The sequence below is a fragment of the Haemaphysalis longicornis genome, unplaced genomic scaffold (genome assembly GCF_048455015.1).
Source record: "Haemaphysalis longicornis isolate Haplotype H1 unplaced genomic scaffold, Haemaphysalis longicornis Haplotype H1 scaffold_6, whole genome shotgun sequence".
NCBI lineage: Eukaryota > Metazoa > Arthropoda > Arachnida > Ixodida > Ixodidae > Haemaphysalis > Haemaphysalis longicornis.
In genome coordinates, this window is record NW_027526407.1 from 50845420 (window position 1) to 50986735 (window position 141316).

Below are 141316 nucleotides of genomic sequence, written 5' to 3' on the forward strand. Positions count from 1 at the left end.
CGCGATGTATGGCGGCGTTCCTGTTCCCCAGCCGACGTCAGCGGTGTCTGCTTCCGGTCAGGCGCGAGAGGAAACCCGGCGTCTGAACACCACCGACAGGGCGAGCGGCTGGCGCTGTGGTGCACTACTTGCAAACGCGTCTTTATTGATCCAGAATAGTTATGAGCGGCTTGTGGGCAGTCCAGGACAGCGTTTCTGATAGAAATTCTTCTAACCAAAAAAATAAACTATGGAGCTGCCCTTGAGCAGCGCTGGGCAGTTCGAAATGACAAATTGAAGAGACCTGTAGAAGACGACGCTGATTCGCGAAGCGGTATATTCTGTTCTGTGCGAGATTAATGAGCGTGAAAGTGTAGCTGAATGAAAACGAAACTGGAATGAGGAAATCGTGGATGGCATATTCGAAGCTACATGTTCCTTGATACTCTTCTTAAAAAAACTTGTGAAAGCCGGTAGGCTCACCAAAGCTACATTTTCGAGAAATGGTCAACAGACCTCTTACAGCCTTCTAGGTGCTAAAGAAGGGAATATCTTCAGAATTTCAACTGACATGTTTGCCGCAATAACCCAGATGCTGCAATAGCCACAATAACCCATGGTAATTATTGTCAATAATTCGGTTTCTCGTCGCAAGCATATCAAAAAGGGACGGCCAAGCGCCGAATGCGAGTAAACGTTTTAATTCCTGCGCATAGCCTCACGAGCCCACGGTATACCGGCTCAGCCCCTTAGCTTTTATTATTGAAGAGCCCTGCTTAATGCTGATGTATGCCCTGCTGTTTTGTATCCAAAATCAAATGTTTCACGCCAATCAAAACCTTCTCGAAGGGGTATTTTCCAGCTCACGTCGCCTACGGGCCTATGAGCTTCCAGCCGTTGTCAAGATTACAGTTACGTTCTAAAGGCTCAGCCTCTTACTCTCATTCTGATGTACCTCTCATAAAATGATGGGTCATTTCTGTCCCGTCTGTAAGTAACTGGTCCGCGAAAACACTGTCGCTGTGGTAGACCATTTAGGGCACTGAGAGGCAGGCCGAGACGATTGTCCTTTGGTCAATCATTTGGTCAATGATGATGATTATGTACACGAGTGAAGATGAGGTAGAGCAGGCATAAAAAAAATTCCCCGCATTTCCCCGAGGGGAAGAATGGGAAAGTGCGAATGCACGAGTTGAATTTGCGCGGTTCGGTGATGTTCGCGAAAGAGAGATCACACACACACACACAACTACAAAGAAAGAAAGATGCATTTATTCACAGACACCTATTTGTGTTGTCGTTGTACTTGATTGCTAGAGCGGATCTCAGCTTTGAAATTTCGTGTCAGTACTCCTTTAAGCAGGTGCATTAGCCCTTCTCACGCCCGATTCTTGGCCAATCCCCCACGTGGGTATGTGCCATGTCAGCGGCCAGGCAGCGCGCGCCCATCTCCCCCCGTTGCCAAGGAAGACGAGGAGATTCCTGGCCAATCCCCCACGTGGGTATGTTCTATGTCAGTGGCCAGGCTGCGCGCGCCCATCTCCACGTGCGCGGACATCGCCGGTGGACGCAGGTTCAGGGTCGCTTAAGAAGTGCATTGCACTTAAAAGTAGGGCTGATAATTATGTACAGATGAAGACGAAGCGCTAGTAATCTGGACAGTCCACTCGCTGGTCGGAAGTTCCAAATATATAAAAAAACGATAACGAAATATGGGCCAAACGCACCGTAACTGTTCACTCATCCTACAACATCTATGTCACGTGAGAAGCGAGAGGCTGCTCCTCATCCGAGAGAGTGGCAGATGATCCAAGTGACAAGACGCTTACCCCACGTCAGCAGCATCATAATTCCGCTGCACGACGTATCACTGTAATTAAAGGTGGTCACTTCTTCGCGCAGTATCTGAAGGTGTCCTCACCCCTATCATTGGCCGTAGATAGAGTTGAGTGTGGCAAGGAAAGTTGTCGGGCTCATTGGTTCCTAGTAAGGGAAAAACAGACACGGCAACACACACACACACACGTACAGGGTCCAGGCGTGGATAAGCGGCGTTGAGTATGTGCAGCCCACTACTTAGCGGCGTTCTGAGTGCTGCTTCTTTCCTCGTGAGGGTAGGGAAGTGTTGACTAATTGCGCAATTTCCTACAGGATGTATACTTCACTAGACGAAGCACGGTGCGGACAGGAGGTGTCGGCGTACAGCGGTTCGGGTGCACCAGCGGCCACTTCGATGATCTTGTTGAACGCGAGACGGTTAAAGCGAGACGCGCGGAGCCACGAAGGTTATATTTTCCACGATGCCTCCTTGCTAGCCATGTCGTATATCACTGGTAGCATCTGAAGCGGAGCATTTCTGCGGTGTTCTGACCAAATCTCATATCCTCTACAAGGATCACGTCACAATGCCATGCACCGGACGAGCAGTGGCGCTGGGCACCTCCCCGTTAAAGACCATTCTCTATCTCGCAGTGGCGTTGGGGAGAGGTGTGAATAGTTTGCACTACCTTACAATTCCTGAAAGAAGTATACTAAAATGCATTTGTACAGGACGGTCGCGAACGTGTGCACCCGTCTCTACATTCTAGGTTCTCACCGATTACCTTTAGTTTTGTTTCTTAATGTACCACAGCACTACGTACGGCCAATACAATTCACTGCGTTGGCGAGGTTTCCGAACCGCACATAACAATCCAACCACACATTCAAGTGAGAAAGAATACTGGAGTAAACATTTTATTATACGACACCCCAGAGTTGTTTTCAGGCCGCTTCCTTTGTCATCTTACGCGCCGGCGGGGCCACAGGAATCACCGACGGCATGTTCTTAAACATTTCCGGGGCCAAACTCGGCATCGTGCAGAATTTGCAGAAGCTTAATCTTGGTCAAGCTACGCCGACGGAGTGGCAGGCGCTTCAAGTTGGCCGCCAGGCACAAGCAGAACAGCTCGTCCCCGTCGAACGAGCGGTACAGCTCCCGCATCATGGCGGCTCCCGCCATTACTGGGGCCCTGCGCTGCTCGTCGACATCCTCGGTAGGGGGCGCCTCCGACGCGTGGCGGGGTTCCTCGCAGTCGCTCGGCTCGGTGGCGACCGGCATCTTACGCAGAGGGCGACGCCTGGGAAAAATGTGCGGCAAGGGGGTTTCATCAGTAAACACGACAAATCTCTCTCTCCGGCTAAAAATAATATTTATCCCCAACTGATCCCTCGCTGACCAAAAAAAAAAAAAAAAGACGAAGTAGCATGACGCCGTCTCCAGAGTAATACACTTGCACTTCCACCCGCATTTCGCGAAGGTACATACAAACACTGCCCTCCCCCTCCCCCCATCTCGCTAGTTTTGCAAGCCTGATCTGAGAATGTCCTCGTATACGGAGAACAAACTTCAGCAATCCAAAAGGCACATCGTTATCACCAGCAAAGAGCAGTAACCGACCGTGCTGCTTAGCAGGGACTCTGACATCCAGCAGTTTTCTTCGCAGAGGGCTAAAGACGCCGCTAGGAGCCAAGACATCCTGGCAGTCATCTGACGCGCACGAGCCCAAACTAGATCTCTCATATAGACACAACAAAATTACTTTCTCCTCATTCTCCTCCTACCCGCCTACAGCCACAAACAAATTATTACGGACCATGTTGCATTCGGTAGGGAAGGTGAGCCTGCATTAGCCGCAGGGCTGTTACTTGTGGCAAGGAATTGCCGCTACCGTGGTGCCCAAACTTTTGTTCACAACTGTACACACACACACACACACACACACACACACACACACACACACACACACACACACACACACACACACACACACACACACACACACACACACACACACACGTCTCTATGCATCGACAATATGACTGGTCCCCGTGCCCTTAGTGTTTCCTTGTAAACGCTAGAAACTGATAAAAAACGGGCATATTGGAATCCGCTTATTAAGAGATAGTGGCGGGTTCATCCACGCCTCCTTACTGACCCTACCTGTCCAGCCTGCGGGGCACTCGACACTCACTACCATTCCCTCTGCGAATTCCCCGCAGACCCGTACCCCTCGTTCCCTCCCCTCACCACTGGGAGCAGATGTTGCGTGACACGGGGGAGTCAGGCCAAGTACTGACCACCTCCCGGGCCCTGGCGGTCGCGGCGGTCCTGTGGGCCTCCTGCACCCCCAATACCTGATCCCCATGAACGAATAAACGTATTCTTTCCTTCCTTCCTTCCTTCCCCCTCCTTCCTTGGAGGTGACAACTGGGAGACTTTGTATCCGAATAAGTTGTGAAATCCAAGTGATTTGAGGACTCAATTTTTCGGACTATTTTATGCCACTAACCCCGCCTCGCCAAAACGGAAAAATCCATTCGCGTTTGCCTACTGGTTTGCTTGCGTGAAAAGTGCTCCAGCACTGGTTCACACCCAATGACACTCCTCGTCTCAAACCGTAGATCACTGTGAGCGTGACGGGGATATCTGACCGGGATGTGCCTGTACCACCACGCAATTAGCAAATGACACCAAGAGAATTTTCGTCGGCATTCGTGAGGAGTATAACGAGTCCAAAAGCTTCTTTTCATTACGCCCAAGTAATTTCTTTGGCTAATTGATGCAGTTTAATTAGGAATGTTTTGGCTGCAACAACGACGCTGTTTTGCAAATAGTCATTTTTCCTCTTCGCAGTTAAAAGAAAATGCCGAGCGCTCGTGTGTGCGTGCCTCGAGGCGACCGCCCAGCGGCCCCCGCGCAGACTTGTCAAGCCAAGCATACTCACGTAGAGATATTGGCCAAGATTGGCCGAAAGTACTCCAGCGTTTCACGTAGTCGTGGGAACACTTGCTAGTAACGAGAAAGACACGTCATGGCGTACGCCCTCCAAGGTATCACCAATGATTATCACTTTAAAAAAAAAACTGGAGGAAGGTCACAGTTAATAGCACCGAATATGGAGTAAAGGTCGTTTCGGCAGCGAAAGAAGAAGCAAATCAGCTGCATTTTAGGACTGAAACCGTCGTTATTATCGTGAAAGTTTCCTACAGCATCCTTACCTTTAATCTTACGGTTTTGTGTTAGCTTGAGCTGAACGCTTTCAGTTGGGGAGCGGTATGCCCCATTGAAATCTTCCGATTCAGTCACTCCCATCATGGGGCTTCTTGCGCGACTATTTTTCGGCGTTTTAGAGATGGGAGGTGAACTGAAAAGCATGCGACCTCTTTCCCCCTCTAATCCACCTCCACAGCCCTCCCTAGGCGTATCGCGCAAAACGGGGCCAGCATGCTCCAAACGTATGCTGGCCTTCCGCGGTGAGTTACTCTGACTACCTGATCACTTCATTATCAAGCGTCCAATTCTGAATTGGCATGAGCCAGATGTCGTGGGCTTGTGTTCTGAATGTTGACAGGCCAAAAATGGCAGCGATGTTTTGGCACCATTAAGAGCCACTACCCTGTTACCTCCAAGTCATCATGTGGGCCTGCTCTGTGATTGCAGAGCTGAGAAGGTTTTCCGAGGCACCCTTTCTGACACACCAAGATGCAGTGGAGAAAACAAAGACCTTCTGTGGCACGAAAAGCAGAGAAGGTGGCTACAGTGCAGAAATGGGCTCGGAACCCAATTAAAGCGAATACAGCAGCACTGGTAGAGCGCAGGCTTTATTTTGATGTTGCTTCGTGCCCCAACGTCGGGAGATCTTGTTTAGATGCGACTGCATCTCATTCACTCGCCTTGTCCGTGCATCCGGCCTCGTCGTCGTCGGGATCCGCCCCTCCCCCATTGTCCTCGCCGCGCCAGCTGCGCTCTCCGCCGCTCAGCCCCTCTCCTCTCCGATAGCGAACACTCCCTCGCGAGGGGCATTGGATTGGATTCGACTGGCTTGGCTTGGATTTGGATTGGATTGGATTAAAGTGGATTGTGTTGGATTGTGTTGCGTCATAGCCGTGGCAGACGCACTGGCGCCGGTGCGTCCCCTCACCGTTGTGCGCGCTATAAAACACGGTGCCTGCGCCACTCCGCTCCATCGTTCCAGCGTCGTTCCTCCGCTGTCCAACGCTGCAACGTGAACCCCCTATGCGTCGCATCTACACGGGTTCCCGCGAGGGGAGGCGGGAGTTTTTTTTTTTCTATGCTCTAACTTAATAACACAATTAGCAAGTTAGAGCCGTTGCCTGGTGTTAGGTGTTTTCAATAAAGTACACCACCGGCTTTTGAAAGGAGGGGAGACCCTTGTTGACGCCAGCGTTATTGTTAGATTGGTTTCGCCCCGGGTTTGAAGTCTACCGTACACCGATTCTCGGACGGCGTTTCTTGTGTGGCTTTCTTGCACTGCACCAGTGTCGTGCAAGAGAATCAACTCAAAGGCACGCGCTACGAACGGAAGATCGGAGAGCGTACACGCCACGCTGCAAAGCAAAATTTTTGCATCAGTGATGTTCAGCAGTAACAAATGTGGGGCTTTTGAAGTTCCTCATTCAAGAATTATTGAAGCATGTGATTATATCTCTCTCTCTCTCTCTCTCCCTCTCTCTTTCTCTGTTTTTGTGTGTGTTTTTGACCTTGGACAGTGCAGTTCTGTGCGGCGCCGCGTTGCCCAGATGCGCCGAAAGCTTGCTTGCTCTTGAGACATTCCATGCCCTTTTTCACATTTGGGCCAATAAAAAAAATCCAGTTTGGCGAAATTCAGCCAGAGTCCGTCAATGCTTTGACGGACTCTGATTCAGCTCACTGGCTTGCATTGTTCGCCGTCGCAAAGACCTACCAAGTAGGCGCGCCTATCCGGCCACGGGACTGTGGTGCGGTCGATAGTGGCGCTACACGGCGAAGCAGCCCGCCCAGCCTTAACCCTTCCGTGGACATAGGATGATGATGATGATGATGATGATGATGATGATGATGATGATGATGATGTCGTAAGTGTTTCTCTCATTCTGTCTCTCTCTCTCTTTCTCTCTCTCTCTCTCTCTCACACACACACACACACACAAAGGAGCAAGCGTTAAAGGTATGCTAATGAAACCGAATAAGCCCTACCAGACGGTTTTAGTTCCTACGGGCACAACTGTATTGAATTATACTGTTGCACTGCATTCTGGTGGGTTCATATATGGGAGCGACCTCGCACAACAGTGAGTACTCTAGTACTGCCGCCTAAGTGGAATCGGGGAAAGCTGTTTCAAACTTCGTCTCGGTGGTCAATACGCTCGCAAAACGGGAACGAAAAAACGAAGCAAACAGAGACGACACCGTACTGACGGTCTATTTATCTCTTCGTTCCTGTGTTGTGAGCGCTTTGAACCCCAAGATGTGCAGATACCATTCTGATGCAGTACGTGTCAAACCGTACTGTGTACAGACTCCGTCAAAATTTTGTGGGCCACGGCGATCGTGGCCGAGCTGGGGCGCTGTGCTTGCCACTGTCGGCTGGTTACGCGGCTAAAGAGAACTTTCGCGCTTCCTTGCGTAGTATGGCTGGCGCGATTAGTGCAGCGGGGCCGATTTCTCAGAGCAGGTGCACTTTTCTTCAGCGCAGGCACTTTGCGCAGCACTTTTTACGCCGGACACACTACAAAAGCACGAGCAAAAATTCCCTTCGCTCTCTTCAGCCGCGCAACCAGCCGACAGCGGCAAGTGACGCGCCCCTGCTCGGCCGCGTGCCTGTTCCGGCCACGGTCGCGCTGGCCCTCAAAATTTTAACAAAGACAGTACGTCTAAGGCATGCCGGCACCGTTTTTTTTTTTTTTGCCTCCGAGGTAGAGGTGGTCCCAGTGACAGCCAGTTAGTGTGCGTGTGGGGGGGGGGGGGGGGGGCTCAGAAGACTCAGCAGTGCTCAGATAAGACACTCCCGCTCCCCATTCCCCCTTATGCCTTGCCAATGTTGTCAGCCGCAGAGAAATAATGTTTCTCCAGCACCGTGCATAGGTTGAGCTGTTTTAGATGCAACGCATCTCATGCTCGCCCCTCTGTCCTTCCTGCGTCTGTCCGGCGTTGTCCGCACAGCTGCGCCTCTCCTCCTCTCCTCTCTCCAATAGCGAACACTCTCCCCCAAACAGCTGCGGGTTGGCGCAGCGCGCTCTCACTCCGTTGCTAGGCGCCTGTGGGCGGCGCTGCGCATGTGCAGTACTCTCTCTCCGCGCTCTCCTCTCCTTCGGGCGCTGTGAATATAAAGCGGCATGCCGCGGTCCGACGGTCTCAGTCGACGGTCGTCCGCATTACGGATGCACTCTCTCGCAGTACTCGACGATTGCTGCAATCGTCCAGCCCCTAACTGTGCACTTTACGGACCACAAGGCACTCATTCTCGTCTGCAATAAAGACCGTACCTGAGCATACGTGTACTGAATGTGCATTGCATGGTGAAAATGGAAAATTACGCCCACCTCCCCTTCGCGTGAGAATCCCTGCTATAAGCGTAATCAATACGATGGAAAACGCCAATGGAACACCCCATGAGATGCGTTGCATCACACCAGGGTTCCCGCGAGGGGAGGTGGGCGTAATTTTTGTACATCTCGCCGTCAGTTCCTCTCGTGCCAGCGAGGGCTGCCGCGTGATGCAGACATCTGGGGACAAGTGCATAAACCGCCCTCTTTTTCTGTTCTTTTTGTTTTGTTGCTTTTCCCTGTGATCGCTGCTCAGTTTGAGCCCTTTCACTCGAAATTTACGCGTGACGGTCTCTCCGCACGCGGGTATCGCTGGTGTAACACGTACTTCAGTCAAAGCCGAATTCTGCCGTCCTTTCAAGTCGTAGAGGAGTCGAAGGAAAATCTCCACTAACGCACGCTAACCAAGCAGTGTGCTCACTGCAAAAGGTCTTCGCGGGCATTTCAGGTGTAAGAAAATGCATATTCCCACCTGGGCGGGCGCAGATTGTTGTCGAGGAAGCGATGTTTCTGTTCCAGCAGGTCCCACTGGCTCCTGTACTGACTGTGCGGGCACCTCTTTCGCTTGACGTACGAGTCCCGCAGGGTGCGCCACCGGGTCTGGCACTTTTCAACTGCGAAACGTTAAACAAATTCGCAAAACAAGCAAATTGGAACTGTCGGATAAAGGCGCAAGCCGCTCTGCTTTACGCCGAGCTCTCTTTATAGTCACCTTCACTACTACGGAAAGGCGTTATGCCAGGGCAATGTAAGCTGTCGGATATCAAAATTAGATATCAAAATTAGGGTTTTACTTAGATACCTCCCTACCCGTTGTGCCCCTACAAAATGTTACGCGGCGAGCCCATTAATGTCGGCTTCACTATATACGCAAGTGCATTGCTAGGAAGACCTGTCTAGCGTTAATATGAGAGGTCTGATATCAGAGTCTTAATATCGGCTTGTCCGAAGGTAAATGCATTGCTGGGAGCATATTTCTTTTCTCGTGGGCAGAATATGCAATCTTCTATAAAAATATAAAGGCCTCCGGACCCCCATAAAACACCGTTTATCATTGAGCGCGTTATACACAGAGCCCCTCTAAAGTCGGCCCCACTATCGTACCGAAATGCATGAGCGGGCGTCATTTTCCCGGCCGGAATTCGCATTCATATATGACAACATGGAAACTCTCAGAATTTTTACTAAAACCGTTTCCTCAAGCGGCGAATGTGGGCCGCATAAAGCGTCACATACAGGGTTTCCTGGCTGGGTTGGCTGAAGTAAAGCGCATTTACACTTGTATTTTTCCCGCACCGTAGCTACGCAGGCTGCGGGACGCACCGCAGTTGTGGGCTACGGACTTGTACATCGGCTACTCGTGGATCTCTGATGTCTCATGCACACGGGCGTTCCTCTCGCTACCTTGCCAAATTAAAGCAAAAGAGCGACCCTTCGTTGAACAGCGCAGCGCCGTAGGCACTGCCAGCGTCACGGAACGCCTACTTGGCTGTGGCGTTTCGTGCCATGGCGTCCCTTCCAAACGCGCAGCTGCTACGGCTCAATTCTGTGAAAGGACGGCCGTAGTATCAGAGACGCGCACAGTGACGTGTTGCTTCGCGCGTCGTTTCTGGTCGCGCCCGAAATGGCCTTCCGGGGGCCCCCCTGTTTTCTACCGCCCCCCTCATCTACCCTCCAACCAAGCGGCGCCCCAACCGAAGAATAAATACATTTGCAACCAACACCACGCCACTTCAAAACGACGACTGATGTTTTAGAGAATTGAGCCCCAGGTGAACTAGTAGACAACGTGCTCTTGACTGACGCCATCACTTTAAGGGAAGATGAAATGCAAAAACAGTTCAGCTATTGGAGCCTTTGCAGCGTTTAACCACGTGGTACGAGCATGAGAAATCCCCTTTCGAGAATCGGCTGCAAAAAAACGCCAAAAAAGAAAGCATTGCTGAAACGCTGTGCTGCGCGGAACAGTATAGCTCCTCTTAAACAGGAGCGCAGTCGCTGGGCACTTCTGTTCGCCCACCAATTACCGTTGTCAGGGGATCTTTCTGAAAGAACTGCGAAAAGATAAACAAAAGCCTTCGGCAAAATAGTACATCCAAGTCAACACCTGCTTTTGTTCCGCGGGATGAACGCTATTCGGGAAATAGCCCATACCTTTCGAACTTGCGTCGTAGACCACGAGGTCCGCGTCAGCTAACATCCGCGTTTTTCATTGCTTGATTGTTAAAGACGCGTCCCCTACGTTCCGAAAGGCATGCTCTGGCGCTGCGAACGCTAGCGACCGCGGGAGAAACGTTCTAGAATGATTCGTTTTGAATTTTTTGTTGCTGTACATTCAGAACGTACTTGATATGCGGAGTTTTTTATCCAATGCCCTTGAAGAAGGTCAAGATGATCAAACTTTTCAAGGCTTCTACGATTACTAACGTGTGGCCAATACTTAGCGGCCGTAATCCATTAAGAGCAGCAGAAGATGAAGGGACCTCCAAACCGATACGCGTGGCGCAGTTACGGCGACTGTCTTCGCAAGATATTTTGCTGGGGACTAGTTTGAACATTGTACTAGAAGGAAAACAGCGGTATCAAGACGCAAATAAAGGTCATGGACCTCGACAATCACTCAGCGACGTCATGCCCAGTCAACTCCCAGACGCGTCTGCTCTCCGCGGCTTTGCTGAGATCTTGCACACTCTCGAAATCTGCTGGGCACAGAAACGCTCCAAAATGTTTTCGCTTTCTTCACACCTAGGCATGCACGTTCGCCATGACGAGGGCGTATACACATCTTCGGAACATCGTTCGTAGGAGCCTGCTCAAAAGCCAGAGACGGGCAGGCAAAAAAAATTCCCCCGCATTTCCTCGAGGGGGAGAATGTGAAAGTGCGGATGCACGGTTGTCGGCCCGCTTGCGGCGCTTGCGCTCGGCCCCCGCAGCCCACCGCCTCGCCGCCTTCTCTTCCATCGGGTTTGTAATATCACGTATACACCACGCAGTTATCAAGCCGCTATAACGCCGCTGAGTCGCCAACGCACGCCGCTGACGACGTAGTTTGAATGCGTTAAAGATATAAGGCGCGTTACTCACACTGATATCAGCGTGGCGTCCGTGGCTTAGTCGGTAGAGCGTCGCGCTGCGGCCGCAAAGTCCTCGGATCGAAACCTGGCGCCGGATGCTGTTTCTTTTTTAAATATATATAGGAGCACTGCGGACGCCGCCGCCGCCGGCGGTGGATGGTTTGGGGTCTCTTATAAAGTGCATTCGCACTTAAAAGGACATGAATTGTGTAATACATGTCTGGAAGACCAGCGATCAACTCGACCTCCCTCCCGCGATATCCTATCTCCGCTCACCTTCCAAAACTGTAGTGGACACGAGGAATTCGCAAGAGAGCTGCGTTTTTCATCTGCTTTGTGTATCATCGTCTGCTAGTCTCCGCAGCATCGAAGTTATGTTGGTAAAAACCGTTACGACTCATTCGGGATACCTATCCATTCAAACAAGACCTACCCGTGGCTATGAGTGCGGCGGCGACGTCCATCCAGGAGACCTCGCTTTTCCGACTCCTTCTGCAGCGTAGAGTGGTGGTCCCAGACGCTCTTATGTTTCTTTACCTGCCGGACGAGCCTTTTGTTGAAGGACGCCATGCGGGCGGAGAGGCTCTTCTGCGGCGCGTCTCTGACGGAAGCCTGAACCTTCGTCTTCAAGAGGACGCTATGGGCACCGTGGCGTTTCTTTTCGATTCTCCCATGCATGTTGTAACAACTTCTATAATTCTCACCGACCAGTGTCCGCCTTTTCGCTTTCCGAGCAGTCCTTTAGCACCACACACCAGAGCCTTGCTTATCCGTGAATTACACCGTGGGCTCGCCGACAGGGCTCGCGGGAGGCGCTGTCGTATGCTTCTCGCTGGCGCGCATCGCAGCCGACCTTGGAGGGTAGCAGACGACAGTTTTGTAGCGTAAGCTACACTGGCCGAGGTTGAGCAGTTTCACGTGCACCTTGAACGACCGTGCTGCGCAAGCGCGAAGAGCATTGGATTGGATTGAATCGGCTTGGATTGGCTTGGTTTGGCTTAGTGTGGCTTGGCTTGAATCGGACTGGATTGAATTGAATTGGATTGAATCGGAGTGCATTGGATTGGATTGGATTGGATTGTATTGGATTGCAAATCCAAAACTATTGGAGTACGTGTATGTAGAGAATTGGGTCTGCACATTCGCCTGTCCGCGCATTTCATAGGAGTGACGTCGTAGCCGCGGCGGTGAAGGTGCGCCAAAGCCGCTTGATAGCCGTTTCGCGTTGCTCCCGGAGAGCCGTGCTGTGCATGCGCGAGGAGCAGTGACTGGACTGGACTTGACTGGACTGGACTGGACTGGACTGGACTGGACTGGACTGGACTGGACTGGACTGGATTGGATTGGGTTGGATCGGACTGGATTGCATTGAAAATCGTTTTAACAGCAGAAAGCATGATAATCAGCTAATGAGACAACCAAGAAACCTAATCATAACCAGCCGAACTTTAGCTCACGCTACGTGTATGGACGTGGGCAGGGCATGTAATACGAAGGCAAGATAACCGTTGGTCATTAAGGGTAACAGGGTGGATCTCTAGAGAAGGCAAGCGTGGCAGAGGGCGGTAGAAAGTTAGATGGGCAGATGAGATCAAGAAGTTTCCGGGGGTAAATTGGTCGCAGTTAGCACAGGACCGGGAAAACTGGAGATTAATGGGAGAGGCCTTTGCCCTGCAGTTGGAGTAAATAGGCTGGTGATGATGATGATGAGGCGGAGAAGAGACACGTTCACTGTATATTTATCGCGCATGAGAAAAAGGGTTTGTCGAGCGGAGTTACGTATCACAACCTTTTTTTCAGATTCGCAATGTGGCCGAGTGTAATGGCCGCGAAATTCTCGGACACCAAAAAGCTGGTAGCGCGGCCTGCCTTTGGACAATCCGACCGCTAAGGCTATGCCCCAAAAGCCAAGTGGTGAAGAAGACGAGGGGAAAGAGGGGCTTGTGGAGAATAAGGCGTACCGTTCTGCCACCCAGTCGCAGTTCCTCTCGGGCCATCCGCTCGACCGGCTCCCGTGGTGGCTCGGCTCACCTTTCCCATGAGGCGGAAGAACATCAGCCTCTACCACAAGTTCGGCTCCCTGGGGATCATGGAGGCAGAGTTCAGCGAGCCCTCCGGTGTGGCCGTCACCTCGGACAGCGACATCGTCGTTGCCCACATGAACAGTCACCGCGTCCAGGCGTTCGACCAGGACGGCCGCTTCAAGTTCCAGTTCGGCCAAGTGGACAGGGGCGACGGGCAGATCTGCTTCCCCATCCGGGTGGCGGTGGACCCCGTCTGGGCGCTTGGTGTCGTCGAGTTCCCCGTCATGCGGGTCGTAATCTTCGACCAGCGCGGCGACCTCCTGCGTAGGTTCACCTGTTTCGACCAGCTTACTTTCCGAAGCGGTGTGGCGGTGAACGAGGTGAACGAGGTGGCGGTGAACCTCGCACGCCGCGTGAAGGTGTCCATCCACACGGGCGCCCACCTGCGTCAGATCGGCGGCGGAGTCGCCACAAACTTCCCCGTCGCTGTGTGCCTCAGTGGCATGGGGGTGGTGCAGGTGGCCAACAACCACCGCGGCTTCAAGGTCACCGTGTTCGCCCACTACGGGGCGCTCCTGAAGGCGTACGAGTCCAACAACAAGTACAGGCACTGCTTTGACGTCGCCTCGATGGATGGCGGATCGGTAGTGCTCGCCAGCAGGGACTGCGCCATCCACAAGTGCCACTTCGCGGAAATGAGGTGGGCCCCTGCAGATGCATCTCCCCACTACTCCCCGTGCCGCCGTCTTCGCTTCTCTTCCACCTCCTCGACAGCGGGGTGCACTCCTCCAAGAAGTTCAAGCCGAAGAAGATCCAGGAGGTCACGCACGAGTACGACGTGATCGAGCAGGCGGCGGCAAAACTAGGCTTGTGGAACCCCCGGCTGGCCTTCATACTGTCTGAGGGTGAGGACCTCAACGAGTGGGTGGCCGTCAACACGGTGGACTTTTTCAATGAGGTCAACATTCTGCACGGCACGGTGACCGAGTTCTGCACCGAAAGCAGTTGCGGCATCAAGTCGGAGTTCCCCAAACACGAGTACCGCTGGGCTGACGGAGCTCTCTGAACTAGATCCACTCCTGCCCATGGTCGATTTCAGTATCCAAGGTCAGCATTGTATTTTTTACGCAAAAGCCTGATATGCCTCGTGAGTTACAAGATCCGGTGCCGTTGACCCTGCAACGGACGGCACCAGAACGCGTCGCGGAGCGCATCACGTGGGGAGATTACGTCACGGCAAACGATGAGAAAAGATGCGTCACGAACAAGCAAAAATGCTGTACCACAGCCACGGAGAACGCCGATTCTGGGGAAGGGAAGACGACTGGGTTTATATAATACGAAATAAAAGAAAACAAAAACCTTCCTCCGGGCACTTAAATCGCTTTTTATAGCGCAAGTGCAAATCATAACGCTTTCGCATTCAAAGCACCTAAGCATGCTTGCATATCGCCTGGGAAAGCCATAACGCATTTAGCTTCGGAAGCAGTAAACTTAATCACGTGGATCGAGAACTTTAAACGTTTATTTTGGCACAGAATGCGATCATAGAACTCTAAATGGCGGTAGGGAAATACTGATTCCAAAATTCCCCACAGCATGTATACTTCACCAGGAGTAGCCACAGTAGGGACCATTGGTATTTTGGGGGAGCAGATCCCTTGTACCCGCGGCCACTTCGATGATCACGTGGCACGCGAGACCGTTAAAGAGTTGTGCCGGCTACGCACAGGGCCACGGGGTTATATTTTCTATGAGACCTCCTTGTTAGGAATGTCGTATATCACTGGTAACCACTGAAGGAGAGCATTATTGCGGTCTTCTGACCAAATCCTATATCTCCTACTCTGATCACATCAGAATGGCATGCACCGGCCGAGCAGTGCACTGACAAACTTACCAGTGCGATTAATGACAATTCTGTCTCTCTCAATGGCGCTGTCAAGGTGTCGAAGTGAGTTCGCGCTGCCAAAAGTACATGCAACCGGTGGGACTGAGGTCTGTTCAATAGTTAGTACTACCTTGCAATTCCTGGAAGAAGTATACAAAACGGCATTTGCAACACATGCTCGCGAAGGTTTACCCCCATGTCTACATTCTCGATTCTCCCCAACTATCTTTAGTTTTGTTTCTCAATTCGACGCACGTCGACGCACGACGCACGCAATTCGACGCACGTCGCATTCGACGCACGTCGAATGCAATGCACCGCGCTGGCGAAGTTTCCGAACCGCACTTAAGAATCCAAACACGCATTCAAGTGACAAAGAATACTGGAGTAAACATTTTATTAAGCGACTACTCGGGGTGGTGTTCAGGCATCGTCCTTTGTCTACTTACGCGCCACCAGAGGTCACTGGAATTGCCGACGTTGCGTTCTTAGGTTTCGCCGGGGCCTAACTCGGCCTCATGCAATATGTGCAGGAACTTAATCTTGGTCAAGCTACGCCGACGGAGTGGCAGGCGCTTGAACTGGGACGCCAGGCACAAGCAGAACAGCTCGTCCCCGTCGAACGAGCGGTACTCCTCTGGCATCATGGCGGCTCCCGCCATTACTGGGGCCCCGCGCTGCTCGTCCACATCCTCGGTAGGGGGCGCCTCGGACGTGTGGCGGGAGTCCTCGCCGTCTCTCGGATCGGTCGCGACCACCATTTTACGCAGAGGGCGATGCTTGGGCAAAAAGGGCGGGAAGGGAGTTTCATCAGTAAACCCGATAAATCTCTCTCTCTCCGGCTAAAAATAATATTTATCCCCAGCCGATCCCTCGCTGACCAGAAAAAATAAAAGAAAAACGAAGAAGCATGCAGCCGCCTCCAGAGTAATACACACCCAAATCCAGGCCCCCCAGAGCTAGTTAGGCTCTACGCCGCATCATCCGCCACGGCCGAAATGGTGGGTGTAAGCCTTGGCTTGGACCTCCTACTGGAGCTGGAGCCGCCCCCCGAGCGCTGCGCCGTGCTGTGTGACTCTCGAGTGGCCCTACTCCGGATCCAGGGGGGCGACCCGCGCTCCCTCCTGGTGCGGGCCGTGCGGGACAAGGTGGCACGGCTGGCCCAGCAGGGGACTCGCCTGCGGCTGCAGTGGGTGCCAGGCCACATTGGGCTGGAGGGCAATGAGAGGGCAGACGAACTGGCCGCCGACGCCCACGAGCTGCCCCCTACGCCCACGGCAGCCCACGCAGCTGCGGATGACGCCCGCCTGCTGATACAGCGACATGTACGGGCCCAGCATCCGGACCCGAGGTTGGCATCTGGAGAGGCCCCACCACCCGTCCGGGCCACACGGATGCCGAGACATCAACGCTCGGCTGTCCTGCGCCTACGCGTGGGGTGCGTGTGGACAGCCGAGCGCAAACACCGCCTGGCACTCATCAATGACCCGTCGTGCCAGCACTGCCGGGCGGCTGTCCAGACCCTGCCACATCTGGTCCTGGAGTGCCCCCAGTTTGCGGCAGGGAGGACCGAACTGTTGGCCGCCTTCGGGGGAGGGGCTCGGCCCCTCGAAGAATTTCTGTGGCCGCCAGGCAGTGCCAGAGAGCGGGACGGAGTCCATGAGGCCCTGGGGTCGTACCTGGATGCCTCAGGACTCCTCCCGGCTCTACGCTTTCTCCCCACATAAACTAAACGGTGTGTGTGTGGGTACTTCGTTTTTTTTTCTTGTGTTTTTTTTTTGTCTTCGTGTTTTAAAAAAGTGTTTACCTGTATATATTGTACATATATGTCCTGTTAGACTTGTATATTTGTATATATGTAACCTCTTCTTCTCTCTATCCTCCCTTCCCTGTACAACTGTTTCCCCCATTCCCCACACCCCCCACACCAGCAGGCGTTCCGGTGTCCACCCTTAGGTGAGACAAACTACGCCTGCTGGTGGTCTTTCCTTTCCTTGTTTACAATAAATTCATTCATTCATTCACCCTTTCTGGGAATGTCTTGTATATGAAGAAGACACGTCACGATGCCAGAAGGCACTTTTTTTTGTCACCACCAAAGAGCAGTAACGGATCACGCTGCTTAGCAAGGACTCTGACATCCAGCAGTTTTCTGAGCAGAGGGCTAAAGACGCCGCTAGGAGCCAAGACATACTGGCGGTCGTTCAAAGCTCATGACAGCAAACTAGGTATTTACTCTGGAGACAATAAAATTACTTCCTCCTCGTTCTCCTCCTACCTGCGTACAGTCACAAAACAAATTATAACGGACCATATTGTATTCGGGAGTGCAGGTGAGCCTGCATTTGCAGCAGGGCTGTTACTTGCGGGAAAGATTAACAGGTACCTAAGCCCCCAAACCCTGGCTCACAACTGCACGCACACGTGTCTCCATGCATCGAAATTATCACTGGCGCCCGTGCCCTTTGTTCTTGTTTGTAAACGCTAGAAACTGATAATAAAAGTGGGATGGCGGAATCCGCTTAAGAGATAGTGGCGGGTTTCCCGCTCCTTCCTAGGTGGCGACAATTGCGAGACTGCGAGACTTTGTAACGCAATAAGTTGTGAAATCCAAGTGATTTGAAGGCTCAATTTTCCGGACTATTTTGCGCGGCCAATCCCTTTTCGCCAAGATGAAAAATCCATTCGCAATTGCCTACGGCTTTGCTTGTTTGGAAATTGCTCCACCACTGCTTCACACCCAATGGCACTCCTAGTTTGAAACTGCAGATGACTATGACCGTGATTGGGATGTGTTTAGGAGATTGAGTGAATGCCTATACCACTACGTAGTTAGCAAACGACACCAAGCGAATTTTTGTCGGCATTCGTGAGGGGTAATGAGTCCAAAAGCTTCTTTTTGCAATGCTGAAGTGACTACATGTGACTAACTGCTGCAGTTTATTTCAGAAACTTTTAGTTACCACAGCGAAGCTGTTGTGAAAATTGTAAGTTTTTCTATCTACAGTTTAAAAAAAGTGAGCACGCGCATGTGAGCGCGTGTCTCGCGGCGAACGCCCAGCTCCCCCCGGCGCCCGCTTGTCAAGCTAAACATACCCACTTAGAGTGATTGGCCAAGATTGGCCAAAAAAAGCTTTCGCGTTCTTGCGTTCGCCGTAGTCGTGGGAAGCCTTGCTAGGAACGAGAAAGACTCCAACGTTCGTTCTAATCGTGGCAACACTCGCTTGGAAGGAGAAAGACACGCCATGGCGTACGCCCTCCAAAGTAGGTCCAATGATTATCACTTCAAAAAAACTGGAGTAAGCTCAAAGTTATAGCAACAAACATAGAGTAAAGGTCAATGCAGCAGCCAAAGAAAAAGCAAATCGGGTGCATTCATGGACTTCAACCGTCGTGATTGTCGTGAAGGTTGTGTACAGTGTTGCGACCGGGCGGGGGCACCCGATCCGAGCTCCGTGGCCTCCGACATACGAGTGGTAGCGTGTAGGATGCGAGCGGCCAGCCGCTGCTGCAGCCGTGAAGAAGTCCAGAAGCCGTAAGCTAACGTAACTGTTTACTTCATAGCGAGAGGTGAGCCGAAGCCAAAGAACAATGCCCCGACGGGCGAGGTTACAATACAGGACTCGAGCAGAGCGACAGCACCGATTCGCTGCTCTAACAGGAATGAGTCACAGCGCTTGCGGGGGTCTATTTATACCCAAAAGCGGTAACGGTCAAAACGCCAACAAGTATCAACACGCCACGAACGTCACAGACACACACAACGCTCTTTCCAGAGTTCGTAAGTCGTCGGTAACCTCGGCGCACGTTGAGTCCGAGAGAGGGGAGAGAGGAGGACTCCGCTGAGTTCGCGGGGCCTCTGTGTCCTTGAAGAGCGTTGAGACGAGCCTCGCCGGCAGCCGCCGAAGTTTTGAAATGCGCCGAAAGCGAAGCGTCTGAGGCTCTGAGCCGGGCTTGTCGAAACTTGTCACCGACATGGTGGCGCCTGTTTTCGAAAGCGCACGCAGTGGCTTCGCCGCACAGCCGAGGAGTGATGCGGGAAAGTACGGCGGCGCTGGCCGATTCGTAACAACAGCTTCGCTACCTTCCAGTCTTACGCGTTTGTGCGAGCTTGCTTCGTCTTTTTAATATGAGCTGGAATCTTTCAGCCGGAAAGCTGTAGGCCGGCACCATTAAATCTTCCGATTTCGTCGCTCCCATCAAGGTGCTTCTTGCGCCACTGGTTTTTAGCGTTTCGGAGATGGCCGAAAAACTGAAAAGAATGCACCCCTCTTCCCCCTCCAGTCCTCCTCCCCACCCCATGGAGTGTCGCGCGAAACGGGGACACCATGCTTCAAACAGAACCTGACCTCCTGCGGGGAGTTACTCTGATTACGTGATCACCCTACTGAAAATCATCCTATGCCAATTTGACATGAGCCGGCAGTCATGGGCTTGTGTTTTGAATGCTAGCAGGTCACAAATGCAGCAGTGTTTTGGCGCCCCCAAGAGCCACCACCCGGTTTCGTCAAAGTGATCTTTCTGGGCCTGCTTAGTGAATGTAGACCTGATAAGATTATCCGAGGCACCTTTTCTAGCACACCAAGATGCAGTGCAGAAAAGATCCTGCGTGGCACGCAGAGCAATGAACAAGTCCAAAAAAGGTCACGGAAACCAATTAGAGCGAGTACGCAACTGGCTGAGTGCAGGCTTTATTCTGATGCTGCTTCGTGCCTCAATCTCCGGAAATCTTTCTATGCTCTAACTTAACACAACAGCAACTAGCTAACATCGCAATTTCTACCCACTCCTCTTTTTTCGAGCAGTTGCTTTGGTTTGGGACAAACCTCGTCTTATGTGTTTTTAACAAAGACTACAACAGGCTTTTAAAAGTTGTGGAGACCCTTGTTAACGGCAGCGGTATCGTCAAGCTGGTTTGGCCGAGTGATTCAAATCTCCGTATACCGATTTTCCGCGCGCCTTTCTTGTGTGGCTTTTGTGCACTGCTCGGGTGTCGTGCAAAAGAGCCACCTCAAATGCGCGTGCTACAAACAGGAGCACGGAGAGCGTTCATGCCATGCTGCAAAGCCAACTTTCTGCATCTCTGATGTTCAGCAGAAAGAAAGATGTGGCTTTTTGAGTCCCTCATTCAGGAATTATTGAAGCATGTGATTCTCTCTCTCTCTCTCTCTCTCTCTCTCTCTCTCTCTTTCTCTCTCTCTCTCTCTCTCTCTCTCTCTCTCTCTCTCTCTCTCTCTCTCTCTCGCTCTCGCTCTCGCTCTCGCTCTCGCTCTCTCTCACTCTCTCTCTCTCTCTTTCTCTCTCTGTTGCGGAATGGTTACGGCTGTACCATTTACTCTTGAAACTTGTAATTCAGATACCTAAATCTTATCGCGTTGTAAGTTGGCATTCGTTGAAGTGAAAACACTGTTGACCTCCAGACTTACTTCTCTTTCAGGATTCGAAACTTCTCTTTGGTGCTTTCAAACTACCATGTTCAGTAAAGCTTGTAAACAATTAGCGTCTAAAATGAGTGTCTGATACGGATTTCTGCCAGGGCCTTCAATCAAATTAATGACTCTGTTTGGCATAACTTCACCCTCCACTTCTTCAGCTCCCCCCCCCCTCCTCCTCCCCCCCCCCCCCAACGCAGTCCGTCCTGTACATATCGTCATCGGAATGTTAATAATATAAACCCTGCAGTAGGCTAAGCAATTTTATTGACGCAATTTCATTTCATTTCATTTATTCATCCTTAAGGGCCAGGAGGCATTACATAAGGGGGGGCGTACATCAAGGTTGTAACATCTTCGCAAAAATGTAACAAGGAATAACAAAAAAAGAGGAAATAAAAAGACAGATATCAGCACTCAAGTGATGGCGTACATCGGGTTTTCAACAACTGCGTAAAAAAGTAAAAATGATCACAAGTTAACAAGGGACAACAAAAGAGGAAATAAAAAGGAAGGAAATTAACACTCAAATGACAAGGCGTACGTCGAGGTTGTAACATATAAAAAAGCGACAATGGTCACACATAGTAACTAGAAACAACACTAGAAGGAAATAAAAGCAGGAATGAACATTCAAGTGACAACAGCAAGACTAAGAATAAATTTTACAGGAGTGTAATAACAGACAAAGAAAGAAGAGTAAAAAAGAGATACGAAGAAGGCAGGTGGGGTCTTTAGGTAGCATCGTTTGGGTAGCTGATATACGTTAGTTTTTCGCGAAATTTTGTGCGATCGCTGCACGAAGCAATGTTGTCCGGCAGCGCGTTCCAAAGCGTGACGGTGTGGGGAAAGAATGAGCTGCTCATCGCCGTCGTGCGGCCCTTTATCGCCGCCAATGGGTGAGTGTGAGATATACGGGACGATGTCCGGAACGGGCATTTCAGGAGGGCGTGTCCTGACAGAGTAAAGTAAAAGGTTTGCAGGAGGCAGAGGCGAGAAATTATGCGCCGCGAAGCAAGCGGTTGAAGAGACAGAGTTTGTTTTAGGGCTGTTATGCTGGTTCGTCTTGAATATTCTGAAGCAATGAAACGAGCAGCGCGGTTTTGCACGGCTTCTAAGTCATCGCTGAGATAAGCTTGGAATGGGTGCCAAATGGATGATGCGTACTCAAGTTTCGGTCGAACGTATGTTAAATATGCAAGTTTTTTTATTTCGGAAGATGCGGATTTTAAGTTGCGTCGCAAGTACCCAAGTGTGCGTGAAGCTTCACAGCGGATTGTTTGGATATGTGTCACCCATGATAGAGATGGCGTCATATGAAGTCCTAGATACTTGTAAGCACTGGTGGGGTCAATAGGAACGGAGTGAATGCAATAAATGTTATTCAGGGTGGTATGTTTGCGCGTGAAAGACATTACTTTGCATTTTGTGAGGTTTAAAGACATATGCCATTTTTCGCACCAGGCAGCGATGGTGTCTAGATCATGTTGTAGGGCGATAGTGTCATTAGGTGAAAGAAGGGGGTTATACAGGACGCAATCGTGCGCGAAAAGGCGCAATTTTGATGTTATGTTAGTAGGGAGGTCGTTTACGTAAATCAAAAACAAGAGTGGAGATAAGCCTGCGCCCTGGGGAACACCTGAGGTTACATTGGTTAGAGCTGACTGGAAATTGTTGGCGCAGGTAAACTGGACGCGTCCAGTTAAAAACTGTTCAAGCCATTTTATAATGTTTGGACTGATACCAAGGGGAGATAGTTTTGCAAGCAGATGTTTGTGAGAAACGCGGTCGAAGGCCTTCGAAAAATCCAAGAATATTGCGTCAGTTGGAAGATTGTCTTCCATGTGTTGCAGCAGGTCATGTGTGAATTCGGCTAATTGAGTTTCGCAAGACAGAGATTTACGAAAGCCGTGTTGGAAGGGGTAAAAAAAATTGATTGATTCTAAGTAACACATTAGGTTAGATGCTATGATGTGCTCGAGGAGCTTACATGGGACACTGGTAAGAGAAATCGGGCGGTAATTGGAAGGTGCATCGCGCCTGCCTCCTTTAAAAATGGGGACTATTTTCGCTTTTTTCCAATCGTCAGGCAAGGTTCCTGTGCTTAAGGACTGTTTGAATATAAGGTACAGAAATTTACTAGAGATATGTATAGTACCTTTAAGTAATTTTGCATTGATGTCATCGCAGCCTGCTGATGATGATATTTTAAGAGAGCGGATTAAGTTGGTTGTGCCATCCAGGGTTATTTGTATTTCAGGCATTGTTTTGGGGGAGAAGTTGGGCAAGGGTTCTATAGGGCAAGAATTAAAATCGTGGAAGACCGATGTAAAGAATTCGTTTAGGGCTGCTGCGGAATCACTGACGCCTATGGGTTCCTCACTTGCATCGACAAGGTTTATCTGGTTAGTTTGTGGTTTGGTGGAAATGGTGCGCCAGAATTTATTTGGGTTTGTGCGGAGTATTGAAATCAAGTCAACTTGGAAATATTTGTCTTTGGCGTCATTTAAAGCTTTGATGTATTCAGCCTCACAGAGGCGGTGTCGCTCCCATGCTTCTGGACTGTTTTTGCTTTTTGCGGTTCTATACAGGCGCTTTTTCCAGTTTAGCAGTGATTTTAAGTGTTTGTTGAACCATGGGTTATTCGAGTCTGATTTTACTGTGATTGTAGGTATATATTTCTTTTTTAAGCTGAGCAACATGTTTTTATAGAGTTCCCAGTTGGTGTTTACTGAACGAGCCTCGTACGACTTTTCAAAATTTTCATAGTAGTGAGTAAGTTCTTTATTGATTAATTGAAAGTTTCCTCTATTATAGTCTGTGATTAATTTCTTCGTAGGTGACCGTCTTTTTATTGGCATAGAGAGGGCTACATGAAGAAGGTTGTGATCGCTAAGTCCGGGCAGTACTGTTACACTTGATACATCATCAGGGCAGTTGGTGAGCAAAAGATCAAGTACGTTGTCACCTCTAGTAGGCGTCGTTATTGTTTGGTGAAGGTTAAAGTCTAGTACCAAGTCTAGAAACTGTTTGGGTTCATTCGAGGGCGACTGATTAGCCACCGCGAGAAGGGACCAATTGATGTGAGGGTAGTTGAAGTCTCCAAAAAGGAAAATTGGCGCTTCGGGGAATTTATCTTTGACGTTTGTAAAATACAGTAAAACATATTGAAATTCAGCAGTAATTTGAAAAAAGCTGAGCAGCAAATCGCCAAATACGTATCTGGCATGACACAAAAAATTGGGCACCTGTCCGCACTGCCTATGCGCCATAAATGCAAACAACACCAGGCAAATTGTGTTGTTCGAATTTGCACTGCTATTTACGCTTACAGAGCTCTAGAGTATGATTAACAGTGGTCAAAAAACTGAATTTCAGTGATGAAACACCCTTTACAGCGTTAGCGTTTGCTTGACGGGTGCAGCGGCGTTTTGCCAGTGCAGTTCTGTGCGGCCCCGCGTTACCAAGATGCGTCGAAAGCGTCCTTGCTCTTGAGAAATTCTATGCCATTTTCCCATTTAGGTAAAAAAAAAAAAATCAGCATGGCCAAACTCAGCTCGCTGGATTTGTTCGCCTTCACAAACGCTTGTCTAGAAGGCGGATGCGGCGCGCCTATCGTGCCACGGGACTACGGTGCGGCCGGTGCGGCCACCTACCGGTTTTTTGCAGCTATCCTCCTCGGAGGTGGATGCGGGTCCAGTGACAGCCAACATGTGTGTGTAGGGGGGTAGAGGGCACTGGAGACTCAACAGTACTCAGATAAGGCGGCAGGATCAGGGCAATGGCCTCAGTGCGCACACCCCACCTTCCACTTTATGGTTCTCCAGAGTTGTCAGCCACAGAGGAATAACGTTTCTCCACGGCCGTGCATCGGTTGCGCTATGTTTTTGTACATCTCGCCGTCAATTCCTCTCGTGCCAGGGAGGGTAGCCGCGTGATGCGGACATCCGAGGGCAACTACGTAAGCCGTTTTTTTTTTCTGCTCATATATTTATTTTCCCGGTGACCGTTACAAATTTTGAGCCCTATCATTCGAACTTTCCGCGCAACTGATTCTCCGCACGCGGGCATCAGTGGTGTAACCGGCACATAGGCCAAAGCCGAATTATGGCGTCTTTTTAAGTTGCAGTGGAGGGGAAAGTCTCCACACACTCGCTAACCAATCAGTGCGCTCGCTGAAAAGCTCTTCGCGACCATTCCACGTTTAAGAGAGCGTATATTCCCACCTGACAGGCGCATATGGTCGTCGAGGAAGCGAAGTTTGTGTTCCACCAGGTCCCACTGGTCCCTGGCGTGACTGCACTGGCGCCTCTTTCGCTTGACGTACGTGTCCCGCAGGGTGCGCCACCGAGTCTGGCACTTTTAAACTGCGAAACGTTAAAGGAATTTGCAAAAATGAGCAAATTGGAACTGCCGGATAAATGCGCGAGCGGCTCCCCTCACGCCGAGCTCTCCTTAAAGTCACCTTCACTACTACGCAGAGCTTTGTTGCTGCAAAAGCATTATGCCAGGAGGAATATAAGTGGTCGGACATCAAAGTAGGAAGTCCCTAGGGTGTTTAATTAAATACCTCTGTACGGTTATGCTCCTACAAAATGTTACACGCCGAGCCCCTGTAAAGTCGCCTTCACTATATACACGAATGCATTGCTGGGAAGACTTTCCTAGCAGTAATATCAGAGGTTCGATATCAAAGCCTTAAAGGGACCCTGCAACACTCTTTGAGCAGTGCAAGTAAACCTGCGCGACGTTTAGATTACACTGCCAGGAATACCTGAGCCAAATATCACGCGTGCACGTGAAGCGGTGAGCGCGCAAATCGATGTGAAAGACGCGGAATAACCGACCGCTCTCTCTTCAGTTGTCCTCATTATGCATGGCCTAAGGGACGTCACATAGGCCATGGCTGCCCGATCGGCTGTCACTGGTCAACTTCGCGGCTAGATTCTCCCATTTCCGTCGTCGTCATCGCTGTGTACGAACCTCTTCTATGCCTGAACCTGTAGGCACAGTTTTGCCGTTTATTTTGTGTTTTGAGTGCGCGCGGAGTTTGAGTGATGAGCTCAATACTTCCCTTTCAACGGGACCACTCGCCTACAACCGTTTATTGCTTGGAAACGAGTTGGAAACCTGGCCCTGACTGACGCCGTCCCTCTGAGGGCAGCTGAAATGTTCAAAATAGTTCAGCTGAGTGAACTTTCGTAGCTCTTGACCACGTGGTACGACCACGAGACGTCAGCATTTGAGGATCGTCTGCAAAAAAAAAGAAAAAAAGAAAAAAAAACGTCGAAAAAACAAACATCGGTGAAACGCTGTGATAAACGGAACAGTATAGCGCCTCTTTACGAGGAGCGCGGTCCCGGGGCACTTCTGTTCACCCAGAAGCTATCGTTGTCAGGAAATCTTTGTGAATGAACTGCGAAAAGATGAACAAAAACCTGCCACAGAATTGTACATGCACATACTTTTGCTTCACCGGAAGAACGCTTTTTCGGAAATAGCCTATAACTCTCCAAGTTCTCTCGTTTCTACCACGTGGTTCGCGCCGGCAAAGAACCGCGGTTTTGTTTGCTTTATAGTTGCAGACGCGTCCTCTACGTGTCCAAAGGCACGCTCTGGCGCTGCGAACGCTGTAGCAACCGCGGAAGAAACGCGTAGTGCTAGAAGGATACAAAGTTCGTTTTGTATTTTTCTTTGTTGCACATTGAGAATTTACTTGATATGCGTCGTTTTTTTTTATCCAATGCCATTTAAGAAGGTCAAAATAATCAATATTTTCAAGGCTACTACGATTACTAAGTTGTGGCCAATACTAAGCGGCCATTATCAGTTAGTAGCAGCAGGAGACAAAGGGAGCTTGAAGGCGATACGCATGGCGTGGTTACGGCGACGGTCTTCGCAAAACGTTTTGCTGTTGCGCTAGTTCGTGCGTTGTACTCGAAGGAACACAGCCGTGTCAAGACGCAAATAAAGGTCATGGACCTCGACAACCACCAGCTGTTACACAGCGTCTTCATGCCTAGTAAACTCCCAGACGCGTCTGCCCTCCGCGGCTTTGCTGAGAACTTGCAGTCTCTCGAAATCCCCTGGTCAGAAAAACGTCCCAAAAATGTCTTCGCTTTCTGCACACCTAGGAATGCACGTTCGCCATGACGAGGATGTATACACATCTTCGGAGCATCGTTCGTAGGAGCCTGCTCAGAAGCCAGAGCCGTATGCGCAAAAAAGAACGTGCATAGTGTTATACATGTCTAGAAAGGCACCGATCAACTTGACCTCTTTCCCACGATATCCTTACTCCGCTCACCTTCCGAAACTGTAGTGGGCATGAGCAATTCGCAGGCGAGACAGCTCTTTCCTTTGTTATTGTGTATCATCGTCTGCTAGTCCACTAGCAGGCGATGATACACAATAGCAAAGAAAAGAGCTGTCTTGGACGCTGGGGAGATCTCCGCAGCGTCCAATTCCAAGTGACCTTGTGCAAACCAGTTCCACACGGTCATTCGAGACCTCAACCAAGAGAGACCCACCCGGGGCTACGAGTGCTGCGGCGTCGTCCATCCAGGTAGCATCCCGCTTATTCGACTCCTTCTGGAGCGTAGAATGGTGCCCCAGCACGCCATGCGGCAGAGATGCTCCTCGGCGGCGCGTCTCTAACGAATGCCTGCCCCTTCGACATCAAGAGGGCGCTATGGGCACCGTGGCGTTTCTTTTAAGTGCGATGCACTTTATAAGCGACCCCAAACCATCCACCGCCGGCGGCGGCGGCGTCCGCAGCCCTGCTCTCCCTAGCAACGGCGCAGAGCGGAGAGGAGCGTCGGTAGCAACGGCGCAGTGACGTCACTCACCACGTGACGCCACGCCCTCACCGCTCCCTCGCGGCGCGGCGGTGTGCGCCGCGCGCATCCCTCTCCTCACCCGCGCCGTGACGTCACGCACCACCTCCTCTCCCGGCAGCTGCCGTGCGCCGCTGCGCGCGTCCCCCTCCCCCTTCGCTCGCTCCTCCTCTCTCCTCGCTGGCTGCAGCTGCGCGCGCACCCCTCTCTCTCGCGCGCCCGCCTTCTCTCTCAGCCACCTGGCTCGGCGCGCTCAGCGCGGCGTACCCCCCTTTATATGCAGCGATAAACCGCCAGACCTCCGTGGGTCGGCTCGCGCGCGCTCTCTCGCTACAGTCTCCTGCTCGCTCTGCTCCAGTTTAGACCGTTCGCTGGCTGGGCGCCTCTCAAGGCGATGTCAGAATTACTACGCCGTGTACTCTCGGCGCAAGAAATGCATTCGCACTGCCTCACGATTCCCTTCGGGGAGGTGGGGGCAATTTTTCTATTCTCCCCGACCAGCGTCTGCCTCGTCCCCTTCTGAAATGTCGCTTATACCCACGATCCAGAGCCTGGCGTCTCCGTAGATGCCAGTGTTCGCGAACAGGGCTTCTCCCTGGCGCCTCTAGCAGACGACCTTGGAGGGCAGCAGACCACAGTTGTAGATGATCTGGGCATGTCCCGCGTCGGCGTCCGCACTCACACTGCGCATGCGCAACTCTCCTCCTTCCCTCTCTCCCACAGCTGCGCGATACTCCCGCCACTTCTTCTCTCGTACCAGCTGCGTGCACTTCGCTTTCGCTTCTCCCGCGTTCTCGCTTCTGCTTTCGCGGCGCATTCTCGGCGCTTGCGCATCTCTCCTCTCGTCTCCTCTCCTTCAACCTTGAATGTAAATCGGGTAGCGCGCTGCGCGCGTTCAGTTCAGCGCTTGCTGCGGTTGACTCCACTTCACTCCGTTCTTCCGATGAAGTGTGATGGAAGCAACAGTGATGGAAGCGCACAACGGAACCCCGAGATGCTTCGCATCTACTCAGCGTTCCCTTCGGGAAGATGGAGTTAATTTTTTTCCGTTCAACAACGCCTTCAATTGCAGGCAACAGGTGTTCGAGAGAGCGAGCCGACTTTATTGTCATCCCTCTTAAAGATAATTGCACCGTGCGGGAACATCTGGGGTCTTTATCCCACTAGATGTCGGTAAGGGACCCGTGGTCTGCCAGCAGCTTGTTTCTCAGGAATTGAGCTCAGCAACGCGGCCTAACACTGCTCGCTACTTCTAACATGTATGCCTTGTTCAATGACCTGTGGTTTATGATCGCATCTCCAGATCAAGTGTTGTAGAGTGCTGCTGCAATGTTGCACCCTCTGTATCCTTCCGTGTAACTATCGAGACAGTTGCAGTGACCCAGAGCATGGTGAGGGAACGCATTTGTTTGCAACCTGCGCCGTGCAGCTGTTTGACATATTTTGTTTGGTGGAAGCAGGAAGTCTCGGCCTATTCAGCCTAGGCCATGGGTAATTTTGCTGTAATTTGCCAGTCTGCCCTTCCCCCCGTCGCAGAAGACAGGCTAACTGATTCGAAGAAAGCCTGGTTGGTGCATCTTCGGGCTGCTTCCTGTGCCGTCTCGTTCACCGCGAGAGACGAGTTAGCTGGCGGCAATACCAGTAGTATGTGCCTAGAAACTGGGTTCGTGCTGTTGTGAAGGACTTGGGTGGCTGTGGTGCATATACTACCGCGCGCGTAGTTGCACAGGGCGGAATTAGAGTCCGAGATGACGGTAACAGCCTGTGGGTGCGTAATTGCAAGTACTATGGCCACCTCTTTCATCGTTTCTGGGTTGGACGCAGGAATTCAGCAGGATGATGTGGCATTTCCCTGCTGGTCTATCACCACCGCCACTACCACACGTTGGCCATGGTAGTCCGCCGTGTCGACGTAGCATACCGCTGTGTTTGAGGAGTACTCTGTGGAGCGCCTTCGCAAGGGGCAAACGACGTGCTTGGTAGTACATCGGATGCATGTTTCTCGCAGCGCGGTCACGCTGATTTTCATTCGTAGGTCCTCTACGATGGTGTCCTTACTTTTCGTCCTTGACTTTAGCGCTATTTTTCTAAGTACAAAAACCAACTAGCCCAACTGAACTTTCTCCTCGGGCTGCCACATCACCGTTCTGTATTGGAGAAGTTAATCGGAGTAAATTCGAACAATTGTTAAACATAACGGTTTCTGGAATTAGGCTTATCAGCAGAACGTCGCGCTCCGCGGGCTTTAGCCTTAATAATCTCTGAGGTGCGCTATACACGCTGAATCCAGCAGAATAAATAAAGTGGCGCGAACAATAATGCTTTCGTTTTATTGCGAGATTTATTTATATGCGCCAGCCGCCACATCCGGCGTACGCGTACGACTTCGCGACTCCCAGGACTGCTCTCTTTGATTCCTGGTCATCGGTGAGACCAAACTCGGCCTCGTTCTGCTCCCTCGGAGGCGGGCATTTTAAGTGCGCCGCCATGCTCAGGCAGAACAGCTCGTCTTAGGACGTCGGATGATCTGGACACGGCCGGAGGCAGAGGAAGCTCCAGCAGCCTCTAATGGTGCGCGTCCACTGCAGGTCTGCCGTGACGCCTGGTTGTTCGTGGGCTGCCGGGAAGGGGTCGTCCGAACACTCTCAGTCGCACGGCTCAAGCTTGGCCGCCCTCAGACTGGCCACGCTGCGCCTGCGAATTAAGGGGGCACCTGGGTCTTTGAGACCAAAAATTACCCAGAAAAGCATTTTGTCGGTATCACTTTTCTCTTGATTTGCAGTTTTTCCTCCAAACATTCCGTATATGGAACAGTACCAGGTAGTTATAAAAGCCATAAAGGCCCAATTTCAACAAAGAAATAATTATTTTCTCGTAATTCCCCACCTTTTCGCCACAAGTGGTATGGCAGTGATACAAAATTCTCGAGACGTACATCCCAGCATGTAGTACAGCTAGGAAGATGATTTTATTTGCACTGTGAAGCAAATGTTTAAAGTAGCTATGAAGAGAAAACACAAGTTTGGTTCATTCAAAATATTGCCTAGTTAGAGTAATCATACTGACACCACTTTTAACGTAAACTTCGCTCAGATAAGATACATAATTAGGAAAAGGGGGATGGTCATGCGACCCACTAGCTCATTTCCCGCAACAGAATATATGACGTCATACCAGACAGCTCTGCAATTGCCGGAGGGAGGCAACAGCAAACGCTAATTAGGCAGAGCTTATAAGCTTCTTGCGCTTAAATTTAGGGCACATTCTTTTGAAAGTCCTAAGAATGGTGGGGTAAACAGTGGAAGTTACGAAATTACACGTAAACATAGAGGTACCGATGCGTACTGCTGTTGGCACTGCGCGCACTATGCTTGGTTTCGCTGCACAGGACTGCGGGGCTTTGGGGTTGTTTCGGACGACAGTCGCCGATTGACGCAAGCAACGATGTCTTACTTAACCGTATTTGTCGAGCGAGCACCATGTTTCACGAAACGATTGTCTCCATGAACAAAACAAGCCAGGTACGAATACGTTCACAAACAAACCCAAGGTAGAAAATGGCTTGCCGCGGTGTGGTGGCGCCATCTAGGTTAAATAACGGTAAACAAGGCCCTGTGATGTCATTGCAGACCACGAAAATGCATGATTTAGCGGGAAAATGAAAATTTTAAGTAAATCAAATAATTTCTCAGTGAATAAAGCATCGTTTCCATTCGGACACGCGCTGGGGGCACTATAAAACACGAAATCTTTCGAATAAAACAAACTTGTGTTTTTTCTTCATGGTTCCTTTAAACTATCCGATATGGGAAGCAGATTTTGCATTTTTTGTTTCAGTAGTTATTTAATTAGCATCAATTTAATTGGTGAGCAGGAACTTAGAAGTTAGAGTTGATGTAAACGTGCATGTGATTGCAGAACAAAAAACTGCTTCCCATATCTCTTTCTACACAACTTCTTGTATCTATCGATGTCTTGCTGATAATCTTTTGTGGAATAGTTTTTTTCCTATTGTTTTCAAGAACAATCAAGGAATTTTTTAATCAACTCAAAAACTAGTTATCTCACATCAAAACTAATTAAATATTTGAAATTAGCTAAAAAACTGAACAAGCCCATGAAGTTTGGTCAAAATCGGTTGGAAAGCAAAAAAAAGTTTCTAAGACCAGTGTGCCTCCTTACAGATATTTGGTGCTGAACCGACCGACACGTTTCTGCCGAAGCGTTCAATGTGGTTATGCTGGGTGCATGACAGACAGAATAGAGACACTATGTTCGCAGGAGTGTCTACGGAAGTGTGACGTTCCAAGTCACTTTTTACCGTTTGTGTATTTTTTCGGTATGTGTACTGTTGTGTTATCTGTATGTGTTCCTTCACTTGAGTACGCTCTTCTTGGTCAATGCCCGTTAGTGCGCATACGCTCTTGTTCATGCACGACGAACAAGGCCGGAGACGCCTACTGAGACAAACACTTGCATGCAGTCAGCCACATATTCGGTAAACGCATCCGTCCAATGTTCGACGGGAACAACACCCTACGAGATCTTTCATGGGCAACTTCCTAAGTTGAATGTAGTAGCCTGCTTAGATACGCCCGCGAAGGTCGGACAAGCCATCGATCGGCAGGTCGCGGGCAGCAATATATGCAGAAAGGCTCGGAACAACATTACAGCCGCACAGCAGACGAAGAAGGCGTACTACGACCGTCGGCATCGACGCGCACCGCAGTACGCCGTTGGACAAGGGGCGGATTCAGCGAGGGATGCAGGCAGCTGCTCAGAAACTACTAGCAAAGTTTGAGGGGCCAATCCTCATCACGAAACACTTAGGAGAGAACCCTAGCGAGTGGCTACGGTTCCAAGCGATTTTGGCGTCGATAGGCGGGGAAGAGACAAGTTCGCTGTACATGTGTCGCACATGAGAAAAAAGGATTTGTAGAACGGACTAACGTATCACTACGTTTTTTTAAGATTCGCAGCGTGGCCAAGTGTGATGGCCGCGAAACTCTCTGAGACCAAATGCTGGAAGTGCGGCCTGCCTGCGGACAGTCCGACCAGTAAGGCTATGCACCCGCCGTCAACTGGTGAAGAAGACGAGGGGGAAGAGGGGCTCGTGAAGAATAAGGTGTACCGTTCTGCCACCCAGTCGCAGTTCTCTCGGGCCCTCCGCTCGATTGGCTCCGATGGGGGCTCGGCTCACCTTCCGCATGAGGCGGAAGAAGTTGAGCCTCTATCACAAGTTCGGCTGCCTGGGGACCATTGAGGGACACTTCACCGAGCCCTCCGGGGTGGCCGTCACCTCGGACAGCGACATCATCGTTGCCGACAGTGAACAATCACCGCGTCCAGGTGTTCGGCTAGGACGGCCGCTCCAAGTTCCAGTTCTGCCAAGTTGGCGGGGGCGAAGGGCAGATGTGCTTCCCCATCCGGGAGGCTGTGCACACCGCCGGGCGCTTGGTGGTCGTCGAGTGCCGCGTCATGCGCCCCGTAACCTTCGACCAGAGCGGCAACCTCCTGCGCAAGTTCGTCTGCTCCGACCAACTCAGTTTCCCGAGCGGTGTGGCGGTGAACCGGAAGCAGGAGATATTCATATCCGACAACCTCGCCCACCGCGAGGTGTTAAGCTACACAGGCGCCCACCTGCATCACATCGGCGGCGAAGCCGTCACCAACTTCCCCGTCGCTGTGTTCCTCAGTGAAGCGGGGGAGGTGCTGGTGGCCGACAACCACCGCGGCTTCAAGGTCACCATGTTCACCCAGCACGGGGCGCTCCTGAAGGCGTACGAGCCCAACACCAAGTACAGGCACTGCTTTGATGTCGCCTGGATGGACGGTGGATCAGTGGTGCTCGCCAGCAGGGACTGCGCCATCCACAAGTACCACTTCGCGGAAGTGAGGCCGGCCCCTGCAGATGCGTCCCCCCAGTACTCCCCTTGCTGCCGTCTTCGCTTCTCTTCCACCTCGTACGCAGCGGGGGCCGCTCCTCCAAGAAGTTCAAGCCGAAGGAAAAATATCCCCAAGAGCACGCACTTTACTACGACCTGATGAAGAAGGCGGCGGCCACGCTGGGCACTGCGGCTGGCCGTCTACACAACCAGCGTCTGAACACCACCGACAGGACGGGCAGCTGGCGCTGTGGCGCCCTCCTTGCAAACGCGACTTGCTTGATTTCTCTTTTTTGCGAATCCAGAATAGTTCTGAGCTGCTTGTGGGCAGTCCAGGACAGCACTGTTAATAGAAATTCTGCGAGCCGAATAAAAACATTATGGAGCTCTGTGGAGAAGTCGTGTGGTAAGCCTGAAATGACAAATTGAAAAGACGTGCAGCAGACGACGCAGATGCGCGAAGCGTTATATTCCGTTCTGTGGAGGATTATTAAGCGGAAAAGCGTTGCTGAATGAAAACTAAACTGGATTACGGAAATCGTGGGCGGTATATTCGAACCCACATGTTGTTACGTGAACCTCTTTTAGATGCGACTGCATCTCATTCCCTCGCTTTGTGCCTCCATACGGCGTTGCTGTCGGTCCACACCCCTCCCCCTACACTATAAAAAAAAACAATAGTTAGCGGCGCCCGGTTTCGATCCCACGACCCTGTGGGCGGAACGTGAGGTACATGGTGCTCTTCCCACTGCGCCACAAAACCGAGAGAGAATCAAATGCTACGAACGCGCCTTATATCCTTGACTCATTCAAACTACGTCAAGAAGCTACTGATACAACGCATGATGGGGCAATGATTAACACTTGCAATAAAAGAAAAGAAGCTCCCACTTACAGCAACAATGATGGAGTAAAGGTCGTTGCGACAGCGAAGCCCCAAGCATACCACTTAGAGAGATTGACCAAGATTGGCCAATAAAACATAATAATAATCATAAAACATAATAATGATACGCGTTCCCGACACGTTTCGCGCGATTTCAGAATCAATCCAGCGGAAACACCAAGTGAACCCCACGATGCGTCGCATCTACACAGGGTTCCCCTCGCGGGGAGGTGGGCGCAATTTTTAAGTGCGAATGCACTTCTTAAGCGAGCCTGAAGCGTCCGCCGCCGTCCGCATAGCAACAGCTGCGGGTGCGCGCGCTCCTCGTCTTCCTTGGCAACGGGGGGAGATGGGCGCGCGCTGCCTGGCCGCTGACATGGCACATACCCACGTGGGGGATTGGCCAAGAATCGGGCGTGAGAAGGGCTAATGCACCCGCTTAAAGGAGTACTGACACGAAATTTCAAAGCTGAGATCCGCTCTAGCAATCAAGTACAACGACAACACAAATAGGTGTCTGTGAATAAATGCATCTTTCTTTCTTTGTAGTTGTGTGTGTGTGTGTGTGTGATCTCTCTTTCACGAACATTACCGAACCGCGCAAATTCAACTCGTGCATTCGCACTTTCACATTCTTCCCCTCGGGGAAATGCGGGGAATTTTTTAGTTTTGAGCGCGCATGTATTCGCATGCGCATTTCCTCAGCCGCGTCACTGGGACTCAACAAATATCTGCTCAATGGGATCATGGTCCGCTGATACCTGAACGCGCGTAAATTTTCTCGTCATCCGACTCAGTATCCAACCGATTGAGTGAATGTGGACTGGGAAGTTAAACGAACCAAAGGCCAGGCGTGTCTTTTACGACGTTCTACCTCACTACAAGATGCCGCCACACATTTTAACCGCCGTTAGGTGCGGCCCGAGACGTGCTAAAAATGTTGAACCTTCCCAAGTATCCAGATGCTTTTACAGCAAAGAGCAACATTGCAACTTTTAACCCTTTTATTGCTCGAGATCTGGCAGTCTCTGACTGCCGCCGTCTTCGGGATCCCACCGCCAAGCCTCCTCACGCTGTGGCTACGGCACCAGAGCCGGGGGCTCCGAGTTCTCCAGCTGGCCGAACTCGAACTGGTGCAGGGCCTGCAGCACCTTCAGGCGGGCCACGTCGCGCTCCCTGGGCGGAATGCGCCTGAGGTGATCCACCAGGCTCAGGCAGAACAGCTCGTCCTGGTCGCGCGATGTTCTCAGGGCAGGTTCCGGGGGCGGAGGCGGAAGCTGCTGCAGCGGCGGCTCTTCCAGCGCCAAACCCCACTGCATGTCCGGAGACTCCGGTGGTGACGGCAGCGGCAGCGTAGATGCCGCCGAGGAACATCCGGGACTGCCGCCTTCGCCCAGCTCGAGCTTGACCACCGCGGGCCGCAGCTGGCACCGCCTGCACGTGCGCAGAACGACGATCTTCACGGGCAGTTCAGGTGCAAGCCGCGCGCGTACTGACGGCCAGGTTGGGAGACAATGGAAGATTATAGCAGAGTGGACAACTAGCCCGGCACGAGAATTACAGCAGAGCGGAGATCCGGTACCAATAGGGTTCCCGGTAAGCTACCGGTGCCAGTGCTCTGTGCGCTTATCTGCACGGTTGTTCCGACCATGACAATATCATCGGGTTCTTCGGTATGTCTCTGCCTACATTGGTTTCTGTGGGAATAGTCTTCCCACGTGACGGACATGAACGCAGCACAGACGTGCACTCACGTGCGGGGTCTGAGGAAGCCGTCGAGGAAGCCGAGCTCGTGCTCCAGCACGTTCCACTGGCCCTTGGAGGAGACGTGGAGACGCTTCTTGCGCTTCAGGTACGTGTCCCGGATGGTGCGCCACCGGGTCTGGCACTCCTCCACTGCACACGAACGGGGGCCACACATGTGAATGAGTGCGCGCAACCGACGCCCAAGTTAGATGAACTTCTCAACGGAACTTGTTCAGTACGAAGTTACCACAATTTGTTGAACTTATCTATATAAATTACATGATCTTTGCGTCTTTCCATTGCAATGGCCAGACCGAGGGAAATATCTGCTATCATACACAAATGCAAAGAGCATTGCGCGAGGACGGTGGGCGGTTTATTTTTTGGCTGTGGAGCGGAATAATCATTATCTTGGTGATGCTGATGGTGCATTATGATAACCATGATTATAATTCATGACGAGAAGGGTCGTAATTGTGGAAGTTACGCAAGACTGCAACGCAGGCCCACTTTCAAAGAAGCAGAGACCGCAAACGTTTTCATAGGTAGCCCGGTATTATTAAGGCTTCCAGCGTTTTAAAAAAAATGTGCAGTGGATTAGCTCGGCTATGCCAGGATATAAGTAGCGTGAGCTATGGTTGAGCTGGTTATCCTTAGGTTTTCTGGCTGTCTGGGATTAGCTGATTATCATGCTTACTGCTGCTAAAACGAGTTCCAAACCAATTCAATTTAATCCAAGCCAATCCAAGCCAATTCGATCCAATCCAATTCAATCTCGCAAGCGGCGGCTCCGGCGCGCCAGCTGTGCGCCGTGAGACGTCACTGCTCCTCTCGCGTACGCAGCACGGCTCTCTAGGAGCCACGGGAAGCTGCTGAACCTCGGCCAGTGTAGCTCACATTATAAATGCTAAGTGTTAGTCCGTAGCTCTTTTATGCAGTTGTAAGACGCACCCTAAACGATAAAGTCGGACAGTTGTAGTGGCAAGTATAGCGCGGTTACATCTTTGCTGGCAGCCCTCTGTTCAGTGCAGGTCACGCGATTGGCTCCGAAATTCGGTACCTGCATCTGTGATAAAAGCATAAAAAATAACAAGTCCCTTTCTTAAAACAAAGAAGGTTAAAACACGATGTTTCCTCCAGTGCTAACCGAGTAAAAGCCAAAGCCCGAAATCTACTCTATCTAATTGGGAACTTAAAACTACCAAAATCCAAAGACAAAGTCCAATACTACTTATAGAATGTATTTCATCATCATCATCATCATCATAATCATCATCATCATCGCTAACGGTGGGTACTGCAAAACGAATTTTTGTGTATTACGAGTTGTTCGTTAGGTGTGCAACGACACCCCATTGTCATGTTAAGGCGTTTACGATTGATGTACCCTCTGTGGAACCTATTGCGTGAAGTTGGCTTTTCTGCGTGCACATTACTTGGACGCCATCAGTGAGGCATAGAAAGCTTCGCTTTAAAAAACGTCTAAATAACTGGGCTTCAGCGCACGGGAAAGAACGGAATTAAGGCCATCTGAACGCCTGTGACCCCAACAAGGCACGGTAACAACAAGGCATCCTGCAGATCGGATTTTTTTTTTTTTTTTTTTTGCGAGGGAAGGTACTTGGCTACGGGAAGCAGAGCCTCTGCAGATGTCACTCTGCCAAGCATGCGTCTTTATAAAGCGTGCCGTTCTTGTTACGGACATGGTCTCAGCAACCTCTGGTACACGCGCTGCTCGTGCAAGGTGGTGGTGGTTGTGGTTTGCGACATGAAAAGGAAAGGAAATGCTCTGGGGATATTTCGAGCTCGGCAGGGAGCTCACCTGCATACAACCCAGTGCAGGGGAAGGGAAGTAGAGGGGGAGTGATAGGATAAAGTAGAGAGAGAGAGAAAGGTATAAAGAGAGCTGTCAGTCCTAGAAAGGTGTCAGCCCGGGCACATCAGTTCGGGCCCTGCACTCCGTGCTTCAGCCGCTGCGTGAGGCCGGTCGTCTCCAGGTAATGGAGCAGATGGGCGAAGACTTCCCGTTGGGTTGCCGCAGGCCCCTTCGGGAACAGAAGGTCCTCCATGCAGGCGCTGGGAAGGCCTCGACGCTGGAGTGCATCGGTGGAGCTCTGCTCTCGGCCCCGCGTGGGGGGGGGGTGAAGGGGGGGGGGCAGAAGCAGAGTAGGTGCTCCTGCGTCTCCAGTTCGGAACAGTTCGCACATGCAAGGGAATCCTTGCGCCCGTGTCGATGCAGACGCTCCGCCACGTTGCAGCAGTCGAACTGCATGTGGAGAAGCAGGCAGCGGGCGTCCCTGCTGATGCGTGCGGGCAACGGTCGGGGCACCAGGCCGCTCACGACACGAGGGTAGGGGTGCATCGTCTGCCCCATGCGGGCCAGGGTGGTGCGGGCCTCGTCGAACGCGGTGACGTCTTGGGAGACTGGGGTGCTCTCGTGGTGGCCCTCCCTGGCTCGGACGTCGGCATCCTCGTTGCCCCGGATGCCACTGTGGCCAAGCAGCCAGTGGGGTGCACGTGCGAACGCAGCCAAGCCAAGTGCGATCCACAGCCAGCGGCACACACCGACCCAATACCCATGAATACACAAGTACGCCAGAGCAAGCAATTAATCGTAGTTCTAGCAACCATAAACTGCACAACGTGATTGCTTATATCCCGTGGACCCCCTTTGTACTGTATCAAAACAATCACGTGATGTGCTAATTTCGGAAGCCAATCGGCGACTATTTCTGCTCCCACAGACGACGCACATCACTTGCGTAGCTTCCACTTTACTGCTATTCAAGGTTGTCACCGACTATAGTAGCCATTAACTGCGAGGACTATTATCAAATTCCCGCGAAATAACAGTGTGAGCGGTGAGCTCTCTGAACTACATCCGCTCATGTCTCTGGCCCTCTTCAGGATCCAAGGTATTGATATGTATCTTTTTAAGCAAAAGCCTGGTATGCCTCGCGAGTCAAAAGGTCAGGCGCCGTTGGCCCTGCAATGGACGGAACAAGAAAGCGTCGTGGAGCGCAGCGCGTGTGGCAAAAAATCACGGCACGCGAGGAGAACTGCTGCGTCACGAGCAAAAAAAAAAAAAAATGCTGCACCCCAGCCACGCAGAACGCCGATTCTGGGGAAGGGGAGATGACTGCGTTTACAAACAAAAATAAACAAAAAGATTCCTCAGTGCACTTCTGTCGCTTTATAAAGAAAATATAATATATCGAATACCGAGAATATACAGGTCCATAATGTATACAGTGAAATCTCGATATAACGAACTTCAGGGGACCGTGCAAAATTGCTCGTTATTCTGAAAGGTAGTTATAGTGAAAATCGCAAAATTTAAGAAAACAAATAGTATTTAAATGCCTAAAACGACCTACGTGTACAGCAGTGCATCCTTGGAGTCATTTTTCACAAAAAAATGTACTAGTGATCATGAAACAATGTACGTTTATTTAAAGTGGCTGGCGATTTTCATCTAGCGCGAGTAGCACAAGCTTCCTAACACGAAGGACTCAAACTCTTACACATGCCTCGGGAGTGAATCAGTGGCCGTGCGGTTTTTCCCCGTACATGTGCGGAGTTTTTGTATGCTGTCCACCACATCCGCAGTCGTCGTGTGCTCGTCGTAGTCTTCGAGTGCTGCTGCGGCACCCTCAGAGGCATCGTTGTTCATGCCATCCTCGCTGCCATCTTCACTTCTTCATCCTGAACGCTCACGGTCTGGGCAATGTCCTCTGTTATCAGCTCCGCTGATGTCCGCGAAGATCCAGCAAGCCACGTGAGCAGCGGCGGAACGTAGAAAAAGTTGGGGTGAGCGCGAATAGCGCGGCCGCGGCTTTCGGGACGGAGAAGGCTACCCATGCTTCATTTTTTCTCTTCTCCTCACCTTTTTTCTCCCTCTTGCATCGGCTGCCGCATTCCGCGGAGCAAGTTGCAAGACGTCCTCTTCTTCGCTGCGCTTTGCCGTGTCGTCTACTAGCACACTGCCCCGGTTGCCGCGATTGTTTAAAGGACTTCTAAGAGTCTCCGGCATTGAAAATAGAGTTCGTAGCACTGAGGTGTTGTTAACATGGCACGGAACTAAATAAAACGATCGTTATTTTGAAACGTTCGCTATTCTGAAGTACGTTGTAGTGAAATCATTTTACATTAAAACTATAAGCAGTCGGCGTGGGATTTCTTAAACGCTCGTTAATCTGAAAAGTTCGTTAATGTGGTGTTCGTTGTACCGAGGTTTGACTGTATTTATATAGGATATATAGGTCCTTCAGTTGAAATTATAACACTTCCGCATTCAAAGAACGTAAGCAGAGTTGCCGTATGGGAAAGCCATAACGCGTGTGAATGCGGAGCACGTAAGCTTAATGACGGGCTCCGAAACATTTTCCACGTTTGTTTTGCCACAGAACGCGATCATAGGATTCTAAAGGCGAGCAGTCAATATCATATTTTCGTCGTGCATCCACAATGACCAGCAGAACATAGACGCATTGCCGATTTCGGATACGGGCATACCTCGCCAAAGCGCTCTGCAGACCCAAGCAAACATCGCACGTTACCAGACCGGAGCGAACACGTAACCAGACCGGCAAGACACCTCAAAAGCGGTCAGTTGATACGGCTCAGACGGGACACAATGCAATATGTACCTCCCCGCAGATTTTCTCGGTGGAACGGGCAACGCAGCATGCGATCAACAGAAGAAGCTTTTCCTCAGGGCTAAACCCTGGTTTTCGGCGGCTTCTGCCACCTTAATCTCGGTCTCTGCCTCCGTGCCCACGGAACGCCGAAGCAATGCACGCTCTCAGAATGGCGACGCGGGCGCGCTACCCACCGGTCACACCGAGGGTTTCAGCGATGTCGGCCCACGCAGTCTCCCGGCAGCTGGCCTCCTTGTGCAGCTTCGAGTGCTGGTCCCAGAGCTGCTTGTGCTTCTTCACCTCTCGGACGAGCCTCTCATTGAAGGACGCCATCGTGCGTTCCGATCTCTAGCTGTGCAGGGTCGCACTGACGGATGCGTGGGCCTCACTTCGTCTTCCTTCTCTCAGAGGACACGCGATGTATGGCGGCGTTCCTTTTTCCCGGCCGACGTCAGCGGTGTCTGCTTCCGGTCAGGCGCGAAAGGAAACCCGGCGTCTGAGCACCACCGACAGGGTGAGCAGCTGGCGCTGAAGTGCACTGCTTGCAAACGCGTCTTGCTTCATTTTACTTGTTTGCGAATCCAGAAAAGTTCTTAGCGGCTTGTGGGCAGTCCAGGACAGCCCTGTTAATAAAAATTCTGCTAGCAGAATTAGGAAAATTATGGAGCTGCCCTTGAGCGATCGCGGGAAGTCCGAAAGGACAAATTGAAGAGACCTGCAGCAGACGACGCTGAAGCGCCAAGCGGTATATTTCGTTCTGTGCGAGAATAATGAGTTGCTGCATGAAAACGAAACTAAACTGAGGAAATCGTGGACGGCATATTCTAAGCTACATGTTGTTCCGAGGTGCTCTTCTTGAAAAAACTTGTGAAAGCCGCTAGGCTCGCTAACGCATTTTTAATAGAAATCACCAACAGATTTCTTACAGCCATCTACGTGGTAAAGAAGGGAATATCTTTGGAAGTTCAACTGAAATAGTGTTGCCATTAAAGCCCCGATGCCTACGTCATGGTATTATTGTCAAGAATTCGCGTTCTCGTACTAAGCATGTAAGAAAGGACGGTCAAGCGCCGAATGCGAGTAAACATTAGCATGCTTTCACATGGCCTAACGAGCCGACGCTATACGACGGTATACCGGCTCAGCACCTTAGATTTTATTAGATGCGAAGCATCTTATGCTCGGGGCTGTGTCCCTCCCTCCCTTGCGTTGTCCGCTGTCTGCACCCCCACTGCGCATGCCTAGCCAGGTACCGCTGTTGATGATTGTGGCAGGATGCCCCTAGGGATTGGCCAACCAAAGAATCCATCACGAGATAGCTTCGCCTTCAACTACCGTCGTCATCTTCCCGTAGGGGAACCCTGAGTACCACACCCCCACTGCGCATGCCTGGTCAGGCACCGCTGTTGATGATTGTGGCAGGATGCCCCTAGGGATTGGCCAACCAAATAATCCATCACGAGATAGGTTCGCGTTCATCCACCATCGTCATCTTCCCGTAAGGGAACCCTGAGTACCACACCCCCAATGCGCATGCCTGGCCAGGTACCGCTGATGATGATTGTGGCAGGATGCCCCTAGGGATTGGCCAGCCAAAGAATCCATCATGAGATAGCTTCGCGTTCAACCACCGTCGTCATCTTCCCGTAGGGGAACCCTGAATGCAAGGCATTCCTCCTCTCCTATCCTCTCCGGAGCGCCTCACCTCTCCGGGATTGCGCAACGAATGGCAATACCTGCGGCTCCGCGCGCGATAAGGCGAAGCAGCTTAGAGTTAGAGACACGAAGGTAGCCGCTGCATACTCCTCTGGAGGCGCCACTGTAGCTCAGCGGCACAAATGACGCGCTCGCGCGCTCCGCTCCCCTCATTCTCCTCCCGCAACGCCACGATCGAACTGAAAACTAATGGGAACTTGAGTCGACCCCATCGCTCATTCGCATACTACGCAGGGTTCTCCTACGGGAAGGCGGTAAAATTTTTTGTTGAAAAGTCATTCTGATCGCTGCAGTATGCTTTGCAGTTTCGAATCCAAAGTCATGGATTTTGCACGCATCAAAATCCCCTCGAAGGTCTATTCTCCTGCTCACGTCGCCTACATTCCTATAGGTTTCCAGCCATTCACAAGATTACCTTCCCGTTCCTGAGGCTCAGCCCCTTAGCGCCATTCCGATGGACCTCTCACAAAATGATGGATCACTGCTGTCACGTCAGTAAGGAACCGGTCCGCCAAAACACTGTCGCTGCGGTAGACCATTTAGGGCACCGAAAGGCAGGCCTTTGATCAGAACTGGCCCTGCCTCGTAAGTCTCTTGCTTCTGAGGATCGTTTGGCGCCCAGTTTTGTGTTCGCGCACTTGACATTCACCTCACTAAACGGCAAATGACGCGCTCGCCGTGAGATGCTTTACTTGAGGGGAGAAGGTCACCGTAGAGGCCGAACGAACCTTAACTGCTCATTCATCATCCTACACTTTTGTCACGTGAGACGAAAGAGATTGGTCCTCATCAGAGAGTGTGGCAGGGGAGCCAAATAAAAAGTCGCTGTCCAAACTTTAGCAGCAGCATCATTCCGTCGGACGATTGATAAGCGCCATACGTGATTGTCACTCTGTCGCGCAGTTTCTGGGGGTGTCCTCACCCATATCATTGGCCGCAGAGTGTGTTAGAGTAGGAAGGGAAACTGTCGGGCTGATTGGTTCCTACTAAGGAAACAAAGAGACGTGGCTGCACATACACACACGTACTAGGTTAAGGCACGCACATGCGGCGCTGAGTGCGTGCAGCCTCCTCCTTAATCTCGTTTTGAGTGCTGCTTTTTTGCTCATGTGAGTAGAGAATTCTTGACTGGTTCCGAAATTCCCTACAGGATGTATACTTAACTAGAGTGGCCACAGTAGGGACAGGAGGTATCTTGGTAGAGTGGTTCGGTTGCACCAGCGGCCACTTGGATAGTCACGTGGCACGAAAGACCGTTAAAGAGATCTGCTGGCTGCGCACAAGGTCACGGAGTTTGCATTTTCGACGATTTGTCCTTGTCAGTCGTTTCGCATACCGCTTGTACACGTAAAAGGGGAGCATTTTTGTCGTCTTCTGGCCAAATTTAATCTCTTCTACAAGGATCACGTCAAAATACCATGCACCGGCTGGCAACCTCGTCGTTAAAGACCATTCTCTATCTCTCAGTGGCGCTGGCGAAACGTCGAAGAGAGGACGTGTTGCCAATATAGTACATGCAGCGGTGGGACTGAGGTGTGAATAGTTGGCACTACCTTACAATTCCTGAAAGAAGTATACAAAAAGGCATTTGTACACCACGCTCGCGAGCATGTACTCACGTCTCTACATTCTCGGTTCTCAGCGGTTACCTTTACTTTTGCTTCTTAATGTGCCACAGCACTATGTGTTGCGATTGCAATTCACGGTGCTTTCGAAGTTTTCGAAGAGCACATAATAATGCAAACACGCATTCAAATGACAAAGAATACCGCGATACAGATTTTATTAAAGGACTGCCAGGGGTGGTTCATCAGGCCACCTCCTGTGTCTTCTTACGCGCTGGCAGGGGCCACTGGAATTGCCGACGGCCCGTTCTTAGACGTCGCCGGGGCCAAACTCGGCCTCGTGCAGAATTTGCAGGAGCTTAATCTTGGTCAGCATACGCTGACGGAGTGGCAGGCGCTTCAAGTTGGCCGCCAGGCACAAGCAGAACAGCTCGTCCCCGTCGAACAAGTGGTACAGCTCCGGCATCGTGGCGGCTCCCGCCATTACTGCGGCCGCGCGCTCCTCTTCGACATCCTCGGTAGGGGGCGCCTCCGACGCGTGGCGGGGTTTCTCGCAGTCTCTCGGCTCCGTCGCGACCACCATCTTGCGTAGGTGGCGACGCCTGGAGAAAAAGTGCGAAAGGGGGGTTTCATCAGTAAACACGATAAATCTGTGTCCAGCTAAAAATAATCTTTATCCCGAACCGATCCCTCGCTCACCAAAAACAAAAGCATTCAGCATCCTCCAGAGTAATACACACCCAAATCCAGGCCTCTACATGCACTTTCACTCGTATTTCGCGGAGGTAAGTGCAAACACTGCCCCCAACCTAGCGTGTTTGGCCCACCCTTTGTGCGAATGTCTTGTATATGAAGAAGAGACGTCGCGAATCCGATAGGCACTATATTATCATCAGCAAAGAGCAGTAACAGGCCATGCTGCTTAGCTAGGACTCAGACATCCAGCAGTTTTCTGCCAAGAGGGCTGAAAACGCCGCTTGGAGCCAAGAACTCCTGGCCGTAATCTAAAGCGCACGAGGACAAACTAGGTCTTTCCTCTTGGCACAATAAAATTACTTTTTCCTCTTCCTCCTACCGGCATACAGTCATAAAAAAATTATAACGAACCATATTGCGTTCAGGAGTGCGGGTGAGCCTACATTACGCAAAGCTGTTACTTGCGGCAAGGAATAGCCGCAACAGTGGTCCCCAAACTTTCTCAGAACTGCAGGCGCACGAGTCTCCATGCAAGGACATTATCACGTCTTCTCGTGCCCTTAGTGCGTGTTTCTAAACGCTATAAACTAATAACGAAACGTTGGCGCAGCACCTAGTAACTGCAAACCCTACGACGACACCGGTCCAGCGTTGTGGCGCTTACTCGTTTTTCAGTCACAAATAAAGTTTTTCGTAACCTAACCTAATAACAAAAGTGGGATATCGCAATCCGCGTAACAGATAGTAGCGCGCTTCCCGCTCCTTCCTCGCTGACGACGATTTCGAGACTTTGTGATGGAATGTGTTCTTTTCATTGTGCTTTTCACAAAAGCTTCTTTTCATTGTGCTTAAGAAATTTTTGTGACTAACTGTGGCAGTTTGTTTTAGCTACAACAGCGAAGTTGTTTTGCAAATCGTAATTTTTCCTATTCGCAGTTAAAAGAAAATGCCGAGCGCTCGTTCGTGCGTGCCTCGCGGCGACCACTCAGCGTCCCCGGGTGCACGTGAGTCACGTCAAGCATGCCCACTCGGGGAAATTGGCGATGACTGCGGCGACCGCCCGGAAATTAGAGCGCCTAGCGTCTCCGCGGCACTTTTGTCAAGCCAAGCATACCCACCTACGAACATTGGCCAAGATTGGCCTCCAAAAAAGCTCCAGCGTTCGCCGTAGTCTCGGGAAAACTGGCCGGGAACGAGAAAGACTCCAACGTTCGCCCTAATCGTGGTAACACTTGCTTGGAATGAGAAAGACCCGCCATGGTTCAAGCCCTCTGAGGTATGTCCAGTGATTATTACTTGAAAAAAAAAATGGAGGAAGCTCACAGTTATAGCAACAAAGATAGAGTAAAGGTTCTTTCGCTAGAGAAAGAAGAATGTATGTATGTATTTATTGCACAAAAGAAAGAAAGCCGGAACGAAAGAAAGGGAACGAAAGAAAGCGAACACCGGAACGCCTGCTGGTGTAGGGGAGGTGGGATAGGGAAAGCAAATCGGGGTTTTCGTGAAGTTTGCGTGCAGCTAAGCTACCTTCAATCTTACGCGTTTGTGCAAACTTGGTTCATTTTTTTTTTTTTTTTCAGTTATGAGCAGGAAGCTTTCAGTGGGAAGGCTGTATGCTCCATTTAAACCTTCCGACTAAGTCACTCCCACCATTTTGCTTCTTGCACAACTATTTTTAGCGTTCCGGAGATTGCCGCAAAACTAAAAAGCATGCACCCCCTTCCCCCTCTAATCCTCCTAGTCCTCCTCACCCCTACGCGTGTCGCGCGAAAGGGGGCCACCATGCTCCAAACGCAACCTGACCTTCTGCGGTGAGTTACTCTGATCCTCTGATCACCCTATATTCAATCATCCTATGCCGAATTGGCACGAGCCGGATGTCAGGGGCTTGAGTTTTGAATGTTTGCAGGTCAAAAATGGCAGCGATGTTTTGGCGACACTAAGAGCCCTGTTTCCCCCGAGTGATCTTGGCTAGGCCTGTTCTGTGAATGCGGAGCTGACAGCGTTTTTCGAGGCACGTTTTTTAACACCAACATTCAGTGTAGAAACGATGACCATGTGTGGCGCGCAAAGAAATGAACATGGATACAGTGCAGAAATGGGCTCAGGACAAAGTTAGAGCTAATACAGCAGAGGCCGAGTTTAGGCTTTATTTTGAAGCGGCTTCGTGCCACAAACACCCGGGGTCTTTTTTTCTATGCTCTAAAGTAATAACACAATAGCAACTGACTAACATTGCCATTTCAAGGCACCTTTCTTTTTTTTTTTTTTTTGAGCAGTTGCTGTGCTTCGCGACAAACCTCGTGTTAGATGTTTCTAACGAAGACTACGACCGGCTTTTAATTTGGGTGGAGACCCTTGTTGACGCCACCGGTATGGTCAAGTTGATTTGGCATCGTGACTCAAGTCTGCCGTACACCGATTTTCGGCACACCTTTCTTGTGTGGCTTTTGTGCACTGCTCCGGTGCGTACAAGAGAATTAACTCAAAGGCACTCGCTACAAACGGGAGCCCAGAGAGCGTACAGGCCGTACTGCAAAAAAGCCAATTTCTGCTGCATCGCATGATTCTCAGCAGAAAAAAATGTTTGGCTTTGGGAGTTCCTAATTCAATAACTATTGCAGTATGTGCCTCTCTCTCTCTCTCTCTCTCTCTCTCTCTCTCTCTCTCTCTCTCTCTCTCTCTCTCTCTCTCTCTCTCTCTCTCTCTCTCTCTCTCTCTCTCTCTCTCTCTCTCTCTCTCTCTCTCTCTCTCTCGTTCCCGCTAGCGCACACACACGCAAGCACACACACGCACACGCACACACACACACACACACACGCACACACACACACGCACGCACGCACGCACACACACACGCACACACGCACGCACACACACACACACACACACACACACACGCACGCACACATAGAAAAAAAGACTAGTGTGAAAGGTGTGGTAATGAAACCGAATAAGCGCTACCAGACAGTTTTACTTCCTACGGGCACTACTGTGTATTGACTTGTACTGTTGCACTGCATTCTGGTGGGTTCATATGTGGGAGCGGCCTAGCACAACAGCGAGTATTGTAGTAGTGCCGCCAAAGTGAAATCGCAGAAAGCTGTCTCAAACTTCATCTCGATGTTCAAAGCGCTCACAAAACAGGGACGAAGAAACAATGAGAGACGACACGGCACTAACGGTCTATTTATTTCTCTCTTCGTTCCTTTCTTTGTTCGTGAGCACTTTGAACACCAAGAACAGCTGCTAAATACCCAATTGTCGGTTCTGATGCAGTACATTTGCTACCGGATTTCTGCAGCTCTTCTACTCCTATAGGTAGAGGCGGGTCCAGTGATAGCCAGCTTGTGTGCATGTGTGTGTGGGAGTGGGGGTGCGTAGCACATAAGACAAAACAGTGCTCAGATAAGGCGGCAGGATCGAAGCAATCGCCTCAGCGCACACACCCCACCCCCGACCCCACCTCGTTCCCCCATGTGCTTTGCCAGACTTGACAGCCGCAAAGGAAGAACGTTTTTCCAGGGCCTTCATAGGTCGCGCCACATTTTTGTACATCTACCTGTCAATTCCTCTCGTGCCATCCAGCAAGGGCTGCCGCGTGAGGCGAACATCTGGAGACGGCTGCGTAATGCGTTCTTTTTCTGTTCTTTTTTCTTTCGGAATTTCCGCTTGATTGTTTCTCCGCACGCGGGCATTCATGATGTTACCGGAACATCGGCCAAAGCCGAATTCTGGCATCCTTTCAAGTTGTGGGGGAGACAAAAATCTCCACAGACTCGTTAAGTAAGCACTGTGCTCGCTGCAAAAGGTCTTCGCGACCATTTCACGTTTGAGAGAGTGTATTCCCACCTGGGCGGGCGCAGATGCTCGTCGAGGAAGCGAAGTTCGTGTTCCAGCAGGTCCCACTGGCCCCTGGAGCGACTGCGCTGGCGCCTCTTTAGCTTGATGTACGAGTCCCGCAGGGTGCGCCACCGGGTCCGGCACTTTTCAACTGCGAAAGGTTAAAGACATTTCAAAAAACGAGCAAATTGGAACTTTCGGATAAATGCGCAAGCCCCTCCGCTGTACGCCGAGCTCTCTTTAAAGCAACCTTCACTACTACGCACAGTTTCAATGCTGGAAAGGCGTTATGCCCGGGGCAATTTAAGCAGCTGGATATCAAAGTAAAGTCCCTAGGAGTTTTCATAAATACCTCGGTACCCCATGCACCGCTACAAAATATAACTGCCGAACTTCTTAAAGTCGGCTTCACGATACGCGCACGTGCATTGCCGGGGATACTTGTTTAGCGGTAATATGGGAGGTCTCTTATCAAAGACTTAATATCGGCTTGTCCGCCAGGCAAATGCATCGCTAGGAACACATTTCTTTTGCGTGGGCAGTAGAAGCAGTCCTATATAAAAATACGAAAGCCTTCGGACCTTCTGTTAAATACCTCTATAAAACAACGTTTATCCCTAAGCGCATTATACACCGAGCCTCTCTAAACTCGGCCTCACCGCATACAGAAATGCATGAGCCAGGGCCGTACCCAGAGGGGGGGCCTGGGGGTTCGAACCCCTCCCGAAATCTTTTCCAGGCAGCACGTAAGCAATACTTACTGTTGCTTTCAGCAAAACTACCCCCTTCCCAAAATCCATAACCCCCCCCCCCGAAAAAAATTTCTGGGTACGGCCCTGGCACGAGCGGTAAGTCATTTTTTCTACGGAACATATTTGCATTCATATATGAAAACATAGAGGATCTGAGGATTCTTACTAAAAGCATTTGCGTAAGCGGCGAACGCGTGCCACATCACGGATCACAGTCGCCGTTTTCTGGCTGAGTCGACAGAACTGAAACGCATTTAAAATTCCAGCTTTCGCGCGACGCAGCTACACAGGCTACGTGGCGAACCGCAGTGGCGGGCTAGGGACTTGAATATCGGCTACTCTTGTATCTCCGATGTCTCGTGCACACCGGCGTTCCTTTCGCTCCCTTGACAAACTAAAACAAAAGCGCGAGCTTTTGTTTAGCAACGCAACGCGGTGGGCGCTGCCAGCGTCCCGCGAAGCCGACCGAGGGGTCTTGGCTGTTGCGTTCGGTGCCAGGGCGTCCATTCAAAACGCGCAGCTGGGGCTCAGTTCTTTAAAACGACGGCCGTCGTTTCAGAGACGCGCAGAGCGACGTGTTGCTTTGCACGTCGTTTTTGGCATAGAATGAACTGGCCTTCCGGGGGAGAGAGAGAGAGTAAACTTTATTAAAGAAAAAGAGCCAAGTGGTCGGGGGGGGGGGGGGGGGGGGGGTGCGTGAGATTTCTACCGTCCCCCCCTCCACAAGCAACTCCCCAACCCAAGAATACATGCATGTGCTTGCCTACGCCGCGTCTCTCCAAACAGACTCCCGTCGTTTTCAAGAACTGAGCCCCAGCTGAACGAGTAGGCAACGTGGTCCTGACTGGCGCGACCACTTTGAGCGCAGCTGAAATGCTAAAAGAAAAGTGTAGCTGTTTGAGCCTTCGCAGCTCTTAACCACGTGGTACGACCTTGAGAAGTCGTCATTCAAGAATAGTCTGAAAAAAATACATCGAAAAAAGATCGCTCAAACGCTATGCAACGCGGAGCAGTATGGCGCCTCTCTACCAGCAGCGTTGTCCTTGGGCACTTCTGTTCGCGCACGAGCTATCGTTGTCAAGGAATCTTCCTGAAAGAACTGCGAGAACAAGAACAGGAACCTGCCACAGAATAGTACATGCAATTCGTAACCTACTCTTGTAGAACGCTTTTTCGGACACAGCCCATACCTTTCGAACTTGCGTCGTTGCTTCCGCAGGGTTCGAGTCAGCCAACAGCCGCTGTTTTGTTTTCTTTATTGTTGCAGACGCGTCCTCTACTTCTCCATAGCCATGCTCTGGCGCTGCGAACGCTAGCGGCCGTGGGAGAAACGCGCACATGCTAGAACGATACAATGTTCATTTTGTATTATTCTTTGTTGCATGTTTAGAGATTACTTCAAATTCGGAGTATTTTTATCTAGTGCCTTTGAGTAAGGTCCAGGTGATCAATATTTTCAAAGCTGCTACGATTACTACAGCGTGGCCAGTACTAAGCGGCCATATTAGGAGCAGCAGAAGACAAAGTAAGCTAAAAGGCGTTGCGCATGATGTGGTCACGGCGACAATCTTCGCAAAATATTTTGCTGTTGGGCTATAGTTTGAACATTGTACTCGCAGGAAAGCAGCGGTCTCAAGACGCACACAAAGGTCATGAACCTCGACAATCACCAGCCATTACCCTGCGTCTTCATGTACAGTGAACTACCAGACGCGTCTGCTCTTCGCGACTTGGTGCAACCTTGCAGACGCTCTAAATCTACTCCTATAGGTAGAGGCGGGTCCAGTGATAGCCAGCTTGTGTGCATGTGTGTGTGGGAGTGGGGGTGCGTAGCACATAAGACAAAACAGTGCTCAGATAAGGCGGCAGGATCGAAGCAATCGCCTCAGCGCACACACCCCACCCCCGACCCCACCTCGTTCCCCCATGTGCTCCGAAAATGTCTGCGCATTCTGTACACCTAGGCGCGTACATTCGCCATGACGACGATGTATACACATCTTCGGAACACCGTTCGTACGAGCCTGCTTAAAAGCCACAGCGGGACGCGCAAAAAGAGGACAAGGATTGTACAATACATGTCTGGAAGACCAGCGCTCAACTTGACCTACCTCCCACGACATCCTAACTGCGCTCACCTTCCAAGACTGTAGTGGGCACCAACAAACAGCAACGAAATCACCTTTTTCGTCTGCATGGCGCCTCATCATCTGCTAGCCTCAGCAGCGTCGACGTTACCTTGCAAAAACCGTTACGCATCATTCGAGACACCTATCCATTCAAACAAGACCCACCCGTGGCGATGAGTTCTGCGGCGACGTCCATCCAGGCGGCCTCCCGCTTTTTGGACTCCTTCTGGAGCGTAGAGCAGTGGTCCCAGAGTTTCTTGTGCTTCTTTACCTGGAGAACGAGCCTCTCGTTGAAGGACGCCATGCGTGCACTCATGCCCTACTGCGGCGCGTCTCTGACGGATGCCTGCACCTTCGACTTCAAGAGGGCGCTGTGGGCACCGTGGCATTTCTTTTCTATTCTCCCCTACCAGCGTCCGCCTTTTCCCCTCCCGGACATCAGTTTACACCCACGAGCCAGTGTCTCCGTAAACGCGAGCCTGGGCTTGCCCACAGGGCTCGCTGGATGCGCTGTCGTCTGCTTCTCGCCGGCGTTTCTTGCAGACGAACTTAGAGGGTAGCTGACGACAGTTTTTCCGTTGAACAGCGCCTTCAATTTCGGGCAACAGGTGAGCGAGAGAGGGAGAGAAGACTTTATTGCCATCCCTTTTAAAGATGAATGGACCCTGGGGCAAACTTTATCCCACTAGACGTCGGTAAAGGACCGGGGCCCTGGTGGCGTCCTCTGCCAGTTGGATGACAGCAGCCTCTTTCTCGGGATGTGAGCTCGGCAATGCGGCCTCCAACTGCTGACTACTTCTGATACGTGCGCCTTGTCCAATGGCCTGTGGTTTATTAGGGCATCGCCAGATCATTCGTTGTAGAGTGGCTGCTGCAATGTTGCGCCACCTGCACCTGCCCGTATACCTATCGGATACCTATCGGTACAGTTGCGGTGACCCAGAGCATGGTGAGGGAACGCATTTGGTTGCAACATGCGCCGTGCAGCTGTTTGACATTTGTCTGGTGGAAGCAGGAAATCTCGGCCTATTCAGCCTAGGGTACTGGGTAATCTGGCTGTAATTTGCCAGTCTGCCCTTCCCCCCGTCGCAGAAGACAGGCTAACTGATTCGAAGACAGCCTCGTCGGTGCATCCTCGGGCTGCTTCATGGGCCGACTCGTTCACTGGGAGAGACGAGTGAGCTGGCGGCCATTCCAGGAAGATGTGCCTTGAAACTGGGTTCCCGCTGTTGTGAAAGATTTAGGTGGTTGTGGTGGAGATACTATGGCGTGCGTCATTGCGCAGGGCGGCATTGGAGTCCGAGATGACGGTAACAGCCTGTGGGTGCGTAATTGCAAGTACTATGGCCACCTCTTTCATCGTTTCTGGGATGGACATAGGGATTGCGCAGTATGTGGTGGCATTTCCCGGCTGGTCTATATCACCACTGCCACTGCCACACGTTGACCAGGGTAGTCCGCCGTGTCGACATAGCATACCGCTTGGTTTGAGCCCTTCTGTTTGTGGAGCACCTAAGCTCGGGGCAGCCGATGGCCTTGATACTTCGGTCTTGATGACGGTCATAGTACACGGGATGCATGTTTGTCGGAGCGGGGCCACGCTGATTTTAGTTCATAGGTCCTCTACGATGGTGTCCTTGCATCTCGTCCTTGTCTTTAGCGCTATTTTTCTACGTACAAGAACCAACTAGCCCAACTGAATTTTGTTAATCGGGGTAAATTCGAACAATTGTTACTGATAAGGGTTTCTGGAATTAGGCTTGTCAGCAGAACGTCGCCCTCTGCGCGCTTTAGCCTTGGCAATCCTTGAAGTGCACTCAAACCACTGAAGGCCACAGAATAAAACTAACTAGCGTGTTCAAGATGCGAAAAAAAAGAGAGTACGTTTTATTGTGACATTCATTTAGATGCGACAGCCGTCACTTGTGCGCACGCGTATGAGTTCGCGACTCCCAGGTTGGCCCTCTTTGGTTCCTGGTCATCGGTGAGGCCAAACTCGGCCTCGTTCCACTCGGTGCAAGGCGGGAATTTTAGGTGTGCCACCAAGCTCAGGCAGAACAGCTCGTCGTGGGACGTCGGATGATCCTGGACACGTTCGGGGGCAGAGCAAGCTCCACCACCCTCTACTCGTGCGCGTCTAGTGCAGGTCAGCCGTGACGTCCGGTTGTTCGGGTGTTGCCAGATGGGGGTCCTCCGAACACTCTCCGTCGCACGGCTCAGGCTTGGTCGCCCTCGGACTCGACATGCAGAGCCTGCATATTAAAGAGATTTGGTGCGGTACTCACACATTTCTAACGAAGCGTTCAATGCGCTTACGCTGGGTGCATGATGGACAGAGCAAAGACAGTCTGTTCACAGCGAGTGTTACAGTATAGTGAGATTCCCAAGTCACTTAATATCTTTTGTGCATTCTTTCATTGTGTGCTGTTCTCTTCTCTGTACCTGTTCCTTCACTGAGTACACTCGTCCTGGCAATGCCCGTAAGTGCGTATGCGCCCTTGTTCATGCACTATGAGAAGGAGGAACAGGCGTGCAAGATGACGCGCAAGATATTCGAGACACGCACAAACACAGAGATCAGACCAGGATGCAATCTTTCCTACCCGAAGTCTATCTCAAACGTAAGATCCCGCTTTGTCAAGTGGCTCTGGGAAAGGAAGCATGCCTCCCTGACATTTCAAGGAGGGTCGAGTCACGTGGCAACAAGGCGTGCAGTGTCGGGGGTAAATGGTGCGCCCATCGGCTAGTACGCATGCGTTACTCACGTGCGCGGTCGCAGGTAGTCGTCGAGGAAGCCGAGCCTGTGGTCCAACTCCCTCCACTAGCCCTTGACTTGAGGGCAACACAGGCGCTTCTTGCGCTTCGGGTACGGGTCGCGGTTGGCGTGCCACCGGGTCTGGCACTGCTCCACTGCGAGGATCGAGCAGCGCCCCGTGGGTTGAGAGACGCGATGGAATTCATTGAGGTCAAGCAGCCCTGTTGGCCCTCGATTCGTCTCTGCCCTTTCCGCAGCGTGACGCCCCATCAGCCGCTTCGCTAGCCGTAACATGTAAACAGGGGATGAGGAGATGACATGGCTCACCCCTTTCTGTCGCCGACTAGTGTCACTAGATAAGCTTACAGAGTATCGGCACTCTTTTCTCCTATTGTTCTGTGCCATCGCCGTGATCATTGGCCAGTTCACATCACGTGACATTTGTTTACACTGCGACGGTTCATGGGCAGCGCCATATTGTTGCTTATGCGTTTTCTGTCGGTCAACTGTGGTAGCCTCAGCTTGGCCTCCATGCTCTGCGACTGCGCGCCACTGGCGTCATTCCCAATGCAAATCAAAGAAAACGCGCTTCACAGCGTTTCAACTGCAGAAGTGTGTCCGAAGATGCCGAGTTGCTGCGCTTTTGGCAGTGTGGTTTACAAATGACCTCGTCCAAGTTAGCGGTGAGGCCACAGAAGCGGCAAGCTCTGATAAACAACAAAATGGCCCCCATTGCTTACTTGCGTGTCGCAGGGACGGTACTCTGTAACTTATCTAGTGGCACTACCACCAACCACATCACTACTGCTTTATAATTATTCTGTTGCCCAACGCTGCGCCCACATTCAGGCCCACCAGCTAAGTTCGCGAAGCTTCTCCTGAAGACGGTGGACGTCCCAGTATTTCATAATGAATTTGTGCGCAATTCGAGCAAAACGTTTCTCGAGGGACCACCAGTTAGGTCTAGGCAGGGGGAAGAAGGAGGGGGAGAAGGCTCTTTCACGCTACACTCACAAGCGTACATTGGTGAAATTTTGGAGGGGGGTGAGTAGAGTGACTACCCCGCAACCCTCTTCACCAACCAACCAACCCACAGCGTTTCATAGAATGATACTGCCGCGAACCATGTATGGGCTTGCTCATTGTTTGTTTTTACTGCCGGGCCACGCCCGGCTGTGCTATCTGCGTTTCAAGCAAAGCGCGTCTTCCATTCTTTATTTTTATGCCGTATGGGCTATCACATTCAGATAAGCAAACTGTTTCGCCCTACCGTCGCTAGCCCAGAATAATCGTCTGTGATCTACAATGTTTCTGGATGTAAATCGACGGTTCCAGAAACACTCGCGCCGAAAGATAAAAAGCCTGCAGAGCAGACGCCTCGGCATTCGTTTCTGCGACGCTCGCCGACGCAAGTCACTCTGTTGACCACTGCTTCGCCGCCTCTGTATTGTTTTGAGTTGTTAGGGGAGCACAAGTTCGCGGTGTCAACGCGAACTCCAATATAGCGCTCACGCCTGCACGGAAAGGGATTGCTCGGGCCCAAGGTCTCATTACTCTGGCTGCCTAAACAGCCTTTTCTCGCATGTGAGACATTATTTGAGGCATCTATATGCTGCGCCCATGAAAGATCGCTGCTGAAAACCGGTGGCGTAAGAAATCCCTGCAGTGCGTTTAGGCCAACTAATATTGAGGGAGCCACCATGTCCAACACAACTGGATATGGCCAGCGTTGTCTGGTGTGCGTCCCGAATCATACACACCTTGTCAGTTGACACGAAGAAATTACGATGGAGGAATTGTTTGAACGTGCAGAGCTGCTTAAAGGAGCCATGAAGAGAAAATACAACTTCGTTTGATTTGAAAGAACTAGGACTCAGTATCTCGCTCAGCTCCATTACAGACCCAAAAGATGTTTTTAACGAAAAAAAAGCAAGAAGTATTTAAAAACTTTCAAATTTTGCGCCACAGTGACGTGTTATGAGCAAGAATGACGTCATACGGGCCAACAATAAAACATAATTTTCAGTGCGTTAGCTGCACGTTAGCATTCAAGTGATGCGGTCAAATGGAACTAGAGGCCCCATTACAGACGTCCAGTCATGTGTCGTCGCGACAGGTCAATTAGGCGGCCGCCAATCGCACGAACAAGGTTCCGTGACGTCATAGAAAAGTTGCCGGAAATTGGCTAGGGGGTCGCAACTGCTTCACACGTTTTCTTTAATATCTCCGTTATTGGTTCGAAGATTGCGATTATATTGGTATCATTTTTATCGGGACGAAGCAGTCTTTCTAATAAACCCAACTTGTATTTTGTCTTCATGGCTCCTTTAAGCTGATGTGAGCGCGTGCCACGTGGCAGCCGCCCGTCGTCCTCGGCGCAAGCCGCGGGTCACGAACTTCGCGCTGTGGCCTGAGCAAACCAAAATCGAACGCAACGCCCGACAGATATATTAGGGATGTTTGCGTTGTTTTTTTTTTTCAGTAAAAATACGTGGCTGCTTCATCGTTGCTATAGAAAACTAAAAGATGCTCCTTAAAAATGTTTTGACTTCAAAATACAAAAAGCGCTCGCGGCGCCGTCTCATGGTAGTGCTGTTGTTTTGTTTCGTTTTCTCTTCGGGGTCACGGTAGCAGCGGTATGGCGTTCATTTTTTTCGTGCTCAGCATTTTTTTTTTCAAAGACGATAGTCTTTCTTCTTTTGTTTGTCTGTCTGTTTGTCCGACCCTCCCTCCATTCAGCCGCCTGACCAAATGTTGAAATTATGTCTTGGGTGAGAAGTCTATATAGGCAAAACTTTTTCAATAATAAAACTAAACATAGCTCCATATTTCCCAACATTGTTGCTTCTCCGAGGAACACCGTCAATACATAACTAGTTTACTGCAGTGTTAATTTATTTGAACATATATGCGCGCTCAATTTTTGCGAGAGCAAATGGAAAAAAGCGCTGGACGGATGGGTACCACTCGCCGAAGGAAGGACCATTTACTGTACCGGAGGGACTGTTTTAAATGCAGAGCATTTCAGTAACTCACGATGTCACCCGCGTTGACGTCCGTCGTAGTCCGCACCGTCGTTGTCCGCACCCCTCCCCCTACACTATATAACAGCAAGCCCCTTAAGTCTGGCGCGCAGGCCGAGAAGGCATTTAGCCATGCACACTGTACATACCCGATGCGAGATTGAGTGGTACGTCGCTCGAGAAAGATAATCCCGAGCTTGGGAAACACTGTCCACCTGCAGAAGCAAAACAGCGTTCTTTTTTTAAAGCCCAGTTTGTATTTCGCGCGTTCGGTTTTCTGACTGCCTTGATGGTAGTTCGCGTCGCAGCTGACAGATGGCGCCACCAGTCCACGGCTCGCGCCGCTGGTGGGACCTTGTTCTCGGCGGTTGCACTCGGTCTTGCAAGAGGTAGCGTCAAACATCCCCCTCGCGAGGGGCACGATCAAATGCAGAGCATTTTCGGGGGCGCACGACGTTAAGTAGTTTGCGTTACGTTAATGTTGTTGCACTTGTGGCAACTGCTGACGAGTGAGCGCTCGTCAGCAGTAATTTGAATGAGTCAACGATATAAGGCGCGTTCATAGCATCCCATTCTGTGTCGGCTCTGTGGCGCAGTGGGTAGAGCACCATGTACATTGCGTTCCGCCCGCAGGGTCGAGGGATCGAAACCTGGCGCCGGATAGTATTTTCTTTCATATAGTGTAGGGGGAGGGGTGCGGACAACGACGGTGCGGACTACGACGGGACAACGCGGGTGACATCGTGAGTTACTGAAATGCTCTGCATTTAAAACGTTGAAAGAAAAGGTTTTAACCATGAAATACAAATACGCCTAGCGCTCCTGGTGCAAGCGCCAAGCCCCAACAGTCCCAACAGGTGGCGCAGCAGTGCGGACGGGGCAAAATTAAACTCCGAAAGCCTCCAATGGGTGTCCTGAGACGGGAGGGGAACAGCGCGAGAGGTGGGCGAATGAGACAGTAAAAGTAGTTACGACGCAGGGCCGGCAGACGATCGCGTCTTCCGATTTCCACCGACCCTAGGAGAAGCGCAGCCAATTTTCCGCTCCTTTTTATCACGGGAGGCCAATGGAGATGGCGTCTTGTGAAGGGTATACCGTGTTCGTTGTTCTCTTTAAATTTTTATCCTTTCTCTGTGGAGGAACGTGAGAGCTGCCAAGTCGCGTTCATTCTCGTCGCTTTAACCTCCATTGTGCACGCGAAAGCCACGAGGAACTCTCGCCAACGAGAGGCTACACCGTCTATGCAAAAGCAGACAGTGTGCTATATAAAGCCAAAACGAGACGGAGACTTTGTAAAACAAAGCTACCGTGCGACATATGGTTCAGGGTAAAGCGCATTTATAGACACGCCGCATGCGAAACGCAATCGCCGAGGCAGCCCAGCAAAAGCACGTTCGCAAAGCGCGACTGGGCCCAGGAGACTAAGCTTGTGTAGTCCGGCCACCGAAGAAAAATTAAGATTGAGACATTAAATTGATTCTTAGCAGCTACGGAGAATTCGAGAGACACTTGGCTTTGTACCACCGCGTTCACTGGTCGCTCCGGGCGCGTTTCCAAACGCTTCGCTGCACAGCGCCCGATGGGACTTCTGTGCTGTGTATATACTGCGCACGCTATTCTATTGAGCTGTGGCTAAAACGATCCCGCAGTTCGGGCTCTGTGGCTTCGACGTAGAGCGCTAAGACCCATGTCACGTGGGGCGCTGTGCAGCGAAGCGTTTGGAAATACCCCAGCCTGGCGGTCGCGGTCGTCGCTAAAACGGCGGCCACCATTTCGAAGTTACTGTGCTCGCAAACAAATGTCAAATGTTCCTTCTTCTTCTTCAGATGGCATACAGGATTCAACCTTTGCAGGTAACCGCATGTGCAACTTAGAGGTGCTAGGCCTCGCGCCGACAAAGCCGAGACAAGCGCACTGTACTCACCTGTGACCGTGAGGGTTACAGCAGTGTCCGCCCGTGCAGCCTCTGCGCAGCCTGCTTTAGTGGAGCTTGGTGTGCTGGTCCAAGAGCTTCTTCACCTCTCGAACGAGCCCATGGTTGGAGCACGCCAGGCCTTGCGAACGGGTTAGCCGCTGCGTCGCACTGACGTGTTCCTGGCTCGCACTTCTCATAGCGGGCGCGTGAGACACGCTGGTTTTGTTCCTTCCTCCGTGACCAGCGCCCCCTGGCAGCCTCTTAGCTAGCCCGGGCGGGAAAAAGCAAAGGCAGTGTCTCGGGTGCCGTCTGACGGCACTCTAGCCCCGCGCTACGGCCATGGCTAGGTCTAAGAATGGGATGCTACAGGCAAGAGCGCCGGCCGTTGTGGTATGGAGGTTCTGTCTTAGCTTCTTCATACGATAGGCGGTCGTACAAATCCGCCTGTTTCCTTTGTTATTTTTGGATCTACAGTTCGATTTATAATTTTAATGCCTTTGAATAGTTTGGAGTTTGAATTTTTTCTTTATGTTTGTTTGGTTATGTTAGCGTAGGTTGCGGTACGTCACGTTATGCATAACGTATTACTGTCACGAGCTGCATTTTTCTTGCAAAAACGTCCGTACACGTCGTCATAGTCTGTATCTTATATTACCGTCGGGTGGCACTCTAGCACAGCCAAAATCAAAAGTAGTGTTAGAAATACCCGCGAGGTGAATATCCAGCGGCTTGTATTCCAAATTTCTTTTATTTCCTCTTGCCACTCCAAAGGCTTGCGGTTGCTGGCAGGTGCGCCAATGTATTCGTTAAGAGGGCGCGTCAATCCAGCCCTTGTACCGAAGGTGGCTCTCTGGCCATAGCCTCCTGCTCCGGCACGCACGTCTCCTCACGTTTGAGCGCTTAATTTGAATACCCGCTGGGACACTTCAAAATCTCCCTGCAGTTCTGGCGAAGGCTACGATCACTTTATTTATTAAACAAAACACATTTTCACATGTTACTTGCTTCGCTCAATTTTTTCCACTAGGCCGCAAGCGAAACCTTGGGATTTAATTTGTCCGTCTTCGTGAACGTTGGCGGCGGAGTTTATTCTTCAATGAGGATGAACTGCTTATTAAATTTCAAATCTATCTCCTGATGGCGCTCGTTCTCGCAGTTGGGAGGGATCCACTCACGGTGACGGTCATTCCTTCGATGAAATGCAGCGCGTCATAACTGCACTTAGTTCCGCCAAGGGGCACTGCAGGTGGTGGTAGTTGCGACGTCTCTTATACTTTAAGAGCAGCGCGGATAAGGTTGTGGCAGTCGCCTTTGGTGACACTGCCCACTACTTCCTCCTCACAGGGATTCCGTTGTTCATGGAGTGGCAAAAGGAAGGCTAAAGTTAAAGGGCGCACTGGGCATGACGCCATCTCGTACGTTTGGCAGGGCTATGGTATGATATGTGCTGCGGTGGACAGGGCCGCCATGTATCGGCTTGCTCCTAGCAACGCAAATAGGTTGTCCCTACGGGTTCAAGGAATTATTTGAATCAGATTTTCTAAAGTTCACGGTGGCAGGGGAAGGGGACACGTGATGAGAATAAGGCAAGGGGAGAACCGCAGAAACAATATCGGCATATTCTGACAGCGTCTATAGCTGCCGCATGAGTGACATACCATGCAAGGCTAACTAATGGGCTTCTGTTCTGAGGAGGTGTTGTGTTGTTAGTGAGAAGATTGCTTGCCCAGCGCCTCCAGTGCCGCATTCTCTCCGGAAACTTTTCGTGATGGCGTATTTGGAAAGCAGTCGAAGTTTCCCTTTTCTTACTCTCGTTTTTTTTCTTTGTTCCGGTGGGTGTTATCGCTTGAGGGAATGTCTTGAGGGACAGGGGCTGTGGTTTGTCTAGTTAGGCTATGCTAGCTTGGTAGCAAGTACTAGAGGTTCGACCACGATAAATCCGCGCGTACTAGTATACTCGGTTACAACTCAAGAACGGCACTACCTCATGTAGTGCATCACTCCGCCAAAGCGCCGGACCCATGACGTCAGTGCGCGCGCGTTTTGAAAGGGGTTTGCTATGAATGCGTGATATCGTCTGCCTTGTCTCACGCAGTTTGTATGTCGTCACTGGAGTCGTTTATAAGCATATTAGGTCCAAAAATTCACGGAAACGGCTCATGCCATGTTCAAAATATTCCCAGTAATGCCCTACTTGCGCCGCGCGGAGAAACATCCGGCTACGTTGATAAGGCACAGCGGCAACTTCCGGTGCCGTTCTTAAGTTGTCACCGAGTATAGGTCTAACATGTATATCCCCAGAGAAGCACCTACCCGCCTAGGTACGTTCAACAGCGCTTTCTAAGAATGCGTTCAGGTTTAGACTAACCTAAAAACGTAATTGAGCCAAACGATGCTTTTTGCGCACCTAGGACAAATCTGCATCAGATCGTGCCTTCATTTTTTTAACGACCCCAGGCACGCATTTCATAAATGAGAAGGCGCGGTAGTCAATTTATTGGGCTTTTCTGACGTCACTGCCAAGCGACCTCGGGATTGGCTTAGGCTTCGAAGTTTTTGGATGGACTGCCCGCTGCCTGCCGGTCCACGGCAGCGTCATACAGGCCGTATTCGAGGCCGTGTAGAATCTGCAGCACCCACATCTCGGCTTTCATCCTCTCCCTGGGCGTCAGGCGCTTGAGTTGCGGAGCCAAGCTCAGACAGAAGAGCTCCACCCGATCCTCCCAGCGCTCCTGGGCCACCGACGACGGTGGAGGGAGCGGTTCTGGCGAAGGCGGGGTCACGTCCGGCAGCAGGCTCAACTCGATGTCGGCTCCGTATTCGGCTTCCGGCACCGCCTGTGGAACCACCGGAGCCAAGCCGCCCGGACTGGTTCCGTCGTCCTGTTTGGCCTTCACCGCGGCGCGACCCACCTGGGACCGTCTGCGCATGCGCGAAAGAAGACGGAGTTCGTAATGCAGGGCGACAACAAATAAAATCGAACTTGGAAGCATAAACATGAACTTGTGCAAGTTCATGCAAGGAACATATGAGCCGAAGATACGCGCCCCTTTCTCGGAAAGAAAACCTAGATCAGCCCTTCGTAGTGCTAAACCTCACTCCAGCATTAATGACTGGAAGGGGAATTATTAAGTGGTGTAGCCATCCTCTTCAAGGGGTAATTACATATCGTTAGTGTTGGAATGGAGCAGAAAATACTAGGAATACAGCTCGTGCCCACGATCGTACTAGCATCGGCACAATGTCTTCGCAAGTATTCACTGTTTCCTGGACTCAGCGGTATGCCTCTTCGGACGGGGACTGGAAGTCGCCTTAGTTCATAGACGCCAGTACGAACAGACGTTTGTTGATGTCACGCCCACAATCAGAGATACAAGCGGGCTCTCCTGAAAATTTTACGTCGATCCTGATGTGTAATACCAGTGCCGGTGACAACAATGGCAGCCCTTTCCACCGAAAACACTCGACTATCCGCACCTCCAGGTTTTCCAGGTGTTTTTACCAGGCCGCGATTACGCTCCGCCTATTCGCATGACGTGGTTTGTGATTAGCAGTGCCATGACCAAGCACTGAGGCCACCACAAAATTACCTTTACACCGGTTGGCCAACAGAAGTGAAATCACTACCACTTCAGTGTTTTGCCTGCAACAAGGAGTAGACTTCGACAATGCACCATTCCGTGAATTCCTGGCACCCAAGAGCCCCCTCTCGGTAGCCCGAAAATTGGCCGTTTCAAATAAAATTCTCCCTTCATTTCATTTTTGTGAAGTTCTCTGTCTATGTCCGTCCTCCTGATGTCCTCCGTCTGTATGTCAGGTACGCCGGCTCTGCCAGACTAACCTCAACAGTACCACGAGAGACCATTCACGAGATATTTATCTCTCTGTGTCTCTCTCTCCTCTCTCTAGGGATATCACGTTGGACTCGACCTGTTAGGCGCCAAACACCGGCTATGTTGGTGCGGTCCATCCACGAATTAATTCGGCCATATGGCCGACCATGTGTCACTAGGCGCACATTGGCGATCCCTACAGACGCATTCTCTCCGGATTCTCTAACCCCTGCGCCCGGAGCCATCACTGAATCAAGTTTTAGGTCTTTTTGTGTCTCTGTGTCTCTTTCTCCCTCCCCGTCTGTATGCCTGTCAGTCTTTCACCTTGTATCTCCCCTTCTATGTCTGTCTGTCGGTTTCTCTCTGTCTGTCTGTCTGTCTGTCTGTCTGTCTGTCTGTCTGTATTTCTCCCTGTGTTTCTGTAGCTGTTACTGTCTCCCTGTGTCTCTCTGTATGTCTCTTTGTACGTTTCTCTGCCAGGGTGTGTGTGTGTGTTTCTATCCCTCTCCCTCTGTATGTCTGTGTGCCTGTTCCTTTATTTTTCTCCTTGTCTGCCTGTCTGTCTATCTCTCGGTTCGTCTATTACTGTGTGTGTCTCTTTATCCCCGTCTCTCTGTCTGTCTGTCTGTCTGTCTGTCTCTGTCTCGGTGTTTCTCTCTGTCCGTTTCTCTGTCTGTGTATCCCTGTTTCTATGTCCGTCTATCTCTGTGTCTGTCTTTCCCCGTGTCTCTCTCTCTCTCTCTCTACCTGCATGTCGGTCTCTCTCTCCATCTATATGTCTCTCTATGTTGGTTACCTCTCCTTGTCTCGCCCTTTGTGTCTGTATCACTCTCCTGTATGTCTGCCTCATCCTGCCTTTCTTCCTTTCTCTCTGAATCTCTCCGTCTTTGTCTGTCTGTCTGTCTGTATGTCTCTCTGTCTCTCCGTCTGTCTGGGGGGGAAATCCGACTGCCACCTGCTCGTGGTCCCCCTGCCAGCTGGCTGGGCAAAGGTGGTTTCGGCTGCCTTGCTTTGGTCGGTAGTAACGGCAGCGGTGGGTGGGAGCCAGGTCTCACCCGGGGATGAAAACCTCCAAGGGAGTGGCAGCGACTCCCTGGAACTGTATGGGCCAGTTCCAGCCCCAGAGCCGATGCTGGACGTGGAGGCAGGCCCGGACAGCCTGGGTGGCTACCGAGGTTGGCTCTGGGAACTTGGCACAAAAGCGGTGAAAAAGTTCCTATATTATGGGAACGCCGAAGTCGCCCCACGCGGGCACGACTGCTCGCTGCCGACACAAAGGTTCCTGGACAACAGGATTCAGAACCTTCAGTAGGTGCTTATGGTGGCCACTTTCTTTGGCCTTTAGTAGCGACCAGTCTAGTAGGCGCGCACTAGCTAGGACCGACGAAAGAGGGGATTAGTACGCTCCTTGGGGAAAATTCTCGTTCTTAGTATTGGAAGTAGGGCTCCGGTTCCTTTTCTCTTAGGTATGCCTGATGACTGCTGCCCGTATGGGGAGAGGGAGCCTCTCTGGTGGGTGATCACTTGGCACCGAGAAAACATAAGACGTCCGTATAAACCTGAGTTACCTCGCTAAATCCCGAAGGCCCTTTCTTTGGAGATAGTATCCAGGTGTACATAGTAATAGACAGTCTAAAAGGTAGCCCGTACCATTGTGTCAGTGAAGATCACCGGTTCCCGAAACTGAGAACAGGCGAGGACTAGTACCTGAGGTCTGCCGAACGTCTCCTTTAGTAATCGGGGGATCTGGCGGGTGTTTGTCGAGCGGCTCAGTAGCGAAACGGATCTAGAGGAATAGTCTCGCCACTCCTACGTAGGTTCTACCTGTCTTTGATGTCGGAGCTTAGCTAGTACGGAACCTACTGGGGGGTCTGCCAAATTCCAATGGGCTGTCTGATGCCCATCCTGAGCAATCAGGCCTTTTAAAGGAGTCAGACTTCTAATAATTAGATCAAAAATCTCGCTGTCCCCATTCCCACCCAAACTCCCATAACCCATTCATTTTCCCCAATTTCCCTTCCCCTTCATCCCAACCCCCTCCGGCTACTTTTTCAGGGGAGATCAGGGGAGTCTCCCCGGGCCCGCTCTCCTGGCTGTGGTGTCGCTTTGTAGCTCTTTCCCCCTTTTTATTTATTTCCACTTCGATGGTTAAAAACATCTTTTGCCCCTCGGCCAATTCTTTTATATTATTATTGGGTTACGCCTGTTATAGCTAGTGGCACAGGCTGAGGCATTTATATTTTGTTCTTTTTTTTACTTTGCCTCAAAATATCCATGTCTGTCTGTCTGTCTTTCTGTCTGTCTGTCTGTCTGTCTGTCTTTCTGTGTGTGTCTCTGTTTACGTATCCTGCTACCCTATCTCTCTGTCTCCCTCCGTTTGTCTCTCTTTCCTCTGTACGCGTCTGGCAGTCTCCCTCCGTATCTCTTTTTTCTGTCTTTCACTGTGTGTAATCTCTCTCTACCTCTGTGTGTGTGCGTGTATCTCTTTATTTCTGTGTGTCTCTCTCTCTTTGTCCCCGTATATTTCTCCCTGTAGCTCTCTCTCTCTCTCTCTCTCTCTCTCTCTCTCTCTCTCTCTCTCTCTCTCTCTCTCTCTCTCTCCCGTCTGTAAGTCTGAGTCTGTTATGTCCGTCCTCCTTTTCTCCGTCTGTACGTCAGGTGCGTCGCCTTTGCCTGCTAATGTCACCAGTACCATTAAGGACCATTCTCAAAATCTCTCTCTGTGTATCTCTCTGTATTTCTGTCTCTCTCACCTCTCTGCCTCTGTCTCTTTCTGCCTGTAGCTCTCTCTCTCTCTCTCTCTCTCTCTCTCTCTCTCTCTCTCTCTCTCTCTCTCTCTCTCTCTCTCTCTCTCTCTGCCTTTCTTGCCTGTCTGTGTGTCTCTGTCGGTGTGTCCGTCTTCCAGTGGCTCATCCGGTCCCCCTGCGAACAAGTTCCCTTCAAACGGAACGAAGCCACTCACGTGCGCGGCCGCAGGAAGTCGTCGAGAAAACTCATCTCCCGGTCCAGGACGTTCCACTGGCCCTTGGCGCTGACGCTGAGTCGCTTCTTGCGCTTCAAGTACGTGTCCCGGATGGTCCTCCACCGTGTCTGGCACTCGTCCACTGTGAACCCGCGGATGAGGTGCGCTACGGCGCCAGCGCTATCGTCAAGACCCTGTCTATCAGCAACCATGACTCCCATATAAAAGCAAGCGCCTTCCCGTAAGCAGGTCACTTCCTGAGAGGGGGAATTAGTTGGCGAGCGACAATGCACAACGGACATGTTCGCAGATGGTTCGGATGATGATGTGGGTCGTGCATGGGTCTCCTGCTGTCGGCATGGATATATCCCACATAAATCCCACTAAGGAGGCGTGTCCACTCTCTGCCCCTTCAAATCCCCAGACGCCGTGATTCCCCGTGATAACCGGAGTCACCATTGCCTGGCCCAGCAAGATCCACACGAAGGCCATGCAGTCCCGTGATAAATCGCACGGAAAAATAGGGAATCAATTTATAATTTCGTGAGAATGCGGATATATAAATAAAGTCGAGTCCACTTACAATGATACCGTGTATGACAATAATCGGATATAACGATGAACAGCTATAGCACCGTCAACTTTTGTATTCTTTCTATGGTAAAATAAACCGCTTATTACAATGCTCCAGTGCCACGATACCGGATATAAGGATCGAGTCCGGTTATATTGTGCACCAAACGTGCAACAGTGACGACTCTAATGACGCAGTTGCGCAGCCTACTCAGGTAGTGTCTTCGTAGGAGGCCCAATGCGTGACACAGTCCCTCGGGGACTTTGTTTCCGCCAAGGACATTTACTTCAGCTAGGTGGCGCTAGCTTCACACGCGGCAAACAAAGGTGACCGACGGTGGCTTCTTTTCCGCAAATTAGTAGTAGTACGGCCTTGCTGGCATGCGAATAAAATGTTCTGAGCTCTGTTCCGTCTTTTTATTTCGCAACCCGCTTATAACAGTTATCGGTTATAACGATGGGATTTTCTTGGCACTTGGATATTGTTATAAATGGACTAGACTGTATTTAATAACATCCGTTGTGGGCAGAGAGGGAACAATTTCGGCTGCGCGCTGGCGTATACGTCCGATTTTCCCGTGTCGCATGATGGCTCCTAGAAAGCTGATGGGACCTTGAGCCCGTATGCGTGACCTCCTTAACACGCAGTAGTGATCACTACGACGAGGCTATGCGTCGTTTTATCCAAGTATAAAATCGAGCCTCACTTCAATGCGGGACGCCCTTTGCGATGCGAAACGGCAGAAGTAGCGACTTGTAGAGCCGTTTGTGATCCGCATCACGCTTCTCGAGCAGTGGAACAAATCTCAGCGTAGCCTAGCTCCTGTTGCGCGGTCAAAAAATAAACCCCAAGCCATTAACGTTCGTTTACAAATCGTGAGCCAGTCCACTCTGTTATTGTTTATGACGAGGGAAGACAGTAGCACACGACATGGAGGTGACACGGGATTTAGGCGAAAGGTACGAGCAAATGCTATTTCTCTTGGGCGTCGACGGCGGTCATTTCTAAGGCAGGCATATACAGTTACAGCCGTTTTCTGCTGAGCATTCGCGATAAAGTTGGCTTTGCCGCCAGGCGTTCTTGCATGCGCTGCACAAAAAAAAAAATACAAAGCCCCTTTCTTAAAACGCAGATGATTAGAACGCGAAGCTTGCCCCATGTAACCTGAGTAGAAGTTAGTCTAAAATGCCAACTCCTTCTACCGTGTCGTAATGACGCAATCTAGAGACGTCTGCTTCCTAATGCCAAGGACTTAGGTTCGATTCCGACCACGGGAAGCGTCTTTTTTTTACTTGGGGTGCTTGATATGCCCTCGTGGAAACCCATTGTGTAGTTGGCTTTCCTGCAGTGCGTTTTGGGTGTAAGGATTTAGATTTTGGACTTTCTTTTAGACGTTGGCTTTCGACCATAAAAAGCTTCGCGTTCCAGCCACCTTTCATCTCACGCACGATCATCATCATCTCCAGATAAAGTTGACTCTCCTGCAGCGCGTTTAGGTGCAACGTCGCCATCAATTAGACATAGCAAGCTTCGCTTTAAAAATGCACAGAACCGTAGCCCATGTTCATCCCACCCTCGGGCCAATTCATGCGGTGAGCTAAGTAGCATCAATTAAAGAAATGTTTGTCGACGCGTTCACAGCGTGTGCCGCCCTCGAGCCGAAGTTGTGAGCTCCTTTCGTTAGGAAAAAGCACAACCGGATGTGTTCTATAACTGTTTGGTCGCCAAAAAAACCATAGTCCGTCTGAAATATCAGGGGACGCACACCACGAAGACATCCGTTTTTCCAGGCTTGACGCTTTAAAACGGCTCGCGCTTCGCAGACGTGCACGTGCAGCCTCCAGAGATTTTTTTTTTCGATGATGCGACAAGTATACACACGGATCCATAGCCCCATAAGGTCTTAGCTGATCACTACGCTCTTCACGCTGTTGCAGTAAATGCGGTGACCAAGGCATACCCCTCCACCCCAACCATCACGAGCCCTTCCCGGCCACGCTAAACCTTTCGTGGAACGCAAGCCGAACAAACTCCACGATACTCACCGGTGGCACCAAGGGCTGACGCTATGTCGGTCCAGGCGGCCTCCCGGCTTACGGCCTGCTTGTGAAGCTTGGAGTTTTGGTTCCACAGCTGCCTGTGCTTTCTCACCTCTAGGACGAGCCTTTCGTTGAAGGGCGCCATGCGCTCCGATCTTGACCAGTGTGCAGCTGCAGCGGCGTACTGACGGACTCTGGGCGTTGGGATCATGATGATGATTGCTATGATGCTCCGTATCCAATGAACCATACCCAACTCGAGAATTACAGAATAAGCGGGGTTTTCAAATATTGTTGCTAGTAAGGCATCAAAGAACAGCAAATAGTTCCCGGTAGGAATAATCGTCTTCCCACAAAGAACAGCAGAGGCATGTGTTCATTCCATTTTCCACCACCGATGTCCTCCGTGTCGTTTTGCTGCGGTCACCGCCTACACGCACGTGCGGAGCCAGTTGTTCGAACGCCGAGTGCGCCTACACAGCGCTCAGACAACGTGATGGGTTGCGTTAGAGACAAAGCTTGCGTTTGAATCTCTTGCTCTTTTTTTCTTTTGGGCCTTTGTTTATTTGACCTGCAGAGTTCGTACCCCACTCCTCCGTCTTTCGCGAGCCGTTCCGCGCGTGCCCTCGACCAGCAACCTTGAAACCTTCGACGAAGATTGACTGATAGGACCTCAACGCTCATTGGTCGACGTTCTCTACGCCACCGTGAATGCCAACACTCTGAATTGGCGGGAAAAATCTATCCGCTTACTCGGGATTGTCAAAACTGAAGCCTATGTGAACTGTATTTATTTTTGGCGCGTAAGAGCAAAATGCCGTGCAAATTTTTAACTAAACACCTTGCGAATTGTGGAATTTAACGAGTGTAATTGTTTGCCTTTCTCTAATTCTGCCTCCGTCTTTCGGTAGCCCCGCTAGAATGATAACCTTGCCAGTGTTCTCGATGTTATTGTTACAATTTCATTGGACGTGCTTCGGGCCTGCTTTCAGCGAAAATATATGGCGAAAACTACAGCAAAAAATGTGTGTGCATACGGCACAAGAGAGAGAGAGATAGAGAGAGAGCGACTTTATTTACAGTTGAAGTGAGTATTTTTGTGGTCGGGATCTTCAGTCCAATATTCCGTTCGTACGGCCGGCTATCCTCGCCCTTTCCGCTAGCAAAAGCTGCGTTTCAGGGCAGGAGCTGGCCAGCGGACTCTCCCACTGCTCGCGTGGGGGTTGGGGATGGAGGGGAGGATCTGGATTCAGTTGACATTCCCAGACAATATGGTGCACCGTGCCTGGGGCTTGGCAGTGAGTACATAGGGGATCATAAAGAGTAGGATGGACGACGTGTAGTCGTGTTGGGTGCGGGTAGGTATTAGTCCGTAGGTGCGATGGTGCTTGAGGTGGCAGAAAAAGCAGTTCACGGGCCATGCATTGATGAGACTAGCTTTCCGTGCTACACGTTATACAAGACTGGTGTTGGATAGCGTCCTGTTTTTTACCATTCTGTTTCTAGCATCCTCCGCCAAATCCGACAAGCCCAAGTACAAGTTCAAGACTCCAAGGCCCGCACTGCAGAAACGGAAGGGATGAGTTTGACTTCAACGTAGATTGTTTGACGCACATGATGGTGCGTTCGATGATTCGAAACAACTGTATTTATGATGGTTACAACTGACATGTTAAGATGTTTGCTCAGCTCCCGACAAGCGCCTTCCTTTCGACTAAGCGTCCTCCCCAGTCATGGCCACGTTACCACTAAAAAGTAACACACTAACAATTGCAGTTATCTAAGCCAAAAAAGTAACTGTGTTACAGTTACGGAGTTTCTAAAAAATAACTACGAGGCTGGCTTTCGTCTGAACCGTGAAAAATGCAAATTCGGGGCTATCTCCATTCCAAACGTGCGGTACAGGATTTCTGCGGACGGGTTAGAGCCGCTTCAAGAACAAATAGCCGCTGTGGTGAACTACCCCACGCCAAGCAACCTGACAAAGGTTCAGTTATCCGTTTCCATCTCCTCACAATTACGTAAATTCCTTCCCCCACATTGCTTCGACGGCCGCTGCCCTTACACACCTAACGAAAAAGAACCCAAGGATTCTCTGTGGAGCTGCTCAACAAGACGCTTTCGTAGCTCTCAAACAGCTGAAGCTCACCCATTTCCCAGTGCTAAGCCATTTCAGCGAAGACAGGGTCACGGAAGTCCGTACTGATGCTAGTTGTCCTTGCGGCTGTGATTATACAGCGCCATCCAGCCGGCAACGAGCACGTCGTCACGTACGCTAGCCGTAAACTGTCGGATACCGAGCGGCATTACCATTCCAATGAGCTAGAGTGCCTAGCCGTTGTCTGGAGCGTCGACGACAAGTTTCGACATTACTTGTTTGGTCCGCAGTTCACGGTGGTCACAGACAACGCTGGCATGACATGGATGTTCGCGAAACGCCATCTTAAGCACAAATTCGTCGCTGGGTCAATACGCTCTGGTAGTACGCGTACCACGTACGCCATCGCCCCGGCGCATTGAACCAGGTGGCCGATGCATTCTTTCGTCACACCGCTGGCGACTGCTTGCCAGCCCGTCGTGGTGACAGTTGGAGTTTATTTGCCCAAGAAGATAGAGCGCAGCGAGATGATCCACACCTCACGGTAGTAATTGGCGCTCTCACCTATTCGTCATCAATTCCTAACTTGTCCTTCGTAATGGAACACAGTACCGCCGCGTCTGGCTCAAGAATCGCAGCGGAGAACACCAGCTCATCGTAGACCCTGCGGCCTTCAGGTCGGAGATTTTGCATGCCATCCACGACTCTTCTGAGGGAGGGCACGTTGGACAGTGCGCCATACAGAAGGAACAAGAGCACTTCTGGTGGCTGAAGATGCATAGCCAAATTCGGGCATATGTCTCATGCTTCGAAGTTTGTCAACAATACAAGAGGATTTGGAGTCACCCCGGCATGCTCAGGCTTGTCCCGCCTCCGGAGACGGTTTTTCACACTTTTCACACGATCGATATTGATCACGTGGGCCCTCTGCCCACTACGGCCGGCGGTAACCGATACGTCATTGTGGCCGCGGACTACCTGTCTAAGTACGTCGAGGTAGCAACCGAGCCTTCGCTGGCTGGCCGTTACGTAATCGACTTTCTGAAAGCAAAGTTTGAATACAGACTTACACTGACTAAAAGGCTAATATTCGACCATGCCACCACGTTCCGCAGCCGCCAGCTACGCTCTTTTCTTAGCCAGGCGGGGGTGGAGCACCATTTCTCGTCAGACTACCACCCGCAGGCTAACGGTCTTATGGAGAGGATCAATCAGACCATCGAACCGCGACTCGTACCGTATGTGAAGACCAACAAGGCCGGAGAAGCCTACTGGGACAAGCACTAGCAGTCAACCACCTATTCGGCCAACACATCCGTCCAATGTTCGACGGGAACGACACCCTACGAAATCGTTTACGGGCACTTCTGAAGTTGAACGTCGTAGCCAGCTTAGATACACCTGCGAAGGTCGGACAAGCCGTCGATCGGCAGGTGGCGGGCAGCAATATCCGCAGAGAGGCTCGGAACAACATTAGAGCTGCACAGCAGACGTATAAGGTGTACTACGACCGTCGGCATCGACGCGCATCTCAGTACGCTCTTGGTCACGAAGGGTAGGTTCGGGTGAGGGATGCAGGCAGCTGGCCAGAAGCTACCAGCAAACTTTGAGGGAACAATCCTCATCACGAAACGCTTAGGAGAGAATACCTAGCGAGTAGCTACGGTTCCAAGTGATTTGGGCGTCGATAGGCGGGGAAGAGACAAGTTCGCTGTACATGTGTCGCGCATGAGAAAAAGGATTTGTAGAACGGACTAACGTATCACTACACTTTTTGAGATTATCAGCGTGGCCGAGTGTGATGGCTGCAAAACATTCTGAGACCAAACGTTGGAAGTGCGGCCTGCCTGCGGACAATCCGACCAGTAAGGCTCTGCACCAGCGACTCAAGTGGTGAAGAAGACGAAGGCGAAGCGGGGCTCGTGGAGAATAAGAGGTACCGCGCCACTTCACCGAGCTGCGCTGCAGGGTTCCACGGCTTAATTTCTATCTGTTCAGATCAGAACTTTCACCTACAGAACTATGTGTGCGGTGCCAGGTCCCCGAAACAATCGAACATTTTTTTTCTCGACTGTCGCCGTTTCTCAACAGCTAGACAACTGTTTTTGAAGGAACCGATTGAGCGGTTGGGGTTGACTTTATCGATAACACTTATATTATCTATTGGCGCATCAAAGCTGGGGTTTGCAAGAAGGGATATATATAATTGCATCCAAAATTTCCTTTCTGCCTCAGGTCGTTTGAATTGCTAAACGGTGCTGATTAATGGGTAATTCGGGTTTCATTCTTAACTAAGTTTCCTTTTACACCCTCTTTCCGGAAATAAGTATTTTGAAGTCCTCACGTTTTTAACCAGTTTAGCCCTGGCCAATCCCCCCTTGTGGGTACGTGCCAAAATATTTGAGGACATCATCATTATCATCACTGATTTTTGGTTCCAACCAACCAACCGTTCTGCTACGCAGCTGCAGTTTCCCTCGGGCCCTCCGCTCGACTGGCTGATATGGGAGCTCGGCTCACCTTCCGCATGAGGCCGAAGAACATGAGCCTCTATCATAAGTTCGGCTCCCTGGGGGTCATGGAGGGTGAGTTCAGCGAGCCCTCCGGGGTGGCCAGTGACATCATGGTTGCCGGAGCGAACAATCACCGCGTCCTGGTGTTCGGCCAGGACGGCCGTTTCAAGTTCCAGTTCGGCCAAGTGGGCAGGGGCAACCGGCAGTTGTGCTTCCCCAGCCGGGTGGCGGTGGACCCCGTCTGGGCGCTCGGCGGTCGTAGAGTGCCGCGTCATGCGCCTCGTAACCTTCGACCAGCGCGGCAACCTCCTGCGCAAGTTCGTCTGCTCCGACCAGCTCACTTTCCCGAACGGCGGTCGGTGAACGAGAAGCAGGAGATATTCAACCACGCCCACCGCGTGAAGGTGTCCATCCACACGGGCGTCCACCTGGATCATATCGGCGGCGAAGGCGTCACCAACTTCCCCGTCGCTGGGTGCCCCAGTAGCGCGGAGGAGGTGCTGGTGGCCGACAACCACCCCGGCTTCAAGGTCACCGTGCTCACCCAGCACGGGGCGCTCCTGTAGGCGTACGAGTCCAACACCAAGTACAGGCACTGCTTTGACGTCGCCTGGATGGACGGCGGATCGCTGGTGCTCGCCAGCAGGGATTGCGCCATCCAGAAGTACCACTTCGCGGAAGCGTCGCGGGCCCCTGCAGATGCGTCCCCCCCTGTACTCCCCGTGCCGCCGTCTTCGCTTCTCTTCCACCTCGTCGGCAGCGGTGGCCGCTCCTCCAAGACGTTCAAGCCGAAGAACAACACCCCCGAGGGCACGCACAAGTACGACCTGATGAAGCAGGCTGCTTCTACCCTGGGCTGCGGCAACATGTGGGTGGCCGTCTTACTGCCCGAGGGCGAGGACCTCAACGAGTGGGTGGCCGTCAACACTGTGGACTTCTTCAATCACATTAAGATGCTGCACGACGCGGCGACAGAGTTCAGCACCGAGAGCACCTACAAGGTCATGTCGGTGGGCCCAAAGTACTAGTACCACTGTGTTGACGGAGCTCAATCTACTATTTGCGCTCCTGTCCCTGGTTTACTTCTTCAGAACTTCTATTGAAATAGTGTTGCTGTAATATCCCCGATGCCTAGTTCATGGTTGTTATTACGAAAAATTGGGTCCTATAGTTGTAAGCATATAAAAAGGACGGTAAAGCGCCGAATGCGAGTGAACGTTTTGATTCCAGCACATTGTCTAATGAGCCGACGGTGTACGACGGTATACAGACTCACCACTATATAAATGTTGAAAATCCCGGCTGAACGCCGCTGTATGCCCTACAGTTTTGTATCCAAAATCATATATTTCGTGCCCATCAGAATCCTGTCGAATGTTTATTCTCCAGCCCATGTCGCCTGCAGGTCTATGGGCTTCCAGCCGTTGCCAAGATTACTGTCACGTTCTAAAGGCTCAGCCTCTTACGTCCATTCCGGTGGATCTCTCATAAAATGATGGCTCACTACAGTCTCGTGCGTAAGTAACTGGTCCGCCAAAACACTGTTGCTGTGGTAGACTATTTAGGGCACTCAGAGGTAGGACGAGACAATTGTCCTTCGATCCGATCTGGCCCTGCCTCGTAAGGTTGTTGCTTCTGCTGGTGATGTGGCGAACGATTTTATGTTTGCCGTGCTGAGCGTGTGCACTAACCGGGCAATGACACGCTCCCGGTGAGAGGCTTTAGTTGAGGGGAGAAGGAGAACATTAGGCCCAAGGATACCTAACGTTTCACTTATCCTACATTTATGTCACCTGAGAAGCGAGAGCCTGCTGAGAAGCGAGAGCCAAATGGCAAGTCGCTGTCCCCACATCAGCAGGATTATCATTCCGCTGGACGACGGATCAATGTAATTCATGGTTGTCACTCTGAGACGCAGTCTCTGCGCGTGTCCTCAGCCATATCATTGGCCGCAGAGAGGGTTGAGAGTAGGAAGAGAAGTTGTCGGGCTCATTGGTTCCTAGTAAGGAAACAAAGAGACGTGGCTACACATACACACACACGTACAAGGTTCAGGCATGCACATGCGACGTTGAGTACCTGTAGCCTCCTCCTTAGTCTCGTTCTGAGTGCTGCTTTTTTCCTCATAGGGGTAAGGAATTGGTAAGTCCTTCCGCAAATTCCCTACAGGATGTATGTTTAACTAGACGGGCCACAGCAGGAACAAGAGGTGTCTTTGTATAGGGGTTCGGTTGCACCAGCGGCCACTTGGATGATCATTTGGCACGCGAGACCGTTAAAGAGTTTCTCCGGCTGCGCACGCGGCCACGGAGGTTACATTTTCCACGATTCCTCCTTGTTAGTCATTTCGCATACCTCTGCTAACCTCAAAGGGGGAGAATTTCTGCGCTCTTGTGACCTAATCTCACATACTGTACTAGGATCACGTCACAAGGTCATGCACCGGTCGAGCAGTGGCGCTGGCCAACTCACCCATGCGATTAATGACCATTATCTCTCTCTCTCTTTCAGTGGCACTGGCGAGAGGCCGCAGAGATTACGTGTTGCCAATAGTAATGCAGCGGTGGTATTGAGGGGTGTTAAATTGTTGGTACTACGTCGCAATTCCTAGAAGAGGTATACAAAAAGGCATTTGTACATCACGCTCGCAAACCTGTACACATCTATCTACATTCTCTGTTCCCACAAAAAACGTTTAGTTTGGTTTCTCAGTGTGCCACAGCAATACGTACAGCCAATGCAATTCACGGCGCTGGCGAAGTTTCCGAACCCGACATAACAATCCAAACACGCGTTCAAATGACAAAGAATACCTGGGTAAACATTTTATTAAGTGACGCCCCGAGGAGATTTCCAGGCCACCTCCTTTGTCTTCTTACGTGCCGGCGGGGCCACTGGAATCGCCGACGGCCTGTCCTTAAACTTCGCCGGGGCCAAACTCGGCTTCGTGCAGAACTTGCAGGAGCTTAATCTCGGTCAGCATACGTTGACGGAGTGGCAGGCGCTTCAAGTTGGCCGCCAGGAACAAGCAGAACAGCTCGTCCCCGTCGAACGAGCGGTACAGCCCCAGCATTGTCGCGGTTCCCGCCATTACTGGGGCCCCGCGCTGCTCTTCGACATCCTCGATAGGGGGCGCCTCGGACGCATGGCGGGGTTCCTTGCAGTCGCTCGGGCCCGTCGCGACCGGCATCTTACGCGGATGGCGACGTCTGGGCAAAAAGGGCGGGAATTGGGTTTCATAAGTAAGCGCGGTGAATCTCTGTGTCCGGCTAAAAGTATTTATCCCCATCCGATCCCTCGCTGACCAGAAAACAAAAAAAAACGAAGTAGCACGGAAGCACCTCCAGAGTACTACACACACAAACCCAGGCCTCTACATGCACTTTCCCCCGTAATTAGCGAAGGTAAATGCACAAACTGCTCCCCAGCTTGCCAGTTTGGTGCACCTGATCTGGGAATGTTGCAGTATACGAAAAACACTTCAGGAATCCAAAAGGCACATTTTTAACACCAGCAAAGAGCAGTAATAGACCGTGATGCTTATTAAGGACTATGACATCCAACAGCTGTTCGCGCCGAGTGAAGTTGTATTTTCTCTTCATGGCTACTTTAAACAAATCAAGAATATGCCGAGCGCTCGTGTGTGCGTGCCTCGCCACACTTTTTCCTGTACTGCCGCGGTTTTTCTTTCATTCGGAAACGGTATCTAGCCGCACCAATTCAACGTATTGGCCTTCCTCTGTCGATGCCGGTGCTTCTTTCGTTCGGGGCCACATCCCTGGGGTTTTGTCATAGAGGTATTATTGCGGCCATTCACGCGTACATATCAGAGACCAGACGCATGTCCTGCTAACCCGGTCAAAATTGTTTAGCCTTTTGTCCCAAAAATGACATCATTCACTGATTCTTCTTTAGATCTAATATATAATTCGGTAACCGTTTCCCCTATTCCTACAGGCTGATTATACAGGGCCATGAGATGGGCGCTTTAGCCCCAAAAAGCCAGCCCGTGTCTTGGCCAATCCCACACGCGGGTATGTGCTACTACAAGAGGAACAACAACAATAACGACCGCGCAGTGTCCCCGGGTGCACGTTTTTCAAGCCAAGTGTACCCAGTGAGGGAGATTGTCGAAGACTGGGGCGACGGCTCTGAAGTTCGACCGCCCAGCGTCCCCTGCGCTCGTTTGTCGAGCCAAGCATCCCAGTTACGGGGATTGGCCAAGACTAGCCAAAAAATACTCCAGCGTTCGCCGTATTCGTGAGAACACTTGCTAAGAACTAGAAAGACTCCAACGTTCGCACTAATCATGGCAATATTTGCTTTTAACGAGAAAGACAGGCCATTGCGTACGCCCTCCAAGGTATGCCGAATGATTATCACTTCGAAAAAATGGAGGAAGCTCATAGTTATAGCAACGAATAGGGAGTAAAGGTCGTTGCGAAAGCGAAACAAGAAACAAATCGGCCGCAATCGTGGACTTAAAACCGTCGTGATTGTCATGAAGGTTGCGTACAGCTTTACTACCTTCAATGTTACGCGTTTGTGCAAGCTTGCTTCATTTTTTCTTATATGAGCTGCAGGCTTTCAGTGGGAAAGCTGTGTGCACCATTTAAATCTTCCTTCTTGCGCAACTGGTTTTTAGCGTTTCCGAGATGGCCTGAAAACTGAAAAGCATGCGAACTCTTTCCCTCTCTCTCTCATCCTCCTCCACACCCCTAGGCGTGTCGCTCGAAACGGGGCCAGTATATTCCAAACACATGCTGACCTTCTGCGGTGAGTTACTCTGATTACCTGATCACCCTATTACGAATCACACTATGCCGAGTTGGCATGAACCGGATGTAATGGGCTTGTGTTTTGAAAGTTTGCAGGCCAAAAATGGCAGCCATGTTTTGGCGCCACCAAGAGGCCCAAGCCTGTTTTTTCCAAGTGATCTTGTCTAGGCCTGCTTAGTGAAGGCAGACTTGATCAAGTTTTCTGAAACACATTTTCAGGGACACCATGGTGCAGTGGAGAAAAAAAAACTCTGCGTGGCACAGAAACTTACTCCACCTTGGGGATTTCCCCTAATCTGGTCGATTAAAAGCAATGAACGTGGCTAGAGTGCAGAAATGTGCTCGGAACAAAGTTAGACCGAATACACCAGTGGCCGACTGCAGGCTTTGTTTTGAAGCTGCTTCGTGCCATAACCTCCGGGGATCTTTTTTCTGTGATCAACCGTAATGACACGATAGCAACTACCTATAGCATTGCCATTTCTAGACACTTCGTTTTTGAGCAGTGGCTGTGCTTTGCGACAAACCTGGTGTTAGGTGTTTTTACAAAGAAAATGACCGGCTTTTAAAATTGGTGGAGACCCTTGTTGACGCGAGCGGTATGGTCAAGTTTGTGTGGCTTAGGGATTCAAGTCTGCCGTACACCGATTTTCGACATGCCCTTCTTGCGTGGCTTTTGTGCACTGCTGCGGTGTTGTGCAAGAGAACCAACTGAAGGGCGCGCGCTACAAACAGCAGCCCGGAAAGCGTATAGGCCGTGCTGAGAAGCCAACTTTTTTGCATCGCTGATGTTCAGCAGAAACAAATGTGCGGCTTTTGGATTCCCTGATTCCAGATTTATTGCAGCATGTAATTATCTATGTGTGTGTGTGTGTTCATGTGTGTGTTTTTAGATTTGATGACTATAGACTAGCAAGACATAATAGGCGATTTTGTGGACGCCGTGGCAACTTTTCACTTTTAGTCAAGCACATCTGTACGCATCACGCGTTTTATGATGTGCAAAATGCACAACTTAGGACGTCGGACAACAAAAGTATGACACGTACGAGCACTTCACGCTTACACATGCTTAAACCTAGTGGAAGCTACTAGACGAATACGCGAAATACTTATTTACTCTTGTCACTTGTTACGGCAGATATTTACCTAAACCTTATCGCGCTGTAACTTCCTATTACTTAGAGTGACAACGTTGATGCATCCAAGCTTACTGCTCTTTCAGGCTTTTATGCTTATCTGTGGTGCTTTTAGACCACCATGTTCATTCAATTTTGGGAACAATTAGCGTAAAAAAGTGTCTGAAACGGGTAGACTGCTTAACACGATCAAGATTTCGGTCAGGACATTCAATCAAATGACAGTGCTTGGCCCAACTTCAACCTCTACTCCTCCCCCTTCCCCCCCTCACAATTATTTGACTAGTAATTTGACTAACAGTAATTTGACTAAAGCTCCGTAGCAAATCACCAAATACGTATTAGCATGTCACGAAAAATTGGGCACCTGTCCGGACTGCCGATGCGTGACAGATGCAAACAACTCCGGGCAGATAGTGTTGTTCGCATTTTCTCTACCATTTACACGTGCAAAGCTCTAAAGTTTAGGAGTGGTCAAAATCCTGAATTGCGGCGGTGAGACTCTTTAAGGGCACAGGGTACTTCCCATGCATACTTCCCATGCATTTTTGGCCATTTTGAGGTACATTTTGCTCGGCATCTGATAAAGGTATCTACATAACGTATATATCATTTTCTTTCAAATTTTGTGCTCTTTTAACTGTACTAGAATTATGAACATCCTTAAAAAATTCAGTTTTGTATAATTTTTTGTTCGTTAGTACCTAAATTTTGGCATTATTTTAGTATGAAATGTTGTGTAACAAAAAACTGTTGCGTGCATATTTTCAATTCTAGTACAGCACGTGTGCCAAGTTATGTAGATGAATTGGAAAAAAATCACCTCGTTGCCGTGGAAGATGCAGGAAATAATGGTACCTATGTAATAAAGAACATTGTTTTGAGATAATTGAGTTTAAAGTTAAAAAAGACGTCAAAAACAATACCTTTTTGCCAAAAACACCACTGGAGCCATTTATTTAGAAAGCACCAGCTTCGTAATCACCGTCGAAGTCGTTTTTTTTTTCTTTTCAGCCGGTCGTCTGTCCTCTCTTGACTATTATTGTGCACCATCGTACAGATCTGTTCACAAAGTATTTCGCTTGTGGTCAGCCTCTTTAGCAACTTGATGGTGGTGTTGCGCCCTTGTTTTGGTCTGAATGATTTCAAAAGCTGGCTCATGTGTTGCTATCATCATTTAATGAAAGAACAGCATCCAATGTTGCAATCATGAGAGCGTGAAGCCCGGAAAAGATGTTTTTTCGTGCGCGGCTTCGAGGGCAAATGTGTAAAAAACGTGCAACAGGGTCTTTGGATTGCCCTGGCTGAAAAATCAGCTATGCATTGGTTGCTAAGCAATTTATTAATACAGCTGATTCCAGAAAAGCGTTTTGATCTGGAACTGGAAGTTTTGTGATGAAAAAAATGACAATAAAGACTGAGAACATTCTTAAAGAGGATGTGGGCACTTACTACTTGCTTACGGAAAAACTGTTTCTTAGCGAGAAATATGACTTTATAAGGCAAGTGTGAATATGGAAAATGTGCACAAAGAACTCAAATTTTCCTAATTGCGAAGAAAAACAAAAAGTCATTTTTTCAAAATTTCGCCTAACCCTGTGCCCTTAAGGCGTTCACGTTTGCTTGACGGGAGCAGCGTCCTTTGACAGTGCAGTTCTGTGCGGCGCCACGTTACCCAGATGCGTCGAAACCGTGCTTGCTCAGCCGCAATTCCATGCCCTCTTCCACATTTAGGCCAAATAAAAATCCAGCATGGCCAAATTCAGCGCACTGGATTACAATGTTCGCCTTCGCGAACGTCTCTCTAGTAGGCCGTTGCTACTCGCCTATCGTGCCAGGGGACTGCGGTGCGGCCGATAGTGGCGCTACACGGCGGAGCAGCGCGCCCAGCCTTCGTCCTTCAGTGGACGTAGGATGATGATGATAGTATAAATTCTCTCTCTCTCTCTCTCTATCTCTCTCTCTCGCTCTCTCACTCTCTCTGACGCGCGCACACGCACGTACGCACGCACGCGCACGCACGCACACGCACACACACAGAGAGAGAGAGAGAGAGAGAGAGAGAGAGAGAGAGAGAGAAGCAAGTGTTAAAGGTATGGTAATGAAACCGCACAGGCGCTACCAGGCCGTTCAGAGACGCTCGAAGCGTTGTTTAACTTGGCGCGTCGTTTTCTGGCCGGGCCCGAAGTGGTCCTCCGGAGACGCCATGTTATGGACAGCCCCTCCCCCCCCCCCCACTCCCCACCCTTCACAAGCAACGTCCCAACCCAACATTACAAGCATTAGCATGCCAACACCACGTCGCTTCTAAACGACGCCCGGCGTGTTAAGGCCGAACCGCATGCAGCGTTTGACGCGAGTCGCGCGCGGCAGTGGGAGGAGCCTGGCGACTTGCGCCAATGGGGAGGCGCGCGCCTAATGGCGGCGGTTTCGAAGAGCTCGAGACCGCCGGCTGGCTCCGCCGGGGATGTTTAGGCTTACCACCCCAGCAGATATTGAATGGGCGCTTTCACTAGCGGCGTGGATGATGTTTTATAGTACCGTTTTCACCCACATTATAAGCTCCTTTACCGCACAAGCAACTTCGTTCGTGCCTTGAACAGCATTTGAGAGAGCGCCTATAGAAGCGGTCGCTCGAGCTCCCGACATCACTTCGCTGCCGAAGCCGCCGCCATGTTGCCGCCGCCGGCCGCGGCGGCGCAGCGTGCGGGTGTTTACGTGGTCCTGACGAGCGCGATCGCTTTGAGGGCAGCTGAAATGTTAACTACAGTTCAGCTGTCTGAGCCTTCGCAGCTCTTGAGCATGCGGTACGAGCACGAGATGTCGTTATTCAAGAATTTTCTGCAAAAAAAAAACGTCGAAAAAAAATTAGCAGTGGCTAAGCTCGGCCATGCCAGGATATACGTAGTGTGAGCTAAGGTTCAGCTGCTTATTCCTAGGTTTCCTGGTTGTCTAGGATTAGCTGATTATCATGCTTGCTGCTGCTAAATCGATTTCCAATCCAATCCAGTCCAGTCCAGTACCGTCACTCCTCCTTGCGCATGCGCTGCACGGCTCTCCATGAGCCACGCGAAACGGCTATCAAGCGGCTCCGCTGCAGCGTCAGACTTGGCTAGTGCGCAACAGTGGCGCACAGCTAGGCACGCGCCGGCGCCAGTGCGTCTGCCGTGGCTAGACGTCACTTCTCTGGAATGCGCAGACCGGCGAATGTGCAGACCCAATTCTCTACACACCCGTACTCCAATTTGATTGGATTTCAATCCAACACAATCCAATTTATTCTAAGCCAATCCAAGTCAAGCCAATCCAAGCCAAGTCAAGCCAATCCAAGCCAATCAATCCGATCCGATCCAAACCAATTCAATGCTCCTCGCACTTGCGCAGAACGGCCCTTCACGGCCGGCACACGCGAAACTGCTCTACCTCGGCCAGTGTAGCTTACGCTACAAAAGATCGCTAGAACGCTGTGCAACGCGGAACTGTAGGGCGCCTCTTTACCAGGAACGCAATGGACCTTTTTCCAGTAGCGATCTGCGCATGCGCGGGCTGCTGGTCCGCCATTCTTGGCAGTAGCCTCCGGCAAAATAAACAAAAGGGCGCCCCCCCCCCCCCCCCCCCAGCTTTCTGTTTGGGGAGAGGCTATGCTGTCCAGAGCTGCGCGTTTTTATTTTTTCTCTTTCAACAGCTCGAAGTGGGTTCGTAAGTGCACACAAAAATGCTTTCTAGGGAAAGGGGCAAATACATTTGAGGCTGACACTGGAAGCACATACAAGCCAGTGGGGGAGTAACAAAAATGAAAAAAAGTAAAGAAAAAGGGGCGCTTCAACCGCTGCGAATTAGTCACGGGAACGACGCCTGCTACGGTGACATTCACGTGAAAGGCACGGGTGACCGGTTGGTGCGGAAGGGGCTACAGTACCAGGATATTTTTTGTGGACGAGTTCTACGAAAGCTCGACGTTTTGTGGGCGTGCATTGCTGCCAATTTTAGTTCGGCGTGGCGGCCGCTAGGAGGATCGGTACTGGAAAAAGGTCCATTGGCAGGCACGTCTGTTCGCCCCCGAGCTATCTTTGTCAGTGAATGTTCCTGAAAGAACTGGGAAAAGATAAACTAAAGCCTGCCACAGAATAGTACCTGCATCTACTCTGGTTTCACGAGAAGAACGCTCTTTCGGAAAAGCCCATACCTTTCGAAATTGCGTCGTTGATTTCACGAGGATCGTGTCAGCAGCAAGCAGCCGCAGTCTTGTTTGCTTTATTGTCGCATTTTTTTTTTAAACTCCTTGGTTCAAAGGCACGCATTGGCGCTGCGAACGCTAGTGACCGCGGGAGGAACGCGCACACGCTGGAATGGTTCACAGTTCGTTTTGTATTTTTCATTAGTGTACATTGAGAACATTTGATATGCGGAATTTTTTTATGCAATGCCCTTTAAGAAGGCCAAAATTATCAATATTTTCAAGGCTTCTATGATTACAAACGCGTGGCCAATACTTATCGGCCGTAATCCGCAGGAGCAGCAGAAGACAAAGGAAGCTAGAAGCCGATACACATGGCGTGTTTACGGCGGCTGTCTTCCCGAATTGGTTTGCTGTTGGGCTGGTTGGTTCGATTCACTTGAACGAAAACAGCGGTGTGAAGCGGCAAATAAATGTCGCGGACCTTGACTATCAACAGTTATTACCCAGCGTCTTCATGCTTAGTGAACTCCCAGACGCGTCTGCTCTCCGCGCCTTTGATGTGACCTTGCAGACGCTCGTAATCCGCTGGTCACAAAAACGCTAAAAAAAATGTCTTCGCTTTCTGTACTCCTAGGAATGCACGTTCGCAATGACGAGGATATATACACATCTTCGGAACATCGTTCATACGAGCCTGCTCTAAAGCCAGAACCGTACACGTGAAAGAGGACATGGATTACATGTATTATACATGTGTTCAACATGTGTTCAACCTGTGTTCAACATGTGTTGAAGACCAGCGATCAACTTCACCTCCCTCCCACGATATCCTAACTCCGATCAACTTCAACAACTGTAGATGGCACCAACAAGCAGCAACGAAGGAACCTTTTTCGTCTCCGAAGCGTCTAAGTTACCTTGAAAAAAACCGGTACGCATCATTTGTAATATCTATCCATTCAAACAAGACCCACCCGTGGCTATGAGTGCTGCGGCGACGTCCATCCAAGCAGCTTCCCACTTTTTGGGCTCCTTCTGGCGCATGGAGCGGTGGGCCCAGGGATTCTTGTGCTTCTTTACCTGGCGGACGAGCCTTTCGTTGAAGGACGCCATGCGTGCAGAGATGCTCTACTGATGCGCGTAAGATGACGGATGCCTGCACCTTCGTCTTCGAGATGGCGCTATGGGCACCACGGCGTTTATTAAATGCAGAGCATTTCAGTAACTCACGATGTCACCCGCGTTGGCGTCCGTAGTCCGCACGCTCACTGCGCATGCGCGTCGAGTCGAGGCGATAGCGAACACTCTCTCGCGAGGGGCATTGGATTGGATTCGAACACTCTCCCGCGAGGGGCATTGGATTGGATTCGATTGGATTGGCTTGGCTTGGATTGGGTTGGATTTGGATTCGATTGGATTGGATTAAAGTGGATTGTGTTGCGTCATATCCGCGGCACGTTGCGTCATAGCCGCGGCAGACGCGCTGGGGCCGGCGCATGTGCAGTACTCTCTCTTCCGCGGTTTCCTCTCCTTCGGGCGCGCTGCGCATATAACCGGTGTGCCGTTCTCCGGCGAAGCAACATCTGCGCTTGGCTCAAACACCTAGAGTCCACGCCGCTTTACAAGTACGCCAACGTCATCGACTGGGACCGGCTTACGCAGTCCCCTCAACGTATACACCATTTTCCATAAGCAGCCGGGAAAGGGGGAAAATACTCTCAAACCAGTTCTCTCGGCGGCCGACCAGCGTTGCCTGTGCGCCCTGGGCTGTTAAAATCGCCCGGCGTGGTGTGCTCCGCTGCGTAGTTCAGGAGTATTTCGCACCGTGTGCTTAGTTTTTGCGGAACTTTCAACTGTTTTAGCCAATGCTGCGATGCCGTTCAAGGCGCAAACGTCGTTTGGCCAGCACTGCGCGGTGGTGGGTTATTGAACAACCAGAGAAAGCGAGAAACAGTCGCTGACAGCACGCATGTGCACGGCACTGCCTGGAGAAAATGAACTGCGGTCGCGGCGTGTTTTTGCTGCATCGCTTCCCAACGCACACCGAGTTGAGATATCGGTGGACGCCGTTGATAAATCGCAACGACTTTGTACCAAAAGACCAACTCCAGGGTTTGTTGGGTGCACTTGGACGGCAAGCAGACGGAGCAAAATCCATTTATCACACGCAATGCCGCGACAGGGAACGGAACCCATGAAATGTTAGAAGCAACTTTATCTTTTACAATACAGCATTGATTGATTGGTTGATTGATTAATTGATTCATTATGGTGTTTAACGCCCCAACGCTTCATGGGTGATGAGGCGCGCCGCAGTGGAGGGCTCCGGGTTAATTTTGACTACCTGGGGATCTTTCACGAGCGCCGATACAATACAACATTACAATAACTTCTGGTTCCTTGTAGTCAATTTAAAATACCATATATTGTTTGGTCATTACAGCCGATGGTCATTAAACAATACCCTTTTCATCTAATCTAACCTTTAAAATCACGGCGTTTTGTTTACTTTTTTTCAGGCCAACGCATTACACTGCCAAACGATATGAAAGGATAACTTTTTCCATCGCACACTGCTGGTCGATAGCAGGATAAGCAGGCAGCCCAATGTGGAAACGCAGCTGGAGATGCGCGTGAACGCTGCATTTCGAAAATAGCTCAACCTGTTCACAACGCGGTCAAAGGAAAAGCTTCTACTCCTTTTGCGTTGGCACGGCGTCTAAAGTATTACAATTACAAAACAGTTACTGCTCGTCGCGTCAAGCGTTTGTGGTGCAAGCAGCGGTTTCACAAAGGTGGGCTCCGAGCGAAAAGCCACATGCGCTGCGCAGAGTTAGGTCAATCATGATCAACCAATATTAACTCGCCCGAACTTTGACCCTTCTGCTCAACCTTCGAATAGTAAGTTGACTGGTTGTGCGGTCGTGTTATTTTTCCGCCCAGGTAATTTCGTTTTGTCAGTAACCTTCATAAGTCTAGTTAAGAAAGATTATATTGCATTGCAATGTCAACAGCGTAGCAATCACCTCGTCGAAAGTCCATCGCGAGCACGGATCACCGTGATTCACATATGCTGTGCGCGCTCCGCATTCGACGTCCGCGCTTCCGTAAACATGACTAATCGGTGAACATAACAAGCACGGTGGCATTGAAAACACGTATTTACTCCCCGATATCGATTTCAATGTCAGTCGGTGCCATACCGGAACGTTTGCATCGCGGAACTGCGGAGCACCAGCGGCACCACCACCACACTGCTACTACTGCTTGCAACAGCCGGAGTCGGCATTTTCCACTCTGGCAGCACATTAGGACCTAACATCCGTACGCAGATGATGAAAACAAAACAGAACACACACACACACAAGCACTGCAACCGCTAACTTAACGCCAAACCACTACGGTTCACTCGGTATAATGCGTGGGTAGCGAGCAGACGCATGGAAAGAACGGAGCACTTAACAGCCCAGCGCGGAGGTTTCGGCGGTCGCTTCATAGACGGCGCTAGCGGTCCGGTCAGAAAAAGCAAATGGCGGCGCCCACCTCTAGCAAGGAAAATGGTGTATATAAGCGGCGGAGCGCACGTTCGGAATTCAGTCAAGGGCGTCTTTGCTTGGCTTTGCTTGACGTGACGCTTTGCTTGACTCGAGTAGATGCGACGCATTTACTCGAGTTCCCACCGTGGGAAGATGCGGGCGGCTTTTTTTAAATGCAGAGCATTTCAGTAACTCACGATGTCACCCGCGTTGGCGTCCGTAGTCCGCACGCTCACTGCGCATGCGCGTCGAGTCGAGGCGATAGCGAACACTCTCTCGCGAGGGGCATTGGATTAAATTCGAACACTCTCTCGCGAGGGGTATTGGATTGGATTCGATTGGATTGGCTTGGCTTGGCTTGGATTGGGTTGGGTTGGATTTGGATTGGATTGGATTGGATTAAAGTGGATTGTGTTGGATTGTGTTGCGTCATATCCGCGGGACGTTGCGTCATAGCCGCGGCAGACGCGCTGGGGCTGGCGCATGTGCAGTACTCTCTCTTCCGCGGTTTCCTCTCCTTCGGGCGCGCTGCGCATATAACCGGTGTGCCGTTCTCCGGCGAAGCAACATCTGCGCTTGGCTCAAACACCTAGAGTCCACGCCGCTTTACAAGTACGCCAACGTCGTCGACTGGGACCGGCTTACGCAGTCCCCTCAACGTATATAAGCGGCGGAGCGCGCGTTCGGAATTCAGTCAAGGGCGTCTTTGCTTGGCTTTGCTTGACGTGACGCTTTGCTTGACTCGAGTAGATGCGACGCATTTACTCGAGTTCCCACCGTGGGAAGATGCGGGCGGCTTTTTTGTATTCTCTCCGACCAGCGTGCGCCGTGTCCCTTTCCGGACAGTTGTTTATACCGACGAGCCAGAGCTGGCGTCTCCGTAAATGCGAGTCTGGGCTCGCCAAGAGGTCTGGCGGGATACGCTGTCGTCTGCTTCTCGCTGGCGCCTCTAAAAGATGACCTTGGAGAACAGCAGACGGCAGTTTTCTCACTTAAACAGCAGCGCCTTCAATTGCAAGCAACAGGAGATATAGAGAGAGGGAGAGACATAGAGAGAGAGCAGAATTTACTGTCATCCCGTGCAACAACGTCTGGTGTCTTCATCCCATAAGACGTCGGACAAGGACCCATGGTCCCTGGCGGCCTCCTCTGCCAGTGGGATGACGCCAGCTTGTATCCGGAGAAGAGAGTTGAGCAATGCGGTGTTCCACTTCTCGTTGCTTGTTTTATGCATGGCTCATCTAAGGGCCTGTGCTTTACTGGGGCATCGCAAGATCGTGTTTTGTACAGTGGCTGCTGCAATGTTGCACCACCTGCGTCTCTCCGTGTACCTATCGGCAAAGTTGCAGTGACATCGGACAAGGTAAGGCAAGTTATTTTAGATGCGACTGCATCTCATTCACTCGCCTTGTCCCTCCATACCGCGTTGTTGTCCGTCCACAACCCTCCCCCTATACTATAAAAAAAATAATAGCAGCGCCCGGTTTCGATCCCACGACCCTGTGGGCGGAACGCAAGGTACATGGTGCTCTTCCCACTGCGCCAGAAAACCGAGACAGAATCAAATGCTACGAACGCGCCTTATATCCTTGACTCATTCAAACTACGTCTACATGCCACTCATACAACGCATGATGGGGCAATGATTAACACTTGCAATAAAAGAAAAGAAGCTCCCACTTACAGCAACAATGATGGAGTAAAGGTCGTTGCGACAGCGAAGCCCCAAGCATACCACTTAGGTAGATTGACTAAGATTGGCCAATAAAACATAATAATAATCATAAAACATAATAATCATTCGCGTTCCCGACACGTTTCACGCGATTTCAGAATCAATCCAACGGAAACACCAAGTGAACCCCACAATGCGTCGCATCTACACAGGGTTCCCCTCGCGGGGAAGGTGGGCGCAATTTTTTATTGCAACCTGTGGTCGCGCTGTTGCTAAGGGTATTGGGGGCTGGGGTGGAGATCCCACCGCACGTGTAGTCGCGCAGGGGGCCTTGGAATCCAAGATTATGGTAGCCACCTGCGTGCCCGTAATCGCAAGGGCTGTGGCCACCTGTTCCCTTGTTTCCGGGTTGGACGTAGGGATTGAGTAGGGTGAGTTGGCATTTCCCCAATGATTTACCACCAACGCCAGTACCGCACGTCGGCCGGGGTAGTCCGCCGTGTCGACGTAGCATACCGCTGGGTTTCAGCAGTACTGTTTGTAAAGCGCACGGGCTCAGCCTACGGTCTTGACAATACTCAGGATTCACGTTTCTCGGGAGCGGCGCCACACTCATTTTAGTTCGTAGGTCCCCTACAATGGTGTCGTTGGTTTTTCGTCCTCGTCTTCAGCGATATTTTACTATGTACAAGAACCAACTAGCCGGACTGTCGATTCTATTGAACTTTCTCCTACTACGGCCACATAACCCTTCTGTATTGGAGAAGTTAATCGAGGTAAATTGTAATAATAAGTTGAAGTTTATTTCCATAAACGTACACCGTTATGGCGGAAAATAGGGTAAAAATTGTAATAATTGTTAATGATTAAGTGTTTCTGGAATTAGGCTTGTCAGCAAAACGTCGTGGTCTGCGCACTTTAGACTTGGCAATCTTTGAGGTGTATTCTAAACGCTGATTCCCGGAGAATAAAGAAATGTGGCGCATTCAAGATGCGAAAAATAATGCGTTGGTTTTATTTCGAAATACATTTATTCGCGACAGGCGTCCCTTCGGCGCAAGATTTCACGACTCCCAGGACTGCTCTCCGTGGTTCCTGGTCTTCGATGAGGCCAAACTCGGCCTCGTTCCGCTCCCTGGGAGGCGGGCATTTTAAGTGCGTAGCCAAGCTCAATCAGAATAGGCCGTCATGGGACGTCGGATGATCCTGGACACGGTCGGTGGCGGAGGAAGCTCCAGCAGCCTCTACGCATGCGCGTCCACTGCAGGTCAGCCGTGACGTGCTGTTGTCCGGGTGATGCAGGGTAGGATCCACCGGACACTCTCCGTCGCACGGCTCAGGCTTGGTCGCCCTTGGACTCGCCATGCAGCGCCTGCGAAGAAAAGAAATTTGTATTAACACATTTGGTGGCATGATGGACAGAGCAGAGACCCTGTTCGCAGGGATTATCTACGGGAGTGTGACTTTCCCAAGTCACTCTTTATCTTTTGTGCACTTTTTGGGTATGTGTACTGTTCTCTTATCTGTACCTGTCCCTTTACTTGAGTACACCCTTCTTGGCCAATGCCGTTAAGTGCGTATGGGCCCTTGTTCATGCATGACCGCAAGGATGAACGAGTTTGCAAGATGAATGCGCAAGATATTCGAGACACGCACAAACACAGGGATCAGGGTAGGATTCAGTGTTTCCTACCTGAAGACTATCTCAAACGTAAGCTCCCGCTTTGTAAATTGGCGTGAGATAAGGAAGGCAAGCATTCCTGACATTTCGAGGAGGGTCGAATCACATGGCAACCAGGCCTGCAGCGTCGACGGTAAAATGGTGCGCCCATCGGCTAGTACGCATGCGTTACTCACGTGCGCGGTCGCAGGTAGTCGTCGAAGAAGGCAAGCCTGTGGTCCAACTCCCTCCACTGGCCCTTGACTTGAGGGCCACGCAGGCGCTTCTTGCGCTTCGGGTACGTGTCGCGGTTGGCGCGCCACCGGGTCTGGCACTGCTCCACTGCGAGGACCGAGCAGCGCCCCGTCGACGAAATATAGAAATATGCGGCATATTTGTCAACATTGTTCAGAAAAAAGATAATGTTAGGCTTATTCGAGGAAGAATGTTAATACACAGCTATCGTGTGGAGTGTTCATTTGTTTAAATGTACATTTACGCTTTAGTTTAGCTAGAGCAAATAAAAAAAGAGGCGCAAGGCAAGGGTGCCTCGCGGCGGCAACTCACTAGGAGATAGCGCTGGATTACCGCGCGCCGTCGTGCGTTCACTGATGACGCGATCACTTCCCGAGACCAAGGAAGTGCTGCCCAAGCAGAGGCTCAGCGCCGACGACGCCATAATCCAAAGATGCGCGCCGTCAAAGCAGCAGCTATGCGCCGCGTCGCCGAGAAGACTGCGGTTCGCGCTGTGATCAAATTTCGCATTACGGAGTATGGTAATCGTCTGCCGGTTTTCTGTTGCTGGTGGTGCTTTTCTACTGTTTTTTTCCTCTGCGGGGGCACGCGAGCAGCGGTGTGGCGTTCATTCTTTTCGCATTCAGCGTTTGTTAAAGGGGATCGTCTGTCTTGGGCTACTCAAACGCAAAATATCGGTCTGTCTGTCTGTCTGTCTGTCTGTCTGTCTGTCTGTCTGTCTGTACGTCCCTCGATTCAGTCACCCGGCCGAATGTTACAATTAAATGTTGGCTAGATGTTTTTGGACGCGATTATTTAGAGCGAAGCTCTTAAGCGCCCGCTCCTGCACTTTTGCGTCGTCCGTCGCCGTCGGCCTCGTTGTAACTGAGAAAACGAAGAGGACAGCGAAGATATTGCGAGTTGGAAAGCGGGGGAGAGGGGGTATAGAGAAAATGTGAGGCGGAGGGCGGTATGCCAAGGGTGCTGCACGAGGCATGCTCCGGTGAGAGGACTCGCTAGGAGATAACGCCATATTACCGCGCGCCGTCGTGCGTTCGCTGATGACGCGATCACTTCCCGAGACGAAGGAAGTGCTGCCCCAGCACAGGCTCAGGGGCACAGACGCCAGAATCCAGAGATGCCCATCGCCGAACCAGCAGCTATGCGTCCTCACCGAGAAGACTCTGCGGTTGGCGCTGCGATGGAATTTCGCATTACGGAGTAACGTAATCGCCCGCCAATTTTTTGTTCCTGGTGGTGCTTTTCTTTTGTTTTCTTTCTCTGCAGGGGCACGCGAGCAGCGGCGTCGCGTTCATTCTTACCGTATTCAGCGTTTACTAAAGGGGATAGTCTTTCTTGCCATGGGCTACTCAAACGCAAAATTTTTTGTCTGTCTCTCTGTGCCTCGATTCTGCCGCCCTGCCGAATATTACAATTAACTCTTGGGTGAGATGTTTATGCAGGCAAAAATCTTCAACCTACAAATTATCGAAATATGCTAAATATTTGTCAACATTGTTCAGTAAAAATGATAATGTTAGGCTTATTCGAGGAAGACCGTTTATACACAGCTATTGTGTGGAGTGTTCATTTATTTAAAAGTACATTTAAGCTTTAGTTTCGCGAGAGCAAATAAAAAAAGAGGTAGATAAAAATGTGTCAACCGCAAAATACAAACAATGCTGGCGCCCGAGCCTCGCACTCGACCGCAGTCTCGAGAACAGTCGAGAACAAACCCAACAGATTGCGCAGCAACGCAAACACGGCCAAATTGAACTCCGAGAACCCCCAACGGGTGTACGGAGACCGGAGGGGATCAGCTTGAGAGGTGGGCGGATGAGACAGCAGAAGCAATTACGTCGCACGGGCGGCTTACGACGACGTCTTCCATGGACATTTCCAGCGACGCGAGCAGACGCGGAGCCAATTTCTTGCTTCTTTTTATCACGGTAGGCCAACAGAGATGGCGTCGCGTGAAGGTTATCCCGCGTTCATTGTTCTTTTTTAATGTTTATTCTTTGTCTCAGGGGGCACGTGAGCGGCCGTGTCCTGTTCATTCTCGCCCCCTTCCGCGTCCTTTTGCACGCGCAAGCCATGAAGAACGCCCGAAAACGAGAGGACAACAGTTTTCCGGTAAAAGCAAATTTCCGGATAAATCTGTTTATAAAGTCAAGCACAATCATACGTGCACTTTGTAAAGCACCGCCATCGCGTTTGACAAATAGTTCAGGGGGAGTAGTAGTAGTAGAGCCACTTTATTTTGCATAGGGTTCAGTGTAGGGGGGTGGCGGAGGCTCAAAGGGGGAACGCATTTCTGGACACGCCGCATACGAAAAACACTCGAGGTCAGACCAGCAAAAGCACGTTCACAAAGCGCGACTATGCCGGCCGCGAAAAAAAAAAAATCCAGATTCAGATATTAATTTGAGGGCTAGTAGCTACATAGCATTCGAGAGAGAGTTGGCTTTGCCGCACCGTGTTCAGAGGTCGCCCTTGGTGGCCGCGGTCGCCGCAACCATCGTCAACTCCCTGTGCTCGCAAAAAAAGTTTCTCCTCCACGTGGAAAACACGACTGAACCATCGCGGGGACCGTTATGCCCAACTTCGACGTGTTAGGCCTCGCGCCGACAAAGCCGAGACAAGCGCACTGTACTCACCTGTGACCGTGAGGGTTACGGCAGTGTCCGCCCGTGCAGCCTCTGCGCAGCCTGCTTTCGTGGAGCTTGGTGTGCTGGTCCCAGAGCTTCTTCACCTCTCGAACGAGCCCGTGGTTGGAGCACGCCAGGCCTTGCGAACGGGTTGGCCGCTGCGTCGCACTGACGTGTCTCTGGTTCACAATTCTTCTCGGAGCGGGCGCGTGGGACACGCTGGTTTTGTTCCTTCCTCTGCGACCAGCGCCCCCTGGCAGCCTCTTAGCCAGCCCGGGCGGGAAAAACGAAGGCAGTGTCTTGAGTGACGTCCAAGACACTCTACCCTAGCGCCGCAGCCATGCGACGACCTTAGAATTTTTAAGACTGGGGTCGTACAGGCAAGACTGCCTGCCGCTGTGGTGTTGAGCTTGTAGCGCCACCATCATCATCTTCTTAAGCACCACCATCATCATCAGTAGATTGGCCAGCGGGGCACTGAGGACACGCAGCACTGAACACTCGGCACCCGGCACACCTCGGGAACGGCACTCTCGTTCTACGCGCCTCGTCGTGCCGGCACAGCCAACACAACCATAATAAACGTGGGTTCGGCCGCACCGCCTCATCGGCCACCTACAAGCTATCTTCCTGATGCGAAGGGCGGTGGTTCGGTTCGGCTGTTGCCTTTATTTAAATTTTTGCAGCGTGAGCTACACTGGCCGATGTTGAGCAGTTTTGTGTGGCTCCTGGAGAGCCGTGCTGCGCATGCGCGAGGAGCGGCGATGTCACACGGCTCACAGAACGTTGCTCGCTGCCCGGCGTGTCTCACACACCCCACGCGACCAGCGTCTTCCCCGACCTCCGTTCAGCACCTGGCGGCCCGGTCCAATTGATGGTAATGCAAGGGATGGCCGGGTGCGGAACCGATGGCTCGTGCGTCGCAGCAACACCGACGTGTGCCTGAGGAGCCGGCTTAGCTCTGGGGCGATTGGTGACGCTGCGCCGGAGTGTCATGATAAATATACATGTGTCACATAATGCGTATACCGTGTGTGTGTCTATTGAAGCAGCAGTAAGCATGATAATCAAGATAATTCTAGATAATCAGGAAAGCTAAAAATAACCAGCTGAACCTTAGCTCACGCTACGTATATCCTGGCATAGCCGAGCTAAGCCTCTGCTATTTTTTTAAGACTGGGATTGTACAGGCAAGAGCGCCTGCCGTTGTGGTGGGGAGGTTCTGTCTTATCTTCCTGATGCAAAATGCGGTGGTTCGATTCCGCCCGTTGCCTTTTTTTTATTTTTTAGGTATTTAGTTGCATTTTTAATTTTAATGCCTTAGAGAAGTTTTGAGTTTTACATGATTTCTTTCTGTTCATTAGGTTATGAGCATATATAGGTCAGGTTACGTCACGATGGGGATAGCGTATTGCAACCAGAATTGCATTTTTCTAGTAAAATGCCGCTAGACGTCTTTAGACGTCACTATAGTGCAGCTCTTATACTACCGTCGGACGGCACTCTAGACAGCCAAAAACAAATGTAGCTTGAGAAATACCCGCGCGATGAACATCACGTTGCGTGCATTCGAAATTACTTTTATTTCGTCTTCCCTCTTTAAAGGCTTGCGGTTGCTGGCAGGGGCGACAATGTCTTGGTTCAGAGGCCGCGTCTATCCAGCCCTTGTATACCGGAGGTGGCTCTCTGGCCATAGCCTCCTGCTCTGGCATGCATGTCTACTAAGTTTGAGCGCTTAATTTGAATACCCGTTGGGACACTTCCAAATCGGTCTGTGGTTCTTGCGAAGGCTAAGGTCACTTATTTATTAAACAAAACGCATTTTCACGTGTTCCTTACTTCTCTCAATTTTGTCCACTCGGCCGCAAGACAAACCTCGGGTTTTAATTTGCCCGTCTTCGTGAAAGCTGGCCTCAGAGTTCATGGCAGACAAGTATTTGACAAAACAACAGCGTGCGGCCTACCTCACAGCAGTTGGCAATCCACTCTTGATACCACCGCTCCCCTCGAAGATATTCACACGGCGAGAGTCTGTCCTGCTTCGAAAAATTCAGACAGGCACACTCCTTACTCCTTTTTTGCTGAACTGTTTCCACAGAGGTGACACACCACCACCTGTAACTGGCACCTGCTCCACGTGTAACTGCCGCGCTGATCTCGACCACCTGTGTTGGGAGTGCCCCCTCTACATTCCAGCTAGGCTTCGTGCCCTGGCCACCATAAAACGGGGACCCTGGCCTTCTTCTCTCCGGACATGGGCCTGTCCGGATCCCAAGCCTCCGGATCGAGCCACCGAGCTCTGGCGAGCACTCCTCCTGTTTCTTCAAGACCCGGCGGCGCCACCGCTTGGTAATCGGCTCCTCGACAGCCACAAGATTCAAGCGGCCCCCGCTTAGCTGCCTCCAATGCGTCCGTTAAAAAAACGGAGGCAGCCCAACCCTTTCCCTCTTCTATAACACCGTGGTCCTTTCCACCGCAGTGCCCTCGGCACACTATAATGTGGAATAAACGTGGTTTCATTCATTCATTCATTCTTCGTAGAGGATGAACTGCTTACTAAATTAGAAAACTACCTCCTGATGGCCCTAGGCGTCGCAATTGGGAGGGATCCACTCTGGGTGACGGGTATTCTCTTGATGAGTCGTAGCACGTCGTAACTGCACTTAGTTGCGCCAAGGGGCATGGCATGGTGGTGGTTACGACGTTCGAATTATACCTTCAGAGCAGCGCGGAAAATGTGGCAGCCTCCTTTGGTGACACCGCCCACAACGGTTCTACACCCAGAAAGTCCATTGGTCGGGGAGTGCCAAAAGGAGTGCTAGCGTTCACGGGCGCCATCTTGTGCGGTTGACAAAGCTTTGGTGAGAACTGAGTGCTGTGGTGGACAGGGCCACCATGTATCTGCTTGCTCCAAACAACGCAAGTACGTTGTCTTTACGGGTTTAACAAATGCTTTGAAGCAGCTGTTCCAAAGTTCACAGTGGCTGGAAAAGGTAGGCCCGTGATGAGAATAAGGCAAATGGAGGACCGCAGAAACAATGTCAGCATATGCTGATAGCGTATGTAGCTCCCGCGTGACTGACATACCGAGGCTAATGCGGTTCCGCTCCGAGGAAAAGGTGGTGTTAGTGAGAAGATTGCTTGCCTAGCTCCTCCAGTGCTGCATTCTCTCCGGAAACTTTTCGTTACGCCGTGTTTGGGCAATAGTCGGGGCTTCTTTACTCTGGTTTTTTTTTTTCAAAGGCTGTTCAACCATTTGATGGAATGTCCGGAGGGACAGGGGTTTGTGGCATCTCAAGCTAGTCTATGCTGGCTTTGTAGCAAGACGTTCAACCACGATATATCTGCGCGTACTACAAGACCTAACATGCATACCCACAGAGAAGCGCATACCCGCGTAGGTACATTGAACAGCGCTTTCTAAGCATGCATTAATGCACTGGTCAAGAAGAAATGTCTAGGTTTGTACTCACCTAAAAACGTAATTCAGACAAATTCTTTCCTATGCACCTAGGACAAACCTGCATCAGATCCTCCCTTAATTTTAATGACCCCAGCCACGCACGTCATAAATGTGAAGAAACGGTAGTCAATTTATTGGGCTTTTCTGACGTCACTGCCAGGCGACCTCGGGATAGACTTAGGAGTCCAAGTTTTCGTGTGGACTGCCCGCGGCCTGCTGGTCCACGTCATCGCCATACTGGCCGTATTCGAGGCCGTGGAGAATCTGCAGCACCCACATCTCGGCCTTCATCCTCTGCCTGGGCATCAGCCGCTTGAGTTGCGGAGCCAAGCTCCGACAGAAGAGCTCCACCGGATCCTCCGAGCGCTCCTGGGCCACTGCCGACGGCGGAGGGAGCGGTACTGGCGAAGGCGGGGTCACGTCCGGCAGCAAACACAGCTCCATGTCGGCTCCGTATTCAGCTTCCGGCAGCGGCATTGGCACCACCGGAACCGAGCCGCCCGGACTGGTTCCATCCTCCGGTTTGTCCTTCACCGCGGCGCGACGCTCTTGGGACCGTCTGAGCATGCGCGAGGGAAAACGGAGGGCGTAACGCATGGCAGCAACGTGCGGCAACAAATTAATATCGAATTTGAAAGTATAAACATGAACTTATACAAGTTTCTGTAGGGAACACATGAGCCCGAACATGCGCGCACTCCTTCCTCGGGAACAAAACCCAAATCAGCCCTTGGTAGTGCTAAATTCCACTCCAGCATTAATGACTAGAAGGGGAACTAAGAAGTGGTGTAGCCATTTTCTTCAAGTGATTACATATCGGTAGTGTTGGATTGGAGCGGAAATCACTAAGAACGCGGCCCGTTCCCACGATCCTAGTCCCACCGGCACGATGCCTTCGCAAAATATTCACTGCTTCCTGGCCTCAGCGGTATGCCACTTCGGCTGGGGACTGGGAGCCTCAGTTGATGGACGCCCGTACGAACAGATTTTCGCTGAAGTCCGGCCTGCCCCGCCATCTGCTACAACCGGGCTCTCCTGAGACTTTTTCGTCGACCCCGGATGCCGAATACCAGCGCCGGTGGCAACAATAAAAGCTCTTTCCACCGAAAAGACTCGAGTATCCGCACCTATAGGTTTTCCAAGAATTTTTTTTAACGTGGCGCGATTATGCTCCGCCTATTCGCATGAAGCGGTGTGTGATTGGCAGTGCCATGACCATCATTGAGGGCACCAAAAAATTACTTTACAAAGGTAGGCCTACAGAAATGCCATCACCTCAGTGTTTTGCCTGCAATGAAGAGTAGACTTCGACAATGCACCATTAAGTGCATTCCCGGCACATAAGAACCACAGTTTCGGGAGCCGAAACATGGGTCGCTTCAAATAAAGATCTCTCTTCGTTGCTTTTCTCCGAAAGTTGTCTATGTCCGCCCTTCTTATCTGCTCCGTCTGACACTTTGTCGGCCATGTGGTTGACAAAGTGTCACAGAGGCATATTGGCGGTCCCGCTGTGGGTCATTAACCCCAATCGCTAAATCATGCACCCGGAGCCATCACTGAATAAAGATTCAGGCATTTTTGTCTCTCTCTTTCTCTCTCCGCCTGTCCCCCTGTCTGTCTCTCACTGTGTACCTCCCCCTCTGTGTCTCCGTCTGTGGGTTTGTCTCTGTCTCTCTTTGTCTGTCGGTATTTGTCCCTGTATTTATGTCGCCGTCACTGTCTCCCTGTATCTCTCTGTACGACTCTATGTCGCTGTGCGCGTGTTTCTACGCCTCTCTCTCCGTATGTGTCTGTATGTCTGTGTGCCTGTTTCTTTCTGTTTTTCTCCCTGTCTGTCTGTCTCTGTTTTTCTCTTTCCGTCTCCCTGTGTATCTCTGCTGGTCCGTCCGTCTATCTCTGCGTCTGTCTTTCCCTGTGTCTCCCTATCTATAAACGTTGGCCTCCCTCTCTCTGCATGTCGGTCTCTCTCTCTATCTATCTCTCTATGTTGGTCACCCTACATTTCCCCCTTTCTCTCTGATTCTCTCGTCTTTGTATCACTTTCTGTGTGTGTGTATGTATGTATGTATGTATGTATGTATGTATGTATGTATGTATGTATGTGTGTATGTATGTATGTATGTATGTATGTCTGTGTGCGTGTATTGCTACCCTATCAGTCTGTCTCCCTCTCTCTGTGTCTCTCTTCTTTGTACTCGTGTTCCTCTCCTGTCTGCCTGTCTCCCTCCGTGTGTCTGTTTGCTGCCTTTCGCTGTGTGTCATCTCTCTCTCTCTCTCTCTCTCTCTCTCTCTCTCTCTCTCTCTCTCTCTCTCTCTCTCTCTCTCTCTCTCTCTCTCTCTCTCTCTCTCTCTCTCTCTCTCTCTGTGTGTTTCTGTGTTTCTTCCTCTATCTGCTGTCTGTAAGTCTGTCTATGTCCGTCCTCCTTATCTCCGTCTGTAAGTCAGGTGCGGCGCCATCAGAAGACTAACCTAACCAGTACCACTGAAGACCATTCTAGAGATCTCTCCCTGTCTATATGCCTCTCTCGCCTGTCTGTTTGCCTTTGTCAGTCTGTCTGTTTCCCCGTCGCTCATCTGTCCGTCTGTCTGTCCCCCTGCGAGCGAGTTCCCTTGCAACGTAACAAAGCAGCCACTCACGTGCGCGGGCGCAGGAAGTCGTCGAGAAAACTCATCTCCCGGTCCAGGACGTTCCACTGTCCCTTGGCGCTGGAGCTGAGGCGCTTCTTGCGCTTCAAGTACGTGTCCCGGATGGTCCTCCACCGGGTCTGGCACTCGTCCACTGTGAACACGGGGATGAGGAGCATTACAGTACCAGCACTATCGTCGTGACCCCGTCCATCCGCAACCGTGACTCCCATATACAAGCAAGCGCTTTCCCGCAAGCAGGTCAGTTCCTGAGCGGGAGAATGTGTGGGCGAGCGAGAAGTCACATGCAACTGACACTGCGTGCGGATGGTTTCGATAATGGTGTGTGTCGTGCATTGGTCACCCGCTGTGGCCTTACATATATCCCACATAAATCACACGAAGGAGGCGTGTCTACTATGCACCCCTTCAAATCTCCTGACGCCGGGATCTCCCGCGGTACCGCAGTCACCGTAGCCTGTCCCAGCAGGATCCACACGAAGGTCTTGCAGTCCTGTGGTACATCGCACGGAGAAAGAGGAAATCGGTTTGACCGTCTGTGTAAGCGACGATTGATAAATATTCAATAACACCTTTTGTGGGCAGGTGAGGGTGCTGGGGGACAATTTCGGCTGCGCGCTTGCGCATGTATACCTCTGATTTCCGAGTGGCGCATGATGGCTCCTGGAAAGCTGTCAGGACCTTCAGCCCGTATGCGCGACCACCTTCACAAGGAGTAGTGATCATTACGACGAGGCTACCCGTTGTTTTATGGAAGTATAAATTGGAGCTTCACTCAAACGCCGGAAGGGTATGCGATGCGAAGCCGCTGAAGTAGCGACTTACAGTCGTTTGTAGTCTGTTCCGGATCACGCTTCTCGAGCAGTCGAACAACTCTCACTGTAGCCTACCTCCTGTTGCACAGTCAAGAAATAAACCCGACGAGATTCACGTTTGCTTAAAAATTGTGAGCCATTCCAATCTGTTGTGGTGGATGACCAGGGAAGCTGTTAGCGCATGACATAGAGATGACAGGGTATTTAGGCGAAAGGTATGAGCAAATGCTATTTCTCTGGGGCGTTGACGGCGGTCATTTCTAAGGAAGACATGCGTAGTTACAGTCGTCTTTTGCTGTGCATTCACGATAAAGTTGTCTTTGCCGCAAGGCGTTGTTGTTGCATACGCCGAGGAAAACTTCTCGGAGCCGTAGCCTATCTACGTCCCACACTCGGACTACTTCACGCTGTAAGTTATGTATACATCAATTAAAGAAATATTTTCTCGACGCGTTCGGAGCGTGTGCCGCCCTCGAGCTTAAGTCCCGAGCTCCTTTCGTAAGGAATTAAGACAAACATCTCGGTGTGTTCTATAACCGCGTGGTCGCCAAAAATTATAGTCTGTCTGAAAGATCAGCTGGGGGACGCGCACCATGAAGACATCCGTTTTTCAACGCTTAGCGCTTTAAAACGGCTCGCGCTGCTGTGGCCACCGGAGTTACTTTTTTTTTTTTTTCGATGATGCGAAAAGCATACACATGGATCCATAGCCACATACGCTCTTCGCTGCTCACTGTGCTCTTCACGCTGTCGCAGTAAATGCGGTGAACAAACCATAGCACGCGACCGCAACCGCCACGATCCCTTCCCGGGCACGGTAAGCCTTGCGTGGAACTCAAGCCGAACAAGCACCACGATACTCACCGGTGGCACCAAGGGCTGATGCTATGTCGGTCCAGGCGGCCTCGCGGCTTACGGCCTGCTTGTGAAGCTTGGAGTTTTGGTTCCACAGCTGCCTGTGCTTCCTCACCTCCCGGACGAGCCTTTCGTTGAAGGGGGCCATGCGCTCCGATCTTGAGCTGTGTGCAGCTGCGGCGGCGTACTGACGGACTCTGGGCGCTGGGATCATGATGATGATTGCTATGATGCTCCCTATTCAGTGAACCATACCCAACAAGGGATTTAGAGAATAAGCACGGTTTTCAAATATTGATACCATAAAGGTACCAAAGAACAGCAAATAGTCCCCGGTGCGAATAATCGTGTTCCTACAAAGAACAGCAGAGACACCCGGTCATTCCTTTTTCCACCACCAATGTCCTCCGTGTCGTTTTGCTGCGGCCGGCGCCTACACGCACGTGCGGAGCCAGTTCTTCGAACGCCGGGTGCGCCTACACAGCGCTCAGAAAACGTGATCAGTTGCGTTGGAGACAAAGCTTGCGTTTGAATCTTTTGCTCTTTATTTTTTCTTTTGTGCCTTTGTATTTAAACTGCAGCGCGCGTGCCCTACTCCTCCGTCTTTCACGAGCCGTACCGTGCGTTCTCTCGACCAGCGACCTTGAAACCTTCAACGATGATCGGCTGATGCCACCTCAACGCTAAATGGTCAATGATCTCAGCGCCACCACAAATTCCAAAACTCTGAAGTGGCGGGAAAAATCGATCCGCTGACTCGCGACTAAAACCTATGTGAACTGTATTTATTTCGGCGCGAAAAAACAAGATGCCGTGCAAAGTCTTAAGTAAACACCGTTGCGAATTGCGGACCGTACTTGTGTAATTGTTTGCCTTTCTTTAATTCTGAACCCGCCTTTCGGTAGGCCCGCTAAAATGATAACCTTGCCAGCGTTGTCATTGTTATGATTACCTTTTCATTGGACGTGCTTCGGGCCTGGTTTCAGCGAACATGTGTCCATTAAGCGTACTGCACAAGATCACTCCACCCCAACTGCCCAGCTACTGTTGGATGTCATCTATGCAACCGGGTTCTAGAGGAATGGTGACTTCATTCGATGTAGCTGTGCCCATCACGCACAGAGAAATGCCTGATTGTACCGCTACGCTGCACTCAGCGTAGCGCTATGCCTGGGCAAACCATAACGGTGTGGGGAATGGCGCCAGATTCGGTGGAAGCTGGTGCGTGCGATGGTGCTTGCGATGGCAGAAAAAGCAAGTAACGAGCCGGGTATTGATGGAACTACCTTTCCCTGCTACACGCTACACAGGACTGGTGATTGACTAACGTCCTGTTTTTCTACCATTCCCTTTCTAGCGCCCGCCAAATCTGACAAGCCTAATTACGAGTTCAAGACCCCAAAGCCCGCACGGTAGAAACGGAAGGGATGAGTTTGAGCGGCTGACGCACGTGATGGCGCGTTCGGTTATTGAAAGCAACTGTATTTATTTATGATGATTACCGTACTTACTCGCGTAATTATCGCACTTTTTTTCCAAACATATGACGCAAATTTTGGGGTGCGTTCATTACGCGAGGTAAATTTTTCGCGAGAAATGTGTCAGCGCAGAAAACGCACGCAAGTTGCAGGCCAGAACTGTTACGATATGTCTCATGAACATAATAACCGTAATAAATAAGAACATTACAAAAATTCCACGGACCACCGCCATTCGCGTAGCAAAGTGCCACAAAATGCAGTGTTTTCGTGAATTATGGAACACGCATGAATGTGTTTGCTGCGAGGTGAGAACCGGTCGACAAATAAGTTGCTGCTGCGGTCACACTGCGATGCATAAAAACAGACACGGCTGCCGACGCAGCGAGCTGAGAGCGTTTTTTTTTTTTTTTTTTTTTTTGGGGGGGGGGGGGGTTCATTATGTGCATTTAGTGAGAGTTTCTTCCGCACAAATAGTGAACTCATGCTTGCCGATAGCGCTAATATCGGCAAGTCTGTGGCAATAACGTAGCCATGTCCACTTTGAAAGAGGAGGAAACATTGCTAAGCACGACCAGCTAGACTTTGCACGCGTGCGATTTCTCTCTCTCTCTCAGGGATGCGATCATTACGCAAGTGCGATAATTATGCAGCAGATACGGTAGTAAAGCCCGCTTATATCGAGCAGCGCGGGGATTGTAAAATAGTTCGATATAGCAAAAATTCGATATAGAAAGTAAAGAAAAAAAAAAGCTTACATGAGAGCAATCCTGCCAACGGAGTCACGAGCTAACGCTGAGCTCTTACCACCCTGCAGTCCACTATTGATAGACACTTTCTCAGAAAGGAAACATTAATTTAATGGGGCGGAAGAACTGTGTTGGTGTAGCCTGCTTGTTGGAGCACAACGCGTTGCTAGTGACTGCTTGCTCCACGGTATCTAAACAGTCGACAAGCACTACACCGTTGCCCACAATGGCACTGCAGTATCGCCGTAGCAGGGCCACGGCAGCGACGGTTTCGCTCGTGCTCGGAAGCGGTACGGAGTCCTCAGCGTCTTCGACATAGCGGAGGCAAGCATGGTTACAAGCGAATAACGGCGAACCCAGCGAACCGAGCAAGTGCGCGCAGCGAGTGGCGCGGACTTGAAGTTCGGTGACAGCGCAGCCCGCAGCGCCCGATGTGGCGCTTTCGGCTCCAACAGCATGCATGCGTGGAGCTATGGTGCCTAGAATATACTTCTAGGCACTATAGTGGAGTTGGTCCACTCTGCCACGGCCGGTTTGGACACGCCCGAGCTCGCGCGGGACTCGGGAATAGTAAGCGAAACCCGCGCCACCGCTGCGTGCCGATGTATTGCGGGAAAGCATGCCGCATGCCTAAGGAGAGCGAAAAATACCGCGCGGAAGAGTTCGATATATCCATTGTGGGCAAAATCGCGTTCGATAGAAAAAGTTTTAAATGCATGTAATTTTTACCAGAATAATACAAGGGTTCGATATAGGCAATACTTCGATATATCCCTGTTGGATATGAGCGGGCTTTACTGTACTTATTACATGTTCAGACGTTGCTCTGCTCCCGGCGAGCGCCTTCCCTTCGACCACGCGTCCTCACCAATCATGAGCACGCTACCACAGACTTGCATACAGTTGCAGTTACCTAATCCAAAAAAGTAACTCTGTTACAGTTACGCAGTTTCTAAAAGTAACTTGTTACAGTTGCAGTTACTGTGAAAAAGTAACGTCGTTACTTTTACGTTACTGTGCCTAACTAAGTAATAGATCAGAAACTATAGTTTATTCAATAGAAATGTATTTAGATATGCGGGTAGTCAGAAAAGCACATGGTAAAACCCTAAACGGAGGGGACCTAGAAGGGTACACACTGCAGCCCGACACCAACCACCGTCTTGTTGTACCTACTTTTTTGTTGATTCTCCCTTGGTGTCATGATAGCTGGCCCATTATCGGTGGGTCCCTCTGCGATGGTCTATATGCAAGGGTAGCCTAGCTCTCCCCTCAGCGGACGTATAATTGCATGTTTCGTTTTTTCTTGTTTCGGCTGGAGTCACAACGAAGGAAAAAGTTTAAGAAACACCCGTAAAGACTAATTTCCAACCTGTGTTCTACAGGGAAGATAATCCTCTATGCGACCTCCTCCCCTAAACTGCGAGAACAGCCTTTCCTTGGAAAGGTGAGGGGATAGGTTGTATTAGTAAGAAGGAAGACCGAAGAAGTTGTACGTCGGGCTTTAACGAGTTCCTGATATTTTACTATGAAAAGGGAAGTAATTGTAATGGCAGGTCCTGTTACAATTACTGCGTTAAAAGTATACTGTTACAGTTACAAATTACTGATAAACATAACTAGCTGCCGGTAACACGCTGCTAACAACTAGTTGCTGCCCAAGACTGGTCCTCACGTCCTTTGATCTCTCCTTCCCCGCTTGAAGCGCCAGTCTCTCGTGACGCTTCCCACATTTTCCGACAGAGGCCGCTAGTCTCTCGGCCAACAAAAGACAACGGCGTCCCTCATAAACTGGCCGCCGTTATGATATATATATAGTCGGAAAATGTGAGATATATATATATATATATATATATATATATATATATATCTGTGTGCGTGTGTATTCACACACGTGGCATAGTTGGACCGGGTTGAATGTGATATATGGTATATGGTGAAACTTTTGGAGCTACTGAGATTCCTAAGAACGGACAAAAGCGATTTTACGCTGAGCGTGACACCTAACACGTGAAACAAACGTAGACGCATTCTTTTGTAGAAGTACGTTATAAAAGCGTGCCGTTAGTTATATATAAGGCTGGGACAGTTATAGTTATGTATAACGTTAGTTATATATAAGGCTGGGACAACTAACACGATAGGTTAGTTGTCCCAGCCTTATATATTTTGTCAAACCTCGCTATTTATTACTTGGCACCCACAGAAAGCGTGAAAATGAAACCTATGGTATCATTACCAAAGATTCATGTCCCAGCACAACGCGGTACACGAGCGAAACTGGTGGCAAAACCTTCGCCAAAGCCGTCAGCGCTTAACAAGGTGGTCTGCATGGTTACAGGCATATTTAGAAGTGCCATCGGTTCTGTAAAGCCTGTTTTTCTTCCATAAAAAAGTCGCTTTGGCCTGGCAGAACGAAACGTTTACTGTTAGCGGCAACTGATTTTGCTTGACGGAAACAACAGAAGCTCCAGAAGTGTACGAGACTCAGCAGTATATCCACAAAGACCTTTAGAGAATAGCCAGCGCTCCCTCACCCATCACCTTTATTTTTGTCTGCGCACACCGCACAGCTCATAGAGGGGGAGGGGGTGCCTTCACGTTCCACACGCCGTAGCAGTGCTGCCGAAACCGTTCCCCAGTGGCGCAATTGGTTAGCGCACGGTACTTATACGACAGTGCTCGTGAGCTATGCCGGGGTTGTGAGTTCGAGCCTCACCTGGGGAAAGATTTTTTTTTTTTTTTCTGTACGCGTTACGACATTGTAGCTATTATTCGATTGATAGTGTGGTCTTTCCGCAAAGTTAAAGAGGAGCAAACAATGCACATTACGCTTAATCACACTAAAGCCAACGCGCTCCCTAATATGCCGGGCGCGGTCGTATCGCGAGTAAACGGCCTTGAAAAGCGATATTCAAACTGTTTTTCTCCGGCTGCTGAACTGTAGAACTAATTTTACATCACGAGAGTAGGTGCGCTAGTTTGAGTTCAGGAAAAAGTGCGTAGAGCACTCGAGCCCACACAAAGTGCGGCTGAAACGTTCCGGTGCGGCAGAATTCGTTGGGGCCTCCGAAAGAGCGGTACCGAAACGGTACACCGTAGTCGACCTGCATAACAGTGCATGTGCAGAGGGGGACGAAACCTGTTTCGCACATGCGCAGCTGCACCTAACGTTGGCTGCACCAGCCCTGTACAGGGCGCCGTACCGGAATCTCCGCTCCGCTAGAACTCATTCATCAACGTCCAGCCGAAGTTGATGTGCCTAGAGACTTGATATATCAAGATTACATTTCTGTCGCGGCATGAAACTACAAAACTCACTTTTTTCTTTTAATTATTCCTTTAAGAGGGTGAAAAGGCTAAAAGGCCTCCCGGGTACACCGCTAGTGCAAATAAAAGAATAGAATAGAATAGAATAGAATAGAATTTTATTTCATGTGACGGGGCGAGAGAAAAAGCTGCTATTGACAGCTTGACGAGCTCTCGCCCCGTACCGGTGTATGTGGGCAGCGCGTTATGACAAAATTGCGTTATTCGAAGGGTTTCATGGTCTTCACTGCTGCGCATAAAGAGAAAATCATCCCCGCTTTCAACTAAGCCCGTTTCCTGTGACAGCAGTTTTGTTATAACGAAAGTTTACGTATACTGTGATGTTACCTAAACGCATCTCTATTGAAATGCTTAAAGGAGGACTGAGTGCACTCGCCGCCACTCATAGGTAGCTGCTAGCAAATGGTGGAAGTAAGCATGTTCTCTCGGTGGACTATCTACAGCGACTAGCAAGAAGACGATGATCTATAATATTCTTGGGGAAGTGACGATCAGCCAGTTTGACCCCGCTGGACTCGCTGTTCAATCAGCGCTCTTCACTGCAAATAATCCCACGACATTGCTTTCAACCACAACTATGTAATCATAATTCTTCACATCACAACGAAGACCTGCTATCCTGCTGCCAGGAAAAGATGCCCTTCAGCCTTTTGAGAATTCAATTACGTGTCTAGCTTTCGCGACACCGGTGCGTACAGTATATGATGATTCGTCCGGTGTGTCACCGGCATTTTTCCGGTGCGAGAAATTCAGCCCACATCACAACGAACGTTACTACAGAAGATCAAGGTCAGTGGACTCGGAGAAAAAAAAGAAGACCGAGCCAGGCTGTGAAGGAGGATTATTTGCGAAGCTGCGCCGTGCTCTCAAATTTGCCCTCACTCCATGATGTGGACATGGCTGGACAACACAGCCAAGTGGTTGGACAAAGCAGAGCACAATTGACCGAAGCACAGTCCAAAGGAGCGTGTTTTGTACTAACACACAAAACACATCAGTTTGCAACTTGTGATTGGGCGTACCTTTTAGTTAATAAGCTTAATAGTACTTGGAAGTACTGCGGTATTTTATTACCAAAAAAGGCGTGGCAACTGGCTGCTGAGATGACTAACAGTACGGGAAGTTTCGTTTACATTTCATAATTAGGTAGTTCACAGTAAAGTCGTGATATTCCCTTCTGCTGTGAATGCACGAGCTCTTATGGCAAGGAAAGAGGCATACTTTCTCGCGGGATAGCAGTTTCTGCCACTTTGTTACCGTTTTCCTCCTGTGTGGGCTCATGTATTGACAGCAGACAGAAATTCTGTATTGTTTAAGACCTCACTGTGAACCAATTATGACAAGTATATCAAACTGCATCTAAGCAGATTTTATTACAGTGTTCTTAGCACCCAATTATCCTAATCTTTTGGAGAATAGTTTTGAGAAAATGAGTACCATTTCCTACAAATCGTGACAAGTTGGCTTTGCAGCAGGCGTTATTGTCGTCACCACATGCAAGCCGCCCAAGGTATACCCTTACCCTGGTAACTCCCTTTTACCCCTCTCATTGGCTGGAGGTACAAAGCTTCATTGTAACGAACAGTCTAAACTAGCGATACACGTCATGAAACGTGCCAAAGATGCGTTGCTCAGCACAAACCATTTTGTCCGCTTTGAGCGATACTCAGTACACGGCCTCATTTATCTTCGAACGGAACATCAGGATTCATTAGGGTTCAAAGTTTAATTTACGCTATAACAAGAGTACCAGTTTAACAACTATAATGTTGGGCACGGTCACTCCATTTGGTTATCCTATACTTTGCAACCTGGTTTTAAAAGTAAGATTTAGTGTTCACACTGATACCGTTGTACACCAATACGCCCTGTGTTCACATTGATACCGTTGTACACCAATACGCCCTGCAGGAAAGCCAACTTGCTTTGATGATGACTGATCGTAGGTGAAGTGAAAGGGGAAAAAAACCCGCTTCCCGTGGCCGGAATAGAACCTGGGTCCCCCTTGCGTATGAAGCTGGCGTCTATCCGATGGCTCCATTTCGACATGATAGATGTGGTTCAGAAAACTCGGACGACAACCGAAGGGTCTGTCACAAGAAAGCTTCACATTCAACCATCATTGCCGTTAGAGGGATGCACGATTTTTCATTTCGTACTTCAAGCCAACTATTCATGCGGCAAGGTGGGGTACGTACCTTATCTTGCGCCAACTTGCAGGGAATGTGGAAGACGTCAGTCTTGAGAAAATGTGACAAACGCATAGTTGCCTTAAGGCCCGTTTCACTTGCTTTGCCACAAAAATGTGCCCCAAATGGAAGAAATTCTGTACTCCCAAAAAACAGTCATACAAAAAAAAAAAGAGGCCAAATTCAGCTGAGGAACTCTTTATGCAATAATGCCTTCTGTTAAGGCCCATTTATGCAGGGCAATAAAAACTGTATACTCACATCTCCCATTAAGTGCAATTTTAATTAAAAGAGCACTCTTTGAATGTCCCTAACACAAATGAGCTTTCATCCAAATGAAAGTACCTTTAAGCCTTTTTTCTGGACATTGAACAACAACTCTAAGGCACCATAGGTCACGACCTACATGTAGAGCTCCTTTTACCCCAAAAGTCATTCACAGTGTGCCAGGCGGCCTGTAGCCACAGCAGACCGAAGATCCAGTCCCGGTACTGCACCCAATATGCAGTGCATGTACACAACTGTGTCCAGCCTTTCCGTGCAAGAGCAGGCCGATTACCATGTACCAAAACTGGTTCCCGGTAAGTTCTCCAATGAAAAGAAACAAAGACCACGGGTTTCCACTCCCGTGCTGCAGGCAGCTCACTTTTTTTATTATTCATCATAGAAGCTCTCTCTCTGTACACTCTCTTGGAGGGGCGCCGGTTCTGGCGGGTGCCCCTATTGCACTGCCGAGGTTTGCCGGCGCGGGCGGCCGCTCTCTATAGTAGATAAAAAAAGTGGCTATTAAAATCGGCTAAAAACAAATAATAAAATGCTCAATTAAAAGAAAACGACACGGTGGCGCACCCCTGCTTGTGTTGAGATCGTGGAAAAAAAGGGGGGAGGGGACAGGCTGGGAAACGGGGAGTAGGGAAACGGGCGAGGGAGGGAGCAGCCATGCTCTGTTTCACCAACCTCGCGCAACTCGTGGTGAGGAGGAAGACACCCGTCACCGGCCAACCGCCAGGCTTGTAAATAAAGGAGGCACCACAGGCACCGGGGCGTGGGCAAAAGATGTAGGCATCATGCCACGCTAGCACTTCCACTTAAATCCAAATCTGTGTTTGAACCTGCCGCGGAGGCTTAGTGGCTTAGGCGTTGCACTGCTCAGCCCAAGACACGGGTTCAATTCTGGCCACTGCGGCCGGTCTGCAGCCGGAGGCCCAGGCGCTGCTTCAGCCCCTAAAACCCCCAAAACTAGAAATTTGTGCTTAACACACCGAAACACATCGTAGTGGATGGTTACGGACCAATCTGAGTCCACGTGGGGCTCTTACTGCGCACAAAAATTTTGTTAACAAGCTCACACTCGTTGATTTAAGTTTATCCCTGGATCTCTCAAAGGGTATGCGTCGAGGTATTTTCAATATACAACAAAGGGACAGGCTTTCATGATTGCTGCTCCAGTAGAAAACTGGCATGTTCTAAAACTTTTGCGTGATCTGTAGAGCACCGTCGCATTACGTTTTAACAGCATCTATTTACAGAAAATAAATATAAAGTATAAAAAGAACACTGTGAAAAATTATCGTGGCACAATAACAATTGCATCCCCAATGATTTGACTGCATTCAATAAAAATTATAAAAATAAAAAATACGCCATGCAAGTTTCCAAACAATTTCCCTGCTTGCGCGCGCAGTGGCGCAAAAAAAAAATCGCAAAGAATTTTGTATGATTTCATCATGTTCGGAGTCACCGTGATTCACCGGGTGAAATTCTGCCATGACTGAATTTCCATGTGCTTACATTAAACACAACACACAATGTATAGAAACATGCAGTGACTAAAAGAAATGCGGAACGATTATGTGGAACGATGCCATTTCCAGCACGAGTCGACGCTCACTTTCCGAACTTGTGCCTGCCAACCCTTTTGGCCAATCCCCCCATGGATTGCACACAAATTTTCGTTGTCGGTGCTGTGGCAGCACTATTTTAGCCAATCCTTAAATTACATTTTTCAGTCTGCACCAACTGCAGCATGAACGCAGAGGATGCCTACACAGTAGCTGATAAAAATAAATAAATGAAATAAGGACATCTTTAGCTAGGCATTCAGATTCGTCCGCTTCAGTGAGCAGAAAAGTCGACGACATCACTCTGCTTCGGAACCGGTTTCTCCCGCGCAATTTGTTTTCAGCGTTCTTTTGAACGGCGTTAACGCAAAGTTGGTGAAACAGCGCATAGCTATAGGAACTCGGGTTGGCGCTCTGGTCAGGTACGGGGGGGCCAGTCTTGAGATCATCTTTTGCGGCGCGTGCGTGCGACCATGGCGCCAGCACTGCGCTGCTGCTGCTGCTGCTGCAGACGCCTGCTTCTGGATCGGCTACGGCTGCTGGAGCTGCTGCAGCTGCGGCTGCGGCTCAATCCGGGGCACCTTGGCTGCAGGCTCTGACGACGGGTGCCGCTTGCGAGCATGGAAAAAGTCTGCAAGCAAAAAAACAAAGCACACAGTCAGACACATTAGTCCTCCACTTAAAAATAAACTTAAAAGACTAAGCACTGAAGGCAGTGCGGATCTCCACCATTTCCAAGCAGTGCCAATCCGTTGTACAGTAAGGACTCGACATTGCCCTTTCAGCTTGGATACAAAATCCCAAGCCGACATTTAGGTAAAACAAAAAGAAAACATTTGTTGAGACTGTAGTGTCTCTTTAAAGCTCCAGCTTTACTTTTCCGGAAAACAGCCTTATTTATGATATGTTCATCCAATTCTAACCAGTGATCTGTAATAATGTCCATTTTTTGTGGCAACCTGCGTACTGACACCCCTGCCGGACTACAAAGCACCGTGGCCGCACATCAGCATACAGGTTTTTTTAACCCTTTCAGCCCCTGGATTTATTATTTCAGGCAAAGATTGTTTTTCTGTGTGTTTTCGTACAGATTTGGACCTCAGAAGCACAGACATGAATAATTGTTCTAATAGTTCAAGTATTTATTAATTTACAGGCACAACAATTAGGTCATTAGGCAATTAGAATTTTTTTTTTCTTTTTGCTGTGAAATCTATGACACCCCGATCTCACAGAACAAGTATAAAGCTGGTAATACAAATATTTACAGATTTATAGACATTTTGACAAACCAGGATTTCCGTTTCCTCACCCGCCCTGTCGTCATACCCTGTGTCAACTGAGGATTCTTCTTCCGTTTCATACTGTCCAGCCCCGCAAAATCACAACAATAATGATGTCTATAGCAAGAGGGACCCTTGAACAACCCTCGCCAAGAAAACTAGCAGTTTTCGTGTTGTTCTCAAGGCGCTAGAGGAATATTGTCTTGTGTCATCAAATGACGATGCCAGGGCCGAAAGGGTTAAAGCAGGAGCTTTCCTAGTGTGGCCGATGGCGTTCTGTCAAAAAGAACTAATGCAGTTCCCTATAGACCAGCTGGTCGACCGAAAAGCTCTAAGATCTCCGGAGACACTGCGCGTGAAACCGAGCGTGAAACCAAAACAGTTACTTGAAAATCACAAGAACTGAACAGTTCTAGATAAAACAATACACGCATCGATCATGAAGGAGGAATACAAAAGTATACACCTTTAACTCATAAACTACGTATCGGTATACATTTAGATAGTTCGTAGATGGAAATACTTGGTGTGCGAACAACTGTAGGCTTGTTTGTTGTTTGCAATTCTGGTCTTTGAAGGAGGTTTTCCGATTGATTGGATGCACTTTTAGATTTTGCGCTTCTCTCAATCAACTCGCTTTAGGCAGGGATGGCAATTATTTTTTTCAAGATTACGTTGAAAATGTTGGCGTTATTGAGGACTTCATTTAGTGTTTATGCATTATGTGAAGCTTTCACCAATATGCCGCGCTACGGTGCATGCTATGTACAGTCACAACAAAAGAAAGAGCTAAGTGTGAGCCCAGAGGCAAGACAATGGGGACACAGCCATTGACAAGTACGGAGATGCTGTGCGGACAAATATGGACATGGACAAGCACGATTTCTTTCCATGCAGGTACAACTGACGTGTGGATTAATTACAAAAACAAAGTTGGGACCTGTAGCTTTCCAAATACAGTGAAAGCTCGTTAATTTGACCCCCCGTTAATTCTGAGAGCCGGTTAATTTGACCTATGCGCATGGTCCCTACAATTATATACAGAAGTCTATGCAGTGGAACTCTCGCTAATTCAGCAAAATTTTAGTGCGCATTGGTTAATTCGACCTAGCATCACAGCCTGCAGGTACACCCAATTGATGTGCAGAGAGCAAAAGAAACAAACAAAAAAAAACACTGCCAAGAGCAATGCTACTGTACAGCTGAAAAAAAAAAAAAAAATGCCGCATAGGCCAACCGCATGGTCATCAGCATCATCCGAAACAGGCAGATGTATGGGCTAGGTGGCGCAAGCTGACGCCCGATGCAAAGGGCTAATTAAGCCACTACTATCCGTCCATCCATACACGAGGTTGGTAGCATCTGAAGCGGTCAGAGCCTGGTGTGTGCTCTGTTCAGGGTTTGTCACCTGGATAGGATGCGATAGGCGCCGACAACGGCGACGATTCGTCGGAAGGTGACAATCGTGACCAACTGCCCCAACCACCAAAACGCATGGTAAAAGAAGCCCCAGAACCCTTGTTTGTGCTGGAGGACTTTTGTGAGCAAATTACGGAGTGTCTGGTAGCTATTAGAGCTATTGTCGCCACTCAAATTCGCCCAGAAAAAAAAAGACGAATATTAGAAACTTTTTTCGCAAATAAGAGGGACGTCATGCTGGGGGAAATTTCATGCTTTTGTTGTCCATTCGATATTTGGACAACTGGATATTACGACAAATTCTCCACGATCCCACCAGTGCCGAATTAATGAACTTATACTGTATACCAAAGCGCGGCATTATTGGACCTCCACGAGCAGTATATTTCATTTTTGCGTTTAATGGTTCATTTTTATGAGCGCACATTGCATTTGTCCTTACTGCACATTAGAGAATCGGGGGGTCTTATCTGGATGTTGCACATCTCACACCCAATAAGGATAGTGAATGTGAGATGTGCAACATCGAGAGAAAATGCCACTTCAGTAAAATACATATACACATTACGTACCCTTCCACCCTTCCTTATTCTAATCAGATTGTCCAGCGTTTTTAATTACCTTGCTAATATTGACTTCTGTAAATACATAGCTTGCACATGACGTCATCACAACCTGCTCTTGTGACCCACCTCCAGCGGTTTTTTTTAGTGCTCCGAAAGATAAGAGCCCCAGATAAGTGTGCAGCCTTCCGCCGTGCTTGTGGGTCACAAACATGGCAGCTACGGTGACGTCAGTGCAAGCCATCTACACAACAGTGCTCCAAGGCATGCTAATGATTGGAAAATTTTTCTCTACAGCTTCGAAGTGTCTAAACAAATGCCCCGCTTCCGTTGTAGCGATGTACTACACGGAACGACACCAAACCAAAACCAGGCCGTGAAGAATTTTTCACATTTTAATTTTTGAGAAAACGAATGCTATTATGCACTTTTTCTTTCTTTCATGCATCGAAAATACTTTTTAAAAATAAACAGCACCACCCCGCTAATCCAAACTTTCTGTTCATTCAGAATGCCTACATGGCTTGCAAACTTGTATGCATTAACTATCCATTCACCAATTCGAACAAATTTTCAGTCCCCAGAGAGTTCACAAATTGCAAGGGCTGTACTGTACATGCTAAATGAACACCGAAATATCAGCTTAACAACGGGCCTCAGAGTGATAAGAGGTTCTGGCATGTACAAAGCGCGCAACTAAAAGCATTCTACAGTTTTCGCCACACAATTCTATATTACAGCACCTCCTCAAGGCAAAACACACATACCGTACGCGAGCCGCGCACAAACGCTGAAAAAACCCTGCACGACGAATAGAGTCTCCGTATCCGAACCAAGGGTTTCACTTTTCACAGCCTCGCAGGCAGCCAGAAATATAACCGGTAGCGAAGGGCGAGCAATCTCGAGTCGATTCCTAAAAAGTTTTCACAAATTTGCCCAGCATCCTCACGAATGCAATTTTTATCTGCGATTATTAATTTAAGAACCCTAGAACTAACAAAAGAACGGGTTACTTAGACGCCGGTATGCGAAACTAGCGCAACGGTCAGCTATCAACGATTCCTAAACCTGTTTTTGTCTTTATTATTCCACGTCAAGCGGGCAGCGCTAAAGCTGTCGGCGTCAGATCCGCCCAGGCGAGTCGTGCCCCCAAGTAACCTACTTCCATCAACAAGTACGGGACAAAATGCGGTCGTAGAACGGGACAGCTCCGAGTAATATCTGCCAGAATTTCAGACGTTCGTGCTGCTCTACTAAAGCAGGCGGCATTTCGGACAGCGAACGGTGCTTGCGAAACAATCGCGGCCGTTTTCACCGTCCCACCGTGTCATGAACCGCACTCGCAGGACAGCGACCTCGCAAGCGACCGCCTAGCCGCGCGCAACAAACGGTTCCGCGTAACCTAGCAACACTGGGCGAGGTCACGAGAGCTCTGGTTTCTGTCACCGCCCAGAGATGGCGCCACCGCCTACCACAACGACCGGAGCATGGCGTCGCTCGAACTGGGGAGTAGGGGGGGGGAGCCCACGCCCCATTCCGGAAGAGTTATTTCGGAACTCGCCGCAATTTCCGCAACAATATACGCACGCACACACGACACAAATGACAACCGCCTGCACAGACGCTCGATCGTAATTAATGAAAGGATGGCGAAATTTTAAACTACAGCGACTGCCCCAACGTTGGGCTGCCCCGTCTACGCCATTGCGATGCGTGGAAGCTAGCCGCCGCCGATCGGAGCCAGCGCTAGGCCTAACAGAAGTGGCCAAACGCGAGCGTGCAACTGCCACACAGTGCGTCGGGCGTCGCCCGGGCCGCTTTTTTACGCCGTCCGTTCACCCGCGCAGCATCGTCAACTCACCGGGGATGCTGCTCTGCCTAGCGGCTGCAGCTGCTCGCTGGGGTCGCTGCGCTATCGGTGGCTTCGCGTCGAGCGTGGCGTCTGTAGCAACCGCGTCCTCTGCTTTCAAAATGCTGCTCGGCGGCGTCGCGTCTTCGCCGCGGGTGCACTCCCACTCGTAGCGGCCGGGCAGCGGTGTCTCCGTGCTGAGGTCGAAGTTGTACTTGTTGCGGAAGCACTCGTAGCGTTCGCGTTGCTCGTTCTCCAGGTCGCGCTGCACCGCGTCGTGGTCGACGGCTCCGAAGAGGCAGCGCTTGACGCTGCTGCGCGCAGGTCGGGCGACGGCGATCGGAACGAAAGTCCGCGACATCGTGATCCGACGCAGGTCCGGGCCGCGCGCCACCGTGGCTGGCATGGTCCCGTAGTGATGCAACGCTGCCACACTCGTCGAGGTACGAATAGTGAACGACCGTCGAACAGACAGCTCTCGGACGACCGTTTCAGCGAGCGAGCGACGGGTGTCCTCCCTTTCTCTTCTCCGCTGCGTCTGCGTCGGCCGCCGCCTCACGCAGCTGGCGCCTCAATCGCCGCGGCGTTTGCGCGCCAATTTTCAACCGTTGCTTCCGGTGCGCCCGCCCACGACGAAAGCGCCTCTTTTCTCGGAGGTCGAAAGGCGTGCGAGGGTGTGACTGGAGCGGTGTATGACTAATAGTGTAATACCATATTTAGGTGGCTGCGGTTAAAGGCTACAAAAATCAGGGCAACAAACTTGAACGGTGCTTATTCCCTTTACGCGGGGGGCACGACTAGACCGGGCTAACCTAATCCGGTTAGCTTTAGCTCCCAACCGTCGCAAATCACAGCGCGCTCCGTGACACTTTGCAATCACCGACGGGGGAGTTTTCGTCCGGAGTCAATCGGTTCACCACTGCGCTCGACTGAAGCGTCTCGTAGTCCGTTTTTTGGGGGACAGTGCCCGAAGTTGTAAATCGTCGCTGTCAACGAAGAAGGAACACAAACGCGGGACATCGTAAACGAGACTGAGGGAGTAGGTGTAAAGTATTATCTCGGCGCCAATTGATGTCACGCCGATTGTCCTCTCAAGACTGGGATTTCCGACGGGCGACCCGACTCCCCGCTTCTTGTTCTTTTTTTGTTTGTTTTGTTTTATCTTAGTTTTTCATGCATGACAGGAAAGGGGCTTGTGGAGGCGCAGGCGTACGCATCGAGCTGGCGCTGAATGAATGAATGAATGCGAACATGGCGCCTTCGCGCTACTGGCTACTGGTGTCTAGTGTGGTGAAGCAGTGAAGAACGCAAAAAGAAGCCGTGACACAAGCATTTTGAGATCTTGTATTACAATTATAACTGGCTTATTATAACAATTTTTTGTGCGTGTGTGAACATTATCAATGACTTTGTTGTTTCTTTTGAGCAGAGTGCTTTCTCAATTATTCTGTTTCGCGATGTCTTGCTCTTTATATTTTCATTTTTTCTTTATGTCCCACTTCACAAAAACCTATAGCAAGTAGTTCAATGGGCGCGCATGTGATCTTTCAGTCGTTGTCCTTTGAAGTGGAATGCTTCTGATCTCGTGGGTTTATGCATACAGCCACTGTATATTTAATTACTGAAAAGTTTTTAGTATCTAGCTCCTCTTTAGGGTGGAATAAATCTCTCCAATACGCAATTATCTCTCTTTCTCTCTCTCTCTCACTCTCGAGTCCCCCTGTGACTGCTCCGAAGCACACAAGCCATGTCGCTTATGCGGGCGGTATCTGTAATTCTGAAGTATAAATACATATTATCATTATTTCGATCAACCATAACCGAAACCACGGCTTCGCTCAACAGTGGCTTGCGCAGGGAGGGGGGAGATGGGACGCCTCCCCCCTAGCAATTTTGCATCCGTGGGAGGGGTGCGGGTTAAGTAATTATTTTTGCTTCGCAAGCCACGCACCAACAATGTATGGCGTCGATGTATTCTCGCACCACGATGATCCACCATTTCGGAATTTCACTTGGTAGAAAAAACGAACAAAACTGGCACAGCTTTGTATATTCGGGCATCAGGCCGGATTTCTTTTCGTTCATTTTTTTAATTTTTTTTTTTTGCAATGTGAATAAATTCCCAGCTTGAACGTTTTCATTTTTCTTCTTTCGGTGTTTTTTTTTTTTTAATTTTCCCTTCATGTCGTCCAACGAAATCCTGCGTATGCGTCTCTATGGCTCAACGCTCACAGATTGACGGAAGTTTCTGGCAACGTTCGGATATTGGGAAGAGAGCAGCCTTGTCTTTACGGATGAAATAAGAACATAAGGGCTGCGTTGAAAACAAATTCGCCGCAGAGCGTATCTTTTCATTCATTTTTGAAGGAATCATCCCACACACACACAAAATAAAGGGAAAACGAAGACAAAGAAAGAGCAGACACGTAATGAAGCAAAAAGCGCGGGAACAGCGGGTCAGATCGCATGACCGCCCTCCTCCTCCCGCTCCTCCCACCCCTCTCTCCTCCTCTCTTATAACCACCCCCGCTCACAGCCACACAGGTGACTCACGGCGAACACGCGCCGCGGGCGCAAGACGCAGCGCGGATGTTTGCAATTCCGGAAAGAGAACGCAGCGAGCGCTTCTTCGGGAACCGAGACGACGGCGTTGTTGCCCCTTCGCGGATATATCTACGCGCTTCCCCGCTCGGCAAGGCCGTCGCGCTAGACACGTCTGGACATGCGCTTCGCTGCTGCAGGCAGTGCAACGCCGCCAAGACGACAATGCATGCGCAATGCTGCGGTTTACCAGGTTTACCCGCTGCGGTGGCTCAGTGGCGTTGCGCTGCTGAGACAGAGGACGTGGGCTCGCTCCCAGCCGCGTTGGCGGCTTTTGAGATGGAGGCGAGAAGCGAAAACGCCCGTGTGTCGAGATTTCGGCGCGCGTTAAAGGAGCCATGAAGAGAAAATACAACTTCGTGTAATTTGAAAGAACTAGGATTCAGTATCTCACTCAGCTCCATTACAGCCACAAAAGAGATTTTTTTTTAACGAAAAAAAGCAAGAAGTATTTAAAAACTTTCAAATTTTGTGCCACAGAGACGTGTTATGAGCAAGAATGACGTCATACGGGCCAACAATAAAGCATAATTTTCAGTGCGTTAACTGCACGTTAGCATTCAAGTGATGCGGTCAAATGGAACTAGAGGCCCCATTACAGACGTCCAGTCATGTGTCGTCGCGACAGGTCAGTTAGGCGGCCGCTAATCCCACAAACAAGGTTCCGTGACGTCATAGAAAAGTTGCGGGAAATTGTCTATGGGGGGTCGCGACTGCTGCACACCTTTTTTTTTAATATCTCCGTTATGTGAAGATTGCGATCATACTGGTATCATTGTTATCGGGACTAAGCAGTCTTTCTAATAAACCCAACTTGTATTTTGTCTTCGCGGGTCCTTTAAAGATCCCCGGGTGGTCGAAATTAACCCGGAGACCTCCACTACGTCGGCGCGCCTTGTAGTTGTAGATTCGGCGCGTTAAACCCCACAAATCAACGAATCGATCATTTACCAGGTTTTTTGCGCGTTCCTGAAAGCATTCCGAAATACAACAAGGGAACGAGTGGTTGTGGAGCCTAGAGGAAGGGAGAAAATCTTGCACTACTGTTCATTTTTCGTCTAAAATGGAACAATTGTGTGATTTAAACCGAAGTTTGAAGAAAACGTATTTTCTTTTTTGTCAAATTTGTAAGGGTAACGAGTAATAATACAGTATAATGATCTCTCTCTCTCTCTCTCTCTCTCTCTCTCTCTCTCTCTCTCTCTCTCTCTCTCTCTCTCTCTCTCTCTCTCTCTCTCTCTCTCTCTCTCTCTCTCTCTCTCTCTCTCTCTCCATGTGTGTGTGTGTGTGTGTGTGTGTTTCATTAGGCACTTGCGAAGCCGCCGTGCAATGTCCTGCGCTTGAAAAGCTTCGCGCTGGTCACTACTGCGTCGTCGCGTCGTGTTGCACAGTGCGCTAGGGATTATATGAAATCCTTGCTTGACAACCCAGAAACGTCTCGCTTTTTTTTTTTTTTTTCTACCGTTGGCTGGGTAACCACCGCGTCTTTCATTCTGCTGGTAGAGACCGAAGCGAATCTACTAGCACCTACATTGCACCGCTGTTTGACCAGAAGTAATGTGTGCTATTGTTGATGTTAATTCCGCGCCAAAGACTTGGTTCAAAACGCAGAAGGAGCCATAACGACAAAAGACAACTTGGCTAATTTTGAAAGAACTAGCCTTTGGTACCTCACTCAGCTCCTCCAACCAACAAAGGCGTTTTTTAACAAACAAAAAGAAACGCGATATTTTTATATTTTCAAATTTCGCGCCAGACGGCGCCAGCAGTGACGGCCGCCAATCGCACAAGAAGGATTCTGTGACGTCATACAGACTTCACCAGAAAGTGGATTGAAAATCGCCACTGCTTCATCTGTATTCATTAGCATCTAAATCAATTGTTTGGAGTGTGCGATAACATTGGTATCGCTATTATCAGGGCAAATCAGTTTTTCAATGAACTAAACCTGTATTTTTTTAAAGGCCTGTTTAAAGATATACAAGATAATTAAACTCTATTTTATGTCCTCATCTGCGCTCCTTCGGGGTGTTTCCGCGGCGCCTACCTTCAAAGGCAGCGCACGCATGCGCACCCAATAATCTGCGCTCCGTCCGTTACAACTATTCCGTCGGCTTATACGCCCCCCGCCATCTCGTATGTCGCCGCGAGGAGACAAGCGCCCCGCCTGGCACGCGGCGTTCTCCACTCGAGTTTCCATAGTGGAGACCGCCAAGGAACGTTCAGCGGTTGTCGCCGTCCGGGGGTGTGTTACCGTATAGTGTTTCACATGGTGTAGTTTTCGGCTTGTACCTCCTCCCCGTTCAGACAAACTGGCTCGAACGCGTGGCCGCGTCGGCGTCTTCTGCCTACCGCTTCTCCTCTAGAGATGTGCGCGGGTGACAAAAAAAAAAAAAAAAAGCAGTAGAAAAACAAAAAAGTTTTTTTACGTTTTGTTTTTCAATCAGGATAACACTGAAAAAAAAAAACAGAACTTCTCGTGGGAAACTTGCTTTGATGGGACACATCTGCAGTGAGGAAAACGCTTTCTGAAATCAATTATGTGAGGTGCCACAACTTAACAACAATAATACCAATTGTATCACAAGCTTCAAAGAAATAACGGAGTCATTAAGGAAAGCAGACGCAGCTGTGGCGACTCCCCAGTCACGTTCCGGCAACTTCTCTATGACGTCACAGAATCCTGTTTGTGTGATTGGCGGTCGCCGATCCAAGCCACCGCCGAAAAAACATGGCTGGGAGATTGTAGTGGGGCTTCTAATTTTGTTTGACCGTATCGCTAGATTGCTAACGTGCGGTTAACCAGCTGATAGCTATGATTTCGTGCCTGCGCATATTGCGTCATTCCTGCCCGTAACACGTCACTGCAGCGCGAAATTTGATAGTTTTTTTTTTTTTTTTGTTCAAAACTTTTTTTTCAATATTTCAATTTTTTTTACATTAAAAAACGTCATTTGTGGCTGCGATAGAGCTGAGTGAGTTACCAAAAGCTGCTTTTTTTTTTAATTGAACAAAGTTTAATTTTGTCTTCACGGCCAGCTTAAACTGTGTACCTTCCCCCATACTGCTCCATACGTCCTACCCGCGACCTTCAATGCATACTGTACGGTTAAGAAAAGACGTTTATTTTCCTTCAGCGTTAAGTCTCATAGGTAACGTCTGCAAAGCGGAGATAAACAGCTTTTTTCGGCGAATTCGATTCGTGTTCGACGAAGAGCAGGTTTCGCAACCCCCTTGAGTTCATAGCCATTAGCGACTTTGGGGCCGTCACTCAACCGTGCGACTGCTGGGAGTCGTGCGTGTCGAGGCTTAGTAGCTGTTTCAGAAAAAAAAAACTGTTTTGCAGTTTCGCGGCAGGACAAGAGACAGGTTGCGCGCGACGTGTTCTGACAGCAACTCTGTCGCAACAACAGCTTATAATAAGGCCGATGGTCGCGCGATTTCCGAGCCGTTGTGGAGATTTGTGTTGCAACTAGATGACCTTCTGAGCTCAGAATACGCTGACGACGTACACGAAAGGTTCCTGCCTAGCGCTTACAGCTACATCGCAAAATAAATAGGCAAATAAATAAATGGTCCAAACTTAAAGTGTCATACTGTAATCAGCCGATGACGAGTTGAGCACTTCAAGCCGACTCCCGAAAATGGGTTTAGCGTCCGGGTAATGAAAGGGCGTTTCTCACAGACCCATGCAAAGAACCAAAAATCTCGAAACTTTCGTTGAAGTGCGTCATACTTTGGTCACAGGCGCCGGATGTCAGTAGGTGTAACAAATGGGGGGAGAGTGGGCCCGGAAACTCGGTGGTGTTGCTAGAAATGTTGCCCCGGGCCCCGCCCCTTTTTGCGCACGTCACCTTGTTGGCAAACCTCCCGTCTCCCAGACTAATGAAGTGAATGAAGCCCACCCGGCGGTGGCTTGAAGACGTACTAACTGATGCCCTACATATGTTCCGTACAAGATGCGGAAGATTTTGTATGCTGTTAAAAAAGCAACTACAGTTGCTTGCGCCGTTAACGTGCCACAAGCCGGTCGATGTCTTCTGATAACGTTTTCGTCTGGACGTTTCCGTCTCATCTGGTTCTGCAAATAAAATGCAGAATTGTCTCGTAAGAGATATTTTACTCAACGGATATTTACCTACAAACACCCCACTGATTCCATGTGACGCCGGTAATATAATTTCAACAACAGCACCCTGGAAATTGGTTACGTCCACGGAACGTATTTAGCTCCTCTGGGCAGACGACAGCCCTGTTTACGTTTCGTGAACAGCTCGCTTGCGAGATATGCTTTTCATAGAGCGCTTGCATAAGCCGACCAACTGTACATACACCTGTTAAATAGATTAACTAGCTCGTTTCCACGAGCCATTTGCGCATTCTCTTTTTCTTTATCTTTTCGTCGTTTTAATATTGGAGCTCCGCGGCGAGGCATGCAGAGGTTACAAAATACGAGGACAGCGCAAAGCGTTTTTTCTCTTTGCTCGAACCTGCGTGCATGCACATTTGCGCAGTTGGTTGTTCTGTTTCCTTCATTTTTTTTCCCCTCGTCATAATCGGCTACAACGCAGCCGGCGTGGCGACAAAAGCGACGAGACAGTTCGAGCTACAGCAGCCAGCTGCGACTGAGCGCGAATGCGTCATCTTGCTCTTGCGGCAGGCGATACACGACGGTGCCGTGTGCAGCCGACGTCAAGATACGAGCTTGCAAGGGCGGGAGGGCGACCTGCCGTCGTAACAACGCAATGGAGGCTCGCCGCCGCCGCCGCCGCGCTGTCTTGCTCCTCGCGACGCGCGCGCGGTGCAACCTGGGAAATTGCGCCCACGGAGGCGCGCAGACGACAAAAAAAGCAGGCGATGATTGCATTGCAGAAAGCCTCGACGCGAGTTACCGCTCGCTGCGCGGCAATCATTCAACGTGTGACGCTCGTTTTACGACGTAAGACGCGGGTCGTGCGAGCCGAGAGTGCGACCTATTGTTGTGGCTCGGTGGGAGGACGTTTAAAAGGACAGAGGGCAGAACGGCTTCTCGGATCGGTGTGTGCACTCGCAGGCAGCAGAAAAGGACAAAGGGGACACGAGACTCAGTCTCGCCGTTTTTACTCTCTAACGTGACCAAACGACTGCCAAATTTGTTCGCGCTCTACAATTACAGCTACGCTTCTACAACTTCAGTTACGCTTTAAGAAGACAAGAAAAAAAATGAAACCTGTCCCCACCGAAGACTTCTTATACGTTATGTACGCGAAAGCATGGATATCCATTTGAACGCCTAAGGTGCAGTCTTCGTCAAAATTTTCTAGGCCATGCCGAAAGTGCACAAGCCGCGAAAAATTCAAAGTACAAGATTACCTCTCGAGCGAGGCTGAAACAGTTTATGTTGGAACGCTAGAGGAAACACTTTTCTGTCTTTGTGTCCTAAAATGTTTTGGTTAGGCTTATGGTAACATTAAGCTTATTCTTGGAATGCTTAGTGGCCCAGAAACCTTTGGCGTGACCTAGAAAACTTTGACAAAGACTGTACCTTGCCTCGCGTTGACGAAGGGGTTTGTAATCTTACCGCTTGAGACGCTTTGCGGTCCGCCTTAACACTTTCCAATGGCTTTGATCTGTCTTATACACGTTGCGCCGCTGCTTTTTCCTGCAATGCCGCCGTGTAATGGGGAGAGTTGACAGCGGTGGGGGATTTCACTGCTTCTTCTTCCGCTCCGGTCATCAGCAGTGCAATGGCGTCAACAACCCCATCTCACTACTTCTGATTCTTAGTCCTCGCTGTGGAACGCCTCATGCTATGGAACTAGTAAAGTTGTTTCGTCCTCCTCCCCAGGGTCGAGCCGCTCAAACCGCAGTCACCGAGGATTCAGACCAGAGGTATTCAGGTACGGCAGATGATCCGTTGTGCCGCCTGAGGTGGAAGTCGGTGGTTTCAAAATTACAGTATATACATAAAATGGGGTAACTCGTTACAAAAGAAACTGTTCGGCATAACCAAAGGTACAGAGCACCTAGCCTAACGAGAATTGATTCAAGTGGTCGGTTTTGACCGACCACTTGGGTGACTGTCGAATAGAGTGTCGACGGTGCACGACACCCGCGAGAAGTCAAGAGTCCGACCCTCGACCAAAAGCAAATAAACAAGAATAAGTCAAAACTCTACAGCGCGCTTAGAGAACGTCCCCGAAGGAACCATTTTTCTGTTACGGATGCCGACTACGGCCGCTGCGTTGTGCCGCCTGAGGTGGAAGTCGGTGGTTTCAAAATTACAGTATATACATAAAATGGGGTAACTCGTTACAAAAGAAACTGTTCGGCATAACCAAAGGTACAGAGCACCTAGCCTAACGAGAATTGATTCAAGTGGTCGGTTTTGACCGACCACTTGGGTGACTGTCGAATAGAGTGTCGACGGTGCACGACACCCGCGAGAAGTCAAGAGTCCGACCCTCGACCAAAAGCAAATAAACAAGAATAAGTCAAAACTCTACAGCGCGCTTAGAGAACGTCCCCGAAGGAACCATTTTTCTGTTACGGATGCCGACTACGGCCGCTGCCTTTATTTTTTAAGGGGACATTTAAGGAATACACAAGGTGGCGTTTCTTGCGTAGGAGTACCACTTGAGGGGAATCAGACACTCAGCTAGAGCAAGCATCGGGGGATTTTCGATTTGTGCTGGCGATTGTTAGGGAAAGCCCACCATTTGGTGAAAATTACAGTTACGTTAGATTAGGTCCGGTTACGTCAAGTTACGCTGGAACAACCTTTCTGCAGATACGTAATGCCGCGGATATATAACTTGTGAGTAGACCTTCCCTCGCGGTGCTGTGGACCATGTAAATGCAGCTTTCCGGCTAATCGTAGCTCCTTCAGAAGTAATCCAGCCTCCAGCTCATTATTTTGGAAAATACAGCAGCTTGAGTGGCTGGAGGTCAATTAGAGAGTGTGATGATGATGATGATGGGCCACCTAATTACTCTGGAGTTGTTCAGAATAATCTTGCACTATTGCACTAATATATATATATATATATATATATATATAGAGAGAGAGAGAGAGAGAGAGAGAGAGAGAGAGATAAAGGACGAACAAAAGCTTGGTGTGGAGGCTTAGAATGTTGGTCCATCAGGTTCCAGAAACATGGAAACTACCTCATTGAAATGTTCGGGCAGTAACCCATGGACAACGAATTCCAGAGAAACAACAAACAGTTCTGCAAAATATTTTCACAGTGCTCTTATCCTAGTCGACTCCTTATTGTATGCAAAATATCACTTTTCTGGCATTGTTTTACTATAGGTTCCTCAGAGGTCGGTCTTTTGAGCGGGAAAGCCGGGGGGATATTAAAACTTGGCGCGTCGCCTTTGCTGACTATAATACGGATTTTGTGTTTCTAATAAGCGCAGTCTGAATGGAAAACTGCGAAGTAATAAAAACATTCTGCATACGTTTGCGCGCCTGGCGTCATCGCTTCCCGATTGACATTTCACGACAACAGCTTACAACAGGCCGCATGAGTCACTCCCCGTGCTTGCCTGACATTTCCGGGTGGCCTATAGAAAATAAGAAAAAGGCCGCACGTTTCAGCATGCGTGTAACGTTCCGTCTCGACCCGCCCGGGCTTGTAGTGGCACGTATTGCGGAGCTCAGGGTCAAGTTTCTACAGCTCAGTGTGCCGTTCTGATTGATTGTAGGGTTTAACGCGCCGACGCAACGCAGGCGATGAAGCGCGCCGTAGTGGAGGGCTCCGGATTAATTTTGACCACCTGGGGATCTTTATCGTGCGCCGAAATCTCGTACACACGGGCGTTTTTGCTTTTCGCCTCCATCAGAAAAGCGACCGCCGCGGCCGGGAATCGAACCCGCGACCTCGTGCTCAGCAGTGTGCCGTTCTGCCCCGCTCTCAAGATCAGTAGAAGTTTTCATAAACACATATGACCTTCCGTAAATGGCGCACCCTATCCATGTCGCCCCTGTGCCCCTACTTCGCATCTCCCATTTTTAACACCTAATCCGAAACCGACCCGCTGCAGAAGCTCCTTCTCTCCTCCAAATGCCTCCTCTTCACATATCGACCTTCATACATTGACCCGTCCACGCTGACTCGTATTGCACACTAGTCTACAGTAAGCGATCTATCGGGAGCAGAGGCGGATCCGGATTTTTTCTGAGAAGGGGATCAGCTGCTTTCAGTGATGATGATGATGAGAGGCGGTAAAGGAGGAGCCTTTTTTATTCACCGATATTTTGGAAAAGCAAAAATTCAAGAAATAGTAAAAATCATCAACTATACTTTTCCTACAACCTGGGGCAGGGCCGGGTTAAGAGGGGGGGGGGGGGCTACGGTGGCTGCAGCCCTGAGCCCCCAGCTGTCAGGGGCCCCGCTCGATTATATGAAAAAAAAAATATATATATGTATATATATATATATATATATATATATATATATATATATATATATATATATATATATATATATATATATAGCGAATCAGAAAATGGGAAATGAGGGGCTCCGTGAAATAAGACAGAAAATAAGGGTTGGCAGTCAAGAAAACCTCAGAAAGCAAAGGGGAGGTTGTGGTGGGTCATAGAAAGAGATGAAGAATTTTTTGAGTCGAAAAGAAAGTGGGGAAAAAATGCCCGCCAGGTGGGATATATATATATATATATATATATATATATATATTTATATATATATATATATATATATATATATATATTTATATATATATATATATATATATATATATATATATATATATATATATATATATATATATATATATATATATATATATATATATGTTGAGTGTGCTCGCTGCCTGCATTGGAAGTTGAAGGTAGGATCTTCAACCTTCCCTTCACACCGAAGCTAACTCGTGACAGGTGGGGAGGAGTGGGGGGCCCCTCACGTTAGGGTTGACAACCTTCGAGTGCAATTCAATTTAATTCAGTTATGCCTATTCCTCTTCCTTGTTTTCCCCGAGGTTTATGAGAAGTCGCCTTGGACCAAAAGTCGTGGGTACACAGCTTGACCGGGCCTAAGAAGCCACATAAAAAAGGTCGCGAGCTTGGCTCCGGTCTTTTTCGGCACAGGTCGTTTCGGTAGTCTTTTCGGTACACGGACATCGAAGTACGAGGGTGCTTCGGCGCGCGCACGTTTCGGTATAAGAAAGGGTCTGTCATGCGAATAATGAAAGAACGTCTGAAGAACATTGTAAATTATTTAAGACTGAGGGACGTTATATGTAATTATTCACAACTTAAGCACTGCCCTACGGGCTCACACACAGTTTCTGCCACAAATTTCTATGTATAGCGCTTGACAAGGAAGTTCATTGCGATGACGACCCGTTCAATAAAGCTTGTGTATTAGTTGAATCGCATAAGAGTGATTGATATCGACTCGATATTTTTGGCTGAATGTCAGCTTATATATGGTTATTTAAATGTTCATAGGTTGTGTAGGCCACTACCGGGGTCGTTAGGCTTCAGCCCGCGCCTCTGTGCTGTAGTCTCTGCAGGCTGTCTGAGCAACAACTGTTACGGAAGCTACATGTCTGCGCGACTCCATTCGTAGCGTAATTCTCTAGGCGCCACTCCGTGTGGACGCAGAGGCCGCCGGGCCAGCCTGACCCTAGCGGCTACTTTTGATCCAGGGAATCAGCAGGCCGAGGTGGTGTGAAGAGCTCAGGCGTGGACGCCAGGAAAGCAACAACAACGTCTGTTTCCTTTCGGGATGACGAAAGCTGTGTCCACTTAAAAACGCATTCTGCGTGCGGCCCCTTCGATGCCGCCTTGAAAACGGACCTCCGCCGCGACTCGGGGACGGTAAGCTGTTTGTCCCCGTGGGCGCTTTTTGCTTTTGAATGAGCCGGCGGACGGCGCGGACCAAAGGGCGGCCCGCACATCTGGTACCGCTTGGGCGCGGCGCCATGGGAGGAGAGGAACCCCCGAAGAAGGGCGGGAAAACAGTGGACGCGGCAGACGTGTTGAGGACTCGAAAACGAGAGGTCCGTCGTAGACCCCGAATCTAGACGAGAATCTTCAGCGTGTTTCCACTGACAGTTACGACCGAACAACGACCCGACCGATCGACAATGATCTACTGACTGCTGGAACTGCTGCGCGGCACCGACGGGAGCAGCAGCGCGGGGGTGAGAAGAGACATTCTATCCCTATTAAACTGTTGTCTGATGCCATCTCTCGTGCTCACTTGTCGCTCACAGCTCACACCATCACAGCTGCGCAAAAGGAGTTCATCGCCGCTGAAAGTTCGACGGCCATGCGCAAACCCACACACGAAGCGGACCGCTCCCCAGCCCGAAAAGCGACGCTTTTCTGCTTATCGTCTTTGTGCTAATCGTGCTGCGATAGGAAAGTTGCGTTGCGCGACATGACTGAGCACCCCTTCACCCCCTTCCCCACCTTCTTCAAAGGCGGCGCGTGTTCTAACCGCTGCGTGCTTTCTCGTCTGCGCGAGTAATCTACAGAATTTTGGCCCGTATAAGCCGTGGCGGCTAACTGTTCGGCAGATGTCTGTGACCGACAGCTGCCTGCACGGACTTTGAGGCCTCCCATATATGCAGGTGGAGAACTTTACAATTACCTAAAAACTCACAGGCTTAATAAAATATGCTTCTTGTAAGAAAATACTCTTCTTTACCATGTCGTGTGCAGGCCAACACGGCGCTTCGATTAATTGTGAATCTGTGATGGACCGGCAATGAAACCATACTGACTCTTACGCCTGATAAAATCCGTTATATAATACTAGACATCAAGCCAAGAAATTAGTTTCCGAAAAGGGTAAAATTATGTATAATTCATCACTGACCAGAGGGCATAACATGAGCTTTGAAAATTTTCGCATATTAAAGCGTAATCATCATCATCATAATAATCATCATCATTATAATTAGGGCCCCAAGGATGCAGTAGCCCCGGGCCCCAAAGTTTCCTAATCTGGCACTGACCTGAGGGGTAATCTTGTTGGGGGTATAAATTTAAAAATTAAGGGAGGGGTCAAGACATCCGGACCCCCCCTCTGGATCCGCCGACGATCGTGAGCAGGTTATAGCCGTGAGTCTGCTCTTTTAGGCCCACATTACTTATTCCGCCTTTTCAAAGGGCCCACCAGTCTCTCTGCAAGAGTTCAAGTCTTCAAGAAATCCTCAAGATGGAGCCGCCACTAACACCTCTACCTTCTTCTCCCACTTGACCTAGAGTCCTCCGGCTCCCACACAAGTGAAGTGATTCATTTACATGAGAGGGAGTTCGAATTTTTAAATCACTCTGGAACGTAAATACTTAACACGTGCCTCCATCCACACAGTTTGTTCATGCCTGTCACATCTTGGAAATAACACGCTGGATTGTGACGTATGTATGACGTGTGGTCACATGGGTTTAGGTTGAAGTATTTCTTTTTTTTTTTTTTTTTATTTGCGACAGTATGCCCGTTGGCATAAATACTATGCTACAAGTATAGGTTAACTCCCGTTTCGCGAACAAACGCAAGGAGGGAGCGGTGGTGGGGTCCCCATATCCACCGATGTAGGTCAGGTGGTCTGCCAGGGTGGAGGCCTGTGCCTCGAAGGTGTCGTGTATTTCAATGTGTGTCTGTTCTAAATAAAATCAGTTGTGAGTCAGCGCTGTGGTTTGTCGTCCCTTTTCCAGTTCGTGTTTAAGTGCGCAACCTTCAAAATGTCCTAAATGAAAAAATGAAAGCTCTCTCTCTCTCTCTATATATATATATATATATATATATATATATATATATATATATATATAGTCTGGAAAGATAAAAACTCACAACTCACACAGAGCGCGAAAAAATAAGGTTAGTAGAGACAGAGACACACGAGAAAGACGTAGAAAATAGAAATAAGTTTACTCACTTTCAGGAAGAGGACTGTGAAGAAAGGAAGTCCTCTTCCTGAAACGTCAGTAAACTTATTTCTATTTTCTACGTCTTTCTCGTGTGTCTCTGTCTCTACTAACCTTATATATATATATATATATATATATATATATATATATATATATATATATATAGCGAATCAGAATAGGAAATGAGGGGCTCGTTGAAAATAACACAGAAATAAGGGTTGGCAGTCGAGAAAACCTCGGAAAGCAAAGGGGAGGATGTGGTAGATCATTGAAACAGATTAAGAATTTGGAAAGAAAGAAAGAAAGTGAAGAAAAAATGCCCGCCAGGTGGGATCCGAACCCACGACCTCCAGAATACCGGTCTGGTGCGATAACCACTACGCTACCGGCGGGGCGATTTTCCCATTCACTTTCTGGGGTATTTATGTTAGGTATGTTTGTTTCCTGTGCTTGGGGGTGGTAGCCAGCGCCATTCGGACTAATCGGGGTGAAGGGGACCTTCTTTTTAACCCCCGGGTCGTGACTCGAGTGTCTACGACATGTCCAGAGTGGTCGACCAGCTTTGAACCCTCTTAAGCTCCCTTTGGCAACAAGACTGCCAGAACAGAGGCCCTCGCTATGCATGTAGCGAATCAGAATAGGAAATGAGGGGCTCGTTGAAAATAACACAGAAATAAGGGTTGGCAGTCGAGAAAACCTCGGAAAGCAAAGGGGAGGATGTGGTAGATCATTGAAACAGATTAAGAATTTGGAAAGAAAGAAAGAAAGTGAAGAAAAAATGCCCGCCAGGTGGGATCCGAACCCACGACCTCCAGAATACCGGTCTGGTGCGATAACCACTACGCTACCGGCGGGGCGATTTTCCCATTCACTTTCTGGGGTATTTATGTTAGGTATGTTTGTTTCCTGTGCTTGGGAAACAAACCCTTATTTCTATATATATATATATATATATATATATATATATATATATATATAGAGAGAGAGAGAGAGAGAGAGAGAGCGAATCAGAAAATGGGAAATGAGGGGCTCAGTGAAATAAGAGAGAAAATAAGGGTTGGCAGTTAAGAAAACCTCGAAAGCAAAGGGGTCTTGGAGGTTGTGGTGGGTCATAGAAACAGATGAAGAATTTTAAATTATATATATATATATATATATATAACACAGAAATAAGGGTTGGCAGTCGAGAAAACCTCGGAAAGCAAAGGGGAGGATGTGGTAGATCATTGAAACAGATTAAGAATTTGGAAAGAAAGAAAGAAAGTGAAGAAAAAATGCCCGCCAGGTGGGATCCGAACCCACGACCTCCAGAATACCGGTCTGGTGCGATAACCACTACGCTACCGGCGGGGCGATTTTCCCCTTCACTTTCTGGGCTATTTATGTTAGGTATTTTTGTTTCCTGTGCTTGGGGGTGGCAGCCAGCGCCATTCGGACTACTCGGGGTGAAGGGGACCTTCTTTTTAACCCCCGGGTCGTGACTCGAGTGTCTACGACATGTCCAGAGTGGGCGACCAGCGTTGAACCCTCTTAAGCTCCCTATGGCACCAAGACTGCCAGAACAGAGGCCCTCGCTATGCATGTAGCGAATCAGAATAGGAAATGAGGGGCTCGTTGAAAATAACACAGAAATAAGGGTTGGCAGTCGAGAAAACCTCGGAAAGCAAAGGGGAGGATGTGGTAGATCATTGAAACAGATTAAGAATTTGGAAAGAAAGAAAGAAAGTGAAGAAAAAATGCCCGCCAGGTGGGATCCGAACCCACGACCTCCAGAATACCGGTCTGGTTTTCTCGACTGCCAACCCTTATTTCTGTGTTATTTTCAACGAGCCCCTCATTTCCTATTCTGATTCGCTATATATATATATATATATATATATATATATATATATATATATATATATATATATATATATATATATATATATATATATATCAAAAAATCATCTCCATTTTTTGTTCCTGTTGATGAGAAGGGCGTGGGGGGCGCTTTTGTTAGGGTTCCGGGGCGTATGCGCGCCGCAAGGGCAATGAGATATGGCGAGCCGTTTAGCTGAGGCTTGCTATCAGAGGTCCAGTTGAACTCGAGATCCCAAATCTGTCGCACTTCGCGTCGTCAGGGCCGAGAAGATTTAGGCACCTATAGACGATGTACTGGTCCAAGTTCACTCTTGTCTAGCGAAGAGTACGCGCATTTGAGGTTTGGTTGCAATACTCCTGCAGCTTTGTGCTTCTCGGCAATGTGAGGTAAGGTTTACCGAGCTCCGCTGCCGGATTCCGAATCTCAGTTTATAGTCATCTTTTATTTGTCGTTTTCGAACCACTCGGAACTACTCCAGAGAGGTTACGTATTTTATTTCGCCATAGAATTTCAATTGCGAGAACAACCTTGCATTTCACAGAAACTGCTCAAAATTGCCCTGAACAGGTTTGATTGATTGATTTTAAGGTTTAATGCGCCGACGCAACGCAGGCGATGAGGCGCGCCGTCGTGGAGGGCTCCGGATTAATTCTGCCCACCTAGGGATCTTTAACGTGCGCCGAAATCTCGTACACACGGATGTTTTTGCTTTTCGCCTCCATCAGAAGAGCGGCCGCCGCGCCCTGGACAGGTACATAAAAGGGGCCGCATATCTCTTGAAATCAGTGCTATCTGAAACTGATCTATTTTCACGCCGCCAGTCCCGGATTCAGACGATCATTTTTTCTCTCCATTGCCGCCGCGTCTCGGCGACTGAAACCGTTTTTGCGTTACTCAGGGATGGGGCAGGGACCAAGTTATGATCTTTGAATGCTCAGAGCTATGATACTCGAAGTTACGATCCTTGAATACTGCCATTTTTGTAACGGAAACATTCAGTTTTAGCCACCGCGCCGATCACGACAAGGATACTAAAGCCTCGATCTCGAATCTAGGAGGCGGGGAACATGCCGCTTCCCCCCCTTGACCCTTCTTGGACCGGGCACAATGGACACAGGCGCCCGCAATATTTTTGGGGGTTTCCTTACGGCGGACGGAGGTTGGGGGAGGCGGGTGGCGTTGATTGCAGGGCGGCTTTCCTTTGAAGCATCCTTCGCGTCACCCTCGTCGTTTACAAGAGATTAGAAAGAACAAGCGCAGAAATGATAGTGGAACGAAATTCCCGCCGCTCTAAGTTTATTTCGTGCATGCAAGAACGATGCCCGACCGACGGCTTCGAGACGGTAAACCCGGACACACTCGTACACAAAACGTGTATACGTCCGGCGTTAAAAAGAAAGAAGAATGACCCTACTCGTTTCTCGACGGGTTGGGAACATGTGAAGGGGTCACCGGCGATCGCCGGCGAGGTGCAGCGCGTAGGAAGAATTCCGTAAGGGAGGTCGCAGGAAACGCGAAAGCCTCCGAAGACTGTACGACGACGCGCAGCTTGCTGTTTTTGCGCGATTGCGCGGCGCTTGTCTCGACATGAAAGCGGCCTCGGTGGCGTGTTGCCATCGCCTCAAGGAGTCTCTCTCTCTCTCTCTCTCTCTCTCTCTCTCTCTCTCTCTCTCTCTCTCTCTCTCTCTCTCTAAAGTTTCCCGTGTTGTTGCTTCGCGAGCACTCATGAAAGCTTTGCCTGCCAAAGTTGTTCTTGGGCGATGCGTAGTAGTTGGCTACTCATTGTCTTTTGGCTCCGATATCACGTCTGCTCGAACATATGTGTACCCCTACTCCTCCTCCTCCTCCTCCTCCTCCTCCTTTTCCTCCTGCTCCTCCACCTACAGCACCCCCCCCCCCCCCCCCCCCCGTTCCTCCCAATGCCGTTTGAAACCGTTTGAAAACTGCACCACTTCGGCACCGCGATCACTTCCTCTACAATACAATGTCAATGCGATAGTTGTTATCCTCTTGAAATATTTTAATGCGTCTGCTCGTAACTCCTCACCTCACTCTTCTTGAGTCACTATTGTGGAAAGGGAGACGAGCGTTGAAGCGCGTCCGCACGCCGAAGTCGCGACGGGTCATAAAAAGGCCGCGCTCTCGGAGAAAACAGGCTGCGTACGACCCAGTATGTCTGTTTGCGTAATTATGCAGCTGTTTATCTCCCCTTGCGTTTACAGTGGCTTAATTGTTAAGTGCAGACCGTTAAACAAAGCCATCCTCGTAGCTCAAGGCCCGAACCTTATCTCTCCGACGCCATGACCTATAGCGGATGCACAAATATGTGCCGGTGTGGAAATCCCGCACCATTTAACCTCTCCAAGCTTTAGGAAGGTAAACCTTTCCGCCATTGCCCCTAACTGATAAGAGTTGATTCTTGGCTTTTATGAAAGGTTAACACAAGACTGGCTTTGCTGTTTTGCGACACAAGAATGTCTTCATGACATTACTTTGTTCCTAATACCCGTGCCACACGTGCACAAAAAATTGCATGAAGTGCTTAAAGCGTTAAGTTTTAATGGCATTAATTCGCCGGTACAGGCAAAAAAATCTAATTTCATTCGCTCTAATGGCCTTTTTGGTTTAAGGAGTTCCGCACAACTCATTCGCCTTCACGAATGCCTTAAGTCTGCCTACTCTCGAACGCGATGAAACAACGAAACTCTCAGCACCAGAGAGTTGACGCGGAAACGTAGCTGAACTTCGATATAATACGATTTTTGGGCACTCTTGGTGGCGAAGTTCTGAAGAAGATGAAGTTCACTAAAACAGCGGCAAAGGACAAAACATCCTGTTACTAGTTTTCGCTTCCTCCATGCTCGTTCTGAATTTTTCGGATTTGCCTACCGTTGGTAGGCATGCAGCTGCTGAAGCCACTTTTAGAAACGGCACACCATTTTTAGAAAACACTATTTCTTATAACAAAACGTTTTCTTTTACAAAAAAATATTTAACCCTTGTAAGACATTTTCTTTACGTTAAAAATTTCTGAAATACTCAGTGCATTTCTCTTTTTGGTCATTATCACCATCATGCATCACACAAAAATTGATGCCTTTGCGTTTTCGCGGCCCGCACAATGTCATTCGGTATCTTACATCCTCAAACATTTAATGTCATTTTTCGTGTACGTGTGGCACGGGTGTAAGTCATCGGTGCTTTAATGACACACAGGACGGAGTTGCCGGCGGGAACGCCCTCAGAAGTTGTGGCGCTTTGGTCTCTAGAGGGCTCGGAGATGGAGCTCGAATTTGGCGGGAGATCCGACGCGGGAACTTCCGTCAGCTCTGGCGCCGGAGGGGGGGTGTCGAAACATCGTTTTCCGCTACTACTGTGTAGGGTTGAAGTGGAAATTTTGTTTGGCTTCACGGCCTAAACCTCCGAGTAGCTTTGGACTCCAAACTTGGAAGCTGTACTAAAGCAAGCGGTTAAGAGCTACAGGAAACGGAAAACGTTATAGCTCTTAACTAATGACGATGATGGGTACGATTACGCGGATGGGGATGTGGGGCTCGACTCACGGACATTTTTTTGGTTGACGCTGAACCTATTATGATGATGATGATGATGATTGAACGTTTATTGTAAAGGTTCTCTCGTTGGTCTAGAAATAGAAAAAAAGGTAAAAAATGGCTGGAGATTACGATACTCGCTAATGCGATATTTGGGCGCAGCAGCAGTGCGCGGAGGCCGCACTCGTGGGTTCTCTCGACGGCAGAGATGATGAGCCTCTGCGTCAGCGGCGTGAAGTGCGGCTCAGGAAGGGACCGCGAACTACTTCTTAACGCACGTCACAACCACGCGCACGCCCACCTCACGTTTCCGCCAAGCATCGCGCCGTCGAGAGCCTCGTGCGGGCACAGCATACTGCCCCCCCCACCGCACACTTTCGGAGGGCGCTGGCTCGCGCCGCGACGGCAAACTGCCCCTCCCCCTCCAATTTCGCGACACTCTCCTCCTTTGCTTTCTTTCATCGTTCGCTTTTTCTTTAATCGTCGGTCTTGTTATCGTTCATTCGGTTACTCCAAAAACGCGGCTCAGACCAGAGACGGCCGCCAAAGGGCTGCACCCTTAAAACGGGTTGGGGGAGTTGCACGCAGTACAAAAGACCAGATTTTCTGGCGAAAGGCACGAGGGAGTCCTCGGTCGTCATTCAATGATAAAAAATAACCCGACCTTTAGCCGAACTGGGAACGTATGCTGTCGCTTAAGATATCTATGGATAATCTGGCATCATGCAGCCGACGTGAAGACCTACTTGCACCGTGCGGAAGCTTGCTGCATACATCACACGCTTGAACTGGTCCGCGTGGCTGGGCGGAAATTACGGGTTTAATGTTGCCCGCACATGTTGTATCCCCACTAGATGTTTATGCCCTACCGCACATATGCCGGAAGGAAGCCAGGTGTTTCAATCTGTCGGCACATTTGCGAGCGTGTTACGCCTCGAGCGGATCCGTGCCGGGCTCATGAGCAAGAATATATAAAGTTGCAATAATAAGCTGCTAACGGAGCTGATCGAGAGGGCACGAAAACAGCATGTGGCAGCATGGGTGTCGGAAGAGGGGTGCAAGAGGGGCACTTTCACCCCCCCCTCCCCCCGTATCCGCCCTCTCTATAGCGTCACTAAATAGGCTACGCTTAAGAGTACCCCCACTTCATCCATAACCACTTCGTGCACCCGGAAGCGTCTGGGGGCCATTTTGTTTCTGGCAGTGTTGCCATCTCTCCCAGCGGAACCACGGCCGGTTGTGACGGGCAGAGTGCGACCTGCCGCTCTAGCAACCGCGCAGCAGAGAGAGAGAGAGAGGAGATGCGCCCAGAAAAAAAATGGCTGCGCCCATATGTAAACAAATATCACGTGGTGCCGACCAACCAATGAAAATCCTGGCGGCACATAACAATGAGAGAACAGAGTACCGATACTCTAAAAGCCTTTATTTAGGGACGCTAGCCCTCTCCCACCGCGACGCAACGGGTTGGTCCCCCCCCAAGACCAAATCCGGCCGACGTCCATGCTCGCAAGCGTACACGTCCGGGCTAGCTGGTAGCACGAACATGTGCCTAAAGAATCGTCCCTGTTTTACGTCACGTTTTCCGCAGAGTTTCCGTGGATTGCAGACCAGCCTGGGCTTGTACACGCGGTTGAAAATCTCCCGGTGTTGGGGCGCATTTCGGAAAATCGTAGGGCAGCTAGGCGTTCGCGAACGGACCGCCGATTTGTCCTGTTTTCATATGATATACCGCAAAAGATGTATATATATATATATATATATATATATATATATATATATATATATATATATATATATATATATATATATATATATATATATATATGGGGTGTGCACTTTTCAACCTAATCCCATCTCCCCCGTTTCAGTCCAACCGTGCCAATCGACTCGTGCTCTTTCCCCCTCCTTTTAACCTCCCCGCTTTCGAAACGACTGTGCACGCTGCCCCCTTTCCTCTTCTCCCGTGAACGCGGGCGGGGAGAACAGGGAAGGGGAGAGACGGGGGGCCCTTGCCCCGCCGTGATGTATGGCGATGCGCTGAAAAGAAGAAGCAGAAGAAGAAAGTTGCTGTTGGAGGTTAGGGGAGGTAGAGATAGTGATCTGCAACTGTCGGGCGAGGCAGAACAAGAGAGAGAGAGAGAGAGTGAAAATAGCGGGAAGTTGCGAGGGCTGGTAAACGAGGGAGATAGAGTGTAGAAGGGGACCTGGCTAAAATAAAAGAGTGATAAACAGGCTGGTTCACAAGTCTGTGTGAGGGGGTATTGTTATCGCCCTGTTCAATTTTCACAGCCTGCCTCCGCTCCCGTAAAGGGCCCCGCCAAGGTGTTCCACTGCTATCCATGACGTCGATGCTCCGGTACCATTTCCGGCTGAGTCAATCTCTTCCTGGAAGCATTAGTGACGAGAATTGATTTTAGAGTGTGTAACGTCCATGGATTCATGTTTAAAAAAAAAAACAATATATTAAAGTCACCAAGTAATTATAAATTAACTGTATGTGCTGTTAACCTCACAGCACTGAAGAAAATTAATTGCAGAACTCTATCGAAATCATAACGTAACTCCCAGAAACGTAACGCTCATTGCAGCTACTTTTTGAAACACAGTTCGGAATATAAGACTTTTTGCCGACGTAATTACATCCGCTTCTGCCATTTGAATTTTCATTATAAAACATTACAATGATAGCAACCATTGCTTTAAAATATATGTAGAAATCCAGAGAAATTTGTATCATTCTTAAACCGCTTTTCCAGAGTGAGTTTTTGAGAGTCGAATACGGCAGCGATTCGCAAAAAACGTTGTATTATTTTATTCTTTTAAAGTTTCTTTTGTTTCTTTTCGCCAATGATGTAAATATATACGATCATAGTGATGAAGGGCCTTTACTTCGCTAATGGTGTTTTCTTTTTCGGGTGATGCAAGGCGTACTGCAGCGTTGGTGCGTTTACGTTATTTTTTATTCGTACTATATTTCCACCTTTAATTTGCGGATTGGTTTGTTAGTTGTTTGCTTTTAGGGGGAAATGTATAGGATCCATATATTTTTGTTTTGTCAGATCATTTTTGTTAAAATTCTATTTTTTCTATTTTATTTTTGTGATATTTAAAACTTATGTCCGACCAATTTTCTCCATTTAGGCCATTATAACCAGCGACTCAAGGTAAAACTTCCACCAAATCTGCATTTTTGTGGAAATGCAGGGCGTTACACGGTTCGCAATTTCGTCATTTTTATTTCGTATTTTGAGTGTTGTTCAGAGGACTTTTCTTCTCTATTCTTCGGTTTTGTAGGGTATAATATGCATATTTTTGACTTGGTGAGATCATTTTCGTTAAAATGTTAGGTTCCCCGCTTTTATTTTTTTGATATTTAGAAATTCTGTCCGACCAAATATCTCGCTATAATCTATTATTTCGAATAAAGGTAGAACGTCCACCAAATCTGCATTTTTGAGGGAATGCAGGGCAGTACACGGCTTCTCGTTTTTTTAGCCGCTTTTATTTCCTATTTTGAACGTTCTTTTTCAGACTTCTTTTATTTATTCTTGGGTTTGGGGGGGAGATGTATAAGGTGCATACTTTTTATTTTGTCAGGTCATTTTTTGTGAAACAGATTTTTTCAACCTTTCTTCCGTTTGGGTTTTCAAAATTGCGTCGGACCAGTCATCTCGTTACGCTGTTATAACAATTACAGGTCCACCGAATCTGCGTTTTTGTGAAAATGCAGGGCGTTACATGGTACCGGTGGTGGGGGCACTCTGCAAAGAATACTACGCATTAAAAAGAGCCTTGTTAGCGTTTTACTGTGTACTTGGTAGTGCCGGCCCCGCAGTTGTATACGTGGTTAACCGTATACGGCCACACGCATTGCGTACAGTTATTATGGAATGGGTTCCTCCAATGACAGTAAACACGTGATAAACATGCAAACAAATTTTGAAATGAACCTTACGAATCATTTGTTATTAGTAGTGAAACACTGCCCAGCGGATAAGCCTTCGGAAACTTCCGAAACCCAGACGCAAAGGTTGTGCACTTCGGGGGAGCTCAACGGAAACATGACCGTGCCGAGAGCCTCTTAATAAGCTACGCTCACTAACACGGCCATTTAACTTCGAGAGCAGGTGTCTCCAAGAACACGGGTCTCAAACACGTGGGGCCCGCCGGCCACATGCAGCTGCTGGACCCGTTCTTGGGTGTCTTTGTTCATTTATTTTTGTTTTTTCACCAATCGAAGGGGTGATAAAAACTTTGCAATAAGCAGCATTGTGAAGCAGTAACAAAATATATATACACAAATAAAAACCGGCAAAAATTCATGACAACTGAAGTTATATATGCTGCGTTCTATGTACTACTACGTTGTTTGCCACAATATATCCCGTCACTTAAAGTAATGAACTGGCGATTTTTTTTAATTAATTTTTTAAAGAAGAAAGATGGCGAGAAGAAAGGCACAACTTCAAAGAGAAAGGGCAGTGAATGAAAATTATTCTGCACAACAGAAGCAGAATGCAGTTTTATGCGCCCTAAGCCTGCTTTCTTTTGGCTCTTTTTTTCTTTCGTTTTCTGTTTTTCTCGGCAAAACAGGGGGCCAGCTCCACTCACTAAATCTAAACTCAGAAACTAAAACGCGCAAACTAAAAAAAAAAAAAGAGAGAGAGAGAGACGTCGCGGTAGCCCTCTTTCCTCTTGACAGGAAGCCCTCCGCCGTGCCCGCAAGGCCGTGCCCACGCAAGAGCCTCTTCCCCCCCACCCCCCGCAGGGAGAGGGGCGAGCAGTTTCCACGGTGCTTGTGGCACGGGTAGAGTAGCACGCAGGGGAACGGAGAGGGGGAACAATAGCGGGAATTTACCTAATATGTTTTCTGGTTGAAATGACATTCAATCACAGTTGTATTTTTGGGATGCCTGTGAAACGAGTAATCTTAGCGCTACTAACACGGTGACCTGACCAGCTGTAATATTGATTAGTTGAGCCCACTAATTGGGGTTATGGAAATCGGAAAAGGTTTAGGTTGCATTATTACTGGTGGACCAAAAAAACGCGTGGCATCACTGTCCGAAAACGTTCGTATCCCACACAGAAAAAAGCGTTTCTTGCGCCCATACCACCAAGAGATACGAAAACAAAGGGCCGACTGAAAAAAACAAAAGTTTCCGCAGTGTCAAATCAGGGACTTAAATAAAACGATTAAATTTTGGAGAAATAGTCGCATCAGCATACCTAATAGTTCCTGGTTGGCTGTATAACATTACAGAATAGCAGAAATGTCGGTTTTAGCTGAAGCAATGAACAGAAGCAACGCATTGACTTATTATAATAGCGAAAATAGAGATAGTTGGTGGAAAGATATTAAAAAAATAAAAGGCAGCAAAATATATAAAAGTGAACATACGAGATCAAAATTAGGCACCTTATATATCTCCCCCCAGATAGACACAATAAAAAAAAGCCTATAAAAGAACTACCGGTTCACGAAAAGAAAAATACAAAAACGGACCAAGCACTTAACATCCTGCGGTTGTGCGACATGTGTGATTGGCTGAGTTAACACACTTCATCGTTATATTTAACTTAAAAGGAAATAATGGGTCGAACAAAATAATACGGGAAAATAAAAAAAATATATATATAACAGTATAACTTGCGAAATATGCCATATTTTTACCCCCTAAACACAGACTTAGAACAATGAAAAACCCCTCAAAACAACGACGGAAACAGGAATAGAAAATTGTAAAAACTTACCGTAGAGTGCCGTGCATTTGCCCGAAAATGCGGAATCGGCGAACGTAACACATTTAATTGTTATAATAGCGTAGATAGATATAATTAATCGCAGGGAATGTGAAAAGACATGCATACAAAAACGTAAAAATCCTAAAATATGTATACGAA

General features: G+C 49.7%; 8 protein-coding genes, 1 long non-coding RNA gene, 1 other non-coding gene and 1 pseudogene across 10 annotated transcripts in view; 3 read left to right on the forward strand and 8 right to left on the reverse strand.

Moving 5' to 3' along the window:
- LOC144143008 (uncharacterized) overlaps positions 1-43 on the reverse strand; it is a 7080-nt gene extending 7037 nt beyond the window's left edge. The window contains exon 1 of the mRNA XM_077674832.1: positions 1-43. This exon is cut by the window's left edge and continues 217 nt beyond it. The gene's annotated coding sequence lies outside the window, so the exon portion shown is untranslated.
- A 2763-nt stretch (positions 44-2806) lies between these two features.
- LOC144143010 (uncharacterized) lies at positions 2807-11990 on the reverse strand. The gene is made up of 3 exons (XM_077674833.1): positions 11894-11990; positions 8819-8960; positions 2807-3098 (listed from the first exon to the last, which is right to left on the reverse strand). The coding sequence occupies exons 1-3, from the start codon at positions 11988-11990 to the stop codon at positions 2807-2809; spliced, it is 531 nt and encodes a 176-aa protein (XP_077530959.1).
- Positions 11991-32580: 20590 nt separating this feature from the next.
- On the forward strand, positions 32581-33648 carry LOC144143011 (protein brain tumor-like). Its single transcript, XM_077674834.1, is given in 2 exon segments — positions 32581-32933; positions 32935-33648. Coding segments are annotated over 2 exon segments (861 nt in total). The 5' UTR covers positions 32581-32786.
- Positions 33649-35391: 1743 nt separating this feature from the next.
- LOC144141553 (uncharacterized) lies at positions 35392-41193 on the reverse strand. The gene is made up of 3 exons (XM_077673096.1): positions 40955-41193; positions 36129-36270; positions 35392-35808 (listed from the first exon to the last, which is right to left on the reverse strand). The coding sequence occupies exons 1-3, from the start codon at positions 41091-41093 to the stop codon at positions 35454-35456; spliced, it is 636 nt and encodes a 211-aa protein (XP_077529222.1). The 5' UTR covers positions 41094-41193; the 3' UTR covers positions 35392-35453.
- A 3158-nt stretch (positions 41194-44351) lies between these two features.
- On the reverse strand, positions 44352-51777 carry LOC144143012 (uncharacterized). The gene is made up of 3 exons (XM_077674835.1): positions 51627-51777; positions 48590-48731; positions 44352-44643 (listed from the first exon to the last, which is right to left on the reverse strand). Exons 1-3 carry the CDS (start codon positions 51775-51777, stop codon positions 44352-44354), a joined length of 585 nt encoding a protein of 194 aa, XP_077530961.1.
- A 9917-nt stretch (positions 51778-61694) lies between these two features.
- On the reverse strand, positions 61695-68707 carry LOC144143013 (uncharacterized). Its single transcript, XM_077674837.1, has 3 exons — positions 68569-68707; positions 65950-66091; positions 61695-62076 (listed from the first exon to the last, which is right to left on the reverse strand). The coding sequence occupies exons 1-3, from the start codon at positions 68705-68707 to the stop codon at positions 61695-61697; spliced, it is 663 nt and encodes a 220-aa protein (XP_077530963.1).
- A 4456-nt stretch (positions 68708-73163) lies between these two features.
- On the forward strand, positions 73164-74276 carry LOC144143014 (protein brain tumor-like; annotated as a pseudogene).
- A 15300-nt stretch (positions 74277-89576) lies between these two features.
- Positions 89577-93256, reverse strand: LOC144141555 (uncharacterized). The gene is made up of 3 exons (XR_013316640.1): positions 93033-93256; positions 90339-90483; positions 89577-89853 (listed from the first exon to the last, which is right to left on the reverse strand). It is a non-coding gene; the product is annotated as an uncharacterized LOC144141555 (long non-coding RNA).
- Positions 93257-96616: 3360 nt separating this feature from the next.
- Positions 96617-100950, reverse strand: LOC144141556 (uncharacterized). The gene is made up of 3 exons (XM_077673097.1): positions 100812-100950; positions 99124-99265; positions 96617-97045 (listed from the first exon to the last, which is right to left on the reverse strand). The coding sequence occupies exons 1-3, from the start codon at positions 100948-100950 to the stop codon at positions 96664-96666; spliced, it is 663 nt and encodes a 220-aa protein (XP_077529223.1). The 3' UTR covers positions 96617-96663.
- A 4714-nt stretch (positions 100951-105664) lies between these two features.
- Trnai-uau (transfer RNA isoleucine (anticodon UAU)) lies at positions 105665-105756 on the forward strand. The gene is given in 2 exon segments: positions 105665-105702; positions 105721-105756. It is a non-coding gene; the product is annotated as a tRNA-Ile (tRNA).
- Positions 105757-109165: 3409 nt separating this feature from the next.
- LOC144142636 (uncharacterized) lies at positions 109166-116052 on the reverse strand. Its single transcript, XM_077674284.1, has 2 exons — positions 115516-116052; positions 109166-111020 (listed from the first exon to the last, which is right to left on the reverse strand). The coding sequence occupies exons 1-2, from the start codon at positions 115907-115909 to the stop codon at positions 110920-110922; spliced, it is 495 nt and encodes a 164-aa protein (XP_077530410.1). The 5' UTR covers positions 115910-116052; the 3' UTR covers positions 109166-110919.
- Between the last annotated feature and the right edge of the window lie 25264 nt (positions 116053-141316).

Bases quoted from the DNA above. Each gene is read 5' to 3' on its own strand.
- LOC144143010 (XM_077674833.1), bottom strand. From the start codon at position 11,990: ATGGCGTCCTTCAACAAAAGGCTCGTCCGGCAGGTAAAGAAACATAAG. The intron at 8,961-11,893 runs GTCTCCTGGATG...AACGTTTCGCAG, and splicing joins GAAGGAGTCGGAAAAGCGAG to TTGAAAAGTGCCAGACCCGG. The intron at 3,099-8,818 runs GTGGGAATATGC...CATTTTTCCCAG, and splicing joins AACAATCTGCGCCCGCCCAG to GCGTCGCCCTCTGCGTAAGA.
- LOC144141553 (XM_077673096.1), bottom strand. From the start codon at position 41,093: ATGGCGTCCTTCAATGAGAGGCTCGTCCGAGAGGTGAAGAAGCACAAG. The intron at 36,271-40,954 runs GTGGGTAGCGCG...GTTCGTGTGCAG, and splicing joins TGAAACCCTCGGTGTGACCG to TGGAGGAGTGCCAGACCCGG. The intron at 35,809-36,128 runs GTGAGTGCACGT...GCGCACGTGCAG, and splicing joins GGCTTCCTCAGACCCCGCAC to GCGGTGCCAGCTGCGGCCCG.
- LOC144143012 (XM_077674835.1), bottom strand. From the start codon at position 51,777: ATGAGTGCACGCATGGCGTCCTTCAACGAGAGGCTCGTTCTCCAGGTA. The intron at 48,732-51,626 runs GTGGGTCTTGTT...AACCTTTCGCAG, and splicing joins CGCAGAACTCATCGCCACGG to TTGAAAAGTGCCGGACCCGG. The intron at 44,644-48,589 runs GTGGGAATACAC...CTTTTTCTCCAG, and splicing joins GAGCATCTGCGCCCGCCCAG to GCGTCGCCACCTACGCAAGA.
- LOC144143013 (XM_077674837.1), bottom strand. From the start codon at position 68,707: ATGGCGCCCTTCAACGAAAGGCTCGTCCTAGAGGTGAGAAAGCACAGG. The intron at 66,092-68,568 runs GTGAGTATCGTG...GCGGGTTCACAG, and splicing joins GTCAGCCCTTGGTGCCACCG to TGGACGAGTGCCAGACACGG. The intron at 62,077-65,949 runs GTGAGTGGCTTC...GCGCATGCGCAG, and splicing joins GACTTCCTGCGGCCGCGCAC to ACGGTCCCAGGTGGGTCGCG.
- LOC144141556 (XM_077673097.1), bottom strand. From the start codon at position 100,950: ATGGCCCCCTTCAACGAAAGGCTCGTCCGGGAGGTGAGGAAGCACAGG. The intron at 99,266-100,811 runs GTGAGTATCGTG...CCGTGTTCACAG, and splicing joins ATCAGCCCTTGGTGCCACCG to TGGACGAGTGCCAGACCCGG. The intron at 97,046-99,123 runs GTGAGTGGCTGC...GCGCATGCTCAG, and splicing joins GACTTCCTGCGCCCGCGCAC to ACGGTCCCAAGAGCGTCGCG.
- LOC144142636 (XM_077674284.1), bottom strand. From the start codon at position 115,909: ATGCCAGCCACGGTGGCGCGCGGCCCGGACCTGCGTCGGATCACGATG. The intron at 111,021-115,515 runs GTGAGTTGACGA...TTTTGCTTGCAG, and splicing joins TAGGCAGAGCAGCATCCCCG to ACTTTTTCCATGCTCGCAAG.